Here is a 115,227-nt window from a genome sequence, read left to right on the forward strand (position 1 = left end):
ATTCCATCAATCATGTTTCTTTTAAGAATTAAATTAATTGGTAATTTACTTTCTTCAACTTTTTCATATCATTTACATTCTTTTAACAGATTTTCTACAGATTCCTGTTGACTACTCTTTTGAAATATTCCATTTGGGTGTTTATTTATTAAATATAGTGTTTAATTGAGTCCTGTGTGTCCTATTCTCAGACGCGAGAGCACTACTCCTTCCCTTTGATTTTCCCAGGAATGTTCAAATATCAATGTACCTCTTAATATGATATAAATGTCTCCCTATACTGTTTGTATCCCAATAATTCTGCCACATTTATGGAGAATAGTCTTTTACAATTTTTTTAGCCTCACCTTAACATAAAACTTGAATTTCTATTATTTGTGACATAATGGATTCTTTGGCTACTACTTCCTTATCCTTCATCCCTACATGTGCAGGTACCAAAATGAAGGATAGCCTCATACCCATAGTATGTAATCTCTTTATAATTTTATATATTTCATTTAATGCATCTCTTACATGATTTCCCCTTTTTAATATTGGATAATGCTGACATACTGTCTGATGCAATTAAAGCAGTATTTCCCTTCTTTCTTTAATACACTTTAATCATATATCATTATTGGAACCAGTTCTACTGTATAAACAGAAAGATTATTGGTTGTCCTATTTTAATTATTTTCTCTTATCTGGTATTCCCATTCTTTGTAGGGTGCACAACATTATGTCCCTGCATATTCACCCAATAAGACATCATCATTTTTGTTCTTCTTATAAACAAAAGTTTCTCTCCCATTTCCAGTTGAATTGCTGCTACTGGCTAAGATTTTGTTGCACTACACAAAATTCTTAAGACATTTAATTTTTTAAGGCTACTCGCAGCTGCAGAAATATAGACTACAACCAGTCTAAACTAGATCTCATAAGAGCCAGATATATGTTCTTTAATGATAATCTGGTTGCTCCCCAATCACGCCCTAAAAGACATCGCAGAATATTAATTTCCTTCTTACATTTTGTTTTGACTTTATCTATGTGTTGTTTCCATGTCAACTTTTCATCAAATAGCATTCCCAGAAATCTAATCACCCACCTGTTCTAGTTCTTGATCATACAATTTCAATGAAATTTGTTAATGCCGTTTAGAAAAACAGATAGTTTAAACCCCAATTATTAGACCATAATTCTACTGTTTTGTTTTTCATATATTCAAAATGTATTCCCCAAATCCAGAGATTCCCATCATACACATAAAATGGTTTTCATTTTCCATGTTGCACTTGATTATAAATATCATTAATCATTTTATTAAATAGCATAGGTCTACACACACTATTGAGGTGTTCCATGCTCTATGATGTGTCTACTTGAACCTCTATTGTTCTACAAAACAAGAAATCTAACACCTAATTATACCTCCTATTCCTAATTTATTTATCTTGATAAGAGGTCCTACTTTCCATAACATATCGTATGCTTTCTTAATATAAAAATACAGCTACATTCTTTATTTGTTTGTGCTTTTCGGATTTCTGATTCTACATATAATATTGAATCCGTAGCATTTCTTCCTTGACGGAATCAACTTTGATATGGTATAAATAATTGTTTCTTGTCCAGAACATATTACATAAGTCTTTCTTTTACTAACTTTTCCATTGTTTTTTTCGAGAAACTTGTTCTTCATGACGTCTTAAATGTCCGTTCACCACTTCGGAGTAACACCGCCCACTGCTGTCTCACCATCCTTTTATTATATGACGAGATAACGGTGTGCGCAAAACAGTGAATATACACAGAATATAAAACAGTGATATGTGCACATCCTTTATAAAATCAGTCTCTTGTCCTCACACTTTATTTTGGATTTATTTAATCTTAATGACGAGGCTCTGTTTCTGTAAACTGCAGCACACACCACAGATAACACAACATGTGTTACAAATATGGACTTCATAAAAATTGAAAACGTATTAAAATATCCTTTCATTTTCCTTTTTCTTATATAAAAAAACCAAACCGAATCCATCAAGCAGGATGAGGGCGTGGCGTAATGGACGAAAACCCGGAAGCGCACGAGAATAACTTGACCCAAACAAAAGTCCGCGGAAGTATTCTATGTGTTTTTTCTTTGGAAAAGAGAAACTAAAGACCAACTTACCGAACAAAACAAAGTGGAAACTGACTACCGATTGCGCCAACACGCACACTTTTTAAGATTTAATATTTGACGAATCCATTCTTTGTTTCGGTCGTTTGTTTTGTAAATCAACGGCGTAATTTGATCTGAGAATAAACGGTTTAAATGATCTCCAGTTTGGTCATTATGAAGTTTGTTTGCCTATTCAGTTATTAATATTGTTTGTGTTGCCTTAAGTCTCCGTATCATAGCCCGTGCTGTCGCTTATAAAGAAAGTTGCATATCCAGAATGACTGTGGCAGTGTTTTTCGGGTGTGCTTTCATTGCGTTTGGTCCAGCATTCGCCCTGTTTGTCTTTACGATCGCCAAAGATCCGCTGAGAGTCCTCATTCTGATCACAGGGTGAGTCATCAGTGTGTTGTACTTCATCTTATGAACAATAAACACATGGTCTTCGTTAGACCATGTGAAGTAATAAATAAAGGCCATCTTATATTATTACTGTACTGTGGCATCACCTGAGTACATAACATAAGTGGGCACTTTATAATAATAACTTCAGTCTTTGCCATTAAAACACGTTATATGTGTAGCAATTAAATATACATTTCTGTTTGATTTATTTGTCACAGTTTTTTATTGTTCATATAATGTAGTTTGACTAGTGAAGTAAAAGTGAAGAGTGGACGCAGATGATGGTTTGATGTGTTTTTAGGGCGTTCTTCTGGCTCCTGTCTCTGTTATTGTCATCTCTGGTGTGGTTCATCGCTGTGAAGGCCAGTAACGCAGATGACGCGACGCTCAGGAGATCTCTTCTCATTTTTGGAGTCTTCTTTTCAGTTTTACTCCAGGAGCTGTTTCGCTTTGGTTACTACAGACTGCTCAGGTATCACAGTATTGAAATGACTCTTTTTTCAAACATATTAAACATGATATACAGTATATTTCAATATGAAAGTGTCAAAGCATAACTTGGTTTTTGTTGTTGTTGCTTCGTTAGAAAAGCCAATGAGGGTCTGGCAGCCATTAGTGAAGATGAGAGTTCAGCTATTTCAGTGCGACAGATGGCTTACGGTGAGCTGTGTGGTTTTGCACCCAATGTTCTGGCCTCACCAGTGAACAGGTTTGTAATCCTCAGAGTGTTTTGTTCGCAGTGGCAGGACTGGGCTTCGGCATCATGAGCGGCGCGTTCTCAATGATCAACATTTTGTCGGATTCTCTGGGTCCTGGGACAGTTGGCATCTTTGGAGATTCACAGTATTACTTCATAACATCAGGTGAGCTGGATGTCAACAGAGTTTCTGACTCTTTCACATGTTCATGCGTGTTTGTCAGGTAGATGATCTGCAGGTTTGTTTGTTTTGTGCTGGTGTTGTGTTGACATGAAAGCAAAGCTGCTCAAACTGAGTCAAGGTCATGTGGATAGGTTTTTTTTCTAATGTCATTTTTTTCTCAAAACTAATGGACTACTAAAGTTGTGGAAAGTTTAAGGTAGCACTGACATTATTTATTGAAATGTTTTGAAATAGCTCTTGTGATGTAAGTGGGTTGATGTGAAGGTGCTGATCGAGGTGGTTTTGTGTGTTTGTTTAGCTCTGATGACTCTGGCTTTGACTCTTCTGCACACGTTCTGGGGTGTGGTGTTCTTCGACGGCTGTGAGAAGAGCAGATGGTGGGTCATTTCTCTGGTTGTGTGTCTTCACCTGCTGGTCGCCGGTCTGGTAAGTGTTAGAAAAAACTTGCTGCTTCCACCAGAAAGCCGTTAAAAACGAGGGTATTTTATAATGGTTTCGAACTCTGCTCAACCAATCAGAATCAAGGTCCAGAACTGACCGTTTTAAAAGTTGCCATATACACCTGACCTGATATTTACTTGTGTTTTTAACTTTTATTGTCCAGCTTATGTTTACATTGAGTTATTTTCCATAATAACTAGTTACTACTTCTAACTGTGGTTAGAGCATGGAACTAGCAATGCCAAGGTCATGGGTTCGATCCCAGGGGATTGCACATAGTCATAAATAAATGTTCAATGCGATATAAGTTGCTCTGGATAAAGGTGTTTGCCAAATGCATAAATGTAAATGTACTTCAAACAGCCTCCTGAAGATGTAAAGGTTTTGGGCTTTTCTTTTTTTTCAGTTTTTATTTTTGTTAAAGGGATAGTTCATCCCAAAAATAAAAATTCTGTCATCATTTACTCACCTTCGAGTTGCTCCAAATCTGTATACATTTCTTTATTTGATTAACACAGAGAAATATATTTGGAAGAATGCTTATAAACAGACAATTCTTGGACCCCATTGACTCTTTAGTAAAAACAATTAAGTCAACAGAACAAAAAAAAAGATATTCTGAAGAATGTAGGACAGCAAACAGTTCTGGGGCACTTTTGTCTACCATTGTCATTTTTCCTCCTATGGTGGTCAGTGGGTGTCCAAGAACTGTTTTGGTTACTAGCTTTATCTTTCTCTGTGTTTAACCAAGCCATTTATGCAGATTTGGAACAACTAGAGAGTGAGTAATTCATGACAGAATTAAACATTTTAGGTGAACTGTTCCTTTAAGAATAAATTAAAGTTTATTTTAATTGTTGACATACTGTAAGAGAGCAGTCTTACAAAAATATTCTAGAGAAGCATTTAAAAATATGCAAAAATGTGTTTATTTTGCAATCCTTGAATTACTAACTAAATAAACTCATATGATTTAGTAATATTTCAGGAAAAAATGTAACCAAACTTCTCGTAATAACAGACAGTGAATATACATTGGTAACCCTAACTCATTCTTGACAAGAACCCTATTTTCAATTTCATGTGGTCAGCAGATCCATCACACCCTCTGAAGATAACCGAACATCCCCAAACAAAACATGTGTTCTATTTCCTTATGTTCCGACCACCAGAGGCAGTGCTGTAAGAACTAGTGGAAAAACCCTCACGCTCGCGCTTGACCGAAAATAGAATAACAAAGTTGTTTCAAATCAGATCCGTGGGCGTGGCTTGTTGGTTTTGACTAAATACTTGCCGTTTCAAGTCTTACCAAACCCTTACCCACACTCTAAAGATGTTTGCACACCGGACACGGAACCGCCGAGCCGCGCAGCTTAGTACTATTGTTTATCAAAATAAACATATTGTTTTCTCTGAGTGTACACACACCAGCGCCGCCATTCCGTGCCTGTCGGTGGCTCTATGCTACAACTCAGGACAATAAACTGAGTCCTGCAACGACACAACTCGCCACCCTTAATTTAACATTAAATTTGATGTTCTTTGACTGAAATCATCTTCAATGTACACACTGACTTCACCATAAGCTGCAAGATGTATTTATCTGTTTGGGAATAACAGTAAAACAGCGCATTAATACAGAAAACCCCTCAATTCTACCACATTAATAGCAGAAATGTACTGGTGCGACGCCGCTCGGCTCGGTGCTTCCGCATCCGAAGTGCGGCCCCCTTAACCCTAACCAACTAAACTAGCTATTCTTCTTAAACTTGCCAAAAAACACTGATTATCAGACTCGAAACACCAAAGATTTAGTGAGAGCCCTATAATAACCCCGAAACACGTCATTTCGATCTCATTCTCACTTGACTGTTGTTTGTTTTCGAGTTAGACAATATTTTGTGCAGCTTTCTGCTGAAGAGTTCTTCAGGTAATTTACTCAAGTTGTTTCGTCACTGACCACGGATTGTGTATACACTACGTGTCTTCAGTGCATGTGTGCAGAGATCATCTTTTATGCATCTCTCTCTGGGAAGACTTCAATCTGCTTGCTGCCTGTCAGTTTGAATGGTTAAGTGTTTATACGCATTCATATGCTCTGGTTGCCTTGGCTAATGAGCACACGCATGTTTTCTCGGCAGGTGAATTCTCTACGAGCATAGTTCTTTATTTCAAGGCTTGAATTTCGGGTGACTATTGATTCGATATGGATTCGATATGGTTAGGTGCTCTACATGCCCTAATCTTATGTTTGGAGATGGAGATCACCAGTGCCCTGCGTAACTGGGTATGGAACCTTGTCTAACCTGTGCCCGGAATACTCAATCATGGCTGTCGAGCGCAGTTGGCGGGTCTTGATTCGGAAGATTTGTTACTTTCTTCTACAAGTACTGTAATAGATCACAATGTAAGCAGGTTGTTCAAAGTGAAAAGAAGACAAAGAAGACTAAATCTTCTGTAATAGCACGCAAAGTTGATCAGCTGTCCCCTGCATTGGAGTTGTTACTGCCTCTTCTGGCTAAAGCTCAGCCTAATGTGATGCGCTTAGAACCGGCTCAACTGGAGTCATGCATTACGGCTGTAACTGATTTTTTTAACTTCTCCAGCAATGTCAGTAGCTGAGAAAAATGTGCCTGGAGATCAGTCACATCACTGCAGTTTCATCAGAAACTGCATCTGTGAAATCGGGTCAGTCATCTTCAGTGGCTGCTTCACTGGATGGAAGATGCTCGCTCACATTAATCTGGATCCCCCTCTGCCAACAGTTAGTTCTGAAAATGTCTTTCTACGTCACCCACAGAAAACATCTTTTGCTATACCTCAAGGCAAAAGCCAGTACGTCTGTATGTGTGTCAGTGCTGCAAAGTTCAAAGTCATCGCGCCCAGATCAGTTGGCTGGTGCACTGGCTGTGATGCAAGACCCAGACATGGTAGGACTTGGTGGCATGCCATCTATAGAACCAAGTTTGGCAGCTCTTATTGTGTCTCCTGATTAAGCAGGACGGGCTGACGTGCAGACGGACACACATGCTTGTGGTGTTACACTCCTCCGAGGTTTGAGGTTTTCATCTGACTTACTGGTTAGTGAATTACCTGAGCTTGTGTTACAAGCCATGCGAATCATCCTATCATACAAGGTATTGGGAATCATTGTGGCACTGCTCTAGGTACTCTATTACAGGCTCTTCTGCAGGTTTGGTTGGCTCAATCTTTGCCAGAAATATTTCACAACAATTTGCGGCGACTTCCAGTGGTTCCTGGTTGAATTTTTGGGCCGGCTGCTCAGGAAGCTTTTGTTTCTGAAACTCGGTCACGGCTCTGCTGGCTGTTCCAACCCCAGAGAGAATCAGGTAACCTGTTGGTCACAATCAGCGCTACATTTTTCTCATTACTCATTTTTAGGAAGCTCACAGAAGCATCAGCAGTAATTCCACTAGGGCTGTTGTGGCTCAGGCCGTTGCAGCGATGGCTCATTCAGAAAAGTCTTTGTCCAATAAAGCACAAATACACAAAGCTCTGGGTCGTACAGCGTTGCGTACAGGCACAAGCGTCTTGGTTGCAGGTTCTACTCGGGGGAGTGTCATTGGGTCTCCACCTTCATGGTGGAAGGTCGTGAGGAATGATGCCATTCTTCTTGGATGGGGCGGAGTCTGGCACAAGAGGGGAGTGAGCGGTACTTGGAATGGGACTAATGTTCTTGAGCTGACTGCTGTGTTTCTTACCCTTCTTCATTTTCAATTTGCTCTCAGAGTAAAACATGTTTTAATACATACAGACAGCAAGGTGATAGTGTTCTACATCAACCATCTGGGAGGCACAATGTCTGTGAGTGCTCTTCAGCTATCTCACAACCTGCTTGTTTGGGCTCAGAACAACCTGCTCTCTATTCGGCTTGCAAATCTGCCAGTTCGACTCAATCAGATGGCACACGCTCTTTTTCATGGTCAGGTGTCACAGGGAGATTGGACTCTACACCCAGAGGTGGTTCAAATGATATGGAGGATGTATGGGACCGTGGCAGTGGATGTTTTCGCAGACAGTCAGACAGCGCATTGCTATCATTGGTTTTCTCTGAGGGACGATCGGGGGGCTTTTCACACTTTGCCACTGATTTGGCAGACCCTGTGCCGAGTGCGCAACTGCGGTCATGGTCTGCTGTTAGAAACTCCTCATTGGCCTCCGAGGCCTTGGTTTCAGGTTTTGCTCTCACTGGTAGTAGGACCACCTTGCCGTTTACCTAGCAGACCAGACCTGCTGTTCCAGTTGGAGGGGAGAGTATGGCACCCACATCCAGATCGACTGAACCTGTGGGTGTGGCCCCTGGGGCCACCGGGTCTCTCGTGGAGTGTTTACAGAGGGCCTAGGACACTATTCTGAATGCGCGCGGGGTCTATGTGAAGATTGTATTCATGTAGGTGGAAGGTGTTTTGTTACTGGTGTTCTACTCACAATGTTGACCCATTACATTGTCCAGTGGGTTGTGTTTTGTATTTTTTGCAACACCTTTTGGATCCGAGTCGTTCACCATCCACATTAAAGGTGTATGTGGGGCGTTTGCAGATCATAGATCTGAGATTGGTACTTCTTCTCTTGGGTCTGACCACTTAATTGTTGCCTCTTTGAAGGGGGCTAATCTGTGTCCTCTACCGGGTTTACATAGTCCGAAGTGAGATTTGAGTATTGTTCTCGATTCGCTTGGCCATTACTACTGCGAAATTTGTGAATGAACTACATGCACTGTGATTGCCCCCTGTTTATGTTGGAGTAGTAGATTTGGGAGTGACCCATTGGGGTCCAATCCGACTTTTCTACCTGAAGTTTTGTCCCCACATTTTATGAACCAGCCAATTGTATTGGCTACATTGCCCATGGATCCATCCGACAAACGGTTGGATTTGTGTCCAGTGAGATCTTTGAAGGTCTATGTTGATAAGACAGTGGCCTGGCGAAAGACAGATCAATTGTTTGTTTGTTTTAGTTCTGCACGCTTGGGGCGACATCTTGGGCAGCATTTAAAGGAGTTTTGCTCTCTGAGATATGTGCTGCAGGACCTTGACATTCGACCTGTACGTTTTCTCGTTTCTACCGGTTGACCGTGATTCCCTTGCCAGCAGTGTGTGCTTTGGATGCTTCGCAACGGGATCCCTCATGACTGCGTAGGTATTCGTCTTCCACTAGTGCTTACAGCATTGCCCCTGGCAGTCGGAACGTAAGAAAATGTAATGTTTGTTAGTGGCATAACTGTAGAAGTAAATGGAAGATCTGGTCACTCGGGATGGCGAGAATGGTTTAGGGATCGATATGACGTGTTTCGGGGTTATTATAGCTCAAGACACAAGGCGTCAACTTTGTTAGTATACTCTCGGGAAAGCATGAGCTTGAGGGATTTTCCATTAGTTCTAACAGTACTGCCTCTTGTGGTCTTCCACTTAGTCATAGAACCACAGTTACGCCAGTAACTAACGTTTTTGAATCTGTACACAGATTAATAACCACAGCCTGTAATGTTTTAACTTAGTGTTTTTTTTTCTCACTGTTGTGTGTCAGTCTCTGTTGAATCCATTTTACGAGGGCAGTCTGCCTCCTGTATATATTATCACGCTGATGATGGGCATCTGGGCGTTCTTCTCATCTGGAGGATCACTTCACAACCTCACTGCGCTCTGCACACGTAAGACACTCTGCGTTCTGTCAACATATATATCCACCAGACACACTTATAAATCAAATCCAAATCTGTTGTTGTTTTTTTGTAGGCAGAAACGCAGAAATAGAAACTTCACCTGTTCAACCCCGAAGCGATTAGACACGTCCCATCCAACACCAATGATTTTATCAGAGGCGAACGTGCCACCGGACTTTCACAGAAACACTGTAAATAGCTTGATTTGAAATTCACATGAACAAGATGTTTTGATATTCATATGATTTCTTTTTAAAACGAGTATTCTCTGGGCCCAAGTTTCATGATTTTGAAGTTTTTTGTAAACCATTTCATTTAAATTCTGAATGAAGCCTTGCCAGTAATAAGTAATAAGTGACATGTATGTATTGAAATCTTGTAAGATTTTGAAAACATTTCCGTAAATTTGTCAAATGTATGAATGCACGATGAGAACATTCACATATCAACTGTCCTCAGATCCAGTGGAACAAATGTCTTCAGCATCTCATGTGCAGTTATGCAGTATTATTCTCTTAGGATTTCATTGTTTAAATGTGATTTAATCTTTATGCGGTCAGTAGAAACCCATATAGCATCAGCTAAAACATACTGGAAACAACGTCCTTTAAACTCAACCAAACCAAACTGTTGATGGCTCCATCTTTAGTATCGTTTGAACGGTAACATGCAACTTTTACAGTTATGCTAACCCTGGGTATTCCAGAGGGATCCTTCAGTGAAACCATTTTTAAAATGGTGCTGGCCCTGTGCTCCTATCAGGATGTATTTATATTCTCAATAATCTGTGTTAAACTAACAGCTTTAATTCCTGAACCAGCACACTAACATCAGTTTGCCTTAGTAAGGAAACATTCAGCAGTGGGATGCTCCTGTGGGCCTGTATTGATGCAGATTTTTTGTAGCTGGACCACATTCAATTTGGTGCTCTTAAATGTGTTTTGATCTCCCTTTAATTCTTCTGTACATTTCTGGTCCATATTTCAGTATACATCAATGAAGTGACATGAACTGTGTTTGCAGACGATTTTGTATTACGAGTTATTACATTGTACACAATAATGATGCTTTTCGAAATTTCAATTGCAAAATTATTTCTTTTATGTATGTGATACTTTAATGCTGCTTTATAAACATTCTTAAACTAAGATGAGCCAAACAGAGTCGTTTTTCTTTTCATATAAAAAAGTTAATGTATGAAATATATCATGTGAATCGGTTGGCTTGCTCAGGATCACAGGTAAAGGTTTTGATTCTTTCCTTATGCTGAAAATGCATTGACCTCTGCCCTCCTGTAAATATTTGACTGAAATGTGAGGATTGACCCTGTGACCTGATCCTCACTGCCATTTAAATACCATATTCATTGTCAGTCTTCAAGAGAATTGTGTTGCGATACACACTTCCACCTTACACATTATCACAGGATCTGTTGTTAGTGCAGACAGCATATATAACCCATGACCTCTTAATGGAAAACAGAATGCAGAGCTTTCACATTTCAATGTTTAATCGATTACTTCAAACTTAGAACTTCGTATAGCTGACACGTCTGTATTCACATGAATTTAAGAAGTGTAATCACTGAATGAGAATGTGCTCTAGTGAATGAATTCCCACTGAAGTCTAATTCATCCCATTATATTTACAAGCATATGCTTCAAATATCTCCATAGTCATCATAAAACAACATATTTCCAACCAATTTTTTTGTTTTCTACTTGGTACCATGCTATTACAGATGCCTACTCATTTATTAGGGGTCAAGCCCCAAATGTAACATTGCACATTTCCATTGGCAGTGACCACAAAATGCAAAGAGAGTTCAGTAACATAAAATTGTTATGATTTTGTGAGTAGACAGTATAAACTTATACTTATGTACTAAATTAAGTGATGTATTTTAGTCTCCCAATTTGAAGCAATAGTTTATGGTCACACTCTTAGGAAACACAAAAATTTGGTGGGCTGCACCACTTGGTGGCCTTATAATTAAACAAAACGTTAAATTGGTTCTGATTGACGTCAAAATTGACACTACCAAAGTTTGTGTATTAACCGAAAAGTATCATCATTGGCACAGCTTGTTCGCTTCAGAAATTTGGTGTAGGTAACACCCATTGGTTAAAAGTTAAATCCAATTGAATTGTGTTAAAATTGCGTCTAGCTATCGTTTTAAATGGCTTTGATGTTTCTTTTCCAACAAACTTGGCAAGGGTCATCTTGACCTCACTCCGATAGAACATGAAAAATTTTAGACCGGTGCCCCCCCGTTGTCAAAAAATACAACGATATTTATAAAAATGCTTAGAACTACGAAAATATTACCATATTGGTATAAATTTACGTGAACTGGGTCATGATGTGTCATTTGACATTACACTTGTCACAGAGCAACCTTCTTTTTGAATTATTTATCAAACTCCACCTACACCATATTTTGCACGAAATTTGGTAAGTAGAATCTTTACAGACACCTCAGAAAAAGTTCTAAAATTGGTCTTGATTTGTCAAACCGTTGCAGTATACTACATTAACTAATTTAATGGCGAGCCTGCCTAAATGGATTTGGGATCTTCACCAAACATTTTTATATTGACTCAAAACTTGGTATGTGTCATCATTGGCAAATCTTTTTCACCTCACAAAGGTTTGGTGACAGCACCACTTAGCGGATAAGAGTTATAAGTACTTATATAGTGTTCTACGTGCTTTTACTTTTGTTTTTTTAGATCTGCTTTTCAAAAACGCATTATCAGAAATGTCCACATAAATGTCCTGTTGTGCCTTGTTCCGCTTGACCCTGTAATTGCTTCTTGCAGCTATATTTTCTTCTGTTATTTTGGTGGTGACCTGTTTCTCTGTGTATTGCTAAAAAGCAGTCAGATAAGATGTCTCTTGACACACAGTGCAACACGTAGAGTTCTTTTTTATATTGGCGTCCTAAGTGGCTCTTTTTTTCTTTGGCTATATACATTCGTTTAAAAATGCTTCGGGATTTGTTTCTTCTTTTTTATTTCATTGGTGGCACTAGGGCTTAGTGGTTAGCACGTTCGCCTCACACCTCCAGGGTTGGGGGTTCGATTTCCGCTTCCGACTTGTGTGTGTGGAGTTTGCATGTTCTCCCCGTGCCTCGGGGGTTTCCTCCGGGTACTCCGGTTTCCTCCCCTGGTCCAAAGACATGCATGGTAGGTTGATTGGCATCTCTGGAAAAAATTGTCCGTAGGGTGTGAGTGCGTGAGTGAATGAGTGAGTGTGTGTGTGCCCTGCGATGGGTTGGCACTCCATCCAGGGTGTATCCTGCCTTGATGCCCGATGACTCCTGAGATAGGCGCAGGCTCCCCGTGACCCGAGGTAGTTCGGATAAGCGGTAGAAAATGGAATGGAATGGTGGCACTAGAGTGGATTTTACTTTTCTTTTTCTCCCTTTTTAGTATCGATTTCCAATTTTCTACTTTTCCCAGTGTTGGATGATAAGTATTTTGTGAGTAAAATAAAACTTGTACTACATCTACCTGCAGTTTTGTCTCCTGCCCTCCAAACACTAACACCAAAAATTATCTTTTAACACCCCATTCCATGAGAGCTTCTGGAGTCGTAAAGTTAATGGTTTCACAGAAAATACATGATTTTAAAAATAGAAGATTAAAATTCACTCTTTGTGACATGTTTTTACAGTTTTCCATCCATCCATCCATTTTCTACCGCTTATCCGAACTACCTCGGGTCACGGGGAGCCTGCGCCTATCTCAGGAGTCATCGGGCTTCAAGGCAGGATACACCCTGGATGGAGTGCCAACCCATCGCAGGGCACACACACTCACTCGTTCACTCACGCACTCACACCCTACGGACAATTTTTTCCAGAGATGCCAATCAACCTACCATGCATGTCTTTGGACCAGGGGAGGAAACCGGAGTACCCGGAGGAAACCCCCGAGGCACGGGGAGAACATGCAAACTCCACACACACAAGTCGGAAGCGGAATCGAACCCCCAACCCTGGAGGTGTGAGGCGAACGTGCTAACCACTAAGCCACCGTGCCCCCCTTTTTACAGTTTTATCAAATGTATTAAGATAATAAATAATCTGGACATCTGTTTACATTTTGGTGATGTTTTAATTGTATTATTTAAATTGAATAATTGTATACCATCACACATCACCGCCCACCACCAAGAAATTTACAGGCAAATTTACACAATCAAAGATGTTTTTTCATCCAAAGTCCCCACAATCAATCCCACAACCTTTACACATTTGCTCAACCAACTGAACTAAAGGAACACTGTAACTAAAAATGATGAATATATAGAAAACAAATGACTTTTTAAACAGGAAATAAATAAGAAAGATACATTTAAAGATACACAAAACTAACAATTCTAAAAACAGCCTACAACTGTTAACCGGACTATATAACTAAGCTCTGGTTAGATGCTGGTGTAGAGTAACATTGTTTGTGCGAGCAGAACATGAAAACTTAAACATACAACATGATTTTGTTAATAACATGAAATAATTTTCCTCATTTTAATTTATAAATAAACATGAATTGAACTGAATTACTGTTTTTAAACATAACACAAACGGACAACATGATGCTTTGATTAATATGCAAATAAATTATTGGGGGGGTTTAAAATACAGAAATTCATTTCTAAACTTCATGCATAATAAAACAGCAGATCTTCATGTTAAACACTTCTCAGTAATGGATCAGGACATGCGCAGGTTTGATCTATGCCTCTTCTTTCACAGCTGGTTTATAAATTACGTTTTGCTTCGAATGTCTTTTATACCTGCCGAGAAAGGAAACAATCTGGTATTTGTGTGTTGAAATAATACAAACACATCAGATGTTGAGACAAGTGTGTTCTTGCATACAGTGGTTAAATATCAACTTAGATGTGTGTTGAGTGAATTCACACAGAGGTATGTACATACTTTGAGTACTTTTTCCGTTGTTGATATGCATACACTAAGAAGGCCAACAGTGTGACTGCAAAGAGAACTCCAAAGACAATAGCCAGAACATCCCCTTTGAAAATAAAACAAAAACTTCCAAATAAATAAACTGAACCATTTCATTAATTAAAATATTGATAATTATATTTCATATAATTCAATACAGGCAAACATACCTTTTGAGAATGCTTCTGTGGAGAAATAAATAAATATATAAAAATAAGGAATTAGCCTAACCCTTACACATTTGAAACACACTTTAATATGTATTAATTTTTTGGTCAATTGTTTTTTATAGAATAACTTGGTGCAGGGGTCAGAGATTTTTTCTATTGAAACAGGTATTGTTGCTTTTTCAAATAACATTACAGTACATGCGGACTATTTGATTGGTTTGTCAGATAATGCAGCTCAAGCTCTATCAATCACTACTGTCAACTTGTCGCTTAGTTACTTAAAAACAAACAAAAAGTGTCTGGACGATAAAATGCTTTTTAGAGAACAGACATGTGGCTCCACTGCAAATATGTTTCAAAACCATAACCATAAAGCTTAAACATTATACAAGTTATTATGGATTCTCTTCTGACAAAACATTCATTAACTTGGTAAGTTTCACAGGTAATGGAAATGCAGTACACAACCACATCAGTAGACCCTACAGGACACCAGTAACCAGTGTGTTGCTACTATTGATTGCATATACGAAAACAGCTTGTTTGCCATTCATTTTTTGCTACTTCAACTGGAATGCACACTGTAAAAAAATGGTAATTTTCCAGCAGCTGGGGCGTCAGTAAAATACCGTAAAGTAACAGTTTTGTCACGTAAATTGAAATGTTTTTCTTGTAGATTTGCAGTGTTTTCTGTGATCTGAAGTTTTTACAGTATTTCACTGTAATAAAATCCAGTTAAAAAAGCAGTAATGTTTACGGCAGCCGGGGTGCAAATAAATACCATAAAATAACAGTTTTGTCATTTAAAATGACAGGCTTTTCACGTTTTCTTGAAAATATGCAGTCTTTTCCTGTAGTTTGACTGTATTTTAAAATACGTGAAAAATCGGTAAGAACAGTTCAATTCTTTAAATTGACCTGGACCACAACCAGTCTTAAGTAGCACAGAAATATCTGTGGCCAAAGCAAACAACATTATATGGGTCAAAATAATAGATTTTTCTATTATGCCAAAAATCATTAAGATGTTAGTTAAAGATCATGTTCCATTAAGATACTCCTACCGATAAATTCCTACCGTAAATATTGTTAATGAGCGGCAGCTGTGCGCGCACCGGTCTCGTGTCACGGAGGAGATCGGGAGTATAAGAGAACGAGCGAGTTTGTTAATAGTTTGTTTTATACGCTGGCAGTCGGCCGTGAGGGGCTGCTGGCTGTCTTTGTAGTTTATTATTTTGATTTAAACTTTATTTCAATGTCTGCCAGTTCCCGCCTCCTTTCTTACTTCCTAGCAAACTTTTCTACAGTCACAAATGAGTCTGTCGTCCTCAAAATCTACCCCATGGGTTAATCATTCTTCATGTTATTAATGTCCTGCCTACACTTTTGATCAAGGGGGAATCATTGGTAATTTAAACTTACCCTGAGTTTCACTTGATTCCTTAATATTCGCATCTTCAGTTTCAGACAGATGGGCTCCTCTGGCACCTGTTCAAAACACACACAAAATCTTGCATCGTGTGTAGTTGTATGTTAACCGTGCATTCATGGGGGGTTGGAGATGAAATGCATTTATATTTAAGTCACTTGCATTCGTGTTTTATAAGAGCTAAACGTGAGTGAAAGTATATTTGACGTACTCCCTGCAGCAGCTACTGTTTGGAAAGACGTCAGAACGTTTCTGTTATGCAGAAGTTGTGGCGCTCTGAAGTTTCTGGATAAGAGTTTGTTGTGTTCTGTTTTCAATGTGTCCTCCAAAGCAGCTAGCTGGTAAATGAAGAACACAAACACATGAGTCTCTCCACTGACATTATGATGTTTAACGTGAGCTTGTGGGATCTATCTTTGACCTGTCTTCTTGACACTCTGATGGTGTCATTGAAGAGCGTCCAGCTGACCGTCTGAAAGCACGGAGGAGTTGTCAGGGAGCCGTTGTATCTGTAAAACCTCTCCAGACTGTTTGGCAGAAGATGGCGGATGTTAAAAGCAGGAACCTCAGTGTTTGACTCTGAAAGAGAACCATCGGATCAGTTTAGACTGGAACTCCATAACCGTCAAAAGTATCTGATTGGTCCACGAGTCGAGTTCTCACCCTCTCTGCTGATGTCTGTCAAAGCAGACAAGATCTTTTCATAGTTGTCATTTTCATAAAGGCCAATCTGTTGAAAAAGAACCATTGGCATCAGATTCTTTTCTCCGTGTTGGAAAATGATTCTGTAGGCAGAAGTTTGTAGTGAACACGACTTACACCTATGAATGCTCCAAACACGGCCAATCCATCTGCTTTACTGGCGGCCTCAGAAAGATTTGGGTATTTGGAGTTGTAATGAACCACATGAATCTGGAGAGAAGACAAAACTCATATTTGCATGTCACTTTAGAAGCTAAAACATAGGATGAATTTGTCAAAGATTAATCACTTTAAAAGAAGAGAAACATGCTGGCCCATGTGAATGAAGCAGGTGCTATGACCTGGTGTAGTATTCACTAAAAAGTGACAACCAACTTTGGAAAATCTTTCTTCAACAATATTATTAAAGGTGTATGACGAGGTTACACACGAGTTGTGTAATTGTGTAAAGGAAGATTGTGATGATGTTGTTCTTTTTGGGATGTTTTGTCACTGCTCACCTCGGCAGGGAAATGAATGTTATCAATGGTGTGTTCTGAACCCGGCACCTCTGTTGTTCCCCAGTGGAAATGAAGCTGAGCTGCGACATAAATCTGACGAAATCCTCCGACAATACGCATGCTGTTCGGCAGAGACAACTGCACTGAAACAACACACCAATCACATGATTACTAAAGATTTTTTTTCAACATGTATCGCTCTTAGAATGCTTCATGTAAATTGTAAATGAAAGTGCAAAAATACAAAACCAACTACAAAGTTACAAGAAGTTACGCTGTAGTTTTAACAAAGAAAACCACAACTCTGACCATGAAGGGAAACACATGAATTGTGTGCAGTGTGCAGATGGCAAATGTTTGCATTTTTCATCAGGTGAGTTACTATACTGATGTGATGTAGTGTTCAACTGATGACAGGGATCTTTTCCACAAGTGAGACATTGATACAAATAAACAACTGTTACAAGCATCTCAATGCCACAGGCGTTAGACATTTACGCTGTGAATGCTGTTTAATGATGCACTCTTTCTTACTTTTCCATAATCTAAAGAACCTTGTTTCACCACAAAGAACCTTGTCAGTTCTTCAGATGTTGAAGGTTCCTTATGAAACCAAATTCTTCTATACTCTTGAAAATAAAGGTACTTAAAATGTTGTTCACATCGATGACATAGAAGAACCATTCAGTCAAAGGCACTTTAAAGAACCATCTCTTTCTTGCTTTTTTATCATCTGAAGAACCTTGTTTCGCCACAAAGAACCTTTTGTGAAACAGAAAGGTTCTTCAGATGTTAAAGGTTCTTTATAGAACCAAAAGGTTCTTCCATGGCAGGGCTAGTTAACCAACCATATATCTTCAAGTCTCTTTTTGAAAACAACAACAATGCCACACACATCTTGGATGTACTGGGGGACCGTGGGTAAGAAAATTAACAGCAATTTCATTTTTGGGTAAGCTATAAGGAATATAAAATACTATTTAAAAAACAATTTCACTTTTCATTAAATATCATGAAAAATCACAGATACTGGATGCAATATATTACCTATAAGTCTTCAAAGAAACAGTATAAAAGAAAAAAATACAATAAATAGCAGAATAAATAAATAACAGAAATACAAAATAACAGAAGAAATGATGATATTGTAAAAAAAACTGGCCCGCATCCTACTGTAACACTCCAGTCATTCCCCTGCCTGTGTTTCCATTTGGTTTTGACTTGTTACTGTTTTCACGTGTCCCTCGTCATTGTTAATTAGTCCCACACCTGATTCTGTTTTCCCCTGTATTTATCCTGTGTTTTCATCAGTTCCTTGTCGGTTATTGTATTGTCTACCCTGTTCTCCTGCTCCCGTGTTTGTCATCATTAAATCCCTGTTGGAAGTGGATTTACGTGTTTGGGGTCATCTCCATTCCCCTTCCGTGGCTGCCCCGTGACACCTACTTATACTTTAAGAATCTGGCCCTCAAAGAAAAGTAGTTAAAGACCCTGTTCTATGGCATGGAAGAACCTTTTGAAGCACTTCTTTTAAGATTGTATCATCATTGAATGTTTATACAGCTACAATTCACATACATGTGCCAAAACCTAAATTCAAATGTGAAAATCTTGTGAACCTTGTTTGAATACTCTTAAGTGACTTATTGCTCACTGTCAGGTAAACTGCGACATCTGGTCACACTGCAGACACATTTCTATTGATCAACATAAGACTGTACAGCGAGATCTGACTTACATGTGTGTCCATTGTTAAGGAGGGAAAGAGGAGGCCTGTCTGTGAGGTCATAACCCTCCAGATGAATCACAGGAAGTCTGGGATCATACGTCACCTGACGTGTGTTCACGTTAATGGGAGACTGAGATTTTCCACCACAATCTTCATATGAAGATAACCACGAATCCTGATCTGAACCAGACAATTACAATAATTAACATGATGAACATATTTGACGAACTTAATTGATTTCAATTCATTTTAACTCTGATCAAACTTAAACACACTGTAATAACCTATCGCCCAGTTCACAAATGAAAATGTGTAAATCTGATAACATTGTTCAGGTATTTTATTTAATCAGGTATGTTAATTATTATCTAAAACTTTGAGAGTGTTTGACCGCAGGTACATTACACTCTTTTGTACTTGGCTCTAAAAGCATCTTGTATGTTTTGCGTCACTAACAGGTGATTTTTATCTTTATCTCAGTTAATGAAACACTCATGAGACTGCATTATGACTATAGCTCAGTGACTACACAAGAGCTTTTATACTGTTTTGAACACGATTTGATATGTTGCTGTCATGTTAATATATTCCGTTTATAGTGTCATTCATATGTTAAGTAAAGTCTCTAAAATAGTTTTAGCAAATAAGGATAAATTAAATTAGTTGTACTGCATGTCCGCCCCAAAGAATATTAAATAAAAGATTTAAATGACTAACTGGTTACCAACCAGCAACAAAACTTTGAATCCATTACGTTTTCATGACGTGACCACGACAGGCAGATGACCTCACGAGGTTACGTCGAGCGAGGAATTTCGCTTTGTTCATTAGATAACGTTGACGTTACGTAACAGTCATGTATTTTGGCTAGCTGGGTTTCCTATCCAAATCTCCTATATTCCATTATATATCTAAAGCGTTCATTGTACTGAGCATATATTTACCATGGTAACCCCAGTGTTGCTGATGAGAGGAACCTGTGGAACACAAGAAGAGATTCTATCAGAACAAAACAAAATCGAACAATATAAAACCTATAAAAAATCTTAAAAAACAGCTTTCCTGTAGCTTAGTGGTTATAGCATGGCTGTAGCAATGACAAGGTCATGGGTTTGATCCCAGGGATTGCACATACTGAGAAGCAAATGTATAGTATAATGCAGTGAATTGCTTTGGATAAACACGTCTGCCAAATGTTTCAATCTAAATATTGAGTGTAAAGCCATTTAAAACATAGATTGAGATCTTACACATTATTCTATATGTCGTACTTATTTCTGGTGGATTACATAACTTTACACTGTCTACATTACACTGTAAATAGACTGAACACATTGGTATACTGAGACATTTTCTAATCCAGCCATGATTTAATTTATTTTTATGTTATAATTTATTTTTTATTATACCTTATACACCTTACAACTGTATACATTAAAGCAGTCTTAGTCAACTCATTCCATGAACTGATGTAGATTTGTGGGGGTGTGGTTACACAAGGCGTTTAAGGCAGGTCTGGGTGAGCATTCGTTTTTAGATAGAATGCATCTTTTGTTCTAACACTTTCATTTTTGCAATTTTGCATGTCTTATACATGCATGGGCAACACACCAAAGACACAATGTTTGCACCATATGACCCCTTTAAAGAACCTGGATTGTAATCTTATTTTATCATAATGGTCAAAACATAAGTCTTTACTCATTTAGTGATGATGTTCTACCAAACATTAAAAGTTGGTGCTTTAATGTGGACTTGCACATCATTGTAATGAAGACCACAGTCACAGAGTCTGTACACCTCAGCAGTCTCACACAATCTCTTCATTGACTGAACACCAGCAGTGGCCGAGACGCTGGAGACATTAACTACAGCAGAAAGTAAACGGCTTCATTGTGTCCTGAGAGCCAAAGCGGTTTCAGATGTCCGACGATGTCTGAGATCTGACTCGGTGAAATATCTCAAGTCACCAGACAGCTAAGCTATGGGCGGCCGCAAGAAAAAACCTTGATCTGTCTGAACTGACACTAGCAATGAAAGCTGGTCCATTTGGTCTATTTGTGAGCTCGTTTGTTGCACCAAGTGTCATAGCAAAGAGAACTTTAATGGGCAAGTCAGAGGCCAACTAAACACAGAAATACTTACTTTGTAAAGTTTGATATTGTACTGCCAAACAAATGTTCTGTTGTGTGGTAACAGAGAAAGAAAGAAAGAAGGCAAACAGGGGAAATGTTGCTATCAAAGTCTGATAATGATCCTTAATCACATAAAACGTGAGAAAGATGAGATCAAATATTGAAAAGGATTTACTCCAAACAGTGTCTACACTTAAATATAAATCTATTGCTGCATTAGTGCACAGTTTATCTATTAAGATAAAGGTGAAATTCTGTGTATGTGGGTCACAAGCATTTATCTTACATCCACTTCGATTAAGATATCTGTGCTTGACAATCTGCACTTTACAGTCTGATATCAAACAATTATGTGCGTTTGATTCCTTGTGCACACACCCGCAGTGAATAAGAGATTTAGGGCCTCGACTGTTTTTCTCATTGCTGACGCATTCTTTTCTCGCTTATGTTCATGCACACTTACACAAACACAGATTATCCAGCACTCTCTACTCAAACAATCACTGTTACACTTTTATTAACACTGTACCGCATATTCTTATTTTCTTTGAATATGTTTTATTCATTTCATTGCATTGAGTTATTGATATGATACTGACAGAAACTGTCGGTAAAATGTATCTGTAGCTTGATTAACTATCTTTTATTATTAATAATTATATTTAGTTGAATATTTCCCTATCAATTTAACAAACATTACAACAACAAATAGTCAATATTCAACCATAATTATCAGCACAGCAATAGATCAACTTCAGATCTAAACTGACAGTGTATTCATGCAGATGTGCGATGCTTGATAGTTGTTCACATTACTCATGTTGCTCAATAATTATTTCCAGCATTTTAGAGTCTAAAATAATGATTAGTCAATTTCATCTTTATTTTGTGGTTTTCCCTTTTTTCCTGGCCAATGAATCGTACTCAAAATATGAGTGTATAGAGACATAGAGACAGTTTGTGACCGTTATAGCAAAATTTGAAAATAAAGATTTTAACATTGTGTCTTGAGACAAAACATTCGCTCTGATATATTTTAACATATGTCAGTGCAGGTTGTTTTTTACATTTAAATTAGTATGGGACTAGTCTTAAACCCTGTCCGGGAAACCGCCCCTTAAAGTATTCTTAAAACTTGTTTTTACTAAAAAGTAAATGAATACTAAATTTAGTAGTATGTCGACATATTTCATGAAATAAACTGAAACTGTATATCAAATGAAAGGGACATTTTTGCACAAGACAATGACACTTGGAATCAGAAGTGATTTACACACCTTTACTGTGTTCTTCATCCGGTTCACTGCTCTCGTCCGACTCAGAGGAGGAGGATGAAGATTCAACGGTCAGCACCTGACTCTTAAGAACATGAAGGATGAATAAAACTTCCAGCAGCATTCTGAACTGTTGACTTCTCTCAGGTAACCCGTCTGTCCACCCCAAACACAATCTCAGTCCTGTTTCAGAGACCCGGGGCTGAGCTTCACCGAATTAACCAATCACAATCCAGAAGCTGTTCAAGGTGCCCAATATCCTTGCTTCCTTTATTTCATCCTTTCCCTAAAGAGTTGGTGCGTAACCTAATCTAATCTCTCTCTCTCTGAACTACAAGCTTTCTCCTCCTTCCTTGAGCAAAGTCCAGTGTGAATAAACTCCAACTGACTAATGCTACAGCAAAGATGCCGTTCTGTTCAAACACTTAAGAGAAAACTTGTGTGCACTTTTCAGTGTGCACTTTTTAAAGGGTTTAACTTATCTAAATGAATCAACTAAATCTTACTTATGTTTGTAGAGCTATGTAAAGGTTTTCAAAGTTCAGTTCAGCTTTTAAGTTTAACGATAAAAAAAAACACACCTTTACGGTACCTCACAATGTTATGCGAGGCAGGGTATTCATGAGACTGTTAAAGCAGAAATTTGCATTTTGTGCTATTGTTTAAAGCACTTAAAGGCATAAATTTACCCAAATTTTTTAATTTTGTCATAATTTATTCAGTTTGTGGAGCACAAAAGAAGTTATTTTAAGGAATGTCTTCGTGGTTTCGTGTTCGCGCAATGGGGTTGAATGTTATTTGGTTCCCAACGATCTGTCAAACATCTTCTTTTGTGAAGAACAATACAGTCCTACAGGTTTGGAATGACACGATGGTAAAACGTGTTCAGGAAGACTAAAGTTCCTTTATTTGTCTTCATATAATACAGTTTTAGAAAGTTGTAGAAAGTTATGTTACATTAGGTCAGGTTTGGGACAGTGACCTTTGACCCTTTAAGGGGATTTATCCTTCTGTGTTGAACCGATGCCATGGCTCAGCCCTGCTTTTGTGGTTATGGTGTAGCCCGACGTGCACCTTTGCAAAAAAGTAAGTTTACAACGAAGAATTACAGCCTTGTAGATCAGACTGTCTTACTTTAGTGGAACACAAAAAAGATATATGTCTGTGGTTTTGTGTTCATATAATGGAAGTCAATATTGTTTGATTATCAACGTTCTTCAAAATATGTTTTATGTTCTGCACAGGAAAGTGTCACAGGTTTGACATACCGATGAATATCCCTTCATTTCGGTCACAGCATTAAGGTTTATTAAGTAGGATGTTATTGGATCAAGTTAAGGCATTAATAGATACACCACAAACTGAATGAAATTCTTTGTTACTATAAGTGACCATGGACATTTTATTAGCATCGATGTTTATCATATGTACTTTTTTTTTTTTCAAACACGGTTCTACTGAAAGAGAATTTATAATTACCTTAGCATTATTAAATAAAAAAGTTAATGTAACTTCATCACGCAGTGCTGCATAAGTTTCTATGTTCCTGGATCAGCATATTTGGGCCTTAAATAACATTTCTTTTAACCAAATCAGATAACCTTATTTGATCATTTCTAAACACAATTGGTACATGTGGTGCGTGTTGATGTAGATTAAATCCTAGATTTTATAGAAGTTTCAACATGTAGTTGAAATTCTGTTTTGTAGTAAAGACTATAGCGGAGGTCACTGAGGTGCAGTACTAACACCTTGAACATTTTCTGTCAAATAAATACAGCAGGGAAAATAAGTATTTGACACATCAGCATTTTTATCAGTAAGGGGAATTCTAAGGATTGACACAAAATTTCCACCAGATGTGGCCATCAAGCCAAATATTCAATTCATACAATGAAATCAGAACATTTAAGTATACAAGTTCAGTCATAATAAATAAAGTGAAATGACACAGGGAATAAGTATTGAACAAACTTCATTTAATACTTTGTAGAAAAGCTTTTGTTGGTGATTACAGCTTCTAGACGCCTCTTGTATGGAGAGACCAGTCGTCTGTATTATTCAAGCAGCTTGATTTTCTTTCTTTGAAACCACTTCATTGCGTCCTTGGCCTTGTGTTTGGGATCATTTTCTTGCTGAAATGTCCACCCTCTTTTCATTTTCACTTTCACTTTTCTGGTAGATGGCAGCAGAATGTCCCGGTACATTTCTCCAGTCATCCTGCCTTCAAAAATATGAAGTCTGCCAGTACCCCTTGCTGAAAAGCAGCCCCAAACCATGATGCTTCCACCCCAAACTAAACTGTTGGTATGGTGTTTTTGGGGAGGTGGGCAGTGCCATTTCTTCTCCAAACATGGTGTGTAGAATGACTGCCAAAAAGTTAAATTTTGTTTCATCTGACCATACTATAGTCTCCCAATAATCCACAAGCTTCTCCAAATGCTCTTTCGCAAACTTTAACCGAGCCTCAACATGCTTTTTGTTCAGCAAAGGATTCTTTTGTGGTGAGCGTGCATGGATGCCATGGCGGTTCAGTGCATTGCTTAGTTTGCTTTGAAACAACAGTACCTGCGGATGCAAGGTCTTCCTGAAGTTCTGAGTGGTTCTTGTCTCTTGGAGAACTCTCCTGATTATTCTTTGGACTCCTCGGACAGGGATCTTACGTGGAGCTCCTGATCACGGCCGGTTTATGGTGAACTGATGCTCTTTCATTTCCGGATAATAGCCCCCACAGTGCTCACAGGAACATTCAGCATTCCCAAAATGCGCCTATAACCATCCCCATCAAAATGCTTTTCAACGATAAGATTACGAAGATCTACAGCGAATTCTTTGCTTTCACCCATCATGAAGTCTTTCCTGTGTGCCTCCTAGGTAATGAGAAGCTTTTATAGGTCATCAATTAGGACTAAAGCAGCTGATATCAATTAGTACTGATAGGGGGCAGGGTTTCTCTCTCAATACTGGCAGATGTCAGGTGATCTCCTGGCTTTCTATGCCATTTCGCACCTTGTTACCTTCATGTGTTCAATACTTATTCCCTGTGTCATTTCACTTTATTTATTGTGACTGAACTTGTATACTTAAATGTTCTGATTTCTTTGTATGAATTGAATATTTGACTTGATGGCTACATCTGGTGGAAATTTTGTGTCAATAGCCCACTTAGAAATCCCCTTACTGATAAAAATGCTGATGTGTCAAATACTTATTTTCCACGCTGTATATAAAAAAAGATTCTTAATGAGAAAATAAAAGTGAGTCATGCTACCTTTGAAAAGTATCTTTATTTACAGAAAAAAAAACTGAGAAATGAACTGACTTACGCTGTTATTTTGTAAACTGAGTTACCGAAGACGTCAGTGCTATCACAAAGGAAAGAACAAACAACTGGAGCAGCAACTCACACACACACACGCACATGTTTATATAAAAATCAAAAGTATTCGTTTAACATTAAAAAAACAAGATAGAGATGGACATAAATGGCTCAATGGCAAAGAACACATCATTACAGAGAAACATGAATGAAACCTCATCGTTCAAAGAGCAAAATGTCAGCAGTAACATGTCCACAAACATTATTTGTGAATGACTTTTAGATTATGTTCAAGAACATAACGCCTTGAATTTGTTTTTGACTGCGATTATGATGTCATGACTAACAATGTTTGACTTCAGCAATAAGCACTGAGTAGAGGTTCAGTATGCACTGCAGGGGATCTGAATCAAAATGACTGACATCTACGTTGTACATCTGTTTAACAAAAAAAGTTGTCAGTAACCTTTCCCTCAGTAATGATTGTGCGCTCCTGCATACATATTCAAGCCAACTGCATTTCACATCCTGGTTACTCGAAGCCTACATCGAATCGTGTATGATAAAATGCTTATGTATTTTTGTAGTCTTGGTCCAACACATATCTTAACCCTGTTGAAGAGAGTCATTGAGAAACAGAGAGGAGTTCAGGAGTCGAAGCAGGATTTCATGATGGCATCTCTGTCAAATCTGAAGCTGAGGAAAGACTGCGAGGAAAGAATGCCTTCATATTCTCCATTATCTGAGCCCGTCTGTCCATTAGAGCCTTTTATATGACCAGCTTCATCTGAGGAGACAAGTGTGAACAACATTAAAACTACTAATGCACTCATTGCTAAATAAACAGATACCTGATATACAGCTTTTATATTTATATAATACTAATATTAGTCCATTAGATTAGATTTAAACATAGTTATTACTCTGATATTTTTGATGCTTGTTTCAAGAGTGACCTTGTGACACATCATTTAAAAGCAAGTCACATCATTATTTTGCAATGTACAGTCTAATCTCTATATGGAGAGAGCACCACCTAGTGGTTGCAATGTCAAGTGCTAATAACAGTAGCAAAGCCTTATTAAAATCATACCTACAGTGTTGCCAGGATGAAGGTTTTTAGTATAAATAGGCCATTTCAATTCAGAAGTGGTCAACTGTGATTGGACAAGGCAAACACTGGGCTAACTCCACTATCATTTCTGAACTCCACTACAAAATGTCTTTGCCCTCAGACTATAGACATAACCCCATCATTTGGTCAAATAACTTCCAATAACATATCTGCTTTGTGTTTGATGACATTTGGATGTGTCATGAGAGCTGGTGTCAGATGGGCTGGTTTGATCTCCAGTAACAGGGATTCATATTTTCCAGCACTGATTTTAACGCGACTGCATCATGTATTCAACAGCACAAATACATACCGGCTTCAAAGTTGTCCTGCAGTCTTCTGGGCTGAAGTTTCTTATCTTTCTGTAAGACAACACCGTGTAAGTCAACTGAACATGTCAATCTGTAAAGCAGAGGTTCTCCAACTTTTTCCTTTTAAGGCCCCCTTTGTGTAGTCTAATGCTTTGTGGCCCCCAAATAAAGACTTATAATCGTAAACTTGTTGTTAAACTAAAATAAATTTCAGGTATACAATGCCAGAACCTCAATTCCTATTTTCCTCATGTTTGATCGCATAAAATTTAAGATCAATTTCTATATTTTGAAAGATGCCACAAAATCTGTGGCCCTCCACGATCCATCTTGGGGCTCCCAGTTTGAGAACCACTGCTGTAAAATGCAGTAACGTAGGCGATACTCACCAGGTGACTCACACCATTGTCTTTTTTCTTTACGTTTGCTGAGTCCTGGTGTTTCTTTCCATCGCCTTTCACTTGATTCTGGAATAACACATTTGAACCGATCACTGCATTACCAATAAACATCAATCTCTCTCTGTGCTGATCAGAAACAACAGAGTAGCATTACATATGAAGAATAATTGCTCTCAAATGTGTTATTTAGGGAGTTATGTTGGGTTTTATAAAGTCAACTAAGACTCGCCCATACAAACAGGCTTGGTAAACAAAACAAAAAAATCCAATCCATAAATTGGATTTAAAGCTTTAGAATGAAACCCCGTTCTTTTCTTAACTGATTTCTTTGTGTTCATTTAGAAAGCCCAATGCAACATCAATCATCCCTACAAAGTGAACAACCAACCTTGGGTTCAAGCACATCTAACAATTCACTGGGAGCAGTTTGTCCAGAAGGTTTCGGCTGTTTTTGCTTTGACAAGGTGTCAGCTGACCCTGGAGATTCTTCCACCATCAACTGAGATTTTCTGGGCTTTGAGCTGAGAAACGAAACCAGCAGAGAAAAAAGGTCAAGATTTCTCACCTAAACACAATGTTATGAGCTCAGAATCACCACAAACCGAATCGTAGCGCGTCCTTTGATCCGAAATGTTTGAGAAAGCTAGCCTACAGCAGACTCTAGTTTGCAACAACTGTGATTGTTGTGATGTCTCATTTGACATAGACATGACGCAGACATGAAAAGTTGTAGACAGAAAATGTCTTGACTGTAAAAAAAAGAAACGTACCGGAACGGTTTGGACGGCGTGCAGCCACTAGATGCGAAATCCTCATCGCTGCTTGTCGACTCTCCTTTGTGTTTGGCTATCCATTCTCTGAGCTGCCTGCAGACAAAGACATCTGAAATATACTCTAAACAAACAAACACAAATCACTTTCATGGATAGAGATTCTTTAATCATGCAATGGGACATAAGTACCTCATAAAAGGAATAACCATAAAAAACTTATTTGGAGCCAGTCCAAGCTTGGATTTAGGCGTCATGTCATTCCTGTGACAGGGCAGTTTGTCCACTGGAAACCATTCGATGTTCTGTCAGGAGTCAAGAGAGCAAAGAAACTTAGTGACAGAACTTGTGTGCAGGTAAAGAGAAGACTGAACGTATACGCACCCGTATTTCTTTTCTGGTCTTGGGGTTAAACTTTGTGTCTTTGGGAACTCCTGGTATAATATACAATCGAGCCAGCTGGTCCGAAATTTTCTGCTCAATATATTTTTTTTTACCGATACGATCTCTGATATCAAAGCCCGTCTCCTCCAAAACCTGCAGAGAAAATCACACATATCAAAAAGAGAGATTTTTCATGACGCTGCCCTGAAAGCATATCACATAGCAGTATGGAAGTCTATAGTATGAGAGTACCTCTCTGACGGCGCAGTCGTGGCACGCTTCATCTTCATTGATTTTGCCTTTAGGAAAACCCCAGCCAGACTTGGCCAGATAGCCCTGGACCAGCAACGCCTTAAGCAGAGAGAACACTTCATGAACACCACACATTTCTCTGCTTCACAATCTCAAAATTACACAACATGGCAACAGTTTACTCACATTGTCTAGCGTTTCATCAAGAATTATAGCACCAAAAGTGGGCACACCCATCTTATACTCCTTCCACTTGTCTAGAACCCTCTGGACATCCTCTCCATGCGGCAGCAGGAATGGACAGTGATTAAAAAGTGATGGTCAAGTTAAGGAGAGAAAACAACAACCACTGAGAACGGGTACTGTCAATACTTATAGATGGTGTGAGAACGATGAATCGCTTCCAGAATAAAAGTTTGCATTTACATAATACATGTTTATGTACTGTGCACATTAATGTTGTATTTATAAACACATATATTCAAGAAAAAAAAAGAAAAAACATTTATATATAATGTTAATCATTGGTAAATATAAACAAATCCATATAAATATTTTTTAAATAAATATACACATATGTGTATTTTTTGTGTGTATAAATATGCACATTACATCTAATACGTAAACACAACATTTTATTTTGGATACGATTAATCCCAATTGAAGTTGTGATAGTTTTTACTTCTGTATTTTAACGCATTTCCGAGTGAAATGGAATTTGTAATGATCGAACCACTGGGCGTGACTTTCGTCTTTCTTGCGATTTGATTGGATGTACAAAAACAGCCGTTGCATTTAGAAATGACTGTTGAAGGGGATGAATTGACGGATGCCCCGCCCAAGCCGTCTAACATACGTCATTTAAAATGGAAAGTCATTCCAGGACGGAAGTGTATTTTCAGATTTTAACTAAGATTGTTTGGGCATACGAATTTCAAAAAAAGAGAATGACTAGCTTGTTTAAGCATTTACAATATACGCTGCAATATTTCATGAAAAAAACAGGCATTGTAGGGCTCGTTAAAAATATAGATTATTTGATTATAATCGAGCTTCAATTTAAAGAAACAATATCGATTCGGGAAATCGATTCTTAAAGCACGTGCCTCAGAGAAAATGATCCGTATTTCGCCTCTCGCCCAGAGGATGGCGCCATTATTCAAATTTAATTTTGAAATCTGTTTTGCTTCTTAAACATGTTTCAAGTTGTTCATCACGAATTTCAAGTTGTTCATGATTTCACTGTTGCACATTAACAATGTTTTTATTTTTACAGAAATGTTTGGTTCCTCAAAGTAAAAGTAAGTCAAAACAGTTGTGGGCTCTGCAACTAACGTGAATCATCATTTAATCAGCTGGTTCAGTAACTAGACTATTTATTTAAATATGGATTCCATGTCTGCAAAACTAATATTTTAAATAAATACCGATAACATCGAAATCGAAACAATCGGCAAAATGGTCTCAAAACCCAGCCCTAAGGCATTGTCATTTTTTATTTTACTGGGACTTTAATCGTTTGACAGCCCTTGATGGTGTTTGCATATAAAACACACAGCATATTCCCAAACATGGCCTGAAGATTAATTTTAGGATATCAGCCTTGGCAAAGTCTCTTATCCCGCACGGAGGTAATCCTGGTGAATTCTGCATGCAGAAGTCCAGGTAAAACCAATGGGCGAGTTCAATCTGGAAGCAAACTCTGATGGCATTGTCCCTCTCTTCACTGGGGATGTGCAGAATAAAGCGACTGCAGAGCAAAACACAAAAGCATTCGTTTGTATTAAAAATGAGCAATAACGATTAAGAGCTTTACCTGTAAAATACATGTGTGCTTGAGTTCTTGCGGCGGTGATCGATCAAATACATCTTATAACACCCTTAAAAACGGGAACACGATGACCCAAATGGCAGATGACTCGAAACGCGCTGCAGAATGTTGCCTAAGGGTAACGTTAACTTAGTTAAGAGGGATTTTCACGAGTTGCGCGTCAGCTCAGGTTTTGCAATACATCATTACAAAGTTCAGTGATCGTGTAAGTTAACAAAGTCGGCACTGCATTCCTTTCCCCGTCAAATAAATATTAAACTTGCAGATAACAATGACTTTTATCACAAGTTCAGCTGTACATGTACGGTCTCTGTTTACCTACAAAGGTCGTCCAGTACGCCGTTAGGAATCTCCCCTCGTTTTGTCTCCATGTTAAGGCTAAAAACATCCCGAACAACCGAAACTAGTGCGGTCGATTCTTAACAGCGCAAAGCTACTGACCGTGCCTACTTCGCATTTATAATATACGATTCAAGAACATGGTCTCGTAAAATCAAAAGCAATACTACGAGTTTATAACGACGACGCGGATGCTAGAATGCTAACTAGATAAAAATACAGACGCCGCGCATGAACAGAGGCGGGCGAGTAGAAACAGCAGCCAATGACAGAACGCATTAACTTCGCTCTATAGTCATTTTGACCAATCAGCTTACGTTTTATATGGCAGACATCAGCAAGAGCCAATCAGAGGTGGGCAATACAAGGCGACGCGTAGGGTATGATGCTTGACTGAGGGGAGAGAACGTGTGTTACAACAAAAAAATACAATAAAATAAATCAAATCATCTGATTGTTAGTAAATGTGTTGACAGCACTTGGCAATCAAGCGGAAACTTTAGATGATAGATTAAACTGGCACATTAAGGGGTTTCCGAGTTGCAGCCACTTTGGATTTCATACCTTTTTGCATTAGCATACTCGTTAAACATTGACTAGTCACACAAATTATACATCTGTAATACAAATGATCTTGCATTTAATTTTAACATCGTTTAGCGACGATAGGGTGTGGTCGAGGAAGTGTCGTGACGTCACTTTTCAGCGTGTCGTGTCATTCACATTCAGACAGAGCTGGTGGAGCAGCGCGAGGCTATAGCTGCACTTCGCGAATAATATTTTATATTTGAATAAAACAACAATCGCTTACGACGAATCATGGCACAGGCACTAAAAGAACGATTCGACAAGTTTCTTCACGAGAAAAATATCATGACGGACGCGTTGGCAAAGATAGAGGCGCGGACAGGAGTGAATAGGTCGTACATCGCGTGTGGTAAGTAACGTTTCTGCAGGAAACACGTGTGTGCTTCTTATTATACGACATAAATAACAACATTTTCATTCGTTTTATGTTGGGTTATAAAACAATAAAGTATATCTTAACATGATTGGATTACAACATCACTGATAACGATGACGATGTTTTTTTTCCTTGTTTGGCAGCTGTTATCGCGTTGATCGCTATCTATCTGGTGATCGGATACGGCGCTTCTCTTCTCTGTAATCTTATTGGATTCGCCTATCCCGCCTATATATCGTGAGTTTGCATTTTAATCCATTTTTCTGCTTACGAGTCACTACGAGCTTATTCACGTCAGAGTGTCGCCATTGCTGCGGTTAGTGGCAGAGTGACGTCATTATGGTTTAGGGTTTGCAGTTCTAGGGAGCCTGTCAAAAGGCTGTACCATACAGGACCCTGATCCCCTTGTCCCGGGACGGTGTTCTGGTTGCCCTCCTGACTCAAACTCACAAAATGGTACTCTGGCCCAGTACTACATTAATGCAGTCATGTTTTTTCAGCATATTCATTGTGACATTTAATGTCATTTCTTCAGTCAGGGTTTCGGCCTTCTGATACCCCCAGACCTTTTTGAAAATGTTAAATCAGTTAACTGCTTTGAAAAAAGATTTGCTAATTCGAGTAACTGGAGGTGTAACTCTTGAGTGACGGCTGTGATGGCAGAAGCAGGTGCCGCCCAATATGCCCAGTATTACATCCACACTTTATCAGATGCAAATAATGCTTGTTCACTGTGGGTGGAACTATTTATATGAATCATAATGGAATGTACATTATACAAGTATAAGATTGAGGTCTACTTACTCTTGGGTGTTTTGCTTAATAAGGACATTTAAAGGTTTTATAAATTGTCACTTAAGTTAACAGAACGCAATTGATCCAGTGTCTCTAGGATCTATCTGCAGACATGCACACAAAGGGTCGATCAGAAGTACTTGTGATCATAGAAATATATTAAATTGCTGGGTTAATGTAATTATAAAGTGAATCTTTAGGGATTGTTATGCAAGATTATTAATTAATGTGAACACAAGACTTATATTTTGGTGATCCTGTCAGAGTATTCAGATCAGTACTACATCACTTTACACTCTTTTGCGCAGTAGTGACAAAAGTAAAAACAAGAAATTCTGAAATATGTGGAATACACGATTTATATACACAAGGAACAGAATGTTTAGCTAGTGTGTATATGTCAAATATCACAGTGGGACTGTCCAACAATTAATCGCATCTAGAATAAAAGTTTGTACTGTGCATATTCATTTTACATATATGTGCATATTTAAGAAAACTATATAAATGAATACATGTTTACATATAATTTAAATATATATAAATATCTATATATATATATATATATATATATATATATATATATATATATACATTCAAATATTTCCTAAATATATACATGTATGTTTGTGTGTGTGTGTTTATAAATACAAACTAAATTGGCACAGTACACAGACATGTTATTCTTTTGCAGTTGTAGAGTTTAGTGTGTACTTGTAGTTGTACGTAGCTAGCTACTACTGAGGGAACGACACCAGATACCTGTCCAACCGAACAGATGCACTTAACACTGCTTACCTAACTGAAACCATAACAAAATACAGACACACACCACCACACGCATGAAGAATGATTTAGGGAAATTCATATTTTATAAGTCCATACATAGTATACTACTTTTTACTTTAAAAAAAACCCTGCACAATACATCTTTTATAAACATCATGAAAACCAAATTTAGCAATTGTTTAGCCCAATTTTTTTTCATACACTTGTGAAAGAAATATGACATTGAAATGAAGTGAATATATGACATTTAAAAGCATTTAGATTTCATCAAGAGATTATGAAGTGGGGATCAGGGTTGGGTTTGCCAAACCACAGAAGACCTCGTGACTCGTGTATGTGTGTCAGTGTGTGTGACTGCAGAGATCCGCTGCTCTCCACATACTGCCATCTTACAAAACATAACTATGCTTCTAACAAAACTAGCAGGCACGAAAAACTAACAGTTCCTTTATTAACTGTTGTTTAGTTTCACTCCAAAAACGCATCAGAACTTCAGTGATCATTGAGATGATGAAAAATACACTCATGAAGATTGTGGTGTCTTATTTTTTCGTCAGAATCAAAGCCATAGAGAGCGCCACCAAAGATGACGACACCAAGTGGCTGACATACTGGGTGGTGTATGGGGTGTTCAGTGTGGCCGAGTTCTTCGCAGACATCTTCTTCTCATGGTTTCCATTTTACTTTTTGGGAAAGGTATTGTTCAGTACTTTATGATCATGTTAGCTACCGTATGTATTCTGCATGAATTAAACTGCAACAGATGGTAGTGTTTTCAATTTCAGATGTGCATATCTTCGTTATAAATGACAGTGGATTACTGTGTTCTTTTGTATGACTGAAGATGACCTTGAATACACAAGATCTGATAGACAACCGAGCCTCAAAAAGCATGCCCAGCTCTAAGCCTTTGAGTTTAAATTTTTTTTAGGCCTGAGGTGTGAAAACTGTCAGTCATGTAGTGCTGTAATATGTCATTTTCTGTTTAGTGTGCGTTCTTGGTTTGGTGCATGGCTCCCACTCCGTCTAACGGCTCAGTTATGCTCTACACCAAAATCATTCGCCCCTTCTTCCTGAAAAATGAAGCCAAGATTGACAACGTGATGAAAGACATCAAAGATAAAGCATCAGAGGCAGCTGACAAATTCAAAGATGAAGGTAAACGTCATTCTTTTGTCCAGCCTTTTGGGCAGTTTTAGTCCACGCTGACGTTTCATTTTTGCCTTGCAGCCAAGAAAGCGTCTGCCAACCTGATGTTTGAGGAGAAGAAGGAAACCTAAAGGTCACTGCCGTTTCAACTGCTTCAGATCCTGAAAGGATTTTACTTTTCTAAACAGATGTTGTCTTCTTAAGTGAACAGCTGATGAGTTTAACTTCTATTGTCTCCCTTCGATCGCATTCATATGATATTACATCATATAACGTTTCAAAGCTGAAGATACCAATGCTAATTATGTTTCAACAGGTATGCCGTCTATCATATATAACATACATACAGTAACGCTCCAATGCAATGCTATTATCTTTTCAATGCCTTACTGCTGGATGATAGAAACGTGTTATGCAAATAGATTGAATCTTTTGATTCTCGATGTATTTATATGGAAGATTTAATGTTTGTAAAAATGTCTCATCTGACTATCACGAGTGGAACTGTAAGCATATGAATCAGATATTTCAATTGAACTATTAAACAACTATTGAAAGAAAAACATGGGTGTGAAAGTCAATTCTCATTACACCCCTCAGGCTGTCAAAGCAGATCTTCTGTTGCTGGGATTATGAAAATCTCTCTGTATTTCTGTCTCAGACTGTTTGCATAAAGACTATTCAAAGAACGCATAACCGGTGACAAAGCGACCAAATCTCTTCAATTCATCTGTGATCGTGTGTCAGGTCAAAATGCTGAGCAATGCAACAAGATTGTACTGGATGGAATAAAATACACTCAAGGTTCTAGACTTTTATCATCTGTATCATCAAAAATAAACCTCACTGTGTATTCTCATTGACAAATCAAATATGTTCCCAACACTATTTTGAACCAAGTCGGATTGCAGGTGAAAACAGTGATTTGAGTTTAATGACTTCATAAACAATTATATAAAACAATTACTCTAAAAATCCATGCATTTCAGTGTAAATTTGGATTTGAAATATAGAGTTCTATATACATCAGTGTTTCCTGTAACAGCATTCTGACTCGGGCCGGTCACCACAAATACATTTGGGCTGCATAGAAAATATTACATTATTGCCAACAGTTCTAGAAAACAAGAGGAAAGATGATGATGAGCATGTTCCAGTGAGACCTCACACGTGCCTCTGGATACAATTAACCCGCTCATGTCCTTTTCATCTCGTCGTCTCATCAGGGTGCAGGAATTTGACGAGGACTACCGCACAAATTAGGAGTAAACGACAAAAAAAAGAGAATCCAAAGAAAAATTTCATACAGAATAAACACATGGAATATATTCAGACCTAGTTTGATTTCTAGTAATCAAAACGATCGAGAAAATAGCCTGAGTTGATGGGGAGAAAGTTGAGGGTGGGGTAACTACACCAGCCTGAGAAAAGCCCATTTGATTTACTTTACAATAATTTACAGTAGTACAATGTGAGAAAGCGACATGATCGGACGTACACGAAAAAGCCCAGATTATTTTACAGCCAAAACATATTTTTAAATAATAATTCCAACATGAATGATCAAAATTGGCAAGGTGGTCACTAAACACTGTAAACGAGGTACTTTGGAAGGTAAACCCCAGTCCTTCGGAACACCCTCAAGCATGATAAAGACTAGCGTATTTAGCATCCTTTCATGAACCGCGTTACGTGTCTGGATCAGTGACGGTGAAACGTGGATTTGTCTCTTCTCAAGTTTAAAAACAAACAAACGAAGAAAAACAGGAAAGTCAATTTATAAAAATAACGATTTAAAAAAATTACTCTGCGGCAGCTGCGAAGGATGCAGCCGATTCTTAAATACAAAAATAAGCGGATTTATGTTTCCTCCCAGGTGAGGCCAGAGCTGCGCTCCCTGAACCCCGACAGACCCTTAAGGCATTTCCTGTGTGTTTGTGTCTATGGCTGATTGGAGGAGATGAAGTAGAAGAAAAGCGTTATGTCTTGCGGCTGCTCCAGACCCGTTCCGGTGTGCTTCTGTGATCGGACGAGTACTCGAAGGGCGAGCGAGAGTCATACGGTGAGCGCTGCTCCCGGGGCGAGCGCTGGCCGCTGCCTGAAACCCGGTGGTCTATCTGCCAGTCCGAATGGTATCGGTAGTCCCTTGAGGATTTGTGGTGAGTGTAGTCCGAGCCGGAGCGGTGCTCGGAGTGAGAGCGGTGTTCCGATTGAGCCCTGGATTCCTTTGAACTGCCGTCTGACCGGTGGTCTCTGCTGGAGAGATGATCGTCTACCTTCCTGTGCTTGGCGTCGCTGTAATATCTGCGAAATGTCACCATCGTCAAATTTCTTCAATTCACACACTAGACGGCACAAGATCGACTTTTTGTCAAGTCAGATAAGAACGTGCGTTCACTGACCTGCTGTCCGGTCGATCTCGCTCTCTGTAGTGGTCTCGATCTCGGTGATCTTTGCCGTTGCTGAAGGAGGGATACGGTCTCTTCCGAGAGTCTGTACTCTTCCTGTACGAGTCGGATGGGTGACGATCTTTGCCGTGTTCATGGTAGCGAGATGAGTGATGTCTGTCAGAGCTGCTGCTGTCTCTGCTGCTGTCGTCCTGCTGCGACTCCTTTATCCGCTCCGTATCTGACAACACAACAGCGTTCAGCGTTATACACGTGTACGCAAACAAGACATTTAAGCCATAGTAGATACACGTGTGAAGACAAACCTGAATGTTTGGCGCTTTGTGTATTTACAGTGCTAGTGTTCTGTTCCAATGTCTGAAATCACAATGACAAACTTCAGTTATAACAACAGTAGTGCATTTAAAACACAGCACAAATCCCAGAAACCTTGATGTTGATGCGGTCGTACCTGAGCATTTTCTTGTCTCTTCTTGATGGCGTGCTTATAGAGTTTATGCAGTTTTCTTGCATCAAATTCTGTGAATTTGGAAACAAATATCCAAAGATTTCTGGAAGAAAATAAAAGTGTTAACAACCAATCGTCACTCAGTATCAAGCTTCATTGATATAATGAAAATGAATGAAGCGCTCTTACTTCCTCCACTGTTTGATCAGTTCAGGGTTGGTGTATTCTCGGAGACACTCTGTGATGTGATCTCCGATTTTGATCAGGCACTGGCGTGTATGCTCAAGCTGCTCTCGCTCAGACAGGCCCTTCTCTGGACGATCCAACTGCTTTAGTGCTGCCTTAACCGGCCTCATACGTTCCTTACACTGAAATATACAAACATCATGTCCTTAAAATGTATTATACACAGCTCTACTAATCTAAACTTTTTTTTTATACTATATATCAATCTCATAATGTTCACATTAGAAGGCAACAACCCATCTAACTCACCACGCTGAAGGTCTTCTGGTCCAGTTCTTCAGACTCCTCAGATGCTGGAATATTCTCTCCTCCTGCAGAGACAGGCACAGGTGTGTCCGCCGCCTTCTCCCGCACTTCTGCTTTCACATCGACAGCCTGAGAAGACAAATCAACGGCTGTTTATGCAAATACTGTACCTAATACCCAGCACAAAGACAACAGTGGCCAACTGCCTTCTCTAAAACCAGTCGCTCTCGTCATATATCAGATGTGTTATTGACTGTACCTTCTCTGTGGGAGACTCTTCCTCTCTGTGAACGGGATCGGGCTTGATTTCCTTCTCTTTTGGTTCTCGTTCTTTGCTGTCCCGGCCCTCCTCTTTCTTCTCCTTTTTGATCTCTTTTTTCACCACCTTCTTTATCTCCTCCTCCTGCTCTTTAATCTCAGGCTCCTCTTCCTCAGACGACGACTCTTCTTCTTCCTCCTCCTCCTCCTCGTCCTTAACCGTTCGCTCGGTGACGCCTCCTCTCCTGTTAGGCGCTTTCACCACAGCAGGTTCCTGTGAGAACACACACAGATAAACACTTGAATTCCCGGCCCAAAACACCATCTGACCACCGTGAGCAACACAAACCTTTTCCTCTTCGTCTTTGTCATCCTCATCTTCAGAGCTCTTATCTGACGGAGGAGCTGAGGACAGACTGTTCATCACCTCATCAACCTTCGGTTTCACAGCTTTATTTTTCTTCCCCCTTGGCTTCCTCTTCCGCGAGTTTGCCTACGGAACAGAAGTGACAGCATCAGCGCCTGTCGCTAGACTATTTATCCATGTATGTACATGTGGTTCTTGTTCTGAAAATGTTGTAAAATGTAAAACATGTTCTTGCTACGTTACTAGGACTTGTCTTCAAATATTTCAATATAAATCTTTAAAATATTATAATGAACTGACTGCTTTGTGTGGATGTTCACTGAGTATTTTTGCGTGCTGCGAGTAGCCAGCACAACTCACCGTGCCAGACTGTTTCTGGGCTTCTTTCTTGGCCAGGTCTTTGCTCAATAGCTTGATGAGGTAGTCGGCTCGTGTCTGTAGCTGTTTGGCCTGGGGCTTCTTATCAGGATCATCTGGAAGGAGCTACAACGAAGAAAAAGTTCATCTTTTAAAGCAGCGATTGACACTAAAGATGGCAAATATAAACAAAAACTGAAAAGTGATTCCTCAGGGCCAGGTCACATACAGTGAGGGAAATTATTATTTGGTCCCCTGCTGATTTTGTAAGTTTGCCTGCTTACAAAATAATGAAGTATGTATAATTTTTATGGTAGGTTTATTTTAACTGATAGAAACTTAATATCAACCAAAGAAATCGGGGGAAAAAATGCTATAAAGGTTATAAATTGATTTGCATTTCATTCGGTGAAAATACGTTTTTGATCCCCTACCAAGGAGAAATAATTCTGGCTCAACAGATTGGTTATGTGCCTATATGGACCGCAGATTAGTCCTGTCACTTTAAGAAAGTACAGCTTATTATGTCCATGGTCAAGACCAAAAAGGTTTTAAAGGATGTCAGGGACGAGATTGGAGACCTGCACAAACCTTGAATAGGCTACAGACAGAAGCTTGGTGAGAAAGAGTCAACTGTTTGTGCAATTATTTGGAAATAGAAGAAATACTAAATTACTATAAATTGCCCTTGTTCTGGAGCTCCCTGCAAGATTACCCCAATGGAGTGAAGATGATCACGAGTAAGGTTAAAGATCCCCCCAGAACTACATGGAAGAAGCCTGTTATTGATTTCAAGACAGTTGGGACCACAGTTAGCAAGCAAACCATTGGTAACACGCTATGACACAATGCATTGAAATCCTGAAGCACCCGCAAGGTCCTCCTGCCCAAGAAGGCCCGCCTGGCTCATCTCAAGTTTGACAATGAACATCAAAATGATTCAGAAAAGGTTTGGAGAAAGTGCTGCGAGACAAAAATTAACTCATGTTTTTGAAGGGAGAAATGCTGACCATGACCCCAAGAACACCATCCCTACAGAGAAGCACAGTGATGGAAACATTCAGCTTGAGGGTGTTTACTCTGCTACGGGTACAGAAAGACTTCACCGCATTGAGGGGCTGAGGGACGGGCCGGTGTACTGTTAAATCTTGGACAAGAACCTCCTCCCATGGATCAAAATGCAAAAATTCTTCTGACTGAATTTATTTTTCAGGCCAATATTCCTTTAACTGACATGTCGAGACCAATAGTGTTTTAAGGGGAGATTAAGATTGCCAGTTTTTAATCTAATGAAAATATTTGACAAATAATCAACCATATATATATAATTTGGTTGTGCATTGTTTTTTTATCCAATCAACCAACCAAACAATGTTTTCTGAAAAGTGATTCTTGTGCAAAATTCTAGAGTGCAATAATTTTTTTCTGCCTTTTGGCTGTGAAACATATCTATCTCAGCCGCAGCCTAACATGCACTTCTCCAAAACCAAGATTAACACGCTTCAGTCAGAAAACACCACTGAAAAACCCGGAGTGGACTCAGAGCGGAGTGATTACCGAATGCTAAAGGGGGTCGCACACCGGATGCAGAAAATGAACATTTATTGTTTGTAAAAATGAACATATTGTTTTCTGAGTGTACACACACCGGCGCCGCCATTCTGTGCCTGTCGGTGGCACTACGCTACAACTCAGGACGCTGTTCTGAGTTCTGTAGCGAAACAACGTGCCACATTTAATTTAACATTAAAGATGATTTCAGAGATGACTTAAGAGACACAAGTCATTTATTTTTCACAAATAAATTTAAAATGTTTAAAATGAGTTTTTCCAAGGTATCACTTTAACATTTCCATGGCGTCGCAGCACTGCTTATCATGTGAGACAACTCAGAGCTGTTTTGCTTTTACATCAATTTTATCTTTTACTCAAAAAATTCACAAACTGTTAACTATGTCATGAAATATCTGATATTCCGATTGTCAAATATGTGAATGTGTTTCGTTATTTAAACACTTTTATAATGATCGCGTTAAGTGGCCACCATCATGTTTCTTTCTGCCGCGGTCTGAGATCTGTCGGATTTACATCTCAACTCATTTCTCTCAAAATACACAAAAGTGCCCAGTGAACTGGTAGAAGAATAGAGTGATCTTAACAATTGCTTACATTTCAGATACTGAGAATCTGATGTGAATAAAGGACATCCGTCAAATTATATTTGAGGAGATTGTTATTTGCACTTTTATAGACATTAGTGTGTGTCCTTCACAAACTCTTTTTTGCTTATTTTGTGCTTATAGGCACTTGTATATGTCTGAAGCCAAAAATAAACATTATGTGGTTGAAAGCACTGCATAGTTGTGATGTGTGTGGCAGGATTGCGTGTCTCTGGCTCAGTGCCAGCCAAAGCGCTGAATGTTCCAATCACACCGGTGTAATCGTACGCGTCAAAGGGTTGACATTAGGGATGGGCATTTAAAGCAAAAATAATACTCGAAGATGGAGGAGAACTATTCAAAAATTATTCTAACACACACATAAACGGAGACAGAGAGACCATTTACGCTTTAAATCTGTGACGACACACTGCTTTATTTATTATGGAATAGGCAATCTTACATCAAGCTATACATTAAGATAACGCGCTGAAACATTAATATATTAACAACCGAATGACGGCACTTATTAACAGTACATCGATCAGCATCAACCGCTCATAGGTCATTTCCTTGTAAAATATGAGCATGCACATTTATACCAACTAAAAATCAGTGTGATTGATCAAGAAAATATATTAAAGCCATTAAGATTTTAGACCAGACTTAAAACAGGTCAAAACATATTAACCGAATGACGGCATTTATTAACAGTCCGGAACGATTTTATGAATTAACAGCTCAAAATGCTTTCATTTCTATAGTCATGAAAAGTTCACTAGTTATTTCACGAACTAAAATGCAAATCAGTTTATAACCTTTATATAATATATTTCCCCCAGATTTGATAAAATATTCCGTCTCTTTCAGTTAAAATAAACCCACGATAAAAATAATAAACGCTTCATTTCTTTGACCATTTATTTGACCAGGCTAGCAGAAAAATCCATGAGCTCTAACAAGCTTTCCTGTAGCTCAGTGGTAAGAGCATTGTCAACAAAGCAAGGTCATGGGTTTGATCCCAGGGGATTGCACATTCATATGTATAAATGTATAGGACATTGCAATATAAGCCCTTAAAGCATCTGCCAAATGCATAAATGTAAACATAATCCAGAAATCAACTGTAACAGAATAAAGACAAATGTCTTTGTGTACCTTGTGGGTGAGGTTGAGATCCGGGTCCATCTTGATCATTTCCCAGCTGCCATAACCGTACTCATAGATGCCGATGAGCAGACTGGAGTCGTCCTCTTTTCCCCACTCAATGTCAAAATGAGCTGCCTTTGCATGACACGGGATTATATACCTGAAGACATCATGAAAACAGATTAAACCATTTATCCATCTACAAGACGTTTGTTACACAGCTATGGGAAGCAGGATTTCCCACAGAAGAATTTTGAGTCACAATTTTTTTTCACAGCCGCAATGCTAATTCTGACACAATGTCTATGTCCTTAGGTGTAGTTCTGCTCTTGTCAGTGTGTGGTTACCTCTTTCTCTCTTCAGGGTCAGCAGGTATGGCCTTGTGTAGAGGTGCCAGCTCCTCCTCGTGAGAGATCACCAGTTTGGCATTGACCTGAACCCCTGAGATCCTGAAGGTGGGTCCTTTAACCTTCCCTCTCCTGCCTCCTGATGTCACCAGCAAGAATAAAAAGGTGATTTTTCAGGAAATTTCTTAAGAAAACTTGAACAAATCAAAAAATTCTGTTTATATTAATTTAACATGACATGTTTAAAGAAAAAGGCCTTAAAGGGGTGCTGCAACGGTGTTTTGTTCATTTTGACTTCTTTATACTGATAAACATGCAGGCTTCTCAGGCTCAACATGGTCAACTTGTAAAAAGCGAGTTGGACGCCCGACAAGCGAGACCGGCTTAACAACAAGATTGGCTGCACTGTGGGCCTGCAGCTCATTACTCTTGCAATAGTGAAGTTTAGGTGTGTTTGTTCAGTCACAGCATTTCAGTGATAGATGTTACATAAACGGTGGATATACGGCTGGATTTGGAGATTGTTTGAAACTGTTTATGAGAATATCAGCAGGAAAAAAAGCGATAAAATAAAAAATGAATTCCCGTGTCAAAATTATGTTTTGTCCAAGGGAGACCATAATTATCTTTATTATGATCACTTTTTGTGTTCCCGAAATGTATGTTATATAATTCAAATCTTTACTGTCATGATGCTTCAGTGGTTTCGTGAGAATCACCCACACAGTTTCCATAAACAGACTTTTGTAAATCTAGTAGTATTTTGGTCTTACCCGAGGTTCTCTCAGGTCCACAGGGATTCTCCTTCAGCGTCCTCACACAGCCGTTGTGAACAGTCTCAGCCAGCCGCCGAAGATCATGCTCGGATTTATCCACCAGCTCAGCATCACGAGCGATAGCATCCAGTCTGTCAAATGCAGAGAGTGAGGTCAGAGACAGGCCATGCCAGAAATGCTTCCAAATAAAAGTATGATGGCTGTTTACCTTTCTAAAGGACCACCAAACTTCTTGTAGCTTTTGATAAACCTGTGTAAACAAAATATGTGGTATTACTGACACAGGGCTGGGCAGTATGATGGCATGTAGTGTCTTCACGTGTGCATTTTAGACAAACACAAAACTACATCTGGTGTATTTTAATACATAATGTGAAGGGGTTTTTGTTATGATAAAATTTTAGTTTAAAATAAAGTTTATTGGATCTAATAATTGCCATCAATCCCAGTTTGTTTTCTGAGTTTACACCAAAATCAGCAACATTGTGATACATTCACATTGTTACTCTTACTGTGACACACACACGGTGCTTTACCTGCGTATCTCTGCATCAGTGAAGCCCTTAATGTTCTCTCGTGGAATGGTTCGAGGTCTTCCTCGTTTCTTGGGCCGCTTTCTTTCTGAGGTAGAGTCACTGTCTGAAGCCGAGTATCGCCTGTTCCGGCTGCGTCTGCCCTCATTTCCATTAAAGCTGCTCTGTACAAAATAAAACCCAGCACACTGTTTTGAGTATTTTAGGCCTGTGATGATCTGTATTCGTGTGTCTCTCTCTCTCTCAAAGCTGATTGATAAAAATCAAATGTCTAGAACGGGATGCAATTCTTCTTTCGTGGAGTCTCACACACGTCTACACTTCAAACACAATAGCAGATCTAGCAAACTTTGTAAGGTATGACTAGCCTGTTTAGCACATTTCCTCATGCGGGGCAGTAAATAGATCTCTGCAAGCTCCTTCTGTCGCTCCTCCTCCTCCAGTCTCCTCCGCTGCTCCTCGGGGATAATTGAATCCCAGTTCTTATTGTGTCTATCCGTGTCCATGTCGATTTCCTCATCGTCCATCATGGAGAAGTTGGCCACCTGCACGTAAAGGCGTGTTCATCGTGAATAACTGTTACTTGTGAGGAAAAGGGACATGTGAGAGAGTAAGTGCTGAAGAGTAAAACTACCTTAAACTGTGAGAGGAGTTCTTCTCCTACAGTTGATGGTCCAGGGTCATTCTCTCTGGTCTCTGCTCTCTTCAGGATCTCGTCAATATCCATCTCCTGTCAATGACACAAACACCACAAGGATGGAAAAAAGAACAACCTTTCGAGAATTTGATCTTCTTAGTAAAGCCCAGAGGATGGGCTGAAAACCAGGCAAAAGTAATGTTGTGATGTGAACGTCTGAGCTGGTAACAGGACAGACCTGTGGTTCCTGCTCTTCTCCCTCCTGCTCTTTAAAGAGCTCTTCTGCACCAAACTTCAGGATAGCAGACAGCTCCTCCTTGTTGAACGGAGTGGAACTGAGGTGGATTCAGACAAGCACGGTAAGATTTTGCAGCGTTAATCAGAATAACACCTTCAGTGTAAAATTACAGTTTGTCGGGTTATAACGCATGTTGTACCTGGAAGGAGCAGCACCCGTGTCAAGAACCGTCTTCCCTGTAGTGTCCATCCTCTGAATCACCAGATGATCCAATACCATTTTCTTCTTGGCTCTCTCAATAATCTCCTCCTCAACTGAGCCCTTTGTCACCAGACGGTATATATTCACCTTAAAGAAAACACAGCAAAAACAAGTGAGTGATGTATGTGCTCATGGCATCCGAGCGTCTGCTTATGTGCTTGTGTATAGGGCAGACCTGTTTCTTCTGTCCGATCCTGTGAGCTCTGGCCTGGGCCTGTAAGTCATTCTGAGGGTTCCAGTCAGAGTCGAAAATGACCACTGTATCAGCAGAAGCCAGATTAATGCCCAGACCGCCCGCTCGCGTGGACAACAGGAAGCAGAAGTCCTGCAAAATCAAACAGAAATCTAATATTAGTAATATACCAATTTGTTTACTTGTTTTTGGAACTTTTTTTTCTATTGCCGTTTAAGGGACAGTTCACCAAAAAATGAAAATTCTGACATCTTGTACTCTCCCTCAGATTGTTCCAAACCTGTATAAATGTCTTTGTTCTGGTAAACACAAAGGAAGATATTTGGAAGAATGTCAGATCTCATCCCCATTGACTTCCATAGTATTTATCTACCCTACTATGGCAGGAAATTACCATTTGGTTACCAACGTTCTTCCAAATAGCTTCCTTTGTGTTTAGCAGAACAAAACATTACAAAGGTTTGAAACAACCCGAGGGTGAGTAAATGATGATAGAATTGTATTTATTTTGGGCAAACTGTCCCTTTACCATTGACACAATAGAAAGCATAACGCGCATGCTGCAGTATGAATACACATGAAGCACACGTACCTCTGAACCTTCGGCGTTAAAATGATCCAGTGCCTGCTTCCTCATTTCACCCTTTATAGAACCGTCCAGTCTCTGAAAACACAAACATTTTCACATCTGATACATAAACACTGAGGTTAAGCGGAGACGGTTTCCTGCGCCGAACCAGCGTCTTCCCCTCACCTGAAATAAGAACTGCCTGGACTTCAGGTACTCGGCCAGGATGTCCAGCATCCGGACCATCTGAGAGAAGATGAGCACGCGGTGACCTCGTTCCTTCAGCCGAACCAGCAGTTTATCCAAAAGCACCAGTTTCCCACTGCTGCGAATCAGGTGCTGCACACAGAACCCCAGATCATTTGCTACAACTCTAATTTCTCACCGGCTTTATGGTTCAACCATTAAAAAAAATTATATGCTAGGTACGTTTCTAAAAGTGTTGAATCGTTTCTCCTACTTGGCATTCTCATGCCATGTTCAGACCTTAGATGAATGATGTCACATCAGGTGAAGGCATGAACGCGCGCACACACACACACACACACACCTGTAGTCCCTCTTGTCTGCTGTAGAACTCGTTTTCTTCAGGGGGTTTGATGAGGTAGCAATGGTTACAGCACTTCTTCAGCTCCATCATGATGTTCAGAAAGCCTGATGTGCTTCCCTTAGTGCCTTTGCTCAGAGCTTTATAGTTCCGTGTCAATATCCACCTAAACAAAGATGTGCACAGAGAGCTTCTGATTATCCAAATGTCTCGAGAGTTCAGTTCAGACAAAACAATCCCAGTAAACCTTCCATCTGCAGGTTAAATTGTGTGGCGATTTTTGTGGGTTTTTCATTGTAAAAAGGCTGATTTATTGGATAGATGGTAACAACTGTAACTGGGACGTGTGTTATGACATTAAACCAACATGAAGCCAGGAACGGGTGCCCTTTTATTATTGCTGTACAACATGAAGTTCTCTTACTTGTAGTATTGTTTCTGAATGGCGCTCATCTCCACCCTGAGGATCTGCTCCACCTTGGCAGGCAGAGATTTCTCCACGTCCTTCTTGACTCGACGCAGCAGAAAAGGCTCTAGCTCTTTATGAAGGCTGGTGTAGCCCGAGTCTCTGCCTTTCCCGTGATCCTCTTCGAACATCTCCCATGAGTGAAACCTGCACACATGCAACACGGATCAGCCACAGATCTAATCCAAGATCTTCATTCAAATCAAGTCACACACTAAACACTGAAGTGAAAGCGAAAGCAAAAGTTTCCTCACTTTTCGGGCATGATGAAATGCAGTAGAGACCAGAGCTCTTTGAGGGAGTTCTGCAGAGGTGTGCCTGTGATGAGCAGTCTGTGGTTAGACTTGAACTCCATCATGGTCTTATAGAGAAGCGAGTCGTCGTTCTTCAGCCTATGGGCTTCATCTACACCAATGAACGCCCAGCTCACGTTCCCTAAAAATGACTGCAGGACAAACGAAAAAACTTTTTTTTAAGAGACCCTGGCTTGAAGGTTTATTACATTTCATTTTATCTTTATACATAGGAAAACATTGTTAAAGATGGGGTTACATGCTATTTCGGGCATTCTGACTTCTTTACACTGTTGAACTTGAACCAGGCAACTTTGACGTATATCTGTTCTTGATACACTCCCCAGCACTCCAACTTGTTTCATAACAGGGATCCTATTCCTTTTACTGGGCAATTCTCCTGGAAAAGCACACCCGCAATAAGGCGAAAGAAATAGCTCACCCATGCGCCAGCAGACACGCGATAGGAAGTCCCGCTTATCAAGATTGGCTGTCTTGTGTCAAGATTGGCTGCACTGTGGGCCTAAAGCTTGAGCTTGTTACTCTTGTGATAGTGAGAGAAGATGAGCTGTGTTTCTTTACGTACGTTGTAGTCAAAATAAGTCATATTTCGGTGTTTTGTAGGCAATCGCCGCGAACACGCATAATGTAAACAACACAAAGGGATTCATGCAATGATGTATTGTGTGCTCGTGCTGTAATTCTGTGACCGCTGCCCTCCTCCAGGGGCTCGTCTTTTTCCGTAGATAATGGTACAGCTGTATCCCCCTTTTTCATTTTGATTAAACTAATACTCTTGGAATATACGAAGTATGCAATACTACTGTATAGGTACTCAAGATTAATATTAGATTGGCAGAAACTGTGTTTGTTAACCTATCTTTAAAAAAGCAACGTGAGGCCTATGGATGATCTGTGTGTTTTCACACATTCTCTAGAGATATTTTAATGAATGCTGATGCAGGTCAAGAGGTTGGAAAACAATCAGCTGAGTCACACGAAAACAAGAACAGTTTCCTCCCTCTTGATACCGCTCTCACACCTGTTAAAATGTTCAGGTAATCCAAATGCAGTATTGGAGTTCATCTTTATTACTCTGTTACTATCACAGTGGAGATCTTGTAGCTGAAGTTTCTCACTAGAAACTATATAGTAGTGTTTCATGCTTTATTTAATGGACTACTATTTTGATATATCTATCTGTTTAATGGTAACCTATAGCTGAATTGGTAAAGCACTGCATGAGAAGAGAGAATGGTCATGGGTTCCGTTTCCAAGAGAAACACATACTGATAACTAGGCATGGAACGATTCACCGTGAGCCGGCTGAAAATCTATTATAATATGTGACAATTCAAGTCAGTTGAGATGTTAAATGAATCGCAATACATGTTTTGAACAGCAGAGGCCACTGTGTTTTCTGCAGACTTTGTAAACGTGGATATGCTGAATTTGATATTTTTATTTTATTTTATAAAAGGGATCTTTAGGTAATTTGACTCATCTAATACAATTTATGTAATTTATCCCACTGAGCCACAGTTATGTTGAGAGGATTAAGAGGATGCTTATGACACGTTTCCATCATGTTTTATTTAAAATATTGCAATAAATATCTCACCGTGGACCTTATACAGAGGTATTATCGTACAGTGAGATGGTGATATTGTTACAATCCTAATGGAAAGTAAAAGACGTACCTTATCTTTGAGCAGAATTTCATAAGTAGTGAGAAGGATGTTCAACTTTAAGCGTTTGGTCTGCAGATGCATCCATTCATGTGTCCGGATCTAAACAAGAATCAAACACTTAAAATTAGCAGAACACAGACATGTACCGACTCACAGATAACAAGCCTTCACTCGCAATTATGTGGGGAAAAAAGACACAGAGCCCACAGATGATGGAAGTCGGACCGAGGGAATCTGCTTCAGGTGTAATTCTGGTGGATGTTGTCTCTAGCCTTGAAAAACTGAACTGAAAGTTCTCTAACTCACAAAAACCTCCCTCTTTTGCTTCCAATGTAAAGTCAAACACAACAAGCATTTTAACAATAACATCTTTCTGCTGTACTTGCGTCTCATTGGCTGGAGATAACAGCAGATACATGTGAAACAGAGCTGCAAAGCTTCACCACACTTCGCAATTAGTCGTTTTAATGAACTGCTTATAAACCCGTCCGATTGAACAGCAATCGTTGAGTATGAACCCTCTCGTGTTTTATGCACTCATACCATGTTTCTGCTGTTGATATCACCCAGGTAGACGACAACATTCATCTGTGGAGCCCAGAGCAGAATCTCTCTCTGCCAGGATGTAAGTGTGGACAGCGGCACCACCAACAGGAAGGGTCCGTACAGCTGATGCTCATTAAACAGGTAATTCAGGAAACTGATGGTTTGGATGGTTTTACCCAAGCCCATTTCATCTGCTAGGATACAACTGTTCCCTCTGGAAAAGCAAAATAGTTCTCAGTGATACAGCAACTCATCAGGTAATTTAAAATTTCATCAACACTAGAGTTGACGCTATACATGGACGCTAGCGGTGATATCAAAAACCACAATTATCCACTGTGCTCATTCTACACGCATGATTCTAATGTAAATAATTCAGCAGCTTTTCCCTAAAGAGGTTAATAAAGGTGAATTTAATACATCACATTAAAAAAAAATCCAAAGAAAACATGCTAAACTCCAAAATATTTAAGTTGGGGCCACAACAAAAATCATTAACAACATTTAATCATACTCTGTCAGATGAAGAATGTAAAGATAATGAAAAACATTTAATTCAAATGAATGTGAATGGCAATAAACCTCATTTTAAATGAATAAAACATACTTGCACCAGGAATGGGCCATCCAGTTCAGACTGTCCAGTTGATAATCCCGCAGCTCCAGACCTTCTCCACCGATATAGGGAGGCTGTTTCTTCATGGGTACAAACCGAGGTCTCTGTTTTAAAACCTAGAAAAAACAACACAGATGAAGTGAACCGACGGCGACGCGTTTCCTGCTCCGCAGTACTTCTCAAACGCTCACCTTGCATTCTCTGAACGGGATGGATTTAGACTGGTTGCGGCTCATGTAATCATTAATGCACTTCTGAAACTTTCTGCCGATGAGCGCTCCATCCTCCCAGCTGCACTCGAAGTACGGCAGGCCCTGCCATTTACACAAGTAATCTGGATAACCTGCGGCCGACTTCTGATTTGAATGTCCTGTAAGATTAAAACCACAGCAGAAATAAACAACCTCTGTCTGCGTTTCCTCAAAATCTGGAGAGTTGAGAGCTTCCTCACCAATGATTCGCTCTACAATTTGGTATTGTGAATGCAGGTCGTCCATCAGTTCCTGCTGACAGTTGAGGTATTCCACATCTTCAGGCGAAGCCGTTTTCAGCCTGCAGACATAAGAAAACTGAATCAGCATCATCATCATCAATGCACATAAACTACAGGAAATTATTCTCCAAAAGCACGGATACCATTTCTTCTTTTCTTGCTCTTTTTTCTTGAAGTTGTCCAGTTTCTTCATGCCCTTCACGTTCTGTTGTTTGAGGGTTTCCTCCGTCTCCCAGGTGTTGTGAATGTGGGACCAGTTCTTCCATTTGATCAAGTATTGCACGTCTCCTGACTGTCTGTTGGGGTCAAATCCGGCGTTGGGGTCGCCATCTGCCTCCACAGCGTAAACTGTTGTTACTGCTCCCGTCGCTGAAAAAAAAAACATTTTCAATACAGGCTTTAAATAATGCTTCTCATAAGTTCCATCTTTTAAACTTCCAAAATATTTTATGTTTGTGCCCCTCACCTCCTTTCCGCCCAATCCTCATCTCCATCACCCTCTCGAGTGTCTCAAACTCATCCTCTTCTGGTGGTGGGACGTCCTCTCCAACCACCTCCACCAGGTCATCTGAATCGGTCTTCAGTTCCTCGTCCTCTTTGTAGCTGACGTTGACCGTGGCCTGCCGTCGCGGGCCGGCCAGAGCTTTCTTATAATCGTCCTCATCATCAGAGGAAGAGGGCGAGGCCTGCTGCTTTGGAGGTTTACTCTTTTTACCATTCCTTGCAATTGCCCTAAGAGGAGAGCAGACAAAGATCATACATACTAAATACACACTTATTTAAAAGGCATTATAAATAAAGAAATGTGCTTTCAGAACAGCTAAGTAAAATGTATCAAACAAAACAAACATGAGATGTCATGTGATTTTGCAGGTTAAGTCAATTGTACCACATCAATCACTGCCAGACTGCGGTGACATCAATTGCACTGTGATGAGAAACTTAATCAAAGTTAGCTTCATAATATTATTTAGTATGCTGTCTTTACTTAGTTCTGTCTTGTGTTATTTCCTTCACATATCTGTAGTTTTGTGTTTGTGATGCTTAAACACACAATTGTATTTGTAGTTTACATAGTCGAACCAGAATTTTCACGTCTTGCCTTTGGTCGACTGGTGCATGTGAGGACGACCCCAGGTGGTTAACCACGTTACAGCACAAAGTGCAGCGCAACATTGATGCACCAAAAACATTAATTTACAGAATTTGTTTAGACCAGAAAATACCTTTATAATAAATATATTAAAAATATTAAATAGGCCAGAGTCAAGTCAGAATGTGCTAAATAAATGTGTTTGGGCAAAATGTCTTAAATGCAGGGGAACTCGAAACACAAGCTATAAATATTAAAATGAATGGACATTTTGCATAAACATCGCGTAACAATGCTGTGCCACTTACTAGACCAGATCTTGCCTTAAGGTGACATTCTTCAGCGGGTTTTCAAAGCTTTGATTATGTTTTTTTTTAAGTGACAAAATGCAGGTGAAATATGACCTCTGCATTTAACACATCCAGAGAGTAGTGAACACACATAAAGCAAGTGGTGAACACACATACACCCGGAGCAGTGGGTACAGCCTGGGGAGCAAGTAGGGGTAAGGTGCCTTGCTCAAGGCCACCTCAGTCGTTACCCGCCGGCCCTGAAAATCGAACCGGCAACCTTCTGGTCACGTGTCCGACTCTCTAACCATTAGGCCACAACTGCCCCATGAATCAAAGATAGACCCGAAAGCAAAAAAATAGCCCCGCGTTGCTAATATTGAATACATAAATAAGATTAAGTGGACCACAGGGAATATCTTTTTTATTGACTGTACCAAAATGTCTTCGGTAAAGCTGCTTTGAAAACACAGCACTGTAAAAAAAGGAATTGACACAAATCTCACTTGTTTGGAGGTTTTCTGCTCTTGACTTTGTGACTGGGCTCATAGTCGGAAACAGACTCCTCACTCTTCCCCCCCTCTGCGGAGGACTCAGACGAACCACTTCCTGAACCCGAGTCTGAACCCGAATCAGAGTCTGATCCAGACCTAAACACAGAGAACAGCACAAACGTTTAAAATGAAATCCTTCGGACTGTCATGTCATGTTCTGGATCAACAGACACCCACCCTTTACTCTTGCTCTTTGAGTCATCGTCCGAGTCACTACTTGAGGAGTCCTGTTGGGAAAAAATATATAGACATTAGAAACTAGAAGACGACACGCGATTGGTGTTTGATAGAGTGACTGTGCTACAGAACCTCATCTGAGCCGCTGTTAGAAGTGCTCTGTGGCTGATGATGGAGCTGCTGCTGCTGTTGCTGTTGTTGTTGTTGTAGCTGTTGTTTTCTGAGCATGGCCGTCCTTTGCACCGTCAGTATACTGGGGTTGGATTTCCAAAACTACAGCAAAAAGAGAAAAGTTTAGTACTTTGTCTAACACAGGTACAGCTGTATGGATTCATGTTATAAACGCTGTATGTGCTTTCTGGCACTTTAACATTTTGGTAAAAAAATAGGTCTTACCGCCGCTCCATCAATTTTATTGCCTTGATCATTTTTCTCCTTGGACTTCTCAGAGTCAGAGTCTGATTGGCTCCCTGAATCTGAGCCACTTCCCGACTGGCTGCTTCCTGATCGGCTGCTGCTGGAACTGCTGCTGCTGGAACTGGAACCAGATCCTGATCCTGACCCAGACTCATCATCTGAGTTACTAACACACACACACACACACACGTTTTTAAACCAAATGTAATTTGATCATCGAGAGCAGATTACACCGTATCATGCATCAATATTTCTTATAAAACATTACTGAAGATTCTGAGATGCAAGCTTTTCAAATTTCATACAGTGAAAATACTACCAAGTTGCTTTTTGAAAGAAATAAAAGATTTGTCTGGTGATTAAAACCACCAAAACTACATCGGAAAAGCAAGACAATTGTTGTCCCTATAAACCTTTTCGGGGGTGTTTTTTCAGTTTTTTAATCAAACTCAATCACATATTACAGCTCACTGTTATCAGTACAAAACAATTCTCACTTGCGCTAGGTTTGTCATATAAAATCATTTGACAATTAGTCATGCTTTGGGATGCCACTAGATATTGACGGGAATTATCGTGTTTGAAGTATTCCTTTGTGTTACATTGAAAGAATCATTTCTGGAGAAATTTATGTCTTTACTTTGCCCTCCACATTAAAACTGATTTATGTGTGTTCTGCTTACCTTGACTCTCCACTGCTGTTACTGACACTTTCATCCTCACTGCGTCCAGCCATCTCAAACGGATCAAATGTAAAAGGATCAGTGTCTAATAAGGTCCTGTACGGTCTGTGTGCAGTCCACTTCAGAGCAGATCACCTGAAATAGTTGTGGTTAGCATACAAGACGGATGTGTGTTAAACTCCATTAACAACTGACCAGTACAACAAAACATCCCACAGCTGACATACAAACAACAGAATAGGCAATTCTGTGAAATGTCAATTTAGTCAAATATCATTTTTACCCAAGGTTATTTAATATACTTAAAGCACAGAAAACAACATTTGCTGGATAAGATACCCATGTGAGGTCTCTCTTCAAGTTTTTAAAGCATTTGTTTTATTTTAAGTGCATGATTTTTCGTATAAAATAAAGTAACCATTTAATGTTATGTAAAAAAAAGTGGCAGGTTTGTGCAGTTAATTCACAGAAATCCTACAAAGTTTGTCGTCTCCCCAAGATCGTGTCGTTTTTTGTTACATCCATAACGCACACATAACTTGTGATATTTCTTTATGTTTGAACTCCATTTACAAGGGTTTAGTCAAATAAAAAGAAATCGTTCAGTATCTTTTGTAGCAAATTCATACTCTAAGCGTTTTTATGTCACATCCACAACGCAAAATGTCACGTCCATAACGCTGGAATTGCCCAGTTGTTTCTCTGAACTCCAGTGAGTTGGCCAATAAAAGCACGATGACAGAATAAACAGGTGTACAAATGCGCTAATTAATACATCATTTTTTTGTATGAGTTTAAACTGTTTCTCATCGTGTTCATTTCTCCTTCAATGAATTCTGTCTGCATCGCAGAGCAGGTAAGACATTTCTTTTCAATATTTACAAATATGCTGTCGGAATAACAGTATTCAGATTCAGGAAGAGAACAACGATAGACATTTTTAGATGCTTTACAAAGCAGAAGCCACAAGACTCGTACAGAACTTTTTATTATCGTTTCGTGTAAAATGAAAGTGTCGGTATTAATGAATGAATCTCGGTGCGATGTTCTCTGGAGAGGCCTCTTGGATTCGGGCCTAGAAAGCCGCGGGTTTTCCTTCACTGCGTGAACGCTTGTGGCAGCGTCATTCTGGGTATGACGGCGCGCCACTGTCCGTGTAGCTGTGCGTACATTACCAAAAACACCCATCGCTTTGAACTTCATTAGGGTATGAAAGTTCACACGCTTAATCTTTACTCAGGACTATGTTTCTCTTTTGTGACCCACTAGTAGCTCTGGATTGGCGGTACACTTCAAATTCTTCCTCAGCATGTTACTGTATTAGCCGGACTGGCTATGTTAGTATAACATGCTAACGCTTTAAAAGAGAAGCGTGTGTTAGCTAGTTGTCTGCCGGTCGACTAACAATTTTAAAGAGCACTGTATAAACAGCCAATGTTTTTTAAGTGTTACACTGATATGTAACACGCGTTTATATCTGATCTGCACCCATGTAATCACTTATTGATTTTAGCAATGGGTCGCGCTAGTAACTCCGTAGCCTTAAGCTAACAGAGCAACCTCACTCAAAAGATCGAGCTTAATGGGATATACAGTATAAATGTACCTGGCGTGTCTTAAATACACAAAAACAAGCTTTTGAAAGAATAAACTCGGGGTTTTAGTTTGATCGGACTGAATTCGAACTCTTTTCAGACTAACGCTAACATTATCCGAAAATCATGCTGTTGATTCCTGTAACATAACTGCGCCGCTCAGTTTGTTTTCATCACTCTAGACCCTCCCAAATACACGTATATTCCGCCGAATACATTAAAGCAGCACTGTTTTGTGTTTAATAGAGAAGTCCCCTCACATCTTACACACAACTGCGGACACATTAAAGGTGTTTTTGGTTACCTGTCTGCCCGAGCACCGCTGCCAGACTCTTTCTCTGTTGGACGCTCAAGAGCTTGTACACTTTATTCCGAGGCGAGAGTTTCTTAGTTTTCCCTTCCGCGGTCAAGTACACCTCGCGTTTAGATGCGAAACAGTTTCTCGTATTCCATACGCTGGAAACACCGATAAAACAGAAGGCATATTTCAGCTGTACATCCTAAAACAACCGGCCTCCGCCATGACGCGTTCGAGCACACTGACTGAGCGCGGAGAGACGTGTGTCGTCACAGGCACCCGCCGAAACAGACGAACGTTTGACTTCATGCGTCGTTGCGCATAAGGATTGGCTCGTGATATTGAAGTACCGCGAGAAAAACCCCTGACAAGTGCTCTGAACTCGCTCTCGCGGTACTTCAATGTCATACCACGATTGATTTGCGCAGCGCCGGTTGAATTCAACACGCATGGTTGTTACAAAATCCTGCCTGATGTAATGTCATGGCTTGATTTTTTTACATGTATTAATATTCATTTATTTGTATGACTTTTAAAGCTGATTTATAAACCTATTTTATTCAACCGATTAGCAATAATATAAACAGCCTTTAAATGAAGAAAGTGTCATTATATTTTATAAACACGAGTTCTTTATTTTTCATTGCGTATTATTATTAATATAATTATCATCATCATCACTAATTTTACAGATTTTCTCACAGAGACTGTTTTAGACTGTTCAGGTAAGAAAACGGATAATGTGCTACTCTGGACAGTGAAAGTGTGCAACTGCAGAGGTTGTTAATGCACCCAAAAGTTAATGTTTTTGACAAAACAATCATTTTTCAAATTACTACATAAAGCTTGAACATACCTAAAGGTGAACAACAGTATACCGAACAGTGTTAAATCAAAAGAACAAATATATTAATTAATAATCTAGGAATTTAAGTAGGCCCTGCGTTCCATTCCAAAGTGATCCTCCCTATGCCCTACTCCCTTCGAAGAGTTAAGGTCTTCATGTGTAAACGCCAGAGGGAAAAACGCAATTATATCGAAAAATGAATGAAAAAGTAAAAATAGCTAACCCTCTCTCTTTCTCTCAACAAGAAGTGGTCTAGCTTTTATTGAAACCAGTAATTTTGTATTAGCACCTATTGTATTATTGCCCATGACATATCGCGTATTGCTCCCTGAATTCCCTGAACTCTCTGTAAGTCGCTTTGGATAAAAGCGTCTGCTAAATGACTAGATGTTAATGTAAATGTATCGCTTAAGTGTCAGTTTAAAATGCACTAAGTAAAAGGAGCAATAAAACAACGTCATTTCCTCTTTATTTGGAGGGACGATTTGCATGCTGTCGCCTTCCCGAAGGGCCCTTAGGAGGGCGATATATCCCATTTGTAACGCACCGTTTTCCTACTGCTACCCAGTGATGTTATGACAAAACATGGCCACGGGGGGCTCTCCAAGATAATGCCTCACCTGTCTCACACACAAAATTACAACAGGTGTATTTTCCATTTTTACCTTTTTAAAATATATTCTGTAATTCTATGTAAGGGGACCCGCGGTGTATTTAGATAGAAATAGCTCATTACGAGGTAATAAAAAAACACAATTCTACATTATGTAAGGTCTTTTTTCACCTCTGAAGACATAGTTATGTATATTATGTTGCATTTCTATGAATAGATCCTCTCCAATCTTACTTTAACAACTTTTTTGTCCTTTTACAAATTTACATTTCGCATTGAATTTTGCACCCTGTCTAATGTACTTAATTGAAACAAGTAAATGCAAAAACAATTTTAATGTCATACTTTCACAAACGGAAGAGAACAGAACAACCTTGGATTCAACACAAAACTTTAATGACAAACTTCAACCAGGCAAACACAAGAATGTATGGCAAGCGGCCCATCCAATAAGGTTATTTAAGTCTCTTATTTTCACTCCATGGAATAAGAGGTTCGAAGAGGACTCTGGGGGTGGCAGAGAGGTTGTGCAGAACAGAAGATGGATGCTTTCTTTTGCATGTTTGACAAGACCAGACAATAAAGTGACTAAACAGGGTATGCATTGACCTCATTTTCCCATTTGAGTGACAAACACACCCATTTGAGTGGCAAAACACTGCTGAAAGGAGTTGGACTTTCAAAGGAACCCAGGGGCCTGTTTCAATAAGGAGGTTCAACCAACACCGAGTTAATATGTGAACTCTGAGTTGATTTACACAAGATGAAGAAACTTTGAGTTTTTGGTTTCAGAACAGCTGATTTGAGTTAGTTCAATTTACTCTGAGTAGACTTACCTGTAGTTAAGCGCATGCACAACGACTACGACAAGCCATGATCAATGGAGCTCAGTTATGACGATTCACCATGGCAACGGAACCAAAGAAAAAGCATCATGGCGGCAGAAATCGCTTGAGAGTGAGGCACACTTTCCGCTCTGTGTGCAGTTAATTTACTAATGTGCTGAAAATGACTTGATTAAGTTTAAACTCATTAAATAGCACCAATAAACAAATAAATTAATCAGAAAATTAACAATTAAATGAATGAAACAGATTAATAATATTAAAATCTCACTCCCCTTCAGTGCTCTAGTGCAGGGATTTTTTTTTTGATTAACCTTTAGTGAGGGACCCCCTTTTCTAAAATGTATATCAATCTATATTTTTTCTGTGTAAAGAAACTTAAAATTTGTTAGATAAAAAGTAAATAGGATATTATAAACACAACACATTGCTTTTCACTCACCTCCTTTTTCCTCTGCAGAGGATGAGAGGTGACATGTTTTGTGTTCTGTGTGTGCCTTGCAGGTTTATTTTGACCGGACTAAGGGTTTTAGAATAGCGACCAGCTCTTCATTTCCTGGACTCCTCCAAACACAGTGAATCCCATATCTATGGAATATGAATCTATGGGAGTGCAGCCCCCGGGGGGCCTCGGAGCTCACTTTTTCAGAGGTATGGCTGCCTTGTGGGCTCTGGTCAGGGGAGTTTCGCTACAAGACATCTGTGACGCAGCTAGTTGGACTTCTACTCATTGGTTTGTCAGGTACTACTGGCTGGATGTTACCAGGACCCCGGTAGCTCATTCTCTATTAGGGGTGGGCTCATCGTAGCCTTCCTTCAACCTGTTTAAGCTTGGTTAGTCAAACCTAGCTAACTTACGCCACTAAGCATCTCGCCTGTGACATATACCGGCTTTCTCCTGACATCTTAATTTTTTTCTATGTGCATTGCCAGCATCACTTATGTGTGCATGTCACCTGTAAATCTGTTGCTCAGCTTCCTCACTATGTGTCTGGGTTGCTTTTTTGTGACGTGTCAGGCACTGCCCATTCGGGTGACCGTCCCCTGACTTGCGCACCCTCATTGAACCTATTCGGCAACCGGGGAGCTCTCCAGTTCTCCAGGTGGATCTTGAAACATGAGGTGATGATAGAGAACAATAGGTTACTTTTCGTAACCCTGGTTGTCTGAAACATTATGTTGGGAGATTCATCAAGATGGCCCCGCTTGCTGCACAAAGCTCACATGCTCACTGAGGTAAGGTAGCGCATTCAGGTGCCTTTATGCATTAGGTGAGTGTATGGGTCCTCATCTGTCATAGGGCATGCGCTCCTGTCTGTCTAGCCAGACTTGGATGTTTCTACAGAGGTCAGGTAGGATCAGTGGATCTCTCCACTCGATGTTTCAGAGAACTGGGGTTATGAACGGTAACCTATTGTTTCCCATCCACTGTAAAGTTTTCTCTCTGTTTGTCTCATCAACACACTACACAGTTGTTTACCTCCGACTAAAGCACTTCACATCCATGAGGGAATTCTTTAGAAAACCATCCTCCCTTTTTTATTTTTATTTAAAACATTTTATTCTGCATGTGGCATTAGATGAACTCAAAGTCTTGCACAGAGGGGATGGACAGCACTCTTATAAAGTGCTTATTATAGTCGTTGGAAAAGAAAGAAAAATATTCCTTACTACTCAATTTTGACTCAGTTGCTGTAGATTTAATTACTGTTACTTCTGATGTAATTAAATTAAATACTTTGTGTAAAATATGTGAAAATTTGTGTATTTATAGTGTATTGAGCACAGAAATAGCCTACTACACAAGTTGACCATGTTAAGCATGAGAAGACAGCACGTTTAACATTGTAAAGAAGTCAGAATGCATGACAACTGTTTTAAAAGTGTATAGCGTTAAAAGCATACTATGCAATAGGTTTTATAGACAAATAACAGGTGTACATCTACTTCTTCTCTCAGACAAAAAGATGATTCAACTGATTTCCCTGGAAACAGCCAGGTATGCATGTATAATCACTTTAAATCTAGCAATGAATGTCTATCTGTTTTCTACAGTTCATCAATAACTTTGACATTTTTAAAGGTATACTTAAAAATGAATTAAAATATTATCATCTTAAATGTTTTCAGCAATTTAAAAGGATACTTCACCCAATAATGAAAATTTGGTCATCATCTATACTCACCTTCAGATTGACCCAAACCTGTATACATTTCTAGAGATTCTAAAGATTTCTAAAAGATTTTGAAAAAATGTCAGATCTCACTCTCATTGACTTCCACAGTATTTATTTTCCCTACTATGGCAATAAAGGGAAATGAGATGTGAAGTATCCTTTAATGGAATGAAAGATCACCAAAGTCTAACAGGGTTCTTTAGTGTTAAATAAAATACATTTTAATATTTTTTTATATTTGTGTTCTGCTTGCATTTGCTGTGCCACAAGCTGTTTAGCTCTGATTATTAATTCAAATTTTATTACATATTCAGTATCAAAATTTGCCCCACCACTTTCAGAATAGTGGTGCCACCACTGCCTGGTGTAAGTTATTGGCAAGAATAAATTGGCAAGAATAGAATGACATATTAAAAAATGTATTTAGGTATTTTAAAATACAGTCTACAATTTACATTTGACTTTTTTGTTAAGGAAAATACTCAAGGTAATTAAATACGTATTTCAAATACATGGAATTTAAATCTTCCCATCTTTAGTAGCCATGGATTATCCTGCTTATACAATGGTCATTTCTGTTATTGATGTTAACAGTGCAATTTTGGAGCAGACAGGTAAAAAAGACTCAACATTTAAAATTTGGATCAAACTACCTTTGCATTAAACGGTTTTGCACACCTTCCAGCCAATCAGAATCTCGATTTTCAAACAGACCATGGTTTAATGACTTTATATTATAAAGTATATATGAAGTCTTTTTAAATCTGCCAAACTAGATGTATAAATCCTTCATGTGATATACAAATGATCTGACTCTGATATAATTTGATGAAATATTTTCTTTCCGTCTCCAATGTACAGTTTCAAGTGAGCACACAAAGATCACAAATCAGACGTCCCCTAAACTAAACCTGTGTCACTGGGAAGGGCAACGACACGTACCCGAGAAGTGCAGTTTTAGGCCCTGGAGGGTAATTTTATTAGAATTCTCGTGGGGAGATAAACGTATAGTGTCCTTCAGATCGGGTCTTCTTAAGGCACGAGTCAGACATCCGGCTTCGAGGGACTTGCTGCTTCCAGCTGCTACTCATCTGAGCCTATGGACAGAAGACAATATCTCTGAGTTATGACTCTCCACTCTGGAAACGTTGCTCACCCTTTGTCTGGTCTCAGAGGCTTTTGTAGATGCTCGACAACTAGCCGCCAATGATAATGCTGATTGCGCCAGGGGTGACTCGTCACTCCCCCCCCCCCAAAGTGTCGACCTAGTCCGGTGGGATGTCATGTGGGGAGACGGAGAAACATGTTGTGATGGCTGGGGGGGAATAACCTGACCGAGATGTCCAACCTGACCACATCCTCGACAGACCATCGGACCCCGTGCGAGGCCTGACTAGCCCAGGTTTTTGTAATGTATCATAGGCTTGCTGGGCCTCTCCAGTCAGAAACGGCACCAGGATCCTCGCCCACTCGGATTTATTCCATACCTTAAGCGTTGCTACAACCTCGAGGGTGTGGAGGTATGCCTCAATGTCATCTTGAGCCGTGAGCTTCGTTAAGAGCTGATGGGCGGTTGCTCTGGCGTCTGGTAAGGATTTCCGGGCTGCCGCTGCCTCTCTCGAAGCTCCTACCACTTGATTGGTGGCATCTTGACGCTGGGCTAACTCCTCCACGAAGCGTTGCTGATGTGTCACCACCTCGGCCAATCAGCGAAAGATTTCATCCATAATGAGGTGAAGGAGAGAGACAATAGGCATCCTGAACTACTGTGAGAAAACCACGAAAAAAAACAAAAGAAAATAGAGAAAAAACCTAAACATCCGTTAGGAACTCTGTAGCTTCAGAAAAGCGCCCACATTCTCCACCAATGTCACAGGCAGTGCAACGACACGTACCCGAGAAGTGCTGTTTAAGGCCCCGGAGGGTAATTTTATTAGATTTCTCGTGGGGAGATAAACGTAGAGAGTCCTTCAGATCGGGTGTTCTTAAGGCACGAGTCAGACATACGGCTTCCAGGGACTTGCTGCTTCCGGGTTGGATAAGTACGGTTTCCTCCAGCTGCTACTCGTCTGAGCCTATGGACAGAAGACAATATCTCTGAGTTATGACTCTCCACTCTGGAGACGTTGCTCACCCTTTGTCTTGTCTCTGCGGCTTTTGTAGATGCTCGACAAGTAGCCGCCAATGATAATGCTGATGAGCAGCAGGTGTGCCGCTATGACTTCTCTCGTCTCCATGCCGACGCTGATTGCGCCTGGGGTGACTTGTCACACCTTTAACCTAAAATGAGTTTTGATCTGTTTCTTACAAGGCATGTGGTTTCTGTGCATGTGCAACCAAAAGATTTGCACAGGAAATGAAACATTGCACATGCATGTTTACCAACAATATAGTCTGCTGTGTACTTTTTTTTTTCCTAACACCTGGCATCCCCGCAAAGCGGTTCACATTCGTGCTTGAATATGAATCGCCCATAAGTGAACGTCATGATTAAATTAATCCATGGCCGGCTCGGGGCATGGGCAGGGGTGGGCATGTCTTGCCCACCCAATGAAAATTAAAAAGTTGCAGTGTTTTTCTATTGGCTGGAAGCAATGCCATTCTTCACTCACGGATCGGCTTTAGTTTGTAACAGAAAATCTTGCTACATGCTATGGTGGAAGCAAAATATTGTGCAAAGGAATTTTAGTTGCACTGCACGCTTGCTTTGAGATTATTATAAACATCATGTCAAAGTAATTGTACAGTAAAGTCTGATTCATTTATTATAACAAGAGTTTTTGCTGTCTTATTTTGTGCTGTTAACAAACAGCTATTATATGCTTGCAATAGGCTAGATTTTTACCTGCTGACCTTCAGAATGACTGAAAGCTCCATCTTCCATAGATCCGCTTCAGAAATTAATCTGTCTCTCTTCATCTCAAACACCCCAATTCAGCTGCAGGTGATAGCGAAACTGTCATGATTCCACCATCATGTCATGCTTATTCTTGGTCTTGCGGCACAGTCATGGCATAGCCTTAGGTTTTGTGTAGAGGGAGAGATAGTGAAGATATCGACTGTCCGTACTGTCTGTCCGGTCCGCGTCTTTGTTCCCGCAATCTCGTTTTCTCGTTACGTTTTCATTAGTGTTTCCTCTCAGACACCTGTTCCCTTGTTAATTATCCTTTGTTCGTCTCTTTATTTAATGCCCTTGTTTCTGCTGTCCTGTGCCAGTTCGTTTTGTGTTGTTCCATGTTCCATGTTGTTCCAGTCCTGTCTCTGATTTTTGTAGTTTATTTGTTTCCTCGCCACCTGTTTTGTCCCCGACATGGGAGGTTTGGTTTGTTCCTGTTTTATATTATTATAAGTCTTGTCTGTTACCCCATACTGCTGCCTGCAATCCGTTCATGACAGAAACACTGTGCAAATATTTTTTGTTTAAGAGCGCTATGATCACGGACCTCATTGTGCAGTGTAATTATGTTCACTTATTAAAACAGGAGTTTTTTGTGACATTAAACAGAAGTCAGTGAATGTTCAGTCATGGGGATTGTTCTTACCCCACTTTATAGGCTTCTATTTATGTCCAGTTGACATAACCGCTTTAATAATGCGTAAAACATCAGTAAAATCATACGCTTTATATTTTCTGCAAAAATATACTACATTTTTGTATGAAATTTGGGAAAAGGGTTGTCAGAAGTTCACAGAAATAAAAAAAAACTTAAAAAAATGGACTCTTAATTTTTTTGCGGCTGTATTGTGTTTTGTTAATAGCCCACCCTTTTGTACCTCGCAGGAACCGGGTCTGAATTGCTCTGAAGGAGAAGACACCGTTTTTATCTTACGGTGAAAGAATGAGAATTTAAACAGTCTCGTGCCCATCATGCGTCTATATCCGCTTCTCTGGTGCAGTTTACAATCAAAATGCCTCCTGTGCCTGAGCAACAAAAAAGACATTCTCAAAACATTTTTCTGAACTAACGTAAGAAAGGAATATATATATATATATATAATTTACCATTCAAACAAAACAGCAAAAATGTATGGCTGCAACAGTTTCAACAGTTCCCATGTTATCCATTTAAATCCGCATTCGGCAATCAAATCCTTGCACCTGAATTACACAAAAAATACTCCAAACATTTTTCTAAATGAACTTAATACAGAAACTAAACGAAATGTAATTTGTCATTAAAAACATCGCACATATCCAAAGTTTTTTTTCTTGCGGTGACGGAATGAGAAATTTAAACAGTCTCATGCCCATCATGCGCATAAATCCGCGTCTCTGGCGGAGTTAGCGATCAAACTGCGTCCTTTGCGGCTGTGCCTCCCTGAACCACACACAAAAATACCCAAACAAAAACCAAACGAAATATAATTTGCCATTTATAACAAAACAGAACTATTTCAATGTGAGGAGCGCCACTTACGGCTCGCGCTGTTCTGTAGTTTATTAAAATGTATTAATTCTGAACGTGTCACGTGTCCATATTGCACCAAAATGCGACACTGGACTCCCTTGGGTCTGTAGGAAAACACGCCACGCGTGAAGTCGAAAAAGTTGATAAATGCAAACAGACAGACACAGAGATTCCTGCCTTTATTAGAGAGAAGATTATGTTCAGCCCCTCCCTCCGAATATTCGCCGTTGATTACTACCGAAGCTTCGAAGCTCAAATAATGATATTCGGTACAGCCCTAGTTCTTACAGTACGTTTATTGGTTTTGTTGGGCTAAATTCAATATTTAAGCAACATCGCGTTTTCTCAGCAAAAACAAAAGCCTGTTTCTCCTGTGTGTTCTCCACGGACTACCTCACCTGTCACTCGTCTCCAATCATCCACACCTGCCAGTGATCTCCAGCATCATCTCCACATGTACAGTATATCCTGACTCTGTTCTCCCAATTGTTGTCCTCTCTCGTCGTAGTTTGTGCGTTCTCCTGTGTTTTTTTTGAAAGTGTTAAAAATTATATTTGCAAAATGTCTGTGGTCTGTGGCTGTCTCGCGTGACATTATGTGAATGCTCATCTGAAAACATGTGTCTTTATTCTAGAATCTAGATTTGTGTGTCTAACCCCCAAATAGTGTCACGAAGGAGAATGGAGTAGCAGGGTGTAGTTACAAAATCTATTTTTAATACTTTTCATTGGTTAAACATTTGCAAAACTGAGATGGACCTAAAGCAGGGCTCCTCAAATCTTACCCTGGAGGGCCGGAGCACTGCAGAGTTTTGCTCCAGCCTTGATCAAACACACCTGAGCAAGCTAATCAAGCTGTTCAGTATCGCTAGAAAATCACAGGTGTGCAAGTTTGATCAGGGTTGGATCTAAACTCTGCAGTGCTCCTGGCCTCCAGGGTAAGATTTGAATAGCCCTGACCTAAAGTATGACCAATGATGTGGTCTGATAAAGACAATGATAAAGAGTAACAAATGGTAATGGGAAAATGACAAGGATGAAATAAGTTACCTTATTATACTTGATTATGATATATTATAGGTCAGTCTTAAAACTTTAGAAGGATCAACAACACAGATTTACTTTCTGTGTTAAGAGTATTAAGTGGTAAATAAGAACAGCCAACTTTATATTACAGTGAAGCGTCCAGCTGGACTTTGTGGACAATTTCTATTACCAGAAACCCTAGAACAAAATAAAAACTTGAAATAGAAAATTGGTAAACAAAAGTCTTTATGGATGAAATGGAAAAAAATAGGATTAACCCGGAAATCCATTCCCCTGGTCTTTAGTGACCCGGTCATCATTCACTACCCTCCCTGTCCTTCATCTTATGCGAAAGTGTAAAGTAATATTCCACCCGGTCATCATTCACTACCCTCCCTGTCCTTCATCTTATGCGAAAGTGTAAAGTAATATTCCATTCCATTCTCTACCGCTTATCCGAACTACCTCGGGTCACGGGGAGCCTGCGCCTATCTCAGGAGTCATCGGGCATCAAGGCAGGATACACCTTGGATGGAGTGCCAACCCATCGCAGGGCACACACACTCACTCATTCACTCACGCACTCACACCCTACGGACAATTTTTTCCAGAGATGCCAATCAACCTACCATGCATGTCTTTGGACTAGGGGAGGAAACCGGAGTACCCGGAGGAAACCCCCGAGGCACGGGGAGAACATGCAAACTCCACACACACAGGTCGTAAGCGGGAATCGAACCCCCAACCCTGGAGGTGTGAGGCGAACGTGCTAACCACTAAGCCACCGTGCCCCCCTTGTAAAGTAATATCTGTTTTATAATTACTTTAAAGTAAAAAGTGTATAGGGCCACTAAAGACCAGAGGTATGTAATTATACAAGTTAACTCAACATCCCCCAACACACTAATATGAAGCATAATAAACCCAAGAGCTGAGACCTAAAGCAGTCCCATCTGCCAGCTGCCTCTGAAACTTCAGACCTGAAGATAGAATCTGGAAATAAACAAAATACAATCTGGCAAATTTTCTCTTCACTGTTTGAGATGTAAAATAGAAGTGGATCCTCAGTGATCACAGAGTAAGGCAGACAACAAACATTGCTTCCAAAGGAAACACAAGTCTGTGGCCACTGTGACACTGGTGAGGTCCAGACAGGGACGCACTTTCTCTTTCGTTCTGATCAATTTAAAGATGTGAGAGAGAGAAACACTTTAACAAAATGTCAAAGCTCATGCCAGAGTTTCAGAGCTCTTCAGAAACCGAGCAAATGCAGAAGTTACTGGGACAAGAGACACGCAACAACTACACATCCTCAGAAACAAACTACTGCCCTGATCTATCTGATGTCTCTTGTTTTGTGTCTAATGCGTTGCCAATATTGTAAGTCCACACAATCATGCCAACATAGTCTCTTTAAATTGAAACTGTACAGCACATCTGTGACCGCAAGGGTCTTGAGGGTTAAAGCAGTCTCTGGCCATCATTTGTATAGAGAAGTGTTTAATTAGTATGATACACACACATCAGTGATGTGAACACAAATCATACTGAGAGCGGATACATGTGAAACAGCACGCAATGAAAATGCTGCATTTCAGTGTAGTGTTAGTTACATCCTGCTTGAAACACGTCAAAGTTAACTCTACTTGCAATAGAGCGAATCAAAATGACATTCTTTTGCATATAAAAAACATAAAATCCCTATAAAAAGAATACTTAGTCTATCTCCAGCATATAAACATTCAACAGAGCTTAAAAGAAAAAACACTTTTTGCTGGTTTCTCAAACAAGTAATATGAAAGACCTATAATGCTGCGACAGTGATCATTTGTTGAGCAGTTTTTGAAGAGTTGTGTATTTGATAACAGAACCCATGAAGCACATGTGTACAGTCAGCCACTCGATACATGATGTGTAACAAGTGACGCAAGTCGTTTATTACGTTCGAAACGCGTTTATGCCGGAAGTGTCAAAGTTGCACGTCACCTCAGAATGGTCGCGAAACATTGACCCATTAGCTTTCAGTATTTGTTTAAGAACCGTCTTCAGCTGGATTATTTTAGAAAAGCGAGACCAATTTAAAAAAGGTTAGTACTGCAACAACGAAAGCATAAATTTGAATAGAACTAAAATATTTGAAAATCTCTGGTCTGCTTGCATCCAGTGTAAGCTTGCAGCGAATATGCAATATCATCGCAGCCACTTCAACACATCAATAATAATGAACACGCCAATGTTAAACGTCACTGATAGCTTGAGGTCTTCTTGAACACGTCACGTTTTCTTCACTGAGGTCGATAGCCGTTCTGCTGTGGCATGTAACACGGGTTTGGCGGGTCCTCTACAATCGGAGACATCTCCTCCATTGGACAGAAGGTGAGAGAGCTTTCATTCGACTCCTCCCCCTCCTGAACGAGGCCGCCCAGCTCGACTCCTTTAGCCCGTTTGAAGTAAGAGTTTCTGGAATCGTGGACATGCTCTGGATGTTCCTCGCAGTCCAACAGCGGTTGGGTGGACTCTGATCGAGCGAACGCGGGGAGCTGATGGTTGGGGGTCTGGCCTTTGTAGCCGCTCGCCACCACCGATGAGTACTGCACCGTGCTGGCCGTGGTCTGGCCTGAATCGCCCTCGTCGCTGTCAGACACGCTGTGCCGGGGGGACGACATGCAGGACGAGCCCCCGATACCGCTGCTGTGTTCCTCAGACAGATATTTGTCCTTCTTCAGCGGCAGCACGGTTTTGTCTTCCTCGGACAAAGATTTCCCGTCGAACACATCCACTTCCACCACGCTAACGTCTTCTTTGGAATATCGGCCTGTTGAGGGGTTTATGAGGCGTTATGTTTCGTGTGGCACATCAAATATACACAGTTTTTATCCCGAACCACTAAATCTTTGCTGGCAACATTAAACCCAACACGCTGTAAATGAACCTCAAGGTATTTCAACAGAAATCACGTTCTTGAGCATGTCCAGGTTATATTAACCTGAAGCTTGTCATGAAATTATGAATGCACAGATTATTAAATGTAAAGATTGAAAAATAACTTAACAATGTAATGTAGGTTACTGACCTTTACCGGGAAATCAGGTGACCAGTGGGCAATAGAGCTGACTGACGGGTCTGGGACCTGCGGCCACAAGAGCTGCTTGATCCTGAAACAGACAAAAACAAGCATGGTATGACAAGTAAACATGGCGAATATCACAAGAATCTAAAGCACTTTTTTCGTTTCCAGAGAGATGACCGTGCTGACTCACGTTTCCCTCTTCCGCAGGCAGAGCATTAAAATGAAGACGGTGATGAACAGAAAACCAAGACACACCACCACCACGATCACCTCCACTTCTCCATCAGCTTCAGAGACCAAACACACATCACAAATGAATCCACGCAAGGGTTTTAATCACTTCTTCAAAAACATCTAGTGCCATTAGACATCACATACCATACTTCTGCGTTTTGAAATTAAAACTGGTGCCGTTTTTGGAGCCTGCTACGGTCGATGCCATGATGTGAACCATGTACTCCTTTTCACTGGTGAGATTGATCAAACGCCATGAGCGGAAGGCGGAGTCCAGCGTCACAGCTGTGGAAACACATTCAGTACACGTCAGACAACGGCATGCGCTTCTGAAACGGTCACGCCATTTACACACGTTGTGTCGAACGTACACTTCTCGACGTTTCCAGTCTTATAGAAGATTGTGTAGCCGGTGATGAATCCCTGCTGACTGTTCAAAGGAATTTCATTCCATGTCACCTCAGCGCTGGTTTTCTTGGATTTTGAAACTTTAGCAGCGGGGCCCTCTAGTGGCGCTGCATGGAAACAAACAGTTACATTACATTCTAAAGTAAAGCTCCCTAAATTCATGACATGCTTGCGGTACATACGTCCTTGTTGAGTGTAGGCTTCTGTGGTTACTGGCTGTCCTACTTGAGTGTATTTCTGGTGAGGAAGGGTGTAAATTGGATATACGGATATGTAGTATCGCTTAAATGCCTCAAAAGGACCTTGATGGGGAAGAAAGATACATTGTTTTTTGGTGTAAAACTGCAAGAATGAGAATGACCATTACTTCTTTTCCAACGATAGCATTACTAAAATACAATTGAATTGCTGCTTCAGTTTTATTTTTACGGACTATGTTATGCAATGAATAATTTGTTTGTTTATAGAACAATGCCCCGCGATAATGCCGTCAAGAGATTTAGTACCGGTCAGTGTTGTGCTGGTGACATTGGCTTTCGCTCTCTGCCAGTGTTTGTCTCTCTGATGGTCATCCGGTGAGATTTTCTCCCACTCCAGCACGTATTCAGAGAGCCGCAAATGTTTAGGCACAGACGGCACCCATTCCACCCACAGCTGGCCGTCACGCAGAGACCAGCTCAAACTCTCCACACCCGATGGATCTACAACGACACAAATAAACCCGACATCAAACTCTATTTGTGTCAGTCATATATTCAGAGATTTAATAGGGATGTAACAATATTATGGATATGGTGTTATAGCACCTTCAAAATGTTGTGATATTATGGTGGTTTATCCTGTAAATGTCATGGAAATTATTTTCGAGGTACCTTGATTTGACAGTGGAATGAAGAGAGTAGCTTTGGGCGACACTCCGGCTGAACTGGCCGCAGTTATTTCAACAGAGGCTGTTTTTCTCGCCGACAGCTCCATCGAGTACGTCTGATACGGTCTGAGTGGATTGTGGTCAACATTTTCTTTAAACCTGCTATCATTTTCCATTGTGATATTAAGATCATATCTCAATATTATTCCGTTCGCTTTCACGGGTGCCTGCAATTAAGATAACATTTAACAGTTATTACACCTATATTACAGATTTTCAATCTATAAACACACTGATAATTCATCTCCTGACGGAATTTACCTTCCATATTAACGTGACGTTTCTGCTGTCGCCGGTGGACTGGATGATTCTCCACAGATCTGGTTTGCTCGCAGGCTCTGAGAGTATAAACAGAAAAGTGCATGAAGCAGCGCTACAGGCAAGCACGTCACACTCAGTGTTTGGAACATCTAGAGTTATGAAACATGTCGGTCTTACTGGCTTCGGCAGTGCGATTGGTAGCGTTTCTGCTCCAGTCACTCCAGTAACTGCGATTATTAATTTCAATGCATCTCATCTGAACATGGTACAGGGTGTACGGCTGCAGGGCCTGCAGTCTGAAGGACTTGCTGCTCGTCTCAGTGAAGTCCTCCGGCACCTGAGAGACATCGAACTCATGAATCTGTCCTCTAAAGATTAAACTGTTTTGGAGATTTGGATGCGCTTTAGGTTCACTTTCAATTTGGTCTCATACCCAACATAGAAAGACATTTCATTGTGCTAAACCTGCTATTATGTTTGTGGGTGCAGGAATGGTTCTTGCATCTAGAACATCCGATAATAAACGTACTAATATCTCTCATATTGTAGTGTGACATTCTAGTCAAATCTGAACAGATTCATGTTCTCTCACCTCAGTCCAAACACTGGAGCCTGCTTGACAGTATCTGATGACATAACGGAGTTTCATAGAATAATCTGGGATAAGATGTGTCCATTCCACCATCACAGTCGAGTAAAAAACATCAGCAAGAACTTGAACATCTGGGGGATTTGGTTTTACTATGGAAGCAACAAAAGAATAAAAATGACAATAATTGGATCAACAGACTTTCAAGACAATAGTTGAAGTTTCAAAACGATTCATGATGCAACGTCTGCAGTCATACCAAATGATGAGGCCTCTCCCAGGAGCTCATCTGACTCCACTGATCCCAGAGCGTTACTCACGCTGACCCACACCTTCAGTTTTAAGTGAAATGGAAAAGTGCTCAGGTTGACCGTGCAATTTCTTGCGAGACGCTCTGTACAGACATTCTGATGTGGGGAAGATCTAAAAAAAAAAAAAGGACAAAGTAGAGGAAGCAGATGACCATTTAGTTCTTCATTTAAAGCCACTGAAACTATTTGACTGTAAAATGAAATGTTTTTTAAAGGTTTGCAATGTAACTTACTGATCCCCAAAATCAATATCAGCGTGAAGCGTGTAAGTGGTGTTAAGCAGTGGGTCGCGGGTCTTCGGATTCCAAAAACATTGCAAGTTTGGGGAAATATTGTTGTTTTCTTGTAAAGCAAGGCATGTGAGATTATTTGGTTTTAAAGGAGGGTCTGAAAGACAAACATAAAGATTAAATGCATAAGGAGGCTTTATGGGTCAAGACCTGATCAATTCTGTAACAAGTCCATAAAAAGAATGAGGTGTGACCAATACATTTCTATATTTTACACATCGCAGGACATTTCAATATTATATCTGAATATTTACAGAAATATTACAATATAAATATTTTGAGATATGTATAGAGAATGTGAAGCTGACGTCATGCCCTATGCAGCATGTTGCACTGGCGCCGCCATCTTGGGAGGGTAATCTTTCACGGCTATTATTGTTTTCATATTTACAGTTACTTGTTTTGTTTGATATCTGGAGAAAGTGAAAGAACAAGAGGCTTTTCCTGGAAGACTGTCTAATACTATTGCAGTTTTTAACACAGCAAGACCGACCTACCATAGTTATATTTCCTAATCAAACAAGAAAAACAAAGCACTGCATTGAACGCACTAGCAGCCATCCTCCCAAGATGGCACAACATTCAACACGGCGTGACGTCGATAAACAAGCTGTTGTTGAGCTATGGTCATTTATTTATGGTATGACATCCGTTTCATTCTATTGGGTGACCTCCGTTAACATAAAATTGTAATTTTTTTCTTTCACTGTTCAAGAAGGGGTTTGCTTTCTTAATTTATTTTTTATGTTAAAATTCAGCTTTATTCTGTTGGTGACATCTTTTAATTTTTTATTAATGTACATAGAGAACGTCAATTAAACCTTGAGAATTGTCAATTGTGCAACAAGTTTTCGGTACAACAATAGCAACAACGTCTAGGTCATGGGTTCGAGCCCAGGGATTGCACATACTCAAATACAAATGTTTTTAATCATGCCATGTAAATCGCTTTGGATAAAAACATCTGAGAAGTGTGTAAATGTAAATGTAATGCCAGTTTCAATTTCACTTTTAGCAGGGTGTTAAATAGTGAAAACAAGTTTTCAATTATAAGCTATAATATAACGTTCATGGCCAATTTCCACATATATTCTTTACCGTCAAATGATGAAATACAAAAGAAACCCCAATGGGTCTTTTGTTTAATGAATAATCTAGTAAAAACAGAAATGCAACATGTGTAGAAAAAAGCATGCCTAGAAAGTCAACACTGTATGAGACAGATGCAGAAAACACTCACATCCTTTCTCGAGAAAGATTCCGTACAGACACGGCTTTTCGTATGACAGAGACTTCTTAGAGGCGCAGCAAATCAAACGACCTCGCATGTCCCGGCTAACGGTAAATGTGACGCTGACAGCTGTAGCATTTATTTTGTGATAAAGGTGCTTGGAAAGACTGATGTTATCCAACGTCCACTCAATGTCATCGGAGGTGTAATGGGAATCTTCCTGCAGGTAACACGTCGCTGTGAAGTCTGATCCCAATTCAACATAAATCTTCTCAAGGGAGTCGGGTAGTATTTTAAGACAGTTAGTGGAGAAACCTGTTTGGACAACGACACAAACTGAGCATCACAGCAAAAACAGGTAAAAGGAAAGAAATTGCGTGAGTCTTTAAACCACTGACCTGCTGCACAGAGTAAAAACATTAAGAGGACGAGTACATGAAATGAAGCATCCATGATGACAGCTGGAGGGATATCTGAGAAATGATAATTATTATGCACAAACATTAGCCAGAACATGTTAGAGACACAAGATATTTACACAAAACATGATCTAGTTAATTATCAAGGCTTTCATGTTGTTAGTCCATCTTACAGTATATTCAGGTTTCAACCTTCTTACAGATGACTAAAAGCTGTTCTGGCAGTCAAGCGAGACAATAATGCTTCTGTGAATTGAAGGTATGGGCGAAGCGTCTTTAATTTTCATAAATGTCAAGAAGTCCCTGATGAAATAAAAATCAACAGTTTTTTGGATCGGATGTAACGATTCATTCACGCTACTAATCTCACGATAGGATTTATTCTCTACAAAATGAATTGAGACAAATTAGAGATGAACAACTTTTCTTTCATGATATCTCAAATGCTGCACATTTCTTTGTTAAGTAAAAATATCCTTTATGTAACATAACTAAACTAAACTGCAATTTTAAAACAAACTACAAATCTAATAAAAAAAATGAATGACACAAAAGTCTCTTTAATATAAACAAATGGTTTTCTTGGATATTTTACATTTAAGAAATATCAGAATATCCATGTTTACCGAGTTCAAAGTAAACACAGCGGCCCCTGCTGTTCAAAACATGCACTGTGATACAAATAACATCTCAACTGGCTTGAATCTTCACATATTATAATCGATTTTCTACCGGCTAATGGTGAATCGTTACACCCCCAGTATTTTGCTTTTGGAACAATATTAAGGAAGAAGACAGTTCAATAATTTTTATGACATCATCCTACACTACAGATTCTCTGAGGTGAACCTCTGTTTGAAAGGACGAGGAGCCGGTCTTACTGTTTTATTGGAATCTACATGAACAAAGCTGCACATTTCAATGCAGTTCAGTGAGTCTCTAAAACATCTGCCTATCTGACATTGAAGACTTTCAGTTAATCTCCTTGGAACGCGCAACATTATTTGATGTGTTGATGTAATTTGTAACGAAAAGGAAATACAGGGCGAGACAAATCGAGTTACCCCACCCCTCTTTTAAAATAAGCAATAGAGTTTCTTTTACGGCACAGTCGGCCTGGCAGAGAAGCATTAACAGCGTGAGAGCCACAGTGGTATGAAAGTCTAATGGAAAGATCAGGAAGATCAGTGACAGCAGTGATGTGTCATTTAAAGATCGTGATATATGTTGGTGCATGACACTGGCGTTTGTTGTCTTTACTCAGTAAGACTGCAGTGATGATGCTGTCATATCTTCTTTTTATTGAAAAAACACCTTTGTCTGTCAGACAAAAATCCTGCTTTTACCATACGTTGTAATACAATCTGTAGTAAGCCTGCCTACACACGCATCCAAAAACTTCACCAGTGCAATCTTGTGCAACTAGCCCATTGTGTCTAGTCCAAGCTGAGCACACCCGCATGCATGACAAAAAAATGACAAAAAATTATGACTTCATTTGCCCCATGTTTACACTGTCTAAATCATTCCCTGGCTCCAATCTAGTGCACTTTACTTTGTAGGACATAATAAATATGCAAAAAAGTGCCTGATATGAGGCGCCGCTTCATGGGTGGGGCTCTTCCGATTGTAAAGAGTGCTGAACGATGTCATAAAATGTATTGATTTTTTGGATGCGTATATCTTCTAATGTGTTTTCATATGCTTAAGCTTTCTTGAGTAAACTACATTTATACTAGGGCTGGGCCGATAAACGATATCATTTCGAATCCCAATATAATTTTTCTGATAAAGATGATAAGATATTGGCATTTTTACCCAATATGGATTCATTTTACAGTCTAACAGACAGCAGAAATCAACGCAACAACAGTCAGTCATCGACATGAGGAAAACATGACTGGAAGCGGAAATAAAGGTGAAACTAACCTCGAGTTATCATCACGCTGTTTATCAAGTGTCTTATTTTCCTTCGCAATCGCTGGTTAAACAAAACAAACTTGAGGCGCAATTGCAACCAAGTAACTACAGAATTCAAGCACAAATGTTTGTATATCCACCGTTATCATATCTGCTAACAATAGCTGTTGCATATGAAACAAACCAGTGCTGCCCTGTACAGATTAGAGATGTAAAGAGTTTGTGTTCACATTGAAATATTGAACATTGTATGCAGAATATTTGCATGATTAAAGAAATGTACTACTGTTTATGAGAGACGTCTTTTTGCATTGAATGAATCCCACTACTCGAGCAAGACATTATTGCAGCGTTATGTATGTGCGCAGGTGATTTGCCAATAGCGTTTGAATATACCCAGTAACGGAGCCCTTTCATTGGTTGAATGTTCTGAATGAACACTCCCTGAGTCAATTGAGTCAAAATGGGACTGAATGAACTGGTACATGTTGCCTAATATCCTCTGTGTTTATTAGGTAATATCTATGACTTGGTTTAACTTTTGTTAGACATTTGTTAATAAACTGTATTTAAAATAGAATATTGTACATAGATTATTATAGATTAAAAACATTTTTTTTAATGAATGATATATCTAAATAAATATCCTTATCGATTAATATAGAAAAAGTTTAAAATCGAGTTTACATTCTTGCCATATAGCCCAGCTATAATTTATACTGTACTGTTTTTGTTAGTAAATCACTCATTGGGTTGGTAAAAACACGGCATTAACACATTTGCTTGTTATAGTTTTTTGACAGCTAGAGAGTTCCAGAGCCTTGTGTTACTCCAAGTAAACAAATATACCTGTCAATCAAAACATGGTGTTAATTTTACTATATTGTTCTTACTGTCAGTTTAATGTTTTTGTGTTTTCATTTAAGTGTGGTAATTGATTTATTTGTCTTTTTTTTATAGTTTACAGTTATGTTAATGTCAGCTTTTAACTTTTGTGATAAGGGCCCCTCACAAAGGTTTGCCTAGGGCCCTCAGACGTCTAGAACTGGCACTGACTCAATCATATCATGTTATAACATGTAGAAATAAAAGTGAACCCCCATTGATCTAAACTGCATGTAGCTTCCACCGGTTCAATTTACTAACCTAAAAACACTTTTTCAGTGCCTGTACAGATCAGTACGGAGCCCATCTGGACACCCATCAGAGAAAAAAAAACAAGATCCGCAAACTCGTGGCCACATTTTGGTATTCGTTCCCTCAGTTTAAAAAAAATATACTCAGAGTTTCTAAAACTATTCCGGCAGTATACAAAACTGTGCTCTTGGAATAATAAATTGTACCCACGGGTTTCCAATCTATGCTCTCGGTTTTGTAAACCGTCCCTCAGTTTTTTAAATTTGTGCCCTCAAATTCATAATCTATGCCCACGCAGCACGCTTCGCAATCCATTCGCAGTTTTGCAAATTGTACTCACGGAATTGAAACCTCTGTTATGAGAACAGAACAAGCTCCTGTAGGAACATTAACGGATATTGTATAACGTTTTAATTTAAAATATATTATAAATTGTCTAAATGTGTTTACAGCGCAGATAAAGCATGCATATATTCCTGCATTTAACTGGCATAAAGTTAGTTTGACATTAAACATTCAATATTCATGAATATAGGGACCATCTCTAAAGTTACACACACACAAAAATACATGTTTCCAACTTTAATAGCATTTAGAGCCACAAAACTAATTGTACAGTGTTCATGTGTGTGTCAACTATAATGCTCACCTTTTAGATTATTTATTAAGATAAACCGTCAAATCATGCAATATGCAAGTATTTCTATGCGTTTCACAGCTGTTATGGGCACATACACAAATATAACATTTTTAAAGCTCAATTGCCTTTAAAGGGAATGACTACTCAACTCAACTCAACTTTATTTATATAGCGCTTTTTACAATTTTCATTGTTACAAAGCAGCTGTACATGAGACACATTGAATACAAGTATGAATTCTAACTAGCCACAACACTAACTGTACAGTGAAGTACATAGGGACATTTTCATATGGTTTGACTGCTTTTCTTAATAAACATCAATAATTATGGAAACATGCATTTAAATGTGTATTTTAACTTTAGAGACAGTCCCAAATTCTAGAATATCGAACGTTCAACGTCAAACCAACTTTTTGCCAATGTGTGTTTCTGACGCATAACAGAACAAACTGTCTGCATCAAATATAACACCTTTCGATAACACACAGTTTTATAATTTTTAGTAACAACCTATTTTGTATACAGTTGTGATGAGTTTTAATTAATGTGTTTGACATTAAACTGACCTAGTTGGATGCAACATCTTAATATTTCGGGAGCAGGTTTTTTGGATGTTTATTTAAAAAGTGACATTTAATTGCTTTACATAAAGTTATACTTAAGGTTAAATCTACTATTCAATTACAATATCAAGGGGCAAACCTTTATGGGTTTTTTTGCCATTGTGCAGCTTAAAAAAGGGCCCTGGCATTTAAAAGGTTTGGCACAGATAACCGTCCATCTGTTTACATGTAATGTAAATTCACAAGGAGCTGAAGAATAAATAAAACCTAATTAATGTTATAATAAATACAGGAAACCTCAAAAGACGTCTTGTTGCGTACTTCTGCTTGAATATTACAATGTGGAGCTCATGCGCATTGATGTGCGTTCTTTTCGCAAGTTCGTGTTTTAATGTTTTAACTAATTGACGATGGATATGCGCATTCCGTACAATTAACTTATACTTTTTAATTCATGAAAAAAATCTGACATATAATTAATGGACAACAACATGTTAATTTATTTTAAACGTATAAGGTAAAACGACCATCATTCTGTCCATTGTTGCCAACTCTTTTCAATGGAAAGTAGTTAAACCCTTCCCGAGAGTCGCTAAATGATGCCAGACGTCTTCATTTGCATATCAAAGCAAAGAGCTTCAGTTCTGCATCATATCTCTACTCTCTGAGCTCTTAATTACTTATGTTTGTGTTTCCGTTGGCAGACAACAAAAACAATGTAATAGTGAGTGAACTCGACCCCTTCAACTACACACCAGTAATAATTTTCGTTGAACAGCTAAAATCCGTCCGTGTTCATGTTGACATGTCAATAGTCATCGCGTTTCAGCGCGTTCCATAATCATAAATGCTCAAACAAGGTTAATAAGAGATTGGTTCTTGAAAACACTTGTTTGTATATGGGAACTGTGAATCTCATTCACGCGTCAGATCGGTGTTCAGCTGGTTCTCTGTGACGGGTGCTCACACTGTAGAGTAGACAGAGAGGCGGAATGAGAAAACTTGCTCTCCTGGGGCAGCAGAAGTGATGCACAATGTGTCACTATGTCGTCAAGGCTTATTCTGAACGTAGCTAGATTTGTCGCTGGTAGTTTTTGAAAAATAAGTCGCGAAAGGGGTCTGAAAAATCGCTAAATAATGCGACAAAGTCGCCCAGTTGGCAAAACTGGTTCTGTATTTTTCAGCTTTTTAATTTAGTATATTATATTAAGGGTATATTAATTACATAACAAAATTTATTATATTTTATAATATATTACAAAAATGTATAGGCCAAAAACTGATATCAGTGTTGGCCAAAACAGCTACTGAGAAACAATCCAAAGACTTTTAAAACTGTTCATAAATATTAAAGAAAGCAACTTATTACAATCATAATTAATACATAGTTATGTTAAATCTGTCAGGCAACCTCTCTGAAATCTATCAATACATACATAACCATCTACATGCAAATAGCAAGCATGACGTTAAGTGTAGTGGCTTCATGACCACTGAAGCGTATCACGTCCATGAAGTACACCGGAAACCGAAAACAACACGTTAAACGACACCCGACTGACAGCAACCCCAAAACATGAGTTAAATCGAAGTATAACGTTAACTTACCTTCACATTGTCATCATCATCACATCATCTGAGCTTTTGTAATATCAAGAGTTAAAATACAACATTAACCACCGCGTCTGAACGCTCGCCCCTTGTCAGTGAGTGACTTCCGGTCTGTTCTGATAATCATGCGGATAAACTCTTGGCGTGAGCGCGCGCCTGCTGTGTGCTGCCACTGGCGTATACCGATCGAAGCATTCTACGCATGCGGACAGCACAGACGCCTTCTGCTCTCATTACCTCTCGTGATTGGTCGGGAAAGCTGCCAGTCATCCTGATGTACCCCGTGAGTCAATTTCCAGTTAGTCTCCACCTATTGCCCGAAAATCCATTTAAAAAAGAGCTCTCTTCAGCCAGTTAAAGATCGTGTTTCAAAAGTGTATTTACATAAAGAACATGTAAACGAATAAAAGTAAATGGGGAGTAAATTTGAATACCTGTTGTATCATTGTTTATTGGAAATATATTGTATAGGATAAAGAAATGTAAGTCGCTTTGGATAAAAGTGTCTGCCAAATGCCTAAATGTAAATGTAAATGTAAATGCTTATTTTATTATAATGTTTATTGACACGCATGGATGTGCTTTTCTCTTTCAGTTTGATCTTGTTGAATTTTAGCAAGCAACATTGTCTTCTTATGCTTCTGTTATTAACCTAAAATCAAACTCACATTCTGCACAATTAAATTCCATTTTACATCAACATCAACCTCAACCTCAACACCTGTTCTGATCCAATTTTTACATGGATTTTTTTCCCCCGAATTTTACATGGCAGACCTCAATGACTTCTATGAAACACTGCGAGACAAATGGTATTCAATGAGATTTCAAAAATATAAATAGTTCACATTCATACGGCGCATACTCGATTTGTTGAATGAGATCAGCATAACATGCCGTCTTTTGTAATGCAGGTGAGACTGAAAGAAAAAGACCAGTTCCCATGAAATTCTGAGCCATGTTATCTACAATCATATACTCTGTGTGTGTGAACAGTTATCGCTTTTGTGGTCATTTTTATTTCCTCTTTACTTGTATTTACAGAAGTAGTATCTAAAACAGCTGATACCGAAAAAAGGGAGACCTCCATTGAGTCCAATGAAGAAACAATCTGTTTCAACTGATTTTTATATATGTGGGATAAAAATAAATATCTGCATGTAAAAAAAGTGTCTGTGTGTATCAACTGCTGTAGCCTACAGCGCTAGACTATTGTGTGTGGACATCTAAAAGCGGTTTGTGTGATCTTGCTATGGGCAGGGACTTAATGTTTTATTGTTGCATTACATGATTACATGATTACATGATTACATGACATTAAGGAAGGTTTCAGCGGAATAAATAATTACTTTCATGTGCCTCAATGTAATGGATATTTGTCCACATCCTGGAAGTGAGGATCTTTGAAAGCTATTACAGTCAATGATTATCATGGTTTATCATACAGAGACTCTTGAAGACTCTAGATTTCTTGAACATTTCTTTTATTACGAGTTATCATTTACAATGAATCTTAAACCCTATGTTTAAGAACTACTGTCAATCTGAGAACCGTATGCGTGACACAGAAATATCAAGCTGTATGAAAAAATAGCTTTCTGTACAGACTTGGTTTTATCAAATGAATACTTTCGCATCGTCATGCTCTCTTCCTCCCCACCACCACCAAAGATCCACAAAAACCTGAACAGTGTTAAAATGTAGAAAAAAATCAGTGGGCAGTTGTCCATCAGGATGTGCTGTCAGCATTGCTCTCATGCCTCTGAGATGTGAGAGGAGATGGACTGCGTTTTCTCTGGGGAGGTATGGCAGGCAGAACCTGAATGTTCCGTAAAGGTTCTAGACTCAGAGGAGTCGGAACGGATCCGAGTGACTGGCTGTGGGGAATGCCGGCCCTGTTCATTTTGGATGTGAACGGTGGGGGGAGTCCAGCCAGACTCTTTCCCAGCGATGATTTGGACTTCTTTACTCCCTGCGAGACCTGGTCTGGTGGCAAGGAAACTGCAAATGACATTAAAGGGTTTTTATTGTTGTAAGTTGTAGTCTTTCATCACACAAATCATATAATACAACTAAACAGTGTAGTTTTACACTGGAGTATAACAAGACAAAATTTAGAATATTCAAGATGAAGAAGTTACTTAAATCTCCAGTTTTCACATGTATTTCACAAGAGAAGTAAAGTTTATGCTCTCTTAGACATTACCATGGTGTGGATCTTTCTCTATGATCAATTATTATGTTTTTCTAATATTCAAAATGGTTGTTTTGTCCTTTACTTTCTATAATTGTCAATATAAATCAACAGTGCTTATTTGTAGCATCATAAACAGATACAATACAATAACATATAAGAGAATTAAAGGTATAGTGAAAAATAATCAGCCCCATTTCAGTTGGATCCTATGCCGACTTAATTGGCTACAGTTGATTCACTAATTCTCTCCTCTCAAATTATTATTATACCGTTGAGGCTGCACTTGTGAAGATTCCAGTGATATATTAGTAGCTGCTGACTCTGTATTTCAATCTATACTTATCCTTTTATTTAGACTCTAGGATTTGAAACTATTTCACATTGCATACTATGAGACAGATTGGAGGCTATGGGAATTATTGGTACAGCTTTAACTGTGTCTGAGTTTATTTTGCAGATCATTCTCCATTTGTACAGTTTAAATCAAGCACTACATACAGTACTGTGTGTAACAGTCTAAAGGGCGATTCACATTTCGCTGATAAAATCGTGCCTTAAACACAAGCTGCTCCACTATCTCTTGTCAAATTAAATATTGCAAAACAGAAATATAAACAGAAATATAAAAAGAAACAGAAATATAAACAGAAATATTACTTATAGCACCAAAATCAAGTAAACAGAATATCTCCGATTACAGCCTGTAAAATTAAAAGCTGCACTGTTACTCCAACAAATACAGTTAAAGACCTAGGCGTTATATTAGACGGCAACCTGTCATTTAAAAATCACATCTCAAATATCACAAAAACAGCCTTCTTCCACCTTAGAAATGTTGCCAAATTACGAAATAGTTTGTGTGTTGCAGAAGCAGAAAAGCATATTCATGCATTTGTGACCTCACGGCTTGACTATTGTAATGCTCTACTTAGTGTTTGTCCTGTATCATCAATAAACAAACAACAGTTAGTTCAGAATGCTGCTGCCAGAGTTCTTATTAGGTCAAGAAAATACGATCACATAACCACAGTTTTATCATCGCTTCACTGGCTACCCATCTAGTATCGTAATGATTTTAAAATTCTTTTAATTACTTACAAAGCCCTGAACGGTTTAGCACCTACTTACTTAACTGAGCTTTTATCACGTTACGACCCATCACGCTCTCTAAGATCTCAAAACTTAGGACTTTTGACAACACCTAGAATAACAAAATCCACTAAAGGGGGACGAGTTTTCTCATACGTAGCACCTAAACTCTGGAATAGCCTTCCTGATACTATTCGAGGGTCAGACACACTCTCCAGATTTAAATCTAGATTAAAGACACATCTTTTCAGCCAAGCTTTCACTTAATGCATAGTTAATGAACAGCAGCTATGCTAATTATTCTCTTTATTCTCTTTCCGCCTCTGCCTTGGGATGCCCATCCCGAGGTAGGAAGAAGTTCCACCATCTCCAGACGACCGACAGATGCCCATCCCCAATTTGAGATTACGCCAGATACAGCTGCAGACTGACTGACCATCCCAACTCCATCTAAGGCAATTCCACCACCAGCCAAGAGAAATATGACCATCGGACCATCCCAGCTCAGACCACTACATCCCCAACCAAGAGCAAAGACGGACTATTTGTCTTATTAATTCTGAAGTTACAATATTTGGTATTAAATGCTAAACTAAAATCACATGTCACCAGTCTGAGTGCAGCTATGACACGTCAGAGGGGATCTGGCCCTCCCGGTTGAACCTGGTTTCTCCCGAGGTTTTTTTCTCCATTAATCAATCATTGGAGTTTGGGTTCCTCGCCACAGCAGGGCAGTGTTGGCCTGCTCACCGGGAGACTGCATTCATTCATTTATTTATTTATTTATTTAGAAATTAGATATTATTCATTAGAATGATCTTGCTCGTTGTATAAATACCATGCACTGTGCTGTGATTTAACTTTTCTGTTTTTCCTGTTTGCCCCTGTAAAGCTGCTTTGAAACAATACACATTGTGAAAAGCGCTATATAAATAAACTTGAATTGAAATGACCCCCGGTGTGTACGCGCTGTATGCTCAATGCAGCACCAATCGCGAAAAGACTCAAAATGTGAATCGCCCATAGACATGTTTTATCACCTTAAAAATGTTAAAGCCACTGAGCTTTATGCATGCACAGGGATTCTGACAAAAGCTGGTGGTCCACACAAAGATCTGGTCTCATCATCATCAAGTCTAAATCCAGAAGAACCGTAGGAAATAAATCTGGTTTGAAGACACCTACTTGCGATGCTGCGGTACTGTGAAAAGTTTAAGACAGCCGTGTTAACAGTCTGTAAAGTGGGGATTCTTTAAAAAGAATAATGTCATGAATTAATTTTATGACTTAACTTTTATAGACTAAATCAAATCGATATTTGGTCTGACCCCACTTTGCGTTTAAAGCTACTTGCACTGCTTTACTCTTGCACCAGTTTTTCAAGGTGCTTTGCAAACATCTTGAGACGTAATAGACAGACTCAATGATGGTGAGACCAGATCTACGTGTGGCTGTACGTACAGCTGTCGTTACACTTTCTGTGCGTACAAACATCTCACAGAATTATTACAAATAATCTGTTTTGGGACCTCTCTTGTTTATTATTTTTCACCTTCTGCCAATTGGTAGTAATTTTGAGAAATATGAAATCCAATTTCAATGTTACAATGATGACCCAACATAATATTAATTGGCTTTCTCCTGCCTTTTCACGGGAGAGCACTTCTACTCTTGTGCACACATTAATAACATCACAAACTGCTTATTGCATGCCCTGCTTTACGGTCTTCTTTCCAAACTCCAGTTAGTACAAAATTGTGAAATATCTTCTAAACCTCCATGTTCCTGTACTACAAAATTGCATTGGCTTGCAGTTAAATACTATATTTATTAAAAATTGTACGGCCATTGGGGAGGTTTTGAGCATAGTGTGACTATTTTCAGTGCTCCCATATTTGAATGTACTGCTCTGGTCAGTATGGTGCCATGCCACATATTTATCACTAAAACAGCTCAAAATATGAATGGCTTTCTGTCACAAACACAACATTTCCCTTCAGAAAACAGTTGTTAACCCACTGGAGGAATTTGGTTTATTATAATGATGAATGAACTGAATGTGATCTCTCATTTTTCAGCGAACAATTTCTTTTAAGGTGTCGTAAAGCAAACTTACACCTGTGAGTGCAGTGGTCACGGATGGGAGCAAGACTGTTACGTGTAAGGGTGGATTCTCGAACTCTCATGGGAAAGAGATGATTTTGAGCTGCTCAGAAACAAAACAAAACCCACAGATGTGCAGTATAAATGTGATAGTTATGGTTGAACCAAGTAAGGAGCAATTCTGAGTGCTGTAACAGCTATTTGAGGAATCACTCATATAAATACATTTCCTTTCTCTTACCTTGATCATTTCTTTGAATGTATGGTGTTTGTTTTGAACACAGCACATCCAGAGGACTAGAAGTTTCATGCAACAGTCTGTCAGGTAGGCGTTCAGATGGTCCCGAAACCCACGCTTTGTGACTCAATATGTGATTTGACTCCATCTTCCATGCTGGTCCGAGACCTTTCTGACTCTTACTTTTACCATCAAACAGGTTGTGCTCACTCTTGCTCTTCTGTGACCTGTGAGCTAAATGTCCTACCATGTGACCTGAGGCGTTTCTGTGGGTCAAAGGCTGCGAGTTTACCAGCAAGGATTTGCCTAGAGTGATGGGTGGAAGACTCTGTGTGCGTATGGGTGGGAGACTCTTGAAGTCCTTGCAGGACATGTCCTCAACCAGCTGGACTTTCATAGACTCATTATTGTTTGGTTTTCTAACAACCAAGTTTTTTTCATTCTCATTTCGGGTTAACGGTTCAGCGACACTATCGAACATCGTTATGATGTCATCTACTTCAGACGTCTCCTCACTGAGCTGACAATCTTCACTCAAGTCAATCTGCTGGGAAAGTTCTTTCTTCTTCTTGCAGAAGATCTGGTTCAGCATGCGAAATTTTCCCTCTTTCCGTAAAGAGGGGTCGTTGTTTGGAGCGTGAACCGGCCCACTACATTCGGACCTGTGAAAAGCAAGGGGAAGATTTATTTTACACGTAGACACTAGGAGGACTTGTACTGTACATTAATAACTTACTGAACAGTATATTTAAAGTTTTAAATGTCTAAATGTGATATTTTATGTTAAATATCAAAGATATTGATATTAACAGAATGTGCCACTGCCTTTACAATGAATGGCGAAGAATGCAATATGGCCGCTCAAGCAAGGAAGTCCTGCCTTCCAGTAAAACGAGTCAATGACAGACCATTCTCTGGGGCGGGGCTCTCATGAGCTGCTTGCCAGCCTGTGCCAGGCACAGTATATGAGGCGACATTGAAATAGGTGATTTTTAGCACTTTTTAGGCTTAGCAAATCAAAGTTAGGAAGCAGTTCATGTCATGCTTTATTATTGATCGGAAATATGCTGTTTCATTGTGATTTATATGCCTTCCCCCATAGAAGGAGCTAGGACTGTGGACTTGCTATGACATAGATAGCTGCTCAGAGGGGTTGCAAACATGGCCGCTGAGTGGCACGAGTTCTGTAAACAGACTTTGATGGCTGTAGACCACATTGCAAGATGTAAACACTGGTCCAGAAGGACTTTCAGTTCATTATCTTTTGAGATCCTACATAAATAAATTGGTTATAAATATTCTAGTGGTTGTATTTTGTTCGAACATTTGTGTAGAGGAACAGGAATTACTTCTCAAGAAGACTGTTAATTGCGTCAGTTTATATAAGGCATATTTATGTTAGTCACAGGCATTCCAAACTCATAAGGCCATCTATTTATAAACACAAAACTAGAGAAATTAATGAATATCGGATCCTAAATCTATCTCCAAGTTGAGTCCAGAAAAATCTGCTTATCTTCTGCTATCTCAGTCATACGAGAATATAAAGTCCAATCTACATAGATAGGCTAAGCTCACAATAGAACAACATATTTCAAACAACAATTACACCTGCAATTGATTGAATCATCATTTTTGTTATATATTTAAGAAGCACAAACAACTACATTTCCAGTTTCAATGCTGCCAGTTACCTGCCATCCCTCAACACAAAACCCTGCCTCCAGTCTAGAAGTATTGTGTTTTGACGATTGATAATCACTCATTTAATTGGTAAATGAGACTTTCGTCACTAAAGTGGCATTTTTCCCATTAATAGAACATGTAGAACAATATCTGTAGTCTTTGAGACAACAAACCTGCTTTGAGCAGAGAGGAGTTTGATGCAGGCGGTATGACCACAGTACATGGCGTATGTGAGTGGCGTGTTCTCATTAATGTCTCGAGGACTGGACTCAACCCCCATCTCCAACAAAACCTGTACGCACTCGTCTTTACCCGCCGCGGCGGCCCAGTGAAGAGGGGTCCTGACAGAAACACACAACATCATGCTGTTGAAAATAAACAGGACTGAAGAAGTTGGTGCTATACCTTACAGATGACGTCTTAATAAGAAATTGTATAATACTAAGATTTACATATCAGTCCTAACATCAGTATTGTCATCATACTGTAAGTCACGTTGAAATAATTTTTTTACACATTTTTTATATTAAGAGAAATTTTTGTTTTGCATTAGGAGGCATCAAAGAGCAATATGACATGAAACACTTGTTTTCTTTCAACTCACGATCATTGATTGAATAAAAATTTATATGCTAACCCACACATGACATTTAAAGATGAATCTGTTAACCTGTTTACAAGTGCTTGTACACCAGATCAAATAGCATTAGAATACCTTATAAATCCACACTGTAAAAAATGTTTTAAATACTGTTCCACGTAAAGTGTAGCTTTTTATGTATTTTTTGAATTACGGTCAAAATACGTAAAATTTCAGAAAAGACCGCAATTTTTACAAGAAAAACATGGGAATGTGTCATTTTACAGGGAAAACAAATATTTTACGGTATATTTCTGTTTTTCCAGTTTACAGAAAATGTCTGTGTTTTAGATTATTTTACAGTGCAGACATTTGAAATGAAATGAAACAAATGCATTATGAAATGTAGCACTCAAGGGCCACATTACAGTACCGTTCATCCACGTCCAGAGCCTGCAGGTTTGTCTCAGGAATGCGGGCTAGTTCACAGATGATGTCACTGAAACCTGCTGCTGCAGCAATATGGACGCAGGTCTTCCCATTTTCATCGTCGTAATTGATGACGGAGGAGCCCATATGATGGTCGAGGATGAGGGAACACATGAATCGGCTGCCACTCTGCCAGACAGTAAAACACACATGTACCACTAATAATATGTGAAACAAACTCACATAAAAGATTTAATCCAAGCGGTATTAATCATATATACATTCAACATCTTTCAGAATGAAAGATTTAAGACGAAGGAATTAAAATAACATAATTACCAAAGAATTATCAAAATACTTATTTCAAAACATTTACCAAACATCAAACCAAATTGTAATACAGATCAAGACAAGAGTCCTTTGTATAACAAAACACAAATAATTCCTAATCATATTACCACTTTACACCGTGTCTACACCAACATGATAATCTGTTTGTTCTTAATGGGTTTGTCGCGCGGCATCTAGTGTGGACAATATGTACAATTATAATGGGTTCTAATGAGTTTGTCGTGTCCAGTGTAGACACTGTGTTAGCTATACTGTGAGTCTGTCAAGGTAAATGTTGATGCTGCTGAACCAGGTTATAAACGTAACCAAAGTCTAATCCAGTTTAAAAATTGAACTGTCAAAAAACTTTCTTCTGCAGAACAACACTGGACCTCATCCAACTCTGTTGTGCAACTCACTAAAAAAATCTCAACATTTCTTCTTTAATTTTCCTCAGAAAAAAGATTGTGTGCGCAATGTCTTAAAAGAGCTTTCTTCTTGCCTCCTGCCAGTTATTAGGCTTTCAGACGTTCTGCCTATTTTACCTGCACAGCCCAGTGAAGAGCAGTCTTAAAGTCTTTGTCCACGAGTGTGGGGTCGGCTCCCTTCTGTAGCAGGGCCCTGACATGCTCTGGTCGGTTGTGAAAGGATGCCCAGTGTAGAGCTGTCATTCCCTGAAGAAAAGAAATGACGGGGATTAGACCACTCCCACTAGTCTGCTATATCACACTTGGTGTTAGATGAAAGGAAATGCTTCCTTCACCCCTAAGCAAACATAAATTCAAATACATAACAAAGCTACACAGGATAGTTGACAACTTCACTAAAATGGAGGTAAAGTTTTAAGAGGTATAATGAGATTAAACTGAAATGTTTTAAAATATGTTGCAAATATTTTTCAAAGACGTTTCTGCTGTGTTTTACCTCATTGTCTTGGTGATTGATTTCACACAGTGTTGACTGTTGAAGTAGCACAGCCATTAGTCTGAACAAAAAAACAAAGACAAGACATGTTTTCATTTCAATACTACCAGTGTTTTTTTATCAAAATCATATATTTTAACAACATATCTTCTTTAAGCATTCATGCGTTGAGTTAAATGCACAGTGAGTAACAGGACACTTCTCCGGTCTGCAAAGGATTTGCATCAATTGCTTATTTAAACAAATGAACAAACATTACTCGGTCCAGGTAACACAGAGAAAGAGAGAATATTGTTCATTTACATATACTACAACATCCCAACAGTGCAAATCGGGTTGCAAATCTGCCAAGTCACACTATAAAGTTCGGACTTTGGGAGCGACTTCCATATTGAACACATTTTAAAGCAACACTATAGAACTTTTGCTCACGGGTTCCCCCATGTGGTTGATAAGCGAGATTGTTTGTTACTGGAGTTGTAACGGTACGTTCACTATAACGTACACGAAGAGCCAGGAGTAGCGAGAAATGTATTTAATAATCCAACAAACATGGAAGGAGAGAGGAACAGCAGACCATGAACAAAGGAACAGATTGAGTAATTATTGTCCATGGGTGATGAGGCTGATGACGGGCAGATGTGGGGCTTACAGATGAGACACAGGTGAGGGATCGTGGGAAATGTAGTCCGGGGGAAAACACGGAGAGAAACAGAGGGAACCGTGACAGTCATAAACACTGTCGCTGTATAAGTTTCCCCGTGGGCAGCCCAATGTACGTAAATTTGTTAACTAAGATGATGGAACTGGAGAATGCTATAACATGGTTTGCAAACTCTTCAGCAGGCAGGGGATGGGCGGGGCTTTGTGTACTGACCCGAACACAGAACTTACAAAGTGTGCTTGTAGCCACTATGATGCTGCTAAGGTAGAACCAGAAGTAGAATTCCATTCATTTCACAACCATCAGACCTCCGTTATTCTTCACTGCACAACCAAAACATCCATAATCGTTTAAATAGTCCATGTGGTTCATCCATTACACCTCTGTGCACAAAAATTATCTTCGTCGCTTCCTAAAATGGTTGAATCACATGGACTATTTCAGTCATGTCTCTGCTAACTTTCTAGACATTAATTGTATGTTTAGTTGATGTCTCTCCTGGGGAGTCAGAAAGCTCTCAGACTTCATAAAAAATATTTTCTGAAGATGAATGAAGGTCTTGTGGTTGTGGAACAACTTCAGGGCGAGTAATTCATGACGGGTTTATCATTCTGTGGCATTGTTACCCTTAACAGCTGGATATTTCACTACGAGACATTGTGTATGCTAACAAAGTCACCGCTTTGATGTCAAGTGGACTTGGCACGAAGACTGCTTTGATATGAATGTATTACACACAGTTGCACCCCTGAGAGACACGGTGTGACTTCACAGGCATCAGTAATGCAAATGCAAACAAAAGATCTAATGTGAAATCATTCAAACGCTTCTCTCGATTCCTCCGTTTACCTGAAGTCAGTTTCGGCAGTAGCTGCATGGATGGGCAAGCGTCCGTTTTTGTCGGGAATGTTCTGCCTGGCTCCGTTCCGAAGCAAACACACACAGCCTTCCAGCCAGCCCTGAAGAACACAAACAAGCAGACCAAACCACAGTAAAGAGCATTCAGAGCTGAAACCATCCTGAGAGACTTCTCTACCAGGTATGTTGCGAGCGAGAGAGACGTCCGTCCACAAGCGTCCTGTGTATTGATGGAAGCGCCCATCTTCAGCAGCAGTTTCACCGTATCCACCTGTCTCCCGGACACAGCGTGCATCAGAGGCGTGGAGCCTGTCAGCAACACAGAAACATTCAGAACCACTTCAGAACAATCACGACGGTTATATCTAATATCAGCAGGAGGGAGAGATGAGAGGATACCTTCACCATCGCAGTACTCGAGGATGGAAGGGTCCTCTCGTATCATGGCTGTGAGCGTGTTGACATCACCGTTTGCCGCTGCCTGGTACACCACATTTAGATCGACATCCTCAGCAACTTCTGAGAGGAATACATCATTAAACTGTGTCTGACAGTGTCATGTTACATCCATAACAATATGATAAATAGTCGTTAACGCAATAGATAATAAAGGGATAGTTCATCCAAAAATGAACATTCAGTCATCATTTTTTCACCTTTGCTGTGCTAAACACAAAGGAAGATATTAGGAAGAATGTCAGGAACCAAACAGATCTCACCCCCGTTGACTGCCATAGCTGGGATAATAGATACTATGGGAGTCAATGGGGGATGAGATCTGTTTGGCTACTGACATTCTTCCAAATATCTTCCTTTGTGTTTAGCAGAACAAAGCAATTCCTACAGGTTTGGAACAATCTGAGGAGGAGTGAATGATGAGGGAGTTCCTTTAACGCTAGACTGTTATTTTAACGCTAGAAAGAATAAAAGCAAACAACACTGAAACACATTGACCTCCATTGTATTAACACAAAACCACTGTGCCGTTTCTCAAAATATTCTCTTTTGTGTTCCACAGAGAAGAGTCACATGCAGGTTTTGAACCACACGAGGATGTATAAAAGATGACAGAAGTTTCATTTTTAGTTGAACTATCCCTTAAAAGTGTTAAAGTGGCTGTCGAGGGCTCTGCCCCGGTGACATTTTTTACACATTTGTTCTAATAGGCTAGAAATGTTTCGTATTCTTCCAACTGCAATTGGCTATTGAGATTTAAATATAAATTAAAATGTCCCTCGTGAAATTCTATGACCAAACTTTACTTTCTATAAGCTTTACTGTGACACACATGATCCATTAGCTGAACTCACTTTCTATCACACAACCTCCCTGAATCTGACACTGTCAATCTCATCAGCAATGTAACAGATAACAGACACTGCTCTCTATTCACAGACACACACACAGATGGTAACCCTCAACTGATGGGCATTACCAGAGCCTGATGGTTAGCATCGTCATGGCAACAGAGGCAGCAGCGCTTACCCCTCCTTAGAGGCTCATTGTGCGTAGTGCTTTACCTTTGTTTTGCTCAAATACAGACGAAGTATTGAAATCCATAATAGATCATACGCTGCTCTTAGAGAAATCCATCTCTTGCCCAACACATGATGTTCCTCCTCGTCTCTTCCAGCGCTGGATTCTCCAAACATCAAAGCCACCTCAGAGAGACGGTCACCATACAGCAGACACACACAGATGCCTGGAGTCAGGAGAGACAGAAGATGCGTGTGGAGGACTCACGGAGGAGAGCGTGGGGATGTGTTCCTGTAGGCAGCCGCATGCACTGATCTGTTGGACTGAGCGTGATGATGTGATGGGCAGACGCACTGAGCATGTGCAGAAGCCTGTCGCCAACAGCAGGGTCAAATCTGTATTCTGTTCAATCAAGCGTGAGGAACAGAGCTGCTGTGGATGTCATCCTCCAAAAATGAAAATCCTTTCATTGTTTCTCGTCCACTCTTTCCTTACTTGTATGACTTGGTTTATTCTGCATCATATAAAAGAAGATATTTTGAAGAATGTCCTTTAGTCATGTTTCCATAGTCGATGCTTGTAGATGGGGCACTAATTTCTCAGCTGAAAACGTTTGAGTAGACAATTCCTTTAAATCGTCTGGCTCTTGTTTTCCCCCATTTGCATTTTTTCAAATGGTCTGACATCTGAGATGTTGGAAAAAATGAGTTCTTTTTATTTAGACAGCTGGGGGATTTGTTGTCTGAGATGAAAAATGTAACCTTTGACGTGTGTGCAGGTTTAGTTCTCCTGCCATCAGAAAACATACCAAAACAAAATGGTTTTTAACAATTAAAACATACAATGTAAAAAAAACGTAATTTTACAGTTACAATTACTTTCTCTGTGAATGTTTATAGATTTTCCACAAAAAATGAAAAAATGATATATTTTATATTTATTTTTTTCCAGTTTTTTTCCAATATTTTATTTTTTGCAGTTTATTTTTCAAATACGGTCAAAACTGTAAAGTGACAGAAAAAGACAGAAAATAACAAGAAAAATGGGGAAAACAATTAATTATATATCCTTATATCCTGTAATTATTTTACGGCATATTTCTGTCAATCCAGCTGACAATTGGTTTTCTTCTACAATGTATTTTATGTCTATATTATTTTTCTATTCCCAATATTTGACGTTACAGTAGAAATTTCTAGAAATTTCAAGAATGTACCATGTCTGGTTAAAATAGCAGCAGCATGCAGAGTTTGACACATATTTTCATTCCATTCATATTCATCATACTGTCACCATGGAAACCCTGATGGCCATCACGAGAAACATGCAGTCACTGAATCAGTTTGCAGATATGGGCTCATTGATGCCGAGATAAATATCTCACGAGCTGCCCATCATCATGACACACATGATAAACAGAGCCTGAATGAACGATAAAAAAACCTGAATGAAATTTTTCATTCATAACATCATTCATGTTTCTATAGTAACGGTAGATGGCTCCCACTCGTATAGAAAGGGGTGTGTGTGATTTTAAATAACCCTGGTGAGGACGTATACAACCCCTGATCCTGACGATCTTTCACAGACTCACCAGTCAGAAACGCTTCTTTGTCCATGAGATGAACCGGAGCCATTTCAAACGAATGAGTAAAACGTGACAGAATTCTGAATGGGAAGCAGTAGGCACTTCTGACTGAAAAAAAGTCAATGATGGTGATGTTTTCCTCTGGCCTTACAGATGTATAGGGATGTGTATCATTGGAAGGGTTTATGGTTGTAGTAGAGGGAAGTTCTGCACACTTGCTGAAGATTTGTCATATTTCTGGAACTAGATAAAGGTTGTTGATGTTGTTGGGGGATGATGCAATATCTGCTATTTTACCTATGAACAACCAGGCAGAAAGCAGATCTACATGTAGTAAAGATTTAACAAAATAATACAAGACAACAATAAACCAAGGTAATCCACAGACCGAACAAAGCATAAAAATAAAGACAGACACCAGACTAAGGAAACATCAGGGTTTAAAACACTGGGATAACTAATTAACAAGAAAAACTACAAAGGACTACAAACATGGCACTCAACAGTCCAAAGTAACAGAGGAACACAGAGCAGATCAGATTTTGATCATCCTGAGATAAACTGTGAATATATATTACGCTGGATTGATATTAAGGTGCCTTATGTGTGCAGAGAAAATATTGTTGACAGCATTACAGCAGTGCAGGATGGATCTTTTCAATGCAAAACGGAACCCTTTCATAAATAATCTTTCCTTGAAAAGTGCTGTAGTGCTTTAAAAACTTTGTAGATCAGGTTATTTTTGTTACATACTGCATATCTGCAATATGTTAAGATGTTTCACAGCAAGACATGTTCATCAAGTAAATACTTACATTAATGTCACACAGTATTAAATATAATTGAATTTATTCAATCACAAAGCTGTGTCGGGTCAAGAACAACAAAGCAAGATTAAAGTAACAAATGTTCATTGGTTGGGCATTTTATGACATAAATTTTACAAAATGGTTTGCAAAAGAAATGACGTGCATTAAGAAGGCATAGTGAATCGGACTATCTTGGCAACGCTGTATATTTCTAAATCGTTTTGTTTATTGATTTTATTTACACTATTTTATTTCAAATGAAACTTTGCACGTTATTGTCTCCACACACATTTGGCAACATCGCCACCTATTGATCAAGTTATGAAATAATTATTGCTTTCACTTGTTTTTTAACGACTTTTCTCCATTTCTTTACCAGTATAGTGTGCAACCATATGAACAATTAAAACAATTCTAAAACCATGTTTTTCTGTTATCTCATTTTGGAACTAAACTCTTCATATTTTACTTTATGTGGGTTTTTAAATGGTTTTATCATTAGAATGTGCATATATTTGATTTATTAATTATCATACACAAGTGTAACTGATCACCTGAGGCCAGCAGCTTCTTTCCTCCAGACACAAGACCAGAGTTCATCTGCTTTCACATGCAGAAGCTTTTCTTTAAAGCAACTTACAAATAAGCTAAACAATAGAAGCAATGAGAACAACACAAGGACAACAGTCCAAAAGTGCAAAAAACTGGTCTTAGTTAGCCTACCACAGTATACGAAGCTAAGTGCTTTTTTTGAAAGGACAGAAAAAAGTCTGTATGGTTAAGGTGTTGATGGAAGAGATGAGCAGATTTTTGAAGATGACTACAGAATCTGCTCATCTTGTATCAACAGGCAGATCATTTCATAATCGTGGAACAGATCGAGAGAAGTACTTGATTTATTCCCTGTTTGGGATGGTCAACACGTAGCACTACACAGAACCTCCAAATAGACTCTGTTGTGGTGTAACAGCTGTCTGAAGTTTAAACAATTTCAAACATGTTTTGCTATAATGTAGTGACATTATATGATTCTGTGGCTCTGCGGAAGGTGTATGCTGTTCAAGTAACCTGCTATCCAGTCCTGAGAGCCATTGGTGCCACTGGTTTTTCTTGTGGTCTTATATGCAGCTTTGAAAAGCACATGGAAAATATTTTGTGAAATATATTTGACTGACACACATGACATGGAACATGTTCAAGTTATGAAATACTGCATGTGGCCACAAAGTGGCAGTATATGTCCTTAGCTCTTTTCTTGATTATTTTTCAGCTGTATTTACAGAACTAATTTTTTTAATGAATTCTGTGTCTACTTTTTTGTTATTTGCTCTTTTCTTGAATTCAGTAGTTGCTTTGAAAATGCATTTAAATCTATTAATAGATGAAGTCACAAAAAACTGGAAACATGTCAAAAAAAGGACATCAGATATGGTTTGAATATTCAGTAAACAATCATTTTGCTAAGGTTAAGGATATGCAGATGTATAAAATATGATGACAATGGCTACAAAATCTGTGGTCCAACTTTTTTTTCTGACGATGACTTGATTGTCGTTTACTAACACTTACAACACTTATTAATTAATTTCCTAATAAAACTAAGCTTACATATCAATAACACTTTACATTTAATATGTATTTGTTAACAAGCTGTGTTCATGTTAGTGAATGTTAGGTCACTTTGCATGAACTAATATTACAGTCACAGACTTTTATAAATGCATAAGTAAAAACTAAGAATAGTAACATTAACATGTAGCTGATTTATAACTGCTGTAGAAGTATTGTTCATATATGTAAAATACAAACTTATTGCAAAGTTGCAAAAATGAAGTTTCACCACTGAAAAGTACAAGCAAAACTATGAAGAAAGATATAGGGCGTGTCTGTAATGTGTGCTTTCCGCAGCATTTTAAAAATACATATTAACCAAAAATGCACACTGCTCTCCATCAGTTCAGAGACGTTTGAGGTGAAATGTGTTGATGCTTTTTGTCATATGAAAGGCCTTTTCATCTCTATGAAGTGAATTATTAACACATTCCTTTGAAGAGGTGGGGGTACTAACCCCTGGTCTTTTCAATTTATGAAAAAAAACATTTTTTCCCTCATTTTACAGTGAGTGGCTTTCTGCCAAAGGCCCTGTGTCCTCTGGAGCACTGTAGACCGGCTGTTTGTATGAGCCGGCTGTGGGCAGCCTCTTTTGTTCCTTGGAATTTGAAATGGGAATGTCAGTCGTGTAGGAGATGTCTGGATTCTCGCAGTGTCTGTGCTTTAGGGGGATGGGAGATGCAGAAACTGTACAATGTGTTTGCATATGTTTACGCACATAAAGATGTTTATTCTAGAGCACTCTGACAACCATTACAAAACATTCACCATGGTTTTATTATAGTAAAAGTTTAGCAACCGTGTTTCATTTGGTAGATTGATGCCTGTTTGTATTTAAACCAGAGTTTTACAGATACTACAGATAAGCTATGGTTACTGTGGCTATAATTAGTGACCGTGGGTTTCAATTATATTTGATAAAAATCATTGGTACATTTCACAAGAGAATATAGTGACATTCTCTCAGACATTTCTGTGCTTTAAATAATGATGACAACATATACAATTCAATTTCTTACATGTATATGTGACATTAAATAAAAAAGGAATGTTCCAGTGTTTCAATATTGTTTTCTCCTCCCTGAGCACTTTTGGACCGGGATGCCAGCACCACTGTTGTGTGTTCAGATGAGCAAACCAAAAACTGCTTCCACACTGTCTGCCAAGTGGAACAGGATGAAACATCTGATCAGGAAACACACAGCCCCCCGTGAATGCATCCCTCTAGACATCTCTTTTATCTGCACGCTTACTATCCAGGAAATGTTTACAATCTAACGTTTAACAGGATCTTTCATCTCTCAAGTGACTTTTAACATTCCTCATGATCTTGTTTTCTGCTTCTTTGGGTCTGATGTTGGTGAGGCATGATTCCAGCTGGTTGACACAAACTTCTTGTACTTATGCTCAAACACTCACTTTACGATTCCATACGATACAAAAAACTGGGTTTATATTAACAGCAGTATTACGATATTTTCAACAAAAAGTAAATACACAGTAGAAATTCAAAGAACAGTTTTTTTCCAAAACAATAAACATTTTCAGTAATATTAGTTATAAAACTAGTTTAAACATTATTTCTGTTTGTAAATGAATAAAATGTTGACATGTACAGTATATTTATATAGATAAAGATATAGATAAACAATATACAAAAATATAAAAATTATGAAAAATTATTTTAAACTTTGCAAAAACATGTTCCTTTGTATTTTTGTCTTATTTTCTTTTCACTGTGTACGTTGCTTAAACAGCATAGCTCTATAAGACATTCTGGGTGCTTCTCAATTCTTATTTCTGCATCCTCGCTTCCTTTCCTCGCTTCCTTTCAATGCGTCTTAGCTCCACCCCTTCAGTATGCGAGGGAAGGGAGCAAGGAAAAGACGCGAGGACGTAGGAATCAAAAGAAGTGAAATTGCATATCCTCGCTCCCTTTAGGGTCACTTCATAGCGTCATCAGTTAATGATGACTGTACCATTGCACATTGAAAATATATATATTTTTAATTACATACATACTTAAGGGAGATTTCATAATGTTATACTAAATATTAACTATATTAATAAATTAACAATATGAATATTAACTATACTGTCTGAAATAGATCTAGATTTAGAATAATATAATGCTTTATTATCACATTTATGTGTTTGAATATGATCTAAAGATGTGACGAGAGGATTTATACGCGTATGAGGTTTAATCAATAAAACACTTCCGTAAAGGAAACACCTGTGAAACCTTGCTCCTGCCTCAGAAAGCCTCCTCGATCCTCCCGGTCCAGTTAGAAAATTGAGATGTCCTAAACGATGGCTGAGCTCTATCAGTTTTCAGATCATAGGATGGAGGACTGAGGGCAGAGGAAACATATGGAGAAGCACCCTTGGTCTTCAATTGTATTCATTCATTGAATTACTTTGTTTTGATTTTGTCCTGTTTTATTTTCATTAAAAGTTAAACTGCATTTTGATCCATTGGCTTGTTTGCCTGGGTTTCTCAGCATAACAGAAAGAATGACCACTGTAGATACAGAAGTTGCCCTTGTCCGACCTTTGCCAAGGATCTCTCCCCCTTTAGGACCAGGAACATTTTTTAAAAATTGCCAACACCTTCAAACTCCCAGATTAAAGCTGATAGATTTGTTTTATTATGGACTGAGTGACTATTACAAACATAAGCTCAATCGTGATGTGATTACAGGAATTTTTTGACTTTGCTCTGTCACTTGTCGGGTCCCCTCTCACAGTAGGTAAAGTCCACAAGAAAGTTTCCCCTCCATGTTTTTCGGGGGAAGGCAGTAATCGTCAGGCTCCGCAGGCCAATGAGCCTGTTTCAGAAGACACACTAGAACCTGCTCACAAGATGGCCACCAGATCAGAACCTACAGCCATCATGGCCTTCTCACCAGTGGTCTTAAGTCCGTGAGTCCGATCCTGAGCCCAGTCAAGCCCAAGAGTCGCTTCCTGAGCCCAGTCTGGCCCATGAGCCCGTTCCTGAGCCCAGTCAAACCCAAGAGTCGCTTCCTGAGCCCAGTCTGGCCCATGAGCCCGTTCCTGAGCCCAGTCAAGCCCAAGAGTCGCTTCCTGAGCCCAGTCAAGCCCAAGAGTCGCTTCCTGAGCCCAGTCAAGCCCAAGAGTCGCTTCCTGAGCCCAGTCAAGCCCTAGAATCGGTTCATGAGCCCAGTCTAGCACAAGAGTCGGTTCCTGAGTTTATTCAAGTTCAAGAGCCCGTTGCTGAGCCCAGTCTGGCCCATGAGTCGCTTCCTGAGCCCAGTCAAGCCCAAGAGTCGCTTCCTGAGCCCAGTCAAGCCCAAAAGCCCGTTCCTGAGCCCAGTCAAGCCCAAGAGTCGCTTCCTGAGCCCAGTCAAGCCCAAGAGTCGCTTCCTGAGCCCAGTCAAGCCCAAAAGCCCGTTCCTGAGCCCAGTCAAGCCCAAGAGTCGCTTCCTGAGCCCAGTCAAGCCCTAGAATCGGTTCCTGAGCCCAGTCTAGCACAAGTCGGTTCCTGAGTTTGTCCAAAAGTTCAAGAGCCCGTTCCTGTGCAGAGTCAAGTCCACGAATTGGGTTCATTCCCGATTCTGGTCAAGTTCAAGAGTCTTATCCGGCCGAAGCCACCAATCCACCCAAAGCATCATCTGCACCACCTACTGGTCAGTCTACTCCAATAACTCTACCTCTGCTCTGGTTGCTGTCTTCAGTTCTGTTGACTCCACCCTGGCCGCCACCTCCAGTTCCATCAGCTTCGCCTCTGCTCCACGGCCCTCCGGGATTCACTGTAGTCAGATTTTGGGGGGGGGGGCTCTGTTTCTTGTTCATGACCAGTTTTGTGAACTTTTAGTTTGCATCTTTTGAGTTCCTGTTTCCTTTATTGTAGTCTTTGTAGTTCTTTTGTTCTTTGGTTCCCTTGTGATTGTCTCCTAGGTGTGTCTTGTTAGCTCGTTACCATGTGTATATATAGCCCTATTGTTTCAGATGTCATTTGTCAGTCTTTATTTTTGTCTTTCTAAACATTTATTAAGAATTAAACAAAAAGTGCCATTCTATATACTTAATAGTCTATGTAGTTAATGACACTATATAGTTAATAGTCATTGCTTTGATTGTAAATGCCAGAAATTATTCTATTTAAATAAATTCAATAAATCAGTCGATGTTGGTGTTCGGATATAAGGCACGTTTCAGCCCTCATCCAGATTTCTGGCAACTGTTTCTTTCTCCTCGTTTGTTCATTCACACACTGCGGGTTAAAGTTAATGGAGTTACTGAGAGTTTGGCTGAACTCAAATGCTGATGTTGGCGAACATTTCAAGAGAGAGTTTCTACTTTCTTTTGTGCGGTTCTGTCCGTCTGTAACCCTTTTAAAGCCCCTCAATCAACCTGCTTCACCTGCGTCCTGCTTCTCTTTCTAGCGGCTGACTTATTGAGCAAAGCCTTTATTTGACACGGTGGCCTTCTTTTGTATGCTTTGTTTGACACCAACTCCACTGGGTTGTAGCCTAATAACTTAACACATGTAATACTGTGCAGATTTCAATCACAGATGCATCTACATTAGTCATAACATAAATAGCATCATCATACCTACATTAGTAATAACAGTAATAACACCAAAATAATTATTTATTTAATTATTTAAGCTTAGTATGAAACTATGAAAACACTTTGGAAAGTGCAGTTCGAATTGTTACTTTTGTCATTTCTTTTAGAATTTGATTTGAAAAAAATATTTTTAGAATTACGTTATATCTGACCCTGGATCATAAAACCAGTCTTAAAAGTAACACAGGAACATTTTTAGTAAAAGACAAAAATACATTGTAGGGGTCAAAATTATCGATTTTTCTTTTATCCCCCAAATCATTAGGAACGTAAGTAAAGATCATGTTCCATGAATATATTTTTTAAATTTCCTACCTTAAATATATAAATCTTTATTTTTGTTAGTGGATGGGCTGCCACAGTGCCCCTGATTAACAACTTCAAAGGCTATTTTCTCAATATTTTGAATTTTTTTCACTCTCAGAGTTTTGAACGGTTGTATTTTAGCCAGATATTGTCCTATTCTCTCATACTTCAATAGAAAGCTTATTTATTCAGATCTCATATTATGTAAAATCTCAATTTCCCAGAAATTATCCATAAAACTGGTTTTGTTGTCCAGGGTCACATATGATGTGCATTTATTAAAATCGACAAACATTGAATTCAAACACAATGCTCTTTCAACTGACCAATGGAAATAGCAATATGAAATATAAAGTATTATAAGATAGAATAGATAATTAAACACATTATACACATTTAAATGAATGTTATAAGGTTAAAATGATTTGTATAAATATCTTGAAAATGTAAAAAATATGTTTTTAAACAATTCTAAAACATTTTAGTAGCTTTACGATTGTAGCATCTTCAGGCCATTAAAAGAGTCAACATGTCACAGGTTGTGTACCCTAAACCTGCTGTATTTCCCCTGAAGACAAAGAAGAATGTCCGCTGCTTTTACATGACCTGAAGCTTCAATTTTTGGGGGGATTTGTGTGTCAGAGAAAGAAAGGCAGGGGAGGGGTAACGTTGGCTGGGCGTGGAGGAGAAAGAAAAGATCAAACAAAAGGGCCTTTGAAAAGAGCTCTTACCCCTGCAGTAAACTTTACCCACCACTATATGATTTGCAGTCAGAAAACTACAAAGACTGCGTAGAGCAGATGAAAATCCTGCAATGGAAGAGAGAAAGAGACGGAAAGAAGTGATCATCTGGATGCAGGAAGGGTGTGGTTTCCAGCTGGTGTGTTTCTGCTTTATATTGATCATTAAAATGTTGAATTTATATCCTTTTGCTTGATCTTTTTCTGTGTTTTTCTGTTTACAAATTGAACTTGACTGAAGTCTTTTCTCTGGACTGCAAACTCCTTTTTTAAACTAATATCCTTGAACCTGCATATGTTTCCAGAGTCATCGGTTTTATCCTGTCACTTGTAGTCGTGGTCTCTCTTCCAGAGCCTGAAAGCTCTTGCAGAAGACACTTCTTCTGATCCAGGGTCTGCTGGTGTTCAGTCAATGATTCCAGAGTCATCCAGGTCACAAGACAGGCGTCATTTCAACAACACAGTTAATTCAAAGCTAACCTAGGCAACATTCTGACCATTCTGGATTTCATGCCGTAAATGTCAGGTGGAGATTCCCGGAGTAGAAGTGTGCACATGGCATCTACTCAAAGGGATTTTGTTACTGTTGCTTTGAAGTCTGTTTACTTGGCAGATATTTGCTTGTGGAGAATGCGGTTTTCCATTCATCCCCTTCTCAGATGCAGATGAGGTTATAAGCATTTCGTAGATCTAGTTTGTAGAAGTACCTGGCATTGCGGAGATGTTCGAGGGCGGGGGGAGCCAGAGGTAAAGGGTACAAAACTTGACTGTAATATTATTGAGTCCACGGTAATCAATGCAGGGTCGTAGTCCGCCGCCCTTCTTCTTAACCAAGAAGGAGCCTGCAGATTCTGGTGATGTGGATGTTCGAATAAACCCTTTAGAACAGGGGACTTCAACATTCAACGTTTTGGGGCAAGGACTCCTTAGATGAGAGATGCATGGAGCAGGTACCCCCTTATACTAAAAGTGTGAACGAAGCTTTTTAAATAGAGACAACCCCATTGTCACAGCAATATTATGTCAAGACATTACATAAGCACTATTATGTTATTGTTTCACATAGGCTTATACAGAATACTTTTCTGTGTATTATTTTTGTTTTTAATATGCAGTAGATTGCTTGAATATTTTAAGGGATTTGCAGCATCAAACATTTTCATTTTACTGTGAGAAGGACAATTTAACATTTGTTTGTAACCTTTTTATTAAGGCTTCAATGAGATGACTGACCCTGGTTAATGGCGCAAAGACTTTTCTAGTGGAGGTAGAGGTTGTCTCTGGATGCGAAAGAAATGAGTGCAGATTTTATGCATTTTGTTGTAAAATCAGGCCACTTTATTTAGTGTCCTTTTTTCCCCCCCACTTCTCTGCCATCAGTACTACACGGTGCACGTTTCTTGATTATAAACACGTACGATAGTTTACAATGCAGAGGTGAGGTGGTGTCATGTGGTTGTCAAATTAGCGCTTTACAGCTTTAACAAATTTGAACAGAAGTTCAGAAACATATGAGATTGCACTTAATTTGCACGCAACTCCTTTCATGCGTACTATTATCGGAAGGGAGACAGAGAATGCACTGATTCTAACCTTCGCTGCCTGACAGGATGTTTTGTCTGCACGCACACAGGTTAAAATTGCAATGCGCGGGTGTCATGGCAGACAAAGAGAGACTCAGGTGCGGGGTAAATCAAGATTTATGAATAAGAACAACTAATAGTAAAAAGATCGAGAATCTGATTAGCCCCGTGAAGGGTGCAGTCCTAAATCCGCAGGAAAAAAACTGTAGAGATCTGGGCCCGGGGAGTATTCTCAACCAGGGACTCACAACATTTTGACGATCCCCATGGAGGGTGCAGTCCGGAGTCCAAAGGGACGGTGCCTGGTGAATGAGGTGCTTGCAGTCCAGGACGCCAACGGGAACTATAGTGGGAGTAACAGGAAGAGGTGCAAGACAGGGCAGCATGAAAACACTAAGCGAGATCTGTGGAAGCTGTGACAAGGCTATGGCTAAGGCTATGGATATTAGTCTAGACACGCTAGATCTAAGTCAGTCTGAATTGGCAAACAGCACGCAACGATCAGACACAGGACGAGAGAAACAGAGGGGTAATACAAATAAGATGGAGAAGCAGGTGTGGAGTAATTACAGGGAATGAGAAAAACTAAAGGGGAATGGGCATCAGGTACGGATGTGATAATTTTCATGTCATTATGTCCTATGACATAGTCATGTCCTCACCAACCTATGTCATTAGGTGAGGGGAAAGTCCTAATGACATAGACACTAAGCGTGTGCAGCCGTCAAACAACGGAGCACACGTGCTCAACAAAAACAACACACCTCCCGTGCCAGATAACACCTAGACAAGACCGGGATCATGACAGCAGGAGCTTCAATGAGTCCACGCGCAGCTTAAAGAGAACATTGATTGTAATGTTTATGTACCCATGCTTTACATTTTTAACAAAAAGTTGGCTGTGAGATAACAGTAATTAGCGGACCCCTTGCAGTTCCACCGCAGACCCCTGCTTTAGAAAGTTCCTCCTTGATGAATTTTTCCATGGCTTTGGATTCTGGTTGGGATAAGGGGAATATTTTTTCATGGGGGGGGGTTGATCCAGATATCAGTTAAATAGCACAGTGTGGGGGAGGCCGGATGCTTTGGTTTGGTTTGGTCTGGCTAGATCTGTATATTCAGCAGGGAGCATGGGTGGAAGTGCAGGTTCATTCTTGGCTGATACTTCTTGGATGGGAAGTGATGAGCTGTCAGAGAGACATTTGGCATGACAATTAATATCCCATTGTACAATATGGCCTTCCTTGAGATGTGAGGGTTGTATTGGCATAGCCAGGGTATTCCAAGAATGATGGGATTGTGAGAGGAGGTGATGGAATAGAAGTATAGGCCCTCGGTGTGCTGTTTCCCTGTCAGTAGTTGTAGATTAAAAGATACAATTATTTGGATTTGACAACATTTTCTTTCAAATGTAGCAACCAAATAGGTAAAAGGTAAGATATGTGTTGAAACATGAAATATAGATTTTAATAACAATCTTCGAAGGGAATGCCACATATACAATGAAGTCACGATGTTGACATTTTAGCTGTTATGACATTACTTTCCTCATCTTGACCTTCAGCTCTATGAAGGACTGCTGACTTTCATTACAGATTTTAATTAAAACTCATGACAGACTTTTAACATCAATCACTCATGGCCTCTTCATCTGCCACACTTCTTAATAAAAATATGAACATCCGTCTCTCACTCTTTGGGTTGTTTTCATATACTGTAAACTGTTTCAAAACTGAATAAGCGTCAACGCTATGGTTTCTAGTATCAAGATCATATAAACTCATTGCAACTGGAGTTTACTTGAGCACAATTATTAGGAATAATTCAGCTTTAGTGATGTACAGTCTGCTGGATGAAGTAGTGATAACACCTTCATAAAGGACTGTATATAAAGGACATCACTCTGTCATTTTAAAGACGTTGTATGTAATAAAATCCAAGTTTAAATTTTTCTTACATCATTTATATTTTAGTTTGTGGCAGTCAAAAGCTTTGATGTGTTCGCTTGGATCAAAAATAAGCCCTGTAATTTTGAACCTCACTGTAAGCCTGTGGATGGATGCATGTTGTAATTTAACCTTGCACAATATTTTTTTTCAAAACCTTTTGAGTCATCTTTGAATTAAACATTTTGTATTTCATTTATGGCTTAAAGCATTGCTGACCCAAGAATCAAAATTCTTTCGTCATTTACTCATCCTCATGTCATTCCACACCTGTATGACTTGATATGATAAAGATATTCTGATGAATGTTGGTAACCAAAGAACACTCACCCCCATTGACTTCCACTATATGAACACAAAAACACTGAGACATTTCTCAAAATATCTTCTTTTTGGTTCCACTTCACACTTACAAACACATAAGTGAAAATTATTATATTTGAAGCAACCATCCCTTTAACTGGTTGCATGTCACTCTTGTTGCTAAAATAGCTATTTTGTGTTTTCGTTGGTTACGAAATGCATGTCCCGCTTTTGTATGCCAAAATGTTCATCAAAACATCAAAGTTTCAGAGGTTTTAATGGTCACATTCTGTACCTTCAGACAATTACGCAGAAAAGATGGCATGTAAATGTGGTAATTTTTTGTTCATTGTTTAGCAAACATAACAATTTTGCAAAGTGCACAGATTTGACACAAAACAGTATTGAAACTTTCACGCAGGTTTGTGTCATTCCATTCTCTGTTCGGTTCAGCAGTGCACAAATTCACATTGAAACTCTGTAAACGTCTTTTGTTTCTTCTGTCTGGTTATGTGTTTGGATCTCCCCACTGCTGTGAATAAAGCCGATTAACCTTTGAGCTCAATCATTCTTTCTTTTCAGATCTGTTTTTTTCTCATTTTCAAAAGTCTCCAGGTTTTACAGTAACTTGAGGGATTCTGGCTGTAAATCCAACAGTCTCATAGTAATTTGTGACATTATCACGAACTGTAATCTATTCATTTGTGTTTATGGACAGAATTTTTTTGTGTCACATAGCACAAGTTTTTATGTATTTTAACACATGGTATCTTTCATATGTATGAATATATGACAATACAATGATTTTACAAGGTGGCTCATTCCTGTGTTTTCTGTTTGTCATGATTTGACTTTTTGACCCTGTGACGTTAGGTTTAGGGGCGAGGTTAGGGTAACCATTTATCATTGCTTTGCCACCTCGTGAAACTCGCGTTTTTAGCACAATAAGCCTTTGCGACTATGATTTTTGGGTTTGGGTTGAGGTAAGGTGTTGGTTAGCCACCACCTAAAATATTTTTGTCTTCTTTCGATATCAGGTTATAAATAAATACATGTACTTACACATGCGGTATGTCTGTGTATTGAAAGTCATACTGAGTGACACAAAAAAAAGGGAGAAATTCATGTCCATGAACACGAATCAATAAATTCCAAATTTTGTGCCTATGCCACAAACTGCCTTGAGATGTAAATCTTGGTTACCTGCTGATGTAACCTAAATCTTCTACATGATTAAAGTCTTTAAAATGGCCTTTGTCAGTGTAACCAAATGTATTCAGCTTGATACATACAGTACGTGAAATCATTATTTGGACATGATTAAACCCAGTATACTCAGTATGTACTTCAGTATATAAACCCCAATACTGCCACAACAACGTATTTTGACATTTTCTTGAATCATCTTTAAAAGCACTTGTTATGAAAACATTGCACTAAAAAAAGAAAACAAATATGTGGGAATAATTATATTGACAGTACACATGAAATGAACTGGAATAAAGGTGATTCTTGCTGGTTGTTTTGGTTGGCAGACTATCTGATGGAAGCTGTGTTTGTGTGCTGGAGCTCGGCTGTACCAGGCACCGCCTTTTAGCAGCACATGAGGGAGGATACAGATACCACTGCTAAGATATCAACCTGTCCTGCAATTTCATGTAAGCTGGAGTCTATATTTGTGTGTATTGCATTTCTTTATCATCTTTACTCCACTGTTAACTGCAGTAAAGCAGAATCAAATGGTAGTCTTCCTGTGGAACATCACGTACTGTACATAAATAGCAGTGCCTTTCCATGAGCATTCAGAGCAACAGCAGACCAGTTTTCCATGTTTGTATAGTGTCAGGAAACAGCTTTGTTAAAAGATTTTATTGTTTTCAACTGATGAAAGGAATAGTGTAACAGAGAGCTGTGACGTGTGAGTACTTGTACGCTTTTGAAGGATTCTGGGAAGGTTTTTTTACTTACTGAATGTGAGTTAATGAATTTATTCTTCATAACTTATGAATTTCGTAAGGACCCTTTAAATGGATGAATTGTCTACACCCTACCACAAGGCTAGGAAAGCATGACAATGAAAGGCAGGATCATGACAGTACCCCCCTCAACGAACGCCTCCTGGCGTCCCCTGAGGGGACACACTAACAAGACAAGAACGACATAACGGATAAGCATGATAAAAATTATAGACCCATTCAGACCCTTCGCCAGCTGGAACTGTCTACATCAAGTAAAAGCTGAACCGATGTTCATTTGAGTTTTGTAGATTTTCTTGTTGTCGGTTCTGCAGGAAAGTGTGACAATTCTGACACAGCTAACGTGAGGGCGCTTGGTGCTGATGATGACGTATGATGTCTGTGTGAACAGGGTGCGTAGTAGTATGCACAATTTGTTTGCTGAAAATGTACACATGACCAATCACAGTGTTCGGCCAGAATGTTTTGATTGGGCAAATGTTTTTTGGTCCTACAACTTTCAAAGATGATATATCATTATAAAAATATAATTTGACCACTATACTTCTTGATTCAAGAGATTTCCATCCAACATGACAAAATATGTTTCTGAACAGGATCGCCCACCCTGACTTTGTTTAATCGCATTCAATAATTCAGAGTTGCTTTATTAAACTACGTAAAGAAAAATTGTCAAATCAAAATAAATGAAATGCACATAATTATTTTAAGCATGCATTTAAGTTCCACTCATTTGTATTTATTTTATTCTCAGCCAAATCATACTTGTCACTGCATAATACTAGAAGATGTAAATGTATTATAAGACGAAAATGTGAAGATTACGAAGTCTGTAAAACTCTGAAAAAAATAAACTTTACTTGCTGTGGCCAAACTTGGCACTCGGTTTCTGAAGTGTTTTTAGGTGGTTGCTAAGGTGTTGCTAAGGTATTCTGGGTCATTGCAAAGGTGTTGTAATGTGGTTTCTTGGGTGCTCTAAATGATTGCTATGGCATGGCTCGATAGCTTTACCGCCATCATATGCACAATCTCTTGTAAAGTCATACCACAACTCTCGTGTGTAAGCTGTTCAATTTTACACCTCATTTATGGGTCTACGACAAACAGTGCGGGACAAGTTGTGCACCAAAGTTCCATTCCATTCCATTTTCTACCGCTTATCCGAACTACCTCGGGTCACGGGGAGCCTGTGCCTATCTCAGGAGTCATCGGGCATCAAGGCAGGATACACCCTGGATGGAGTGCCAACCCATCGCAGGGCACACACACTCACTCATTCACTCACGCACTCACACCCTACGGACAATTTTTCCAGAGATGCCAATCAACCTACCATGCATGTCTTTGGACCAGGGGAGGAAACCGGAGTACCCGGAGGAAACCCCCGAGGCACGGGGAGAATGCACCAAAGTTTGTCCAGAAAAAAAAACAGAATAATAAGAAGCGCACCACTAACTTTTAGAAAAAAAATTAATTGGCTACACAAGCAAAAAATAGACAGTAGTACAAGCCAAGTATACTTAAAGTCAAAAGATTAAGTACAAGTATAGGCCAAATATACTTAAACTTAAGTATACTTAAAGTACATTTGAGTATATTTCTGCGAAGTACATAAATTACATTTCTAAGCAATAGCCTGAAAGTATACTTTATTGTCATGGTTCCACTATCATGTCATGTTTTATTCCTGTCTCGAGTGGAGCCATGGCATTGCCTGATGGTTTTATGTGGGATAGACATAGTTCTTTCTCGTGTCTCGTCTTTGGCCCCGCCCCTCTCACTCCTCGTCAGCTTTCCTTGAGTGCTTAATCCCCAGCACCTGTTTCTTGTTAATTATCCTGTGTTTGTTCCCTATATAGAGTCCTCATGTTTCATTGTCCTGTGCTCGTGCATTGTACGTCTTACCTTGCCTGTATCTGTATCTGTATCTGTATCTGTATCTGTATCTGTATCTGTATCTGTATCTGTATCTGTATCTGTATCTGTATCTGTATCTGTATCTGTATCTGCGCTTGTCACCTTGTTCCTGTTTCCTCCCTTTATATTAAGTGTCAGTTTAGTGTTTGTCTCAAGTGTTTGTTTTCTTAGTTTAGTTATAAGTCAGTGTCCTAGTCCTTGTTTAAGTTAACATATTGTCCTGTTTTCCCCCTTGTGGGTTTTTGTTTTGTCATTTTGTTGTCTTGTTCTGTTTAATAAATACCCTTGTTTACCCCCACGTCTGAGTCCTGCCTGCACTTGGGTTCTCCTGCCATGTCTTCTAAGGAGATCCATGACACTTTACTATCTTAAGTTTAAAATAAGGACACTTATAGAACACTTGAATAAACTTGACTTTAATCAACTGAACAGGAAGAACGCTTGTCCTGTTTTTGTTCTTCTAGGTTTCAGCTGGTATAATGAGCAAACCAAAAGGTGAACATGCTTAACGGCTCAGAACTAAATTAGACAATTATTGACACAAGCCCCAAAACTCATGTTCGCCCTTGAGTTTTGGTCAAAGAGCAAAAAGTATATAAATTTTTGTTAAATGAGGCATTAGAGTAGCTATTGATTTCCTTTTTAAAGTCAAAAGAATAAAAGACTATGGTTATTTTCACATGTGTATCTGCTTGTACCAATAAATACAAAGGTATCACAATGTTTTAAAAGATACAAAATAAGAGATGAACTGTCACTTATGTCATTTGTTTTTTCAGTATTTTTTGAGAAGAACATTTGAGCCCCTGTGCCGGGTGAACCTAATCATGGTGATCCCAACCGTGGTTTTGCCAGGGATGGTCTTTGCTCATAGACCCTGCACCATATTGGTCTGTGCTGCCTGGTCTTTTATACCAGACGTAACATAGCCATCCATCAGGGTTCCAGTTTCGCCTCCCGAGCGGCGGGCGCCTTCCAGGCCTCCAGAGGGGCCTGCGCCCTAGGCCTTCCAAGCTGGACGTATCGTCCAGGACGCCCAACCCCCCTTCCCCTTTGGTGCTGTTTGGGCGCGAGGACGTGCCTTTGGAGGGGGGGTAATGTCACAGTTGTTATGTTTTGTTTGTTTTTTTCCTCCCATGGATGTTTTCATTATTAGTTATTTAGTCCCTCACCTGTTTCAGTTTCCCTTGATTACGTTTTCCCTTGTATTTAAGCCCTGTGTGTTTTTCAGTTCAGTTATTGTTTAAGTTATGGTGTGTTGTGTTCCTGATACCTGTTTGCCCTTTGTTTTATATTAAAATACCTTATTTTGATTTATCCGTTGGAGTACGCTCTTTCCTGCACAAACCCGTGACATTATGTTTGTGTGGACAAGAAGGAAGTAATAACATATTTCACTGACTACTGAGCTCTGGACTGCGGTTTGAAGCTTCTTGTGTTGGTGTTGGATTTTTAAGCTCTCAAGAGAAGAGTTATTTGCTTTGCTACCACACTATCATTTTCTACGCTGGAGTCCCAGACAAACCCAGTGGACGGGTGCAGAGGAGAAAGGCAAGTTGATGTTGAGGTGTTTGAATAATAACGGTAGTGCAAAGAGAGAGATCATAGACCAGCATACACTGGCCATACAGTAGCCCTCAGGCGACTTCCACAATCACTGAGGCTGTCAGATCATTGGTTAAAAAAAGGTAATCTCCCATCAGATGGAATGAGTGGAATGGGTTTTTGAGCTCAGTGTTCAATGACACTTGTGAGACAGTCAAGGACATGGCGTTGGTGCCACATTAATGGCAAGTTCTGTCCTGTGCAAAGAAAAGAGGAGCACAGAGTAAAATATAGAAAAAATACTATGGCAAAAATACAAAACTGAGCAAAAAGTAATGTAATAATAACAAAAACATATTGAATCCAGCAACAGATTTGTAAATATGTAAAGGATATGACAATGTCTTACCAAGTATCTTCATTTGACTTTAAGTGCTGTTAACAATTAAGATTATTGGTACAACTCTTCAATGATCTTGTCTTGTTTATTAGGGGTGGGAGAAAAAATCTATTCACATATGAAATCGATTTAATCAGCTAACGATTCGAATCAATTCACAAATTAAAATGCTACTAAATATAATAGCGTGACTTCTTTGGAGGAGTACACAGGAGCTGTCGAGAAAGAGAGAAAACTAGCCCTGTAAGCACTAAACTGCAAGATAAACTAAATCCATTTTTAGGATGGATCTTTCTCTGTGCAGTAAGTTTAAAATAGCATTTCCCAAAACCTGTTTAGACTTTAAGGGCCCATTGAATGAAAATCCCAAAAATTCTATCTTTAAGTGTTAATTGGGTCCTCGGTACATCTAGCAACTCAGAAAACATGAAAATGAAGAACCCAGTAACTTTGTTTTTGTGAGCCTTTTTCTGCAAGCACGTGAAAAATCGAGCCGATCAGATTTCACTCCCCTTGTGACCTAGAAAGGGGTTCTTATTATAATATTACTGCCCATTCAACTGCATGTTTAAACCAACTCCATGGCCATGGCTAGCCTGACTACGTCAGACTTCGTACTTCAGCTCAATTTTATTTCGTATCTGTACTCGGTCTGATATAGCAAACCATTTCCCTGTTTATCTTCGGCTTCATACCAGCCGACCAACTAGCGAACAGAGGGCAGGCTGAGAGCCATGACGTAGACGTTAAATGCTGAATTTAAGATTGTAGTTATGGAAATCTAAAACCACAGCGGACATGTACACACAGAATACTATTCGCTCTGCTGTTGAGAATATTCCCGGTATTTGCCAACTGAAGGCCAAACAAGAAGACTGTTTGGTTCACATTTTAAATGTTAGTGATGTTGTGGCCCTTCACCCGACAGGTTTTAGGAAAAGTTTAATATATTCATTACCGATCGTCAGATCGAACTACACCCTTTTGACAGGTCAGTGTCTCCTTTCTTTTCCAATCCTTGAATATTGCCATGTCATGCTGTAATCTTGCAATTAAGTTGCAGCATTTCCGACAGACTCGAAATGAACAAAGAGCTATGTTAAACAGAACTAATCCTAACTTTGACATTTGGCTGTAAATATTTTCATGTTTGTCTCTACTGTCAAGTATTAGTTTAGATGCACTATAGGAGACAAAAAAGGGTTGCTGTGAGTATAGGTGTTGTTTACACAACCATTGAGCATTTTAAAGCAAAATATGTTACAGACATTTCATGAGAACCCTAATAAATCATGCCAACTTGTTAAAAAAGTTTATCCGATGAGCCCTTTAAGCACATGAATATACTTTAAATATGCACCGTTCGTTAGCCAGATGGACGCACTGGGTGCACAGGACACTTATATTTGTAAAATAACCGCTCTTGTAATGTATGTGTATGATGATTTTGTCAAACCATGTGGCAATGCGTGGAAGTGACTGTTGTTTAACATACAGCACTAATGGATCATGTTTAATCACTATTATGTACGTGTTTTAATATCTGACAGCAGAATATGTCAATTAGAATGGCTTAACTGGGTAGTCAGCTGTATTTAAATACAATATGTAAAAGTTCTAAGAGTAGAAGAGTACCAATGTAACAGAGGCCAGCTGTTAAAGTGCTGTGCGGTGTGTAAACATCACTCCCCGACCTCAACTGATGCTCTAGCGACAGACACTAGAGACTGCGGTCTTTAGGCTCCTCATTAGAGAGCCCAACTCCCATGCCAGACCGACGCGGTTCGAGGCTTGCTAAGAGTGGTATAGGTAGATCCGGTTACATCAACACTGATTCTGAGCACAGATATTAAGCGATGATATATTTAATATGCTAATTATTAAATCAAGAATCGATTCTCAATCTAATCATGAAGGACCAAACGATTTCCACTACTCATACTTATTGCAACATTACATTGGCACAGTGTAGAGGTTTACAAAATTACCATATAAGACGACATACTGTAGGAGAAGCACATAACCTTATATTACAGCTCTATACTGAATCCCTCGACCTCCTCTGGGTTTAAAATTCATGGTTCAATTGAACAAACTCATTTGGTCCAAGTTGCAAGCACATCCATGAATCAGCAAATATCTGTCATTTTAAGCAGAGATCTTTTCAAGCCTTCTATTGGTTGATAAGATTAGGAGGAGAGCTGCTAAACAAAAACAATTTCCGGTTCAAGTGGATTAACAGCATCAGTAAGGGCTATTCTTATCCTGCGTCTGCCTTCCTGCGACATCTGTGTTTCCTGCACACATCCACCACGGCACAAAGTTTTTTTGCACCTTCTTCTGTAATGTCAGCATCTTTTACATCCCAGTCGAATAAAATGAGACTTTTCCTCTTCAAGCATTTATGTTTTAAGCAATAAATAAAGCATTTTGTTTTGGAGAGGTTTTTAACAGGACATTTTGTATTTCATTGTAAAAAAAAGAGGACAAAAGGCTTCCCACCGGTTTCCAACAGGAACAAATGACTTGATTTAAAAAACTCAGCTGTCATGGTGATCCTCAATGTTTAATGCTCCTGATGGGGACCATTTTGCAAGACATAAACAACACAGGTTCAGAGGCACTTCCTGTTTCAGTTTTTAGTTCCACACAAAAGTTAGAACAAAATACAACAAACAAGAACATTTAGAATCAAACCAAAATGTTAAACAAACATGTAAAAAATGACAGGTTTATTGCAGGATTGGTAAATGAATAGGCTGAAGAATGCAGAGAGGCTAGAATATTGTGAGTGGGTGAATATTGTCTGCAGCCACACACACACACACACTTATAGTTGCTGATATATGTCATTCATTCTCACACAGCTTGTTCAGATGCTGTGATCAGGGAGGAGACTGCAGAGTCTCCAGGCCAGGACCGGCAGACTAAAAGAGAGCTTCATCCACCAGGCAGTCAGGAATCTAAACTCTCTCCCGACCCTGCCCCCCCTCTTCTTGCTTGCCTCATGCACCATTGAACTCTGACCTCATCTGCAGGTCCTTCCACTCACAAAGCCCCCACCACAATATACACTGACCCGCACTAGTCACTTTTTATGCAGCATTGGACTGCTCACTACCTCATTCAGCATCGGTCTGCCCCTCTTCAACTACCTCTTCTGACAGGTTAAACAAAGCCTGCTCTCTTTGTCACTTTAAACAGACTAATAAGCTCTTTGCACTACCTCAGATCTGCACTGTTGTATATTTCATCTGCCATTACCTATCTTCTTTTTCTCTTTTTAAATAATCCTGCTTGTAAAAGTTGTATTTTACATACACATAATAATCTGTATTGTTTTGTTATATATATTTTTATTCTTTGAAGTGTTATTTATATGCACCATGGGTCTGAGAGTAACACAATTTCATATATGTACTGTTTTTACTGTACATGTGGCAGAATTGACATTAAAGTTGACTTTGACTTTTCCTTTTCATAACATACGAGAGCATACACAATGCAAGTTACTCCTCAACTCCTTTTGTACATATTTCTGATTTTGTATGCCATCCTAGTTGTATATGACTTCCTCTCTTCGGGCCAAACATAGACTTATTTTAAATTTGACAAACTTCTGTACTCTTCCTAGCTTTGTAATGCCATTGATTTGTGCCCTTTTTTCATAAGATACATATGTCCATAAAAGTAATCCACACGACAATACAAAATATACATATGTTTGTAATAGAAAATGAATCATATTTTGATAAGTCGCATTGCAATTTGAACATGTATTGAACAATTTTCTGTATGGCGGCACATTGGCTCAACACTGAATCTACAACAAATTTTAATCTACAACGTTGAATTTCTACAATATTTGCTATTTGAAATAAAATAAAAATTGTTGTTTATTTATTCAATTATTCTTTCTTTCAAAAGATCCAAGAAATGTTTTCCTTATTGCCCGTCGCTTA

General features: G+C 39.2%; 7 protein-coding genes across 9 annotated transcripts; 2 read left to right on the forward strand and 5 right to left on the reverse strand.

Annotated features, from left to right (window-relative positions):
• The first annotated feature begins 2,051 nt into the window (after positions 1-2,051).
• zgc:114200 (Gamma-secretase subunit Aph-1b-like) lies at positions 2,052-10,704 on the forward strand. The gene is made up of 7 exons (XM_056737178.1): positions 2,052-2,539; positions 2,853-3,023; positions 3,138-3,211; positions 3,292-3,414; positions 3,731-3,858; positions 9,421-9,544; positions 9,630-10,704. Exons 1-7 carry the CDS (start codon positions 2,427-2,429, stop codon positions 9,677-9,679), a joined length of 783 nt encoding a protein of 260 aa, XP_056593156.1. The 5' UTR covers positions 2,052-2,426; the 3' UTR covers positions 9,680-10,704.
• Positions 10,705-13,719: 3,015 nt separating this feature from the next.
• ca9 (carbonic anhydrase IX) lies at positions 13,720-22,768 on the reverse strand. The gene is made up of 12 exons (XM_056736980.1): positions 22,474-22,768; positions 20,006-20,038; positions 19,071-19,241; positions 17,333-17,475; positions 16,950-17,042; positions 16,794-16,860; positions 16,552-16,709; positions 16,342-16,468; positions 16,124-16,189; positions 14,702-14,716; positions 14,505-14,598; positions 13,720-14,359 (listed from the first exon to the last, which is right to left on the reverse strand). Exons 1-12 carry the CDS (start codon positions 22,592-22,594, stop codon positions 14,299-14,301), a joined length of 1,149 nt encoding a protein of 382 aa, XP_056592958.1. The 5' UTR covers positions 22,595-22,768; the 3' UTR covers positions 13,720-14,298.
• A 2,970-nt stretch (positions 22,769-25,738) lies between these two features.
• On the reverse strand, positions 25,739-31,753 carry dcp2 (decapping mRNA 2). The gene is made up of 11 exons (XM_056735885.1): positions 31,171-31,753; positions 30,620-30,771; positions 29,208-29,335; positions 29,022-29,120; positions 28,770-28,922; positions 28,578-28,690; positions 28,386-28,481; positions 28,004-28,136; positions 27,604-27,681; positions 27,217-27,265; positions 25,739-26,576 (listed from the first exon to the last, which is right to left on the reverse strand). Exons 1-11 carry the CDS (start codon positions 31,221-31,223, stop codon positions 26,437-26,439), a joined length of 1,194 nt encoding a protein of 397 aa, XP_056591863.1. The 5' UTR covers positions 31,224-31,753; the 3' UTR covers positions 25,739-26,436.
• Positions 31,754-31,888: 135 nt separating this feature from the next.
• Positions 31,889-35,451, forward strand: reep5 (receptor accessory protein 5). Its single transcript, XM_056735886.1, has 5 exons — positions 31,889-32,128; positions 32,299-32,392; positions 34,297-34,435; positions 34,729-34,897; positions 34,970-35,451. Exons 1-5 carry the CDS (start codon positions 32,011-32,013, stop codon positions 35,017-35,019), a joined length of 570 nt encoding a protein of 189 aa, XP_056591864.1. The 5' UTR covers positions 31,889-32,010; the 3' UTR covers positions 35,020-35,451.
• Positions 35,452-35,793: 342 nt separating this feature from the next.
• Positions 35,794-56,094, reverse strand: chd1 (chromodomain helicase DNA binding protein 1). Of its 2 annotated transcripts, XM_056735884.1 has the most exons (37): positions 55,845-56,094; positions 53,946-54,080; positions 53,242-53,428; positions 52,978-53,118; positions 52,846-52,895; positions 52,621-52,764; positions 51,198-51,463; positions 50,875-51,100; positions 50,690-50,790; positions 50,430-50,608; positions 50,230-50,354; positions 49,620-49,836; positions 49,086-49,175; positions 47,347-47,537; positions 47,051-47,239; positions 46,630-46,792; positions 46,266-46,418; positions 46,104-46,175; positions 45,494-45,643; positions 45,257-45,405; positions 45,058-45,154; positions 44,817-44,912; positions 44,551-44,727; positions 44,186-44,346; positions 43,858-43,899; positions 43,647-43,780; positions 42,874-43,012; positions 42,536-42,686; positions 39,222-39,344; positions 38,844-38,987; positions 38,496-38,768; positions 38,240-38,365; positions 37,934-38,112; positions 37,748-37,847; positions 37,602-37,653; positions 37,291-37,516; positions 35,794-37,192 (listed from the first exon to the last, which is right to left on the reverse strand). In XM_056735884.1, the coding sequence occupies exons 2-37, from the start codon at positions 53,996-53,998 to the stop codon at positions 36,868-36,870; spliced, it is 5,391 nt and encodes a 1,796-aa protein (XP_056591862.1). In that variant the 5' UTR covers positions 53,999-54,080; positions 55,845-56,094; the 3' UTR covers positions 35,794-36,867. The 2 variants fall into 2 exon arrangements, with proteins under 2 accessions (XP_056591862.1, XP_056591861.1); XM_056735883.1 differs by having other exon boundaries at positions 50,430-50,790.
• An 11,140-nt stretch (positions 56,095-67,234) lies between these two features.
• Positions 67,235-79,532, reverse strand: il6st (interleukin 6 cytokine family signal transduce). The gene is given in 17 exon segments (XM_056736588.1): positions 67,235-68,551; positions 68,554-68,569; positions 68,828-68,909; positions 69,015-69,111; positions 69,203-69,343; positions 69,430-69,573; positions 69,649-69,768; positions 69,973-70,167; positions 70,339-70,561; positions 70,656-70,732; positions 70,833-70,992; positions 71,248-71,396; positions 71,504-71,667; positions 71,789-71,942; positions 73,086-73,391; positions 73,475-73,549; positions 79,366-79,532. Coding segments are annotated over 16 exon segments (2,595 nt in total). The 5' UTR covers positions 73,530-73,549; positions 79,366-79,532; the 3' UTR covers positions 67,235-68,039.
• A 1,401-nt stretch (positions 79,533-80,933) lies between these two features.
• Positions 80,934-92,265, reverse strand: ankrd55 (ankyrin repeat domain 55). 2 transcript variants are annotated; one of them, XM_056736858.1, is made up of 11 exons: positions 91,987-92,265; positions 90,866-90,982; positions 90,645-90,775; positions 90,458-90,567; positions 88,945-89,005; positions 88,566-88,694; positions 87,695-87,879; positions 86,855-87,022; positions 84,999-85,657; positions 84,771-84,860; positions 80,934-81,369 (listed from the first exon to the last, which is right to left on the reverse strand). In XM_056736858.1, exons 1-11 carry the CDS (start codon positions 92,024-92,026, stop codon positions 81,098-81,100), a joined length of 1,962 nt encoding a protein of 653 aa, XP_056592836.1. In that variant the 5' UTR covers positions 92,027-92,265; the 3' UTR covers positions 80,934-81,097. The 2 variants fall into 2 exon arrangements, with proteins under 2 accessions (XP_056592836.1, XP_056592835.1); XM_056736857.1 differs by having other exon boundaries at positions 90,866-90,985.
• Between the last annotated feature and the right edge of the window lie 22,962 nt (positions 92,266-115,227).

This window comes from Triplophysa dalaica, chromosome 22 (genome assembly GCF_015846415.1).
Source record: "Triplophysa dalaica isolate WHDGS20190420 chromosome 22, ASM1584641v1, whole genome shotgun sequence".
Lineage (NCBI taxonomy): Eukaryota > Metazoa > Chordata > Actinopteri > Cypriniformes > Nemacheilidae > Triplophysa > Triplophysa dalaica.

Coding starts and splice junctions, on each gene's coding strand:
- zgc:114200 (XM_056737178.1), top strand. CDS start 2,427: ATGACTGTGGCAGTGTTTTTCGGGTGTGCTTTCATTGCGTTTGGTCCA. Junction 3,415..3,730: donor GTATTACTTCATAACATCAG/GTGAGCTGGATG, acceptor GTGTTTGTTTAG/CTCTGATGACTCTGGCTTTG. Junction 9,545..9,629: donor CCTCACTGCGCTCTGCACAC/GTAAGACACTCT, acceptor GTTTTTTTGTAG/GCAGAAACGCAGAAATAGAA.
- ca9 (XM_056736980.1), bottom strand. CDS start 22,594: ATGCTGCTGGAAGTTTTATTCATCCTTCATGTTCTTAAGAGTCAGGTG. Junction 20,039..22,473: donor GGATGAAGAACACAGTAAAG/GTGTGTAAATCA, acceptor TGTGTTCCACAG/GTTCCTCTCATCAGCAACAC. Junction 16,469..16,551: donor TCAGAGTGTCAAGAAGACAG/GTCAAAGATAGA, acceptor TTCATTTACCAG/CTAGCTGCTTTGGAGGACAC.
- dcp2 (XM_056735885.1), bottom strand. CDS start 31,223: ATGGAGACAAAACGAGGGGAGATTCCTAACGGCGTACTGGACGACCTT. Junction 29,336..30,619: donor AAGAGACTTTGCCAAGGCTG/ATATCCTAAAAT, acceptor CTTGACCATCAC/TTTTTAATCACTGTCCATTC. Junction 29,121..29,207: donor TTGATGAAACGCTAGACAAT/GTGAGTAAACTG, acceptor TCTCTGCTTAAG/GCGTTGCTGGTCCAGGGCTA.
- reep5 (XM_056735886.1), top strand. CDS start 32,011: ATGGCACAGGCACTAAAAGAACGATTCGACAAGTTTCTTCACGAGAAA. Junction 32,129..32,298: donor TAGGTCGTACATCGCGTGTG/GTAAGTAACGTT, acceptor CTTGTTTGGCAG/CTGTTATCGCGTTGATCGCT. Junction 34,436..34,728: donor CATTTTACTTTTTGGGAAAG/GTATTGTTCAGT, acceptor TTTTCTGTTTAG/TGTGCGTTCTTGGTTTGGTG.
- chd1 (XM_056735883.1), bottom strand. CDS start 53,998: ATGGCTGGACGCAGTGAGGATGAAAGTGTCAGTAACAGCAGTGGAGAG. Junction 38,988..39,221: donor CCCAGAAACAGTCTGGCACG/GTGAGTTGTGCT, acceptor TCTGTTCCGTAG/GCAAACTCGCGGAAGAGGAA. Junction 37,654..37,747: donor AGAGACAAGAAAATGCTCAG/GTACGACCGCAT, acceptor TTGTGATTTCAG/ACATTGGAACAGAACACTAG.
- ankrd55 (XM_056736857.1), bottom strand. CDS start 92,026: ATGGATTTCAATACTTCGTCTGTATTTGAGCAAAACAAAG. Junction 89,006..90,457: donor ACTGCCGAAACTGACTTCAG/GTAAACGGAGGA, acceptor TTTTTTGTTCAG/ACTAATGGCTGTGCTACTTC. Junction 87,880..88,565: donor CTCTTCACTGGGCTGTGCAG/GTAAAATAGGCA, acceptor ACTGTCTGGCAG/AGTGGCAGCCGATTCATGTG.